The sequence below is a fragment of the Pelophylax lessonae genome, assembly GCF_965119305.1.
Source record: "Pelophylax lessonae genome assembly, chromosome: 2".
Lineage (NCBI taxonomy): Eukaryota > Metazoa > Chordata > Amphibia > Anura > Ranidae > Pelophylax > Pelophylax lessonae.
Window position 1 is genome coordinate 318,410,209 of NC_138769.1, and position 144,179 is coordinate 318,554,387.

At 45.7% G+C, this 144,179-nt stretch overlaps 3 protein-coding genes across 3 annotated transcripts in view; 2 read left to right on the forward strand and 1 right to left on the reverse strand.

The window, feature by feature from the left end:
• The window catches only part of CEP85 (centrosomal protein 85), a 50,818-nt gene extending 35,713 nt beyond the window's left edge, over positions 1 to 15,105 (forward strand). The window contains exons 13-14 of the mRNA XM_082246886.1: positions 10,976 to 11,201; positions 14,855 to 15,105. Coding sequence (XP_082103012.1) covers positions 10,976 to 11,201; positions 14,855 to 15,015 — 387 coding nt within the window. The 3' untranslated portion in view covers positions 15,016 to 15,105. The remainder of the gene's footprint in view (positions 1 to 10,975; positions 11,202 to 14,854) is intronic.
• A 19,847-nt stretch (positions 15,106 to 34,952) lies between these two features.
• On the forward strand, positions 34,953 to 55,269 carry SH3BGRL3 (SH3 domain binding glutamate rich protein like 3). Its single transcript, XM_082244693.1, has 3 exons — positions 34,953 to 35,103; positions 41,313 to 41,480; positions 54,768 to 55,269. Exons 1-3 carry the CDS (start codon positions 35,032 to 35,034, stop codon positions 54,831 to 54,833), a joined length of 306 nt encoding a protein of 101 aa, XP_082100819.1. The 5' UTR covers positions 34,953 to 35,031; the 3' UTR covers positions 54,834 to 55,269.
• Positions 55,270 to 57,454: 2,185 nt separating this feature from the next.
• UBXN11 (UBX domain protein 11) lies at positions 57,455 to 100,073 on the reverse strand. The gene is made up of 14 exons (XM_082244694.1): positions 99,866 to 100,073; positions 99,733 to 99,773; positions 92,878 to 92,946; positions 92,696 to 92,796; positions 92,171 to 92,228; positions 92,018 to 92,097; positions 86,910 to 86,994; positions 86,611 to 86,825; positions 86,449 to 86,526; positions 75,608 to 75,725; positions 72,355 to 72,458; positions 71,598 to 71,665; positions 57,697 to 57,831; positions 57,455 to 57,622 (listed from the first exon to the last, which is right to left on the reverse strand). Exons 1-14 carry the CDS (start codon positions 100,021 to 100,023, stop codon positions 57,496 to 57,498), a joined length of 1,437 nt encoding a protein of 478 aa, XP_082100820.1. The 5' UTR covers positions 100,024 to 100,073; the 3' UTR covers positions 57,455 to 57,495.
• Positions 100,074 to 144,179: the final 44,106 nt, after the last annotated feature.

Genomic DNA, 144,179 nt, shown 5'->3' on the forward strand with positions numbered 1-144,179 from the left:
AAGAGGAGATTCTTCTCATATGGAATCGGAATCCCGATTCCCTGGACAATCGGATCCGATTGAGTGAACGGACCAGGGAGGTTCTGGTCTGGTGGCTTCGGTCTCCGATGCTCAGCCAGGGGAAGTCATTTCTTCTGATAAATTCCAGGTTACCGATAAATGTGTTGGAACTGAGAGCGATCAGACTTTGTCTGATTTACTGGACCGAGCAGCTCCAGGGCAGCCCGGTTCGGATCCAGTTGGACTATGCCATGGTCATGACTTAGGTCGATCACCAAGGGGCACCAAGAGTGCCCTGGCGGCCATAGAAGTGGCCAACATTCTTATTGGGGGAACAGTTGTTCCAGTTCTCTCCGCGATATTTATCACGGGGGTGGACAGGCAGATTATTTCAGCCGTCAGATTCTGGATCAAGAGGAATAGTCTCTTCATCCAGAGGTATTTCACCAGCTGTCCCTTCATTGGGGCACCCCGGATATGGATCTGTTGGTAGGTTGGCTCAACAGGGCTCGCACCCGCGATCCTCTAGTGGACGCAGCAGACGCGCTGAACAGCCTGTAAATGCAGTATCAGCTACTATATGTCTTCCCCCCTCTCAAATTGCTGCTGAGATTTCTCCGCAGGATAGAGGTGGAGGGAACTCCAGTTATCCTGGAAATTCCGAGCTGGCCTCGTCAAGCCGGGTACGCCGACTTGGACAGGCTAGTCGCGGACGCTCCTTGGAGACTTCCTCTCAGGGAGGATCTGCGGTCTCAAGGACTGATCTTCCATCGTGCTTTACAGTCGCTGGTTTTAATGGCCATGCTATTGAGACCCAGGTACTGAAGGACAGAGGGTTGTCAGCTTCAGTTATTCCTACTCTAATTAAAGCAAGGAAAGCGACTTCCAGCAAAGTCTATTATCGCACATGGAAGACTTATATCGCGTGGTGTGAATCTTTGGAATTTCCCCCACGTACCTATTCGGTGACCCGAATCCTGGCTTTTCTGCAAAAGGGGGTTGAGCAGAAACTATCCTTGAGCACTATCAAGGGTCGGGTTTCAGCATTAGCAATCTTCTTTCAGAAGCCTTGGGCTACTCATTCCTTGGTGTCCAGGGGGGCTCCGCCAGTGCGCGCGCCCTTACCGCCCTGGGATCTTAATTTGGTGTTTGTAGGTTCTTCAGAAACCTCCCTTTGAAAATATCAGGGAGATTCCCTTGCTTACATTATCCCAGAAGGTGGCCTTCTTGGTGGCTATCACTTCTGCACGCAGGGTGTCAGAACTGGCTGCATTATCATGCCATTCCCCATATCTAGTGGTTCATAGGGATAAGGTAGTTCTTCATCCAAAGCCATCCTTTCTTCCTAAGGTGGTTTCAGACTTTCATCTGAATGAAGATATTGTGTCCTCCGTGTCCTTGTGTCCTAAGCCCAATCATCCTCAGGAATATGCGTTGCATTCCTTGGATGTGGTTCGGGCAATCAGGGTATACCTGAAGACTACGGAATCGTTCCGTAAGACGGATTCACTTTTTGTGATCACGGATGGCCCCAGAAAGGGGTTGCCTGCATCTGCCGCGACTATCTCCAAATGGATTAGACAGACGGTGGTACAAGCTTATTCGATTAGGGGTCGGAATCCTCCGTTCCCTGTTAAGGCACACTCCACTCGAGCGCTCAGTACTTCCTGGGCCTACCGCCATCAGGCGTCAGTGGTCCAGGTGTGCAAGGCGGCTACCTGGTCATCAGTTCATACCTTTACAAAATTTTATAAAGTTGATGTGATGGCATCGGCGGATGCCTCATTTGGCCGCAAGGTTCTGCAGGCCGCAATTTGAGGAGACCGGTGGTCTACCTCGAGGGTTTTTTTCCATTGGAATTTCAGTGTGATTGATGAGCCTTTAAAACTTCTAGTTGGCACCGGTTGGGCCTTCTAGATTGGATTTTGATTTCCATTTTCCCACCCCTCATTTGTGGCACTGCTTTGGGACGTCCCGAGTTGATATTAATCAAGGAGGACTACGTCTGTCAATGAGCGACAGAGAAAAATGGGTTTTTGTAAAATCTTACCGTAAAATCCTTTTCTCTTAAGCTCATTGACAGACGTAGTACCCGCCCCTCTGTTTTTGAGTTGGGTTGGGTTAAATTCTCTAAACACTGCTTTGTGACATAACTGATTTGCTGTAGCAGGAAGTGAGAGGATATACCCTCTGGGACTGCCCCTAGGGTGTGGCCAGAACGTTTTCTTTCCTGTCTAGTCCTACTCCTGTAGAGGGCAGTATAACCCTAGTTGATATTAATCAAGGAGGACTACGTCTGTCAATGAGCTTAAGAGAAGGATTTTACGTTAAGATTTTACAAAAATCCATTTTTTCTCATTTCCTAAGGGATGCAGGAATTCAGAAAAGTGTTGGGGTATATCCTCACCTAGAGGAGGATTTAGACACTAGCAAGCTGGGTATAACCTCTCATACCTCAGCATTCCTCTAGCAAAAAGATTTGACTTTTCGAAGCATAGCAGTTTTCCTACCCACAGTATATTTTCTTTTATTTAAGAAAAAAAGAGGAGTTGCAGGTCGCTGCCATTAAGCCTAGACTTGGAGACCTTATCGGTTCTTATTGACGCAGTTTGCATTACATAAAAAAATGAAGATCAGCCTGCTACGTCTATCAGTGCTGTTTTGTGGTTAGGTTACTTTAGAGTCCTCAAGGTTGCCATGACCTTTGTGGCACACACATTGTTTCCCATCATCCCTATAGAAAACTGAAGAACGCTGACAAGGTGTACACTCCTCCTCCTAAATGCTAGGTGTTCTGTACCCGTTTCAGAAGGACTTTGTTCCAAAAAAATAAATAAAAGTGGGCTGCTCCAGCAGTATCCCATCCTAACAAAGCCTTGCCTATCCCTGTGGAAGGATGCACCTGGTTTCAAAGACCCCATAGACAAGTGGTTGACATTCCCTTGCTCTCACTGGCAGGATTCTGGTTTGCAACCTGCCCTGGCTGTGACACTAGACTGCCAAACTTTAGCTGGTTGGGCTAAAGCCACTAGAAGGGATGTGGTTGCTATTCAGACTGATTCTTTGTTAGGTGCTCATGCCTGCAGCCTTAAACTGCTGCTTGGACTGGTTGTTGGGAGTCTCCTGTCATGAACGTTAGGAGAAAAGCACCTGACCTGCTTCACATGCTCAGAAAGATGTATCCATCCTGGAGGCCAAAAAGGTTCTTTTTAGATACTTCTAGGCCTCAACCTCCAAAGCTAAGATCAAGCCTAGCACCCAGTCCACTCGCAGACCGTGGACTTCAAGCCTTTGGAAAAGTCTTCCTCGGCATGAGAGAATTTCCCCCACTTTCCAAAATAGGTAGACATCTGCTAGTCTTTATGGACTTTTGGACAGCCAGCATCTTGGATGCTTGGGTGGAAGTGGTAGTTTTGAGAGGCTACAAGCTAGAAACCTGTTCTCAGCACCCTCCTTGGTTCATGTCTTCCAATCTGCTCGTGTCATTATGATTACATTATTATTATTATTATTTTTAATATTTATTATTATGATCCTCATCACAGCAGGTTCCATTATGTACACATCAGACCCTTCCCTCAAGTTTTTTTTATAATCCAAGGTCTCTCTCCATCCATCCATCCATCCATCCATTCTGTGACATGGGGTATTTAGCATTTGTGGTAGATGCGTTTTTATACAGAGAACCCACAGCAGACAGGAACTATATTTAAGGGCCTGATAGCCCACTTTTATTAAAACTGCAGAAAGCAAAACGGTCCAACATAAATTTTCCTACTCAGGGGGTCTTCTCCAGCTTAAGCAGAATACAAACACTGAAAAATGCCCAGCCACCTGGCTCATATGCTCACCTTGCTTCTACTGCAGTACCGCACTGCCCCAGTCTTTTACCAGTCTCTGACACTGTTCAGCTCTCCTGGATATTTGGCTCTCTAGCCTTTTAGTCACAGCGCCCTGCTGCATGGCCCACCTCTGGCCTATGGATTGGGGTTCTCCTGACAACCCGAAAAGAGCCAACCTGACTCCTGGAATGAAACCTGCTGACTTCTGGCTGGGCCCTCTGACCCCTCAATGAGACCCTCTGTCTCTTGGCTTCTGGCTGAGGCCCCCTGACCCCTGGGTGAGACCTTCCATCTCTTACACTGGGAATGGTCTCCAAACTGGACACTCTCAACTAGCCTCAGACCTAATTTATATAACGATCTGCACACCTGTGACAGACTGTAGACCTGATAAACTCAGGACACAGGGTTGAGAGTTCTGATCCACAACTGCAGATACCGGAGAAAGCAAAGAGCACAGCTTTTTCGGCTCAGAAACAATAGTCGCATTAGCCCATATTTCTCTTTTTTTCATTGTTGGACACAGCTGCTGATATTCATAACCATTGGGTTATACTGCCCCCTACAAGACACTAGGACACTAGGCAGAAAAGAATTCTGGTTACATCCATGGGAAGTCAAAGGGAGGATTATCCCTCTCTGCTAAAGCCACTTAGTTTTTTTTCTGCCTAGTCATGAGTAAGGACCTATTTCTCTTTGGTCCACCGATGGACGTAGCTGCTGCTTTAAATCATAGACGGATGGGTAATAAGCCCCTCCCTCTAGGACCCTGGGTTATTACCCCTGGCCTCACTGTTGCATCTTCAGTTTTAGCTGCCTGGTCTTAGGAGTGGCCAAACAGCTCCCTGCTTGGGACCTTTTTGTCCTAGCTCGGTTTTAAACGTCTTAAAGGGAACCTTTTTTATTTTATTTTTTGTTGCTGCTGACTCCAGTTCCTGTGGTATGCCGGCTGGGTTTCGGACTGGCTATATGAGAGCCTTAACGGTCTCCCAGTTTTTGCCAGCGAGCGCTTGCAGACCATAGCTCTGCGCTGGGTCTCCATAGCGACTATAGTCCCACGGACGGAGACTGGCCTGCGGGTGAAACACCCTGCCGGGACGCACACACCTGACATGCTAGCGTCGCAGGGTGCCCCTTGGCCGACAGTGCCCTCATTGCCTTGCAGAAGCAGTCTGTCAGGATGGATGCCCACCCTCAGCAGCGTGGTTCGGTAAGTACAGTCCCCCCCCCCCCCGTCTGGTTAGCGGGCCTGGGGTGGACGTAGGCTCCTCCATAGGGGAGTAGGACCCTCGGGTACCCATACCTCCTACCACCCTCCTCCACTATGAGGGGTCACCTGGGACCTTCCCCTCCTACCCTGACCTCTCCCTACCCTTGGCTCTAGACCCCCGGGACACTTTGTCACCTCAGGTGCTATACCGGGCAGTGGACGGTGGGGGGGAGGCCTCGGAGGGGGGTACATGGTTGCGCCTCATACTACTACCAATACTACTATGACCCCCCACCAGGGCCCCCAAGCCTATTACTAGGGTTGGCCTCTCTAAGCCCGAGGTCACGTGCTCATCGGCGCGAAGCAGCCATTTTGCTGTGGCCTGCAGCCTTAACAAGCCTCAGCAGCCTGCCTGGGTATCCCTATCACTGTAATGCCAGTGGTCATTTTGCTGGAGCCAGAGACAAAACAGCACAGGAGCTTCTGACTCTTGTGGGCGGGGACGTTTCCTTCTACCTTCTCTTCTCCATGCTGCTGATGGACCTTGCGGTGTTCTCCATGTGGTAACTACTCTACAGGAGTTTAATTACCCTGGCCTTCACCTTTTCATCTTCAGAGGGGTTTCAGGCCTTTACGGGCCTTAGGGTTATCCCCCGGAGTAGCGCTGCGTGCATCACGATCGCCTCTTAAAGGCGCAGGGCACGTCGGTAGCGGCGGACTTGCTGGGACCTGTGGTGCCTTTGTAACCTCACTTAGCCTCAGGGGCGTTAATATTTGGCGATATGGCGCGGATTGCTCCCTCTTAGGCCATTGCTCCTGTTTTCAGGAGAAGCTTCTGTTTAACCCCTTGCGGTGCAGGTTCCGGTGTTTCCCCATTTCCTTGTCTGCTCTTTACATTCTTACTGTGCAATACTACTGTGTGACCATATGTCTAGCATGGATTCCCCAAGTTTGTCTGCGACCCCGGATGTATCGTTGGGGCCCGCTTCTGATGCTCAGGATGTGACTTTATTGTCTGTGATGCAAAAAATGTCCAGAAAAATGGACAAAGTTATTGCAGCAGCATTTACTAAGAAACGCCCTCGCCTGTCTCATCTTAGACCACAGATTTTGAGGCCGATATGGTCGCCAGCGACGCAGACCACCTTTTGGGGGATGCGTCCCCACATTCAGACTTTTCTGATGTGGAAGAGGATGGTGTCGCAGAAAACCAAACAGACTTCGGGCGGAAAAGAATCCGGGAAACGGTGGGCTGGTAAGCCGAAATCCTCTGCCCCCAGCACCTTCAAGCAGACCCCTTCTGCCTGAAGGGGCGCCCCCACCCACTTCAGGGGTGGGGGACGTCTCCATTTTTTCCCGGACCCTTGGACCTCACTGTTGCACGACCGGTGGGTCCACAAGTTAATTTAGTCCTGGTACAAGATAGAGTTTCGTTCCCGTCCGCCAGACAGATTTTTTCCCTCCAATCTTCAGCTGTCCCCAGACCGCCTTGGGGGGCTGCAGGAAGCGATTCGGGATATGCTGTCACAAGGCATGATTGTACCAGTTCCTCATCGGGAACGCTTTTGAGGGTTCTCTTTGACCCTGTTTACCGTTCCACAGAAGAAGGGCAAATTGCATCCAATCTTGGACCTCAAATCTCTGAACCGCTTTGTGCGCATCCAGAAATTTTGCATCGAGTCCCTGCGGTCAGTGGTAGTTCTTGCACCAGGGGGACCTGCTGGCCTCAATCGATATCAAGGATGCCTATCTCCATGCCCCTATCTGCCAGGGTCATCAACGATTGCTCCGCTTCGCGGAGGGCAAGGACCATTTTCAATTTGTGGCGTTATCGTTTGGTCTCGCCTCTGCTCCCAGGGTCTTCACCAAGGTGTTAGCCCCTATCCTGGCTCTGCTACGACAGAGAGGATTAGGGGTACCTGGACGATCTTCTTCTCCGAGCGGACTCTTCTGTGACATTGGCATGGGATTTGAGATTCCAACTGAACTGCTTCAGAGTGTGAATGGTCACCTCCAACCTTCAGAAATCTGCCCTGGTTCCAACAACCAGATTGGAGTATCTAAGGATGATCCTAGATTCAGCTACGGCAAAGGAATTTCTACCTCCTGTAAAGTTAGAGAAGTTAAGGAAAGCGATTCTGTCGCCGCTGGCTTGCGACCTGGTGTCTCTCAGGTCATCTATGCAGGTGCTGGGCCTGATGGTGTCCTCCGTACCATATGCTCAGGCCCACACGAGACTTGCAACAGAAGATCCTTGTCAAATGGTACAAGGATTCTCTATCCCTGGACAGTCTGATTCGTTTGAGTCAGAGATCCAAGGACTCCCTGAATTAGTGGCTCAGCTCTCCGAATCTTCTCCATGGGAAATCCTTTCTTCCAGTATTCTGGACGGTGGTGATGACAGATGCCTGTCTGACTGGTTGTCGGGGGGGGGGGGGGGGGAGTGCTGGGCACCCTGAATGTTCAAGGGACCTGGACGTTGGAAGAATCCGAACTCCCGATCAACGTTCTGGAAAGGAGAGCAATCAAGTTGAGCCTGTTCCACTGGATGGACAATCTCAAGGGGTGTTCTGTCCGAGTCCAGTCCGACAATGTCATGGCCGTGGCATATGTCTATCATCAAGGGGGCACCAGGAGTGCCCTGGAGGTAGCCGAGATCCTGCGCTGGGCAGAGGACTACGTCCCAGCCCTATCCGCCATGTACATTCCCGGCGTAAACAATTGGCAGGCGGACTACCTGAGTCGTCAAACCCTGGATCAGGGAGAGTGGTCCCTGCAGCCACAGGTGTTCCACCAGCTGTGTCTCCGGTGGGGGACCCCGGATGTGGACCTGTTTGCCTCCAGACAAAATGGGAAAGTTTTCAAAGTTTGTGGCTCGGTCCAGAGATCCTCTGGCCGACGCAATAGACGCCCTGGTGGCTCCCTGGAGCCAGTACGGGCTAATTTATGCGTTTCTTCCGCTGAAACTTTTTATCTTGCCTGCTACACAGGGTCGAGCTGGAGAGGATTCCGGTAATTCTGATGGCTCCCGATTGGCCCCAGAGATCCTGGTACGCCGACGTGATTCGGCTAGAGGTCGCAGGTCTGTGGACACTTCCTCAGGGGGAAGATCTTCTATCTCAGGGTCTGATCTTCCATCCTGCTTTACAGTCGCTGGCTTTAACGGCTTGGCTGTTGAGAGCAAGGTGTTTAAGGACAGGGGTCTGTCCGATTCTGTCATTCCCTACCTTACTCAAGGCTAGGAAGTCCACTTCTCGGAAGATTCATCATCGTACGTGGAAATCATACATTGCTTGGTGCGAATTGCTGAAGCTGCATCCTAGATCCTTTGCTATCAGCAGGATCCTGACCTTTCTACAGAAAGGGGTTGACCAACGTTTGGCGTTGGGCACTCTTAAGTGTCAAATCTCGGCCTTCGCTGTGTACTTCTAATGCCCCTTTGGCTACGCACTCTTTGATTCGTACGTTTCTTCAGGGGGTTCGCCATTTGGCTCCCCCAGGAGGTCTCCGTTACCTCCTTGGGACCTTAATTTGGTTCTATCGGTTCTTCAGCAATCTCCTTTCGAGAACATAAGACACATTTCCTTGCTCGCATTGTCACAGAAAGTTGCCTTTTTGGTGGCTATCACCTCTGCACACAGGGTTTCTGAACTAGCGGCGCTATCTTGCCACTCTCCTTATCTGGTAATACACAGGGATAAGGTAGTGTTACGGCCTAATTTGTCATTTTCTTCCTAAGGTGGTTTCAGACTTCCATCTGAACGAAGACATAGTGCTTCCGTCATTATGTCCGAAACCTTCACATCCTAAGGAAATTGCCTTTCATTGCTTGGATGTGGTTTGGGCGATACGGGTGTATCTGGAGACTGAGTCCTTTCGTAAGTCGGACTCCGTGAATACGGGTAGACCCCGTAAGGGTCAGACTGCGTCTGCGGCGACCATCTCTCGATGGATCAGACAGACGGTGGTGAAGGGGTTAAGAGCAAGGTTCCTCCTTTCCCTGTCACGGCTCACTCTACACGGGCGTTGAGTGCCTCTTGGGCTTTCTGCCATCAGGCGTCACTGATGCAAGTTTGCAAGGAGGCCACTTGGTCATATGTACATACGTTCACCTTCACCAAGTTTTACAGAGTGACTGTGTTAGCATCCTCGGATGCGTCCTTTGGTTGCAAGGATTTGCAGGCCGCCATTTAAGGAGCAGTCTACTTTTCCTTCTCCTTTATGATTTTGCTACTATTGAGCCCCAGTTGGTGCTTGTTGGGCTCCATGTTATATAGTTGGCTATGTTAGCCGTGGGAATTGCATTTTTTTAAGTTTTTCCTTTCCCCACTACCCAGTGGTTACTGCTTTTGGACGTCCCATCCGTCTATGATTTAAAGCAGCAGCTACGTCCGTCGGACGAAAGAGAATGGGATTTTTTACTTACCTTAAAATCAATTTCTCCGAGTCCACCGACGGACGTTGCTCCCACCCCTCTTTTCTCTGAAGAGTTGGGTTTTGGTTATTATTCACTGCTTGCAACTAAATTGAAGATGCAACGGTGAGGCCAGGGGGAAATAACCCAGGGACACCGCCCCCTTGGCTCTACCTGGTCACTTCTAGTGGGAGGGGCTTATTACCCATCCATCTGTGAGCAGCTACGTCCCATTGGTGGACTCAGAGAAATGGATTTTACGGTAAGTAAAAAATCCCTTTTTTTTGTGTATAGCGCAAAAAAAAAAATCGCACAGGTGATCAAATACCACCAAAAGAAAGCTCTATTTGGGGAGAAAAAAATGACGTATTTTGTTTGGGTACAGCATTGCACGACCGCGCAATTGTCAGTTAAAATCACGCAGTGCCAAGTTGAAAAAAGTTGCCTGGTCAGGGCAAATCCTTCTGGTCTTAAAGTGGTTAAATACATGTGAATGAGGTTCAAAAGGGCAGTGTTTTCAATTTGAAGATAGCATTAAGAACACAAGGACATGGAAGAGTGTTCAAATCGAAGTTTCTAAAAAGTGAGTAATGGGACCCTGTAGGTTCTTCAAGCTCGTTTTTAAAGGCAGGTAGGCTGGGTCATAGAGTGATGTGTGCATCATAAAATGTGTATTCTTGTAACCGAACTGAAATTTTAAATGTTTTTAGCCTTCCCAATTATTTTCTGTTGTGTAATGTAGAGGGAAAAGGGTTTGTAGTCCAAATCAGGAGAGCAACCTAGGGTGACAATGCTGCTCCTCCATAGATAGGGTGAGCTTCTGATGTAAGGCTTCCCCCCTCCCACGAAGACATTGTGGGAGGCCATTGTTAACGGGGCCTTGCCAATGTATAAATTGACTTATATTAATAGGAATTGCCCCCAGAAGTATGAAAAAATTTGGCAACCATGGCTAGACTGTTGATGTGCTGTAGTGCAATCCTGCCTCTCGTATGTACTGTACAGCATTTGTTCAATGGTCCGATATGTTTGAATAATGTCTGAGTATCTCCTGTTTCAATGATATGTACATCTGTAACACCTTTGTTTTATCTGTACCGTTCTTTTCTTCACAATTAAGAGCAACCCTGTTTTGTTAAAATGTATTATCCCAGCAGTCGTTATGAGAGAAAAAGCAAAATTATACTACCCCATGAAGATCTTTTAGTTTCTGACACCTAAATCTCTATAATTCTTGCAATGAAAAAAGCAAGCATAGGAATGTAAGTGTCTCATCAAAAACTACAGTAAAATTGAAAAACAAAATGTGCATTTATTGATAATAGACTACTTTTTCTTACAAAATAAACATGAATATTTCTGGCTTAGTAAGGCAAATTTCAAGAATTCATAGCAACTAATAAGAATTCAATCTCCTGGGACCTAACATCAGGAAACTACTATCATCTTTGACCACATAGCCTTTTGCTTTAAAACCATTTATTCAATAAATAATTGTTTTTCTTCCAGTTGGCAATACAAAACCAGGACCTAATGGAGCGCAATGTAACCCTACAAGAGCAGCTGCGACTGGCATGTGTAAAGGGACAGCCTACACAGATGGAGGCTATTCAACTTTTCAAGCTTTTCCGAGAGATGACCCGCTGTCAAAAGGACCTACAATCTATCTGCATTCTGCTAAACCAAAGAATTCAGGGCTCAGACCCCAACCTGTCCATGCTACTAGGAGTACACTGTAAGCTTTGTCACCATTATACTTGTATTAAATTGTTAGGAATGCGCCAATATAGTCCATAGAGCTGAGTTGATCAAGTAAACATGTTGACCTGAAGATACAGAGGCAGCAGGCTTAGGATTGGGTATACATAGTTAGTTTTTTTTTTTTTTTTTTTTTTCTTTCTTTTTTTTTTCCCCCCCTTCCCCAGCAGGCTGAACGAACAGTAAATCAAACAGATTCCCCCATCCACACAAGCAAAGTGGATAGAGGAATCCTCCCCACTGTGCCATTGTATTCTGACAGCAGGGCTCTTCTACTGTCAGAATGCACTGATCAGTGGCTGCAGCTGCTGAGCCATTTAAGTTTTACAGTGTGGCCGATCAACAGAAGTCGATCTGACGATTGACTTCTGTCGAACAGGGAGGGCCACACACAGATCGAAATTTCAGCCAATCCCTGCTGAATTTTGATCTCTCTGTACCGATCTGTACACCACTTAAATGATGAGCTTGGTCTTTAAGAGATTAACCACTTGCTACCAAATCAAGTACCTGTACGTCATTGGCTTCAAGTGGTTGTATCAGGGTGATGCTTGCAGCTGCAGGCATCACCCCGGTACCTGTTATAACAAGAAAGCCGACCCGCCCACTGTAAAAACAACCAATGCGGCTAAGCAGCTACTCGGCTGTTATTACAAGCAGTGGGAGGGGACGCCCCTCTGCTTTCCACCGCTTGCCCTGGCTCTCAAGTCCCACCAGGAGACCCATGCGACCAGCCGACGCGTCCACCGGCTGTAGATTCGAACATAGCCAGAATCGGCTTTGATCGGGTCTCGGAATTAGGAACCTGGAAGCTACGTCATGGCATCACTTAAAGTTTACTCGGGAGCCAACGGCGCCAGTTTTCAAAAATCAAAAGTATTCAAAAACGCTCATCTTGGTGTTTTGAATACTTTCAACTGCAAAGGAGAGGTTTTGGGTTTTTTAGACCCCAGATCCCTCTATAAAGAGTACCGGTCACTGCCTATTACTGTCACAAGGAATGTTACAGTCCTTGTGAGAGCAATAAAAGTAATCCAAAAAAAAAAATTAAAGGGACAGTGTGAAAAAAAAGTAAAGTGCCCCATCCCTCCGTGCTCGGGCGCAGAAGCGAACGCATATGTAATTTGCGCCCGCAAATGTAAACTGTGTTCAAACCACACGTGAGGTATTCCTGTGATTAACAGTGAGAGCAATACTTTTAGGGCAAGACCACCTCTGTAACTCTAAACTGGTAACCGGTAAAATTTTTTAAAGCGTTTCCTATGGAAGGTTTATTTATTTTTATTTTTTTTTAAGTACCGTAGTTTGTTGCCATTCTACGAATATGGGCAGTTTTAAAGCATGACATGTTGAGTATCTATTTACTCGGCGTATCATCATGTTTCACGTTCTACAAAAAATTGGGCTAACTCTACGGGGGGGTTTTATTCATTGAAGTGTATTTTTTTTTTTTGCGTTTGAAAGACCGCTGTGCAATTAGTGTGACTTAAAATATTGTAACGTTTGCCATTTTCTTCTCTTGGGTCTCTGCTAAAAAATAAATTATATATATATATATATATATATATATATATATATATATATATATATATATATATATATATATATATATATATATGTATGTATGTATGTATGTATGTATGTATGTATGTTTGGACATAAGACACATAGTGTGGCGCGTCAGAGTACTCTCCTCTTCCAGAAGAAAAAAAAAGGCCTGCTCCTCTACCAGTAGATCTTATACTACACCTGATGTTACGAAGGGTTCCCTTCATCCCTCTTAGTTTTTCAGTGACAAGTTTAAAACTGGTAAAACCACTGATCATATAAAAAAGGAATTAATATATAAATAAATAGTCATCATACATAATCATCAAAGTGCTAGTGACTTGTGCAAAAAAACAATTCATAAATGTCCATTCAAGTGCTGGTGAATCCTCTGTGTTATTCACTGTGGGTGTGCTCCCCCTTGTGGTAATGTACTCACCACAACACGCTAGGTCATCAGCTGTTTAATAATCCATAGCAATCCATATCCATTCCATAAATAAACTTTATGGAACGTACTTCACCATGTTTGGCCTTTATTTTATATCTGAGGACATATGAAGCAAGCAGGACCATAGAAGGATCTTTACCTACAGCACTGGCAAGGAAAGCTGCCATGGATTATTAAACAGCTGATGACCTAGCGTGTTGTGGTGAGTACATTACCACAAGGGGGAGCACACCCACAGTGATTAACACAGAGGATTCACCAGCACTTGAATGGACATTTATGAAATTGTTTTTTTGCACATTATGCACAAGTCACTAGCACTTTGATTATATATGATGACTATTTATTTATATATTCCTTTTTTATATGATCCGTGGTTTTAGTAACTTGAGAAATTTGCATGTCCCTGGTTCGTGTATTTTGCTATATTTGCACATATTTTTGATACTAATTTTAAGCAGCGCTGCAACACTGGTTTCACATTTTAAAGGCTGATGCACTTTATTTGTAGCTAGCAGCTTATGACACATTTATATTTATTCACTATTTTTTCACAGATTAATTTATTTATTATTTATTTACACCCAAGCGCGGGGCCCTTTTCCTTTATACAAGTTTAAAACTGGAACATACTTTTGCAAGAAGAAATAACCCTCTAAGACAGGTACCAAAGCCTCTTCACAGGGATGGGACACCACAGCTTCTTAATATAGGGAAATGTCTGTTGACTACCTGGTAAAATATCAGATGCTTAGGTCCAGAGTATCATTTTTAAGGGCTATAAAGTGGAGTTTCACGTCTATGTAAACATGGTGTGCTGGTGATCTCTTGGATTGGACTTGGGCCTCCTTCACATGGGTGATTACATGCATTGAACAGTTCTCCGGTGGCAAGAATTTAGTGGGCTCTTGCAATTGGGGTGACCCATGTATGGGAATAGAGGTGGTCGCTCAGCCTTTACAAAATGGTGACAGGCTGGCAACAGCTGTCGCTGTTCGTGTCTATCCGCACACCAATCGATTTGTCTTTTGGTTAGGGACAGATGAGCATCCCTAGAAGCAGTCAGATGCAGTGAATTTTTAACACACTCCCGATTTCTGTAGCAGCCAGGAGTATATTTACTACTGTCAAGCCAACTGTTGGCTTTATGTTAGAATTGATTTTGACACCACCAGGTCCCTGTAAAAATAGGCTATCTACTATTCTGATGACCAAGTAATTTAAAAAAATAAAAACTTAGGTAATATATAATACACAAAATTAAAATGTTCCTCCCACCTCCCATGTAAATGTATCCATCAGGTGCGCCTGCGTACCAAAACAATTGCGCTACACACAATAGGATGGAGTGAGCAGTAATTCTTGGGCCACAGTAAATGCTAAACTGATAACTTGTCAAGGCTGTGGACTCATCGCCTGTGGACAATTGTAGGTACCGAAGTTTGTTATGGTTTATTTGGAGATCTGCTTTAATGATCGCACTATTCACATTACCACTCCAATATCTGTATAGCTGTCATTCTCAAGAACAGTCTTTTCAAAGACTTTGATAGTTGTGTATCCAACATACAGATGTCTGTAGGTATTTCTTTGCATTTTGTTCAAGCTAACAATCGTTTTCTTTTCAATAGCAACATCAATTGTAGAAGACCACGAAGAGCCATCAGATTTACTGTCTCTTGAAAGATATCAGAATGGATTAGACCAGCTTAAAAAGGACATTGAGAATTTACGTACTACCATAAGTGATCGTTATGCCCAGGACATGGGAGATAACTGTGTTACACAGTAAAAGACTTTCAGAACTGGCTTGTTTTACAATGCCTGCTTAGATGCACTAGACTAGAGAGTTATGGCTTTTCTAGGATGATGAGAGGACTCCATTTCATCCATGGCATTAAAAGCAGACCACTTCAATTCTTATCCTGGAAATTAAGAAACAAGTTTAAATGGGGAAGGCCCACATTGCACACTACTCAGACTTGGTTTTTGAAAGAAATCTGACATCACGGTTGGACTTTGAATCAGTGTCCTTGTATGTAAAACTGTTTTTTTTTTTTTTTTTTTTTGTTTCAGTTTACTTTTATATAATAAACTATTTCATTTTATTTTATATATACACAGGATTATTGTAATCTGCTTTGGGTTGTGTGCAGGACATGTCTGGTCTTTTTTGGTAATTTGGGAAAATGTTGCATTTTCTATTTCTTTCAAAGATTACGCAACTGCAGGCATTTATATATTTTATTGGCATGAATGGGTTTTGATAGGTTGAAAGCACAAGTTTAACTTATAACTGATATAATTGATATGGACTGCGAGCAATCTGGTGTTGATTAGAGATGCTGCCAGCACTGTTCACTCCCTTGCTGTGGGTGCAATATAAGTATAGAAAAATTTAAATTGTGCTGCGCAAATCTGTGTATTCTATATAGATTTCATGGGTTTATATAGTGTGTTAAAAATTACTGTTGGTGTCCATTCACACTACCGCGACTTGTTAGCCTGACAAGTCGCGGTCCATGCAGTGCTACAGGACCCGTTTTAATAGGAGTGACACAAGTTGCTCCGACTTAGAAAAAGGGTCCTGTACTACTTCGGGGCGACCTCGGAGCGACTTGCTTAGACATTCATTATATGAAGTCTGTGCAAGTCGCGCCGAAGTCGCGGTGCACGCGACTTCACAGGTCGGCCCCGAAGTCGGAGCGACCTAGTGTGAACCGAGACTTGGGTGTGTGGTGAGACTCTTAATATTCTTATTAGCTGTATGTTGATTATTAATCGTGTTGTAAGGAAGTAAGTGACAACCATGCAAAGGGAATTGTACAATTAAACACACAAATAACAAATATAAATATTCAATTCCTTACAAATCATATGCAGATGTAGATATCCCAAAAGTGATATTATGTATATATAACTGCCGTGCAACAAATAAAGTTCAATGGTGTCCCAATAAATATTTATCCAATCCCATATGCGATTTTTCCAACAAATGTGCGTTCAAAAATAAGGTGCTCCTATATATGGAAGTGTGTCCCAATCACCGGTGTCTAGGGATAACCTGGTGGTGAACAGGCTCAATATTGCCTCAATATATTGTGCTCCCCCACCCCCCCACCCCCCTCAGATGGGTGCCTCACCTTAATGCCTGCCAATTGAGCTTGGTAATTGGAAAGCTTGTGTGTGATCCAAATGCTTTGAATCCTGGCTTGCTTCTCCTATGGTGGTGCATACTGCTCGTAGCCGCACACAGACTCCGGCGTATGGCCCCTCCCCCTACACGTATCGACACAGGGCTCTGCATGTCCTCATCAGGGGGATGTGTTGAGTCAAGCACCTTATAAATGTAAGTGCAATACCTTTATTTAATAAAGCACACATTTTATAAAAACGTTATTGGCAATATGGATACCTTTTCTACCACCTACATGAGCCACCCTGGAGGGTTATGAGCACCATGGCACCACCATAGGAGAAGCAAGCCAGGATTCAAAGCATTTGAACGCACATTTATTGGAAAAAAACGCATATGGGATTGGACAATAATTTATTGTGATACCATTGTACTCAGGAAAAATTGCATATGGGATTGGATAAATATTTATTGTGACACCATTGAACTTTATTTGTTGCACGGCAGTTTTTAGTTGTCTTTATGGGACAATGAAAAATATTCTGAGATGCTCACTTGTACCGCCACCTTCAGAAGAACTGGTTAAAGACCAAACTGAAGGACAGCCTTGTATACCCCTTCCACTCCCAGCCTGCCTCAGTTTTATGTTAGAATCCTAAAAGTGGTTGTAAAGTCAGAGTAGGATTACTGCCACCCCTCTGTTATAGCAAGGTATACTACACAGTGTAAATGTTTGTTTAAAATGATGCCGATAAATACCTTATTTCACATCATCTCTGTGCGGTCACGTGACCTCCTGCTGCTCTCCTCCCCCGATCTAAGTACTACAGGGTCTGAGATCCCTCTCTGGCAGCAGCCGGGAAGTCACATGACTGCTGAGCTGTCTGCTCAACCCCACCCGTTGTAGCCTTTAGATCAGGAGAGAAGAGTGGTGAGAGGTCACATGACCGCACAGAGGCAATCTGAAAGAAGATTTTTAGTGGTATCATTTTAAATATACAAAGGTATACTACACAGCCTAAATGTTTAACAGCAGAGCTGGCAGTAATCCTACTCTGACTTTACTGCCAGCTACTAATAGTGGCAGGAGGAGCAGAGAAGAGATCGCTCACACACATGCGCTGACAAGCAGGGAGGGAGAGCGAGTAGAGACTGCGGGATGACAGAGGCACGTAAACTGACCACATTATCCTAAATCAGCAGCCATGATTATCGTGGTCAGTTTGCATAGGGGGACACCGCTTTTGGATCATTTTACTTCTCAGCTTTGCCCTAAAGGACTGTATTTGGAACCCCCCAAGAAGAAGCAGGGCCAACATATAACGTTGCCCTCGAGGCACTGGATCCTGCACTTGGTGCTCACCTAGGCAATGTGTTAGCTGCAGGATTCTTTACAGGTCCAGGGCTGAAGTAAACCTGTCTGGTGGAACCCAGTCCTTGAAGTCTTTTAGCGGTGCGCCACATGGATGGGTGAATATTGCAAGATATTGAAGACAGTTACAGGGTAAAAAAAAAAAGGGGCTCTGCTGATTTATATGGGCATCCGTGTGCTGCTCTGCAGTATGCTGGCTGTGACACACTCTGTCACACACAGGTGGTGTGAAGTATTCGTTTTTAAGCTTGAATATGTCGCCTTTTTTTTTTTTTTTCAAATGAGTTTCAGCCATAGTTCCCTAACTGAGCCTGCGCAGCCTCTTTGTTGGTCAAGCTTACTGCACATGTTATGCACAATTTTGAGACGCACACAGCCTCTCCTGACTTCTCCAGCACATATGAACCTATAGTACATCTCTACTAGGCTCTTTGCTGCCTTTACTGATCGACCCAAGTGGCATAATAATCCCTTCCTGCCCTGAAGCGTCTTGTGAGCATCCCTAGAGGGGTTCACTCGCACCTATACCGTAGCAGATCATAGGCACAAGGGGGGGGGTCCTGCTAGTTCACATTCAGCTAACAGCTCGTGGGGAGTCTGCAGCATTTCCCCCTAAGGATCCTAATGGTGTAAGTCTAGATCCCTACTTCGAGGCCTCCTTAACACTTTCTGGTCCACTCCTCTTGTTTGTCTAGCGAGGAATTTTCTGCAACCAACTCATTAATTCTGCAATTTTCTGAATTAATGGGTTAGATTTTGGTACTGTTAAAGTCCTTGGCCCACAAGGGCTGCCAGTGGTCATCCTCTTCTCCAGAGTCTGTCTGATTTTTCTCTAGTGGAAGATGAAGATGGTGCTATGTCTAGTTCTGAGGACTTTTTGCATGAGTAGAATCCGAATGCTGACATTTCTCCAAAGCTTAAAGTAGAACTAAAGGAAAATATTTCACCTTACCCTTTACTGGAGTCGCCAGAACTAGTATCCCTATTGGAAGCTTTCCTCTCTGTTTGGGGAACAACCCAAATTTTGATCACTGTAAACCTAACAGAGTAAATCTCTGAAATATTATGAGCATGGCAGGGGTTCTAATCCCTCTCCACACTTTCCAAAACTAAAAAAAAAAGTTTTGCTTTTAGCTTTACTTTAACCACTTTAGGATTTGGCTGCTCAATGACCAGGCCCTATTTTGCGATTCGGCACTGCGTGAATTTAACTGACAATTGCGCGGTCGTGAGACGCTGTACCCAAATGAAATTGACGTCCTTTTTTTCCCACAGCTTTCTTTTGGTGGTATTTGATCACCTGTGCGATTTTTTTATTTTTTTATTTTATTTTGCGCTATAAACATAAAAAGAGCAACAATTTTGAAAAAATAACAATATTCACTTTTTTTTTTTTTTATATGAAATTCTCAAAAAAAAAATTTTAAAATCAATTTTTTAACATTTTAGGCCAATTTGTTTTCTGCTACATATTTTTGGTAAAAAAAAAATTCAATAAGCATATTTTAATTGGTTTGTGCAAAAGTTATTGCGTTTACTACCAGTGACCTTACAGTAATCAGTGCTAAAAATATGCACTGTTACTTTAAAAATGACACTGGCAGGGAAGGGGTTAACTGTACTGGTGATCAAGGGGTTAAATGTGTCCCTAGGGGTGTGATTCTAACTGTCAGGGGGCGTGGCTTGTGAAGTAATCACAGAGACATGCAATCCTATATAGCAAGATCACATAGCCTCTGTGATCACTTCAGGGAGAATGACAGACGGCTGTGTTTACATCAGCCGTCTGTCCGTCTCTCTCTGCTGCGGGAGATCGCGAGTGGCCGGCGGCCATCAGAGCCGCCAGTCACACGCGCTGGCTCTCCAGCTAATGAGCGGGGGCGGGAGCCCGTCAGGAGACCCTAGAGTCTCTTGAGCGAGCGACGTAGTACTACGTCACTTTGCCAAGGAGCGACTGACTGCCGAAGTAAAAGTGCGGTGTGCGGGGCGGAAGTGGTTAAGGACACCATGTTGATGCTTATTGACGCAGCAAACACAGGCATTGATCTGACTGACCTAGATCGAGCTTACCAAAGGTCACTAGCCTGGGCTGTCTGAAAATGCCTTGCATGCTAAAACCTTCCACTGTACACTTGCTTTTACAGCATGTTCTGGCAGCCAATTTCTGATGTACTGTGCAGTCCCTACAGAGATTCAGGAGAACTTAAATCTCTAGAAATCGGCACTAGAACTGTCTCATTGCTTAGAGAATCTGGGCCTGATATTGGGCACAGCCCTGTCCAAGGTTTTCCTTCTTTTGGACAAGCTTCCGCTCCCAATTTTGGACTCTGCAGTCCAGGAGGCATAGGACCCTCTGTTTTTGCATTTGGATTTATTGGTGTCCCCCTTCAAGGAATTTCCTAATGCCCAATTGTACTTCACACTATTGCAACTTAACATTCTTGCAGCATGGAACAAGAGGGTGTGCTCTCTGTATCATCATGTATGCCTGACCAGCAAGACCAGGTTTGCACTAGTGTGGTGGGTCATGACTAAAGTTCTGGAATCAGGGAAATCTTTCCTTCTAATGTTTTGGAAGGCGCTCCTACTACAGTGATTTCCAGTTTCTACAGGGATCACATGAGTATGGCTCATGCATGCATACTTACATTGGTCCAAGCTGCAGACGGGCACAGTTCTGGATTGAACGAGGGCTCAGGTAAGTAAAAGGGGAAGTGAGGGGGGGGGGGGCGATACTGATGCCTAAAACATTTTTCTCTGACAGACGCAGCCTCTTCCAAGTTTCATCACTATTAGGTAATGGTGCCCTCTGCAGGAGCAGGCTAGGTAGTGAAACTTCATGAAAAAGCTTTAACTAGACATACCTTAGGGGCTGTCCCTCTCGACATTACCCTCAGACACTTAGAGCTTACTAATCAGTTTCTTGCTGCCTAGCTCAGGAGTAGGACCTAGGAAACCCTGCTGGGACTCCGGTCTCAGTTTTTATTTTTCTTTGAAAAAAGTTTTATTTTATTTTCTTACTCACTAATGCTAGCTAGTCAGGGGGTCCTCCTGGTGAACTACAAGCGACAGCCAGACTGGGCTTTGCACTGTATAATCTAGATCCTTATGGTAACCCAGACTGGCCTACGAGCCTGCGCAGGTTATGGTCCACCAAGGCCTCGCCACGACGGTGCCCCAACGGATGGGGATGAGCCTGTGGAGATTTTTCTTCGCCAGGACGCATCAACCCTGGAACGCCCTGTAGGTGGGAGGTGAGCTGTATCTGAGCGGAGCCCGCGGTCCATGGTATGGTGAGTGATGCTACCCCCCGTGTCCCTGGAAAAGTCCTCTGGGGGGGGGGGGGGTGGCGTGGGCCCACTCCTGGGGATGTCAGAGCTCCCGTCTGTGTGAGGTCTCCCCGGATGGATCCTGCCTCCCTACTCCTTATGGGGGTGCTCTAGCGGCACCCACTGCCTGGGGGGGGGGTGGTGTAGGGTTGCTACCTTGTCCTGGGGGGGCTTCCTTTAGTGGATTCCCGCAGTGGCCAGGGTCCCTGGGCTACTGCTTGGCCGCACTGTTTTCGGCCGCCATTTCGGGTGAAGGCAGCCTGGCTGCATCGGATTAAGGGCAGTAGCCATTTTTATTTGCCTTTGGCGCCATTTTTCGGGGCCATCTTGGATGTGGACAAGCCGCATTGTGAGGGTGGCGACCATTTTCTCTGTGCTTTCCTATACTTTCTATTTTCAACCATTTTTGTGTGGCTCAGGGCATTTCGGCCTCTGGTGGTGTTTGGTCACTTCCTTCAGCCATCTTTCAGCTGCAGAAGCGTGGAGAATCGATTTTGTCTTTCTCTTTGACACTGTGTGGGGGTTTTTTAGTCTTTTGGGGCATTCCCTCAGACACACATACTTATTCAGTTAGCTGTTTCTATTAAGGGGGACGCCGGCAGCAGCGCGGAACCGCGCTGCTGACCGCAATCGCCGATTTAAAGCGCCAGCGCTCCTTTTTTTTTATATCTCTGCCTAAAGGGATCTTGTATGTGCATCCGAGGCATCCGGATCGCCTTCCCTAGCTTCTCTATCTACAGCCATTGAAACGTTGGCGTCCAAAGTTGATCTTGTCATGTCACAAGTTCCTATTCAAAAACGGCGGATACCCTCTCAGTCTTATGATTCAGAGCCTGATATGGTTGCCACGGACATCGCCCTCCCTGAGGGATCCCAGTCCTCACACTTAGATGGTGAGGAGGATGAGTCCTCCTACTCTGCTGCGCGGCAACGTGCTTTGGTTGAAGCACTTGTTCGCTCTGTGAGGGAGACTTTGAACATTGATGAGCCCACCCAGTCAGGTAAGCGGGTTGTCTTCGGCTCCCACAAAGCCTAGAAGTCGGGTCAGGTTTTCCCCTGCCCCAAGGAGTTTCACAATATCATGAATGAACAGTGGCGTCGCGTTAAGCATGTGCTGACGGTGCCTAAGGTGGACCACACTGTTTCCAGGTTGAATAAATCCACGGTGGTACCCATGGAGGACTCCCCGGGGGTTTAAAGACCCGATGGACAGGAGTGTGGAGTCACTTTCCCGCCACATGTACTTGGTGGCGGGCTCGCTCCTCAAGCCTGTGTTCGCTTCCGCGCTGGTTTATCAGACGGTTATGGAATGGCTCAAGGTGCTTAAGCGCAACTTGCTGGCGGAGTCGGTTCCCCCGACTCTCATCAAGCTCACAGACCAAATGGCCCAGGCCATTGTGTACCTGTGTGACGCAGCCCTGGACGAGGCTCTCCTGGTCGCAAGATTGTCTGCGGTTGGGATTGCACTCCGCTGCATGGTGTGGCTGAAGAGCTGGCAGACGCAGTGGATGCGTTGGTGGTGCCTTGGCACCAGTTCCATCTTCTGCTCGTAGAGTGTCTGAATTGTTGGCTTTATCCTGCCATTTGCCTTCTCTGGTTGTTCATAGGGATAAGGTTGTTCTGCGACCCAACCAGTCTTTTCTCACTAAGGTGATGTCTGCCTTCCACCTCAATGAAGATGTTTTGCCTTCGCTTTTTGCGAAGCCCAAGCATCCCAAGGAATTTGCCTTGCATTTGTTGGATGTGGTTCGGGCGATCAGGGTTTACCTGTCAGCCAGGGATTCCTTTAGGAAGTCTGATTCCCTGTTTGTCCTTCCTGAGGGACCTCGGAAGGGTTCGGCTGTGTCCGCTGCTACCATTTCTAAATGGATCAAACAGACTATTGTTCAGGCCTATTCACTTAAGGGTCAGGTGCCTCGTTTCCCTCTGAGGGCACATTCTGCTAGAGCCATAAGTGCCTCTTGGGCTTTTAGCAATCAGGCTTCTGTGGCTCAGGTGTGCAAAGCGGCAACCTGGTCACCTGTGCACCCTTTTACAAAATTCTACAAGATTGACGTGATGGCATCCTTGGATGCTTCCTTTGGCCGCAAAGTTTTGAGTGCTGCGGTTTGTTGAAGAGACATGTTTTTTTTTCTTCTTGGGGTGAATTTTTGTTCTGGGGTAGCTCCTGGTGGTTGAGCTTTTGTTGCCCTGTTGGCCACGTTTTTGTTCTGGCCTTGTTGGCACGTTACCGTTCTGTTGGTTGCACTGCTTTGGGACATCCCAATAGTGATGAAACTTGGAAGAGGCTAGTGATGAAACCTAGGACTGGCCCCTAGGCGAAGCCAAGTCTTTTTTCTGCCTAGTGTCCTACTCCTGTAGGGGGTACTATAACCCTGTGGTTCTGAATAATGGAGAGCTGTGTCCCTCAATGAACACAGAGAAATGGATTTTACGGTAAGTACAAAAATCCCATTTTTTTTTTTTTACATCTTAAAAATGCCTCCCTATGTTATTGTATGTGTCCATGCACGCATGTCAAGCGGCAAAAAAACCCAGGGGCAGCGTGTTCTGGAGCAGCAGTGTTACAGCTGTAAAAACACTGCCTCGCCTAAACGCATGTTAACATGTCAAAATCAATGGCTCCCTATGAAAGCTGTCTTAATTGATCCAACTTGTGTCCGTTCGACTTTGAAAAAGGTTCCTGCACTACTTTGGTCCAACTTGGGTATAATTTCAGCCCTTTGATTTGAATGTAATTCGCATCCAAGTCGGATTATCATCTTAACTGACCCAACTTGTGGCATGCGACTTGTGCTCCAAGGATCTTGAAGGGGAACCCCATGCTAAAGAAAAAAATGGCATGGGGTCCTTCCCCAGATCCATACCTGGCCCTTTGAGTCATGCCAAAAAAAAAAAAACGGCATGGGCCCCTCCCCCCCCAAAAAAAAATACACATCAGACCCTTATCTGAGCTTGCAGCCTGGCAGGTCAGGAAAGAGGTGGGGTGAGAAAAAGCCTCTCCCCCTCCTGAACCATAGCAGGCCACATGCCCTCAACATGGGGGGGGGGGGGGGTGCATCTTGTCCCCATGTTGATAAGGGCCTCTTCCCAACAACCCTGGGCGGTGGTTGTGGGGGTCTGTGGACAGGAGGCTTATCGGAATCTGGAATCCCCCTTTAGAAAGGGGGCCCCCGGATCCCGCCCCCCCCCCTCCATTCTCCCAAAAAAAAAAAAAAGCAGTGTTGTGTTACAAAAAACAAGAGACAGTTTTTGGCCTTTTGTTGTGGCCAGCCTAAGGAACACCTGTGCAATAATCATGCTGTTTAATCAGCATCTTAATATGCCACACCTGTAAGGTGGATGGATTATCTCAGCAAAGGAGAAGTGCTCACTAACACAGATTTAGACAGATTTGTGAACAATATTTCAGAGAAATAGGCCTTTTGTGTACATAGAAAGTCTTAGATCTTTGAGATCAGCTCATGAAAAATGGGGGCAAAAAAAGGTGGTGCATTTATAATTTTGCTCAGTCTATTTCTGCCTTTTGGATGTAAGTAGTAGTTCCAGAGAGTAGGGGTTAAGCACAAGCTCATGCAGCAGCAGCCATAAACTTGTGCTCCATTTCGTCAGCCAGCTCCTGGCAGTAAAGTAAAGATGATCCGGGCTCATCCCAGGAGCCTGGGACCACATCAAACTGCTTCAGGATGCTAAATGGGAACATTCCTGATCTCTGGCTGATACAGCTGGGAAAGCAACTAACAAAGCATGTTAAAAATTTGCAACTAGTATCTTTTTATTCTACAGGGCCTCTGCTTTCAGAAAACATACCATGTTCTGATAGATTTAAGTAATTTGATGGGCAAAAATGCAGATTTTTACGTGTGTACAAAAAATGAAAAAATTACTCTAGAGCCAAAGTGGTCAACTTGAAACATGTACACTATATTGTCAAAAGTATTGGGACGCCTGCCTTTACATGCACATGAACTTTAATGGCGTCTTAGTCTGTAGGGATCAATATTGCGTTGACCCACCCTTAGCAGTTATACCAGCTTCAACTCTTCTGGGAATGCTTTCCACAAGGTTTAGGAGTGTCTATGAGAATGTTTGACCATTCTTCCAGAAGCGCATTTGTGAGGTCAGGCACTGATCTTGGACAAGAAGGCCTGGCTCGCAGTCTGCACTCTAATTCATCCCAAAGGTGTTCTATCGGGTTGAGGTCAGGACAGTGCAGGCCAGTCAAGTCCCTCCACCCCAAACTCGCAAAGTCCATAAAAACATGAATAAGTGAGTTTGGGGTGGAGGAGCTTAACTGGCCTGTACTGAGTCCTGACCTCAACCCGATAGAACACCTTTGGGATGAATTAGAGTGGAGACTGAGAGCAAGTCCTTCTCATCCAACATCAGTGCCTAACCTCACAAATGCCCTTCTGGAAGAATGGTCAAACATTCCCATAGAAACACTCCTATAATTTGTGGACAGCTTTCCCAGAAGAGTTGAAGCTGTTAAAGCTGCAAAGGGTGGGCCAACTCAATATTAAACCCTACGGACGGAGACTGGAATGCCCTTAACCACTTAAGCCCCGGAGGATTTTCCTGCTAAACGACCAGGGGGTATTTTGCGATTCGGCACTGCGTGACTTTAACAGACAATTGCGCGGTCTTGCGACGCTGTATCTAAACAAATTTGGCGTCCTTTTTTTCCCACAAACAGAGCTTTCTTTTGGTGGTATTTGATCACCCATGCGATTTTTACTTTTTGCGCTATAAACAAAAGAGCGTACATTTTGCAAAAATAACAATATTTTTCACATTTTTTTATATGAAATTCCCCAAAAAAAATGTAAAAATCAAAATTTTTTAAAATTTTCGGCCAATTTGTTTTATGCTACCTATGTTTGGTAAAAAAAAATCGCAAAAAGCGTATTTTGATTGGTTTGCGCAAAAGTTATCGCGTTTACTAACAAAGGGAAAGATTTTTGTCATTTTTGGTGTTTTCTTTTTTTAACGTGTAATGGCGGCGATCTGCGATTTTTTTTTTTTACGGTACTGCGACATTGGGGCGGACAGATCGGACCCTTGACTGACATTTTTGACACTTTTGGGGTTACCAGTGACATTTCTACAGTAATCAGTGCTATACATATGCACTGTTACTGTAAAAAATACACTGGTAGTGAAGGGGTTAACTTTATTTGGGAGGGAGGGGCTGTGTGTGTCCCTAGGGGCGTGATTCTAACTGTGATTGGCTGTGGCTCTAGCTGTAAGGACACTGATCAACGGATCTACATACTAGATCCGACTGATCAGTGTTTTTACAGCGAGGAGAATGACAGGTGGCTTGTTTACACAAGCTGCCTGACATTCTCCCTCTCCCCCGCCGATCGCCGAGTGACCGGCGGACATCGGGTCCGCTGGTCACACGCGCGGGGGGGGGGTCCGTGACCGCGCGGGAGCGCGCTCGCTCCCCAGAGCCTCACAGGCGAGCGACGTAGACCTACATCACTCTGCCTGTGAGGGGCCGACTGCCGCAGCAAATATACTGTGAGCAGTCGGCAAGCGGTTAAAGTTCATGTGCGTGTAAAGGCAGACGTCCCAATACTTTTGACAATATAGTGTATGTGTATAACAGATATTGGGACAACATGTGCACATTTATTCTTATTTAGTAGTTCACCTTGTAGTAGAGATGGAGAGGCACTGCCCTAAAGTTTCAAAAACTAGAGACAGGTTATCTTGAACCTTTTTCTAGTGTTAGGTCTCCTTTGGCACACTCTATTATATTTCTTTTCATATAACTTTTTTCATGCTTCTTCTCATGTGACTTTAGTTTTAGTGTCCTATAAAACCTCAAGGAATCTCTCACTCTGCAGCTTATTTTCTCTGTAACTCTGGAAAGATCTTTTTGTAATTCTCAGGAAACACCAGCAGGTGGTGACAAAGCTCCTGTTTGCTGAGCTGTTTGGCTTTATTTCAATGTAAATGTAAAACTGTAATTGAAATGACATGTTCTGCTCAGCCTTGGCTCAATATGATATTGACCTGCAGTAAAGGGCAAATAGCAAGGGAATCAGCTTTTGTATGTAGATTCAGCTTACTTAAAGTGGACCTCAAAAAGTAGAGATTTTATCTGGGGCAGGAACATTTAAAAATATATATTTTTCCTAAGCAGTAACCTAAAATATGTTCGATTTTGTCTTGAATTCCCCGGGGGGGGGGGGGGAGAAACAGTGCTCTAACTGGTATGTAAGGAGGGTGCCTTGGCCCATCTGTGCATATATATATATATATATGTATATCTGCAGTGGGAGATATAAGGCCCTGTTCCCTCTTACTACTAGGAGTCTGATTAAGGCCCCGTTCACACTTGGCTGCTCTGAAAACACGGGTAGAATTGCATGTTTTCAGAAATGTGGCACAATGCACTTGCAGTGCCATTATTTCTTAATGGCACCCCAAACGCAGTGCAATTTTCCCACATTTGTCATGCGAAAATCTCAGCAAAAGACCTTCTTAAAAAATGTGCGATGCACCACACTCAAAAAGGAGCTTCTTTAGCGTGATTGTTTCGCATAGGGCAGCCCAATCAAGTAATTTGGCTGGCATATGCACGACATGTGAAAATGCGTGTGCCCACTATGCAGAGTGTGAAAGGGGCCTCAGTGATGTCACTACTGTACTGATCGCTGTTCTCCTTGCTGAGGGCTCTGATACATGGAAGCAAAACTTTGCCTCTACCAAAATGTCAACCTCTGCACAGCAACACAGTGCAGCGCAAGGCATGGTGAGCTAGTAGTAGGGGAAAGATCAGCTCCAGGCTATACTGATGACTAGAGATGGGCCGAACACCCACTTGTTCGGTTTGCACCAGAACTCCCGAACAGGGAAAAAGTTTGGCCCGAACTTCATTGAAATCTATGGGACCCAAACATGAAAAATCAAAAGCCCCCATTTTGAAGGCTTATATGCATATTATTAGCCATAAAAAGGATATGGGGACCCAGGTACTGCCCTGGGGGACATGTATAAATGCATTTTTTTTTTTTTTTTTAATTTTTATTTTAATGATGCCTAAAGTGTAACAATGAAAATGCAAAATTAATTTAAATATAGTGCTTTAGTCTGCCTTTTAGGTGGCACATCAGTAGCATGTATAGAACATGTTGCAGCAAAAATTACATTTCTATAGGATAAAAAAACTGAGTCAAATCACATTTAACTTGACCCGCAATTGCCAGCCATGCTAAAATAAAAAATAAAAAAACGGCGTGGGGTTCCTCCTAAAATTTATACCAGTCCCTTATCTAAGGATGCAGCCTGGCAGGCCAGAAAAAGGGTGGGGGGGGGGGGAGACGAGTAAGAATCCCCCCACCTCCTGAACCATACCAGGCCACATGCCCTCAACATTGAGGGGGGGTGGATGCTGTGTCCCCCCCACCCCAAAGCACTTTGTCCCCATGTTGATGGGGACAAGGGCCTCTTCCCAACAATCCTGGGCAGTGATTGTGGGGGTCTGCGGCCAGGGGCCTTATCGAAATCTGGAAGCTCCCTTTAACAAGGGGGCCCCCAGATCCCAGCCCTCCCCTATGTGAATGAATATGGGGTACAAGTCCCCCCGATGTAGATCCATCATCAATCATGACACCAATGGACCCAAAAAAAATTCTCTTCACTCGATGACGGCTCACCGCCAAATGCTTCCTTCACCTGGTGACAGGTCTTTAATAGGTAAGGGACAGGGCCACCAGGTGACATCACCAGGTTGCCCCGCCCCTTAACAATTTAAGAACAGTCACCCAGCAGGGGAGGCATTCGGCAGTCAGCCTTAGGCTGGCCATACATTATACAATTTTCTGTACAATTTTCTTTAGATTTACCTTCAACTATGTAGTACAAATGCCTGCCTTATAGGACACAATTGAACGTGTTGTTTCATTTTGACCTCATAGTATATGGTTTTTGGTAAATTGTACAAGAAAATTGAACATCTATGGGGGGGGGGGAACACATAGTTTTTTTTATTTTAATAAAGGACTGATCAAAAACTTGTCTAGTGTTTATATTTATTTTTGACAGTTTTTCACAGTCATTCACATGGGGGGGGGGGGGGGTCCGGGACCTTGTTAAAGGGGTGCTTCCAGATTACGATAAGCCCGCAGACACCCAAAATCACTGCCCAGGGTTGTCAGGAAGAGGCCCTTGTCCCCATCATCATTGGGACAAGGTGCTTTGGGGTGGGGGGCTCCCCTCTACAACTTATTGACTGTGCGTTCGGCGGGCAAACTTTTGCTCGGCCTGAACCATTCGCCCAACCTTACTGATGACTAGTTTTTTTACCTCTATCTGCCTAGCACAGCTTCTAGGGAGGTAAGTTCCGCTTTAAAACTGAAAGGAGAATAACAATAACACACGGGCGTTCAGTTTTTATGCCCGATCAGTTCCTTTTTTTTTTTTATTAAACGGACACGGATGACACTTGTGTCATCCGGTCCGTATGTCCGTTTTTCATCCCATCCGTTTGCGGAAGAAAAACTGACATAATGTATGTCTATGTAAATACGGATGTCTGCGGATGACACCACTGACATCCGTTTTTGTGTCCGTTACGTTTTTTGAAAGGAAGAAAAAATAGGGTTCTCTTCCGTTCAAAAAAACTGAACTGAACGGAACGGACGAAAAACGTATGTCAGCGGATGATCATCCGATGACATCCTTATTTACATAGAGATACATTATGTCAGTTTTTCATCCGCAAACGGATGGGATGAAAAACGGACATACGGAACGCCCGTGTGAAAGAGCCCTAACAGTTGATAACGATCATTATTGAAGAGGAAATTGCTTTATTGTACTGATAGAGACGATACTATAAATATAACATTTTCCTTCAAAGTGGACCTGTGGAATTATATTTCTAATTCTGCATTGATGTTTCTCCTTTGCATTTAAAGAAGTACAGCCACGTTTGGATCACAGGTGTGCTGTTTTTTTCTGTACTCCTATGACCCTTTTTCAGAAGACAGCAGGCTGCAGTTGGCTGATGTCACAGAGCTGGTGTCCTGTCAGAATAGCGCTACTCATCAGAAAATTTAACGGAAGTGACGTTCTGAGCCAAAAATACTTACTGTGCATGCGCCATGCGTTCCAATATGGCCGATATGCGTTCCAATAGGTTTCCTACAGGAAGGCAGCAGCAGACATCTTCTTACACCCAGCTAAGTCTTCAATTTCACACATATTTTAGCACTAAACTCACCTTATATCCTCAAATACAAGATTCAAATTTTATTATTACTATTCTAGTATATAGTGAGACAAGCCTGAAGGCAGAAGGTGGTGACATCCATCTTGGCACACTCCGCACTGCTCAGCGCAAAACTAATTATATAGTAAAATAGACTTTTTCACTCAGTCGTGGTGAAATAGTCTACTTTACTATATAAGGTGAGTTTACTGCTAAAATAAGTGTGATATTTAATACTTGCTTGGGTGTAAGAAGATGTCCGCTGCCGCCTTCGTATTCTGTCAGATTAGGAAACCTATTGAAGCTCATAGCGGCCATTTTGTTTGCAACGTCACTTCCATTGCATTTTCTGATGGGTAGCAGTATTCTTATAGAACATCGGTCCAGGCTGTGGAAAGATTACGACAATATGGTCGTGATCTGCCTACAACCCTGGACCAGAACCTGGCTCAGCCTCTCAGCGAGCCTCTGCCAGCCGCTCTCCCGCCCCCAACAGCCCGGCACTCCAGTGACTGCGGGGGGGAACAGACAGACAGCAGTGACTGACAGTAACCAGCTCTCTGCTCATGGAGCTGTGAGAACTGAGTGATCAGCGATGTTTGATTGCTCGGTTCTCAGTCGTAAAACCAGCAGGGGACAGATTCAGCATTGGATCGATGCTGCATCCACCTAAGTAAGTACAGTGCCTTAAAAATGTGACATTTTCCACATATTATCATGTTACAACCAAAATTTTAAACTAATTTTATTGGGATTGTACAGTATTTCACAAAAGTGAGTACACCCTTCACATTTTTGTAAATATTTTATTATATCTTTTCATGTGACAACACTGAAGAAATTACACTTTGCTACAATATAAAGTAGTGAGTGTACAGCTTGTATAACAGTGTACATTTGCTGTCCCCTCAAAATAACTCAACACACAGCCATTAATGTCTAAACCGCTGGCAACAAAAGTGAGTACACCCCTAAGTGAAAATGTCCAAATTGGGCCCAAAGTGTCAATATTTTGTGTGTCCACCATTATTTTCCAGCATTGCCTTAACCCTCTTGGGTATGGAGTTCACCAGAGCTTCACAGGTTGCCACTGGAGTCCTTCCTTCACTCCTCCATGACGACATCACAGAGCTGGTGGATGTTAGAGACCTTGCGCTCCTCCACCTTCCATTTGAGGATGCTCCATAGATGCTCAATAGGGTTTAGGTCGGGAGACATGCTTGGCCAGTTCATCACCTTTACCCTCAGCTTCTTTAGCAAGGCAGTGCTTATCTTGGAGGTGTGTTTGGGGTCATTATCATGCTGAAATACTGCCCTGCGGCCCAGTCCCTGAAGGGAGGGGATCATGCTCTGCTTCAGTATGTCACAGTACATGTTGGCATTCATGGTTCCCTCAATGAACTGTAGCTCCCCAGTGTCCGTAGCACTCATGCAGCCCCAGACCAATAAAAATGTCTTCAGCAAACTGTTTGCAGGCTTTTTTGTGCATCATCTTTAGAAGAGGCTTCCTTCTGGGACGACAGCCATGCATACCAATTTGATGCAGTGTGTGGCATATGGTCTGAGCACTGACAGGCTGCCCCCTTCAAACTCTGCAGCAATGCTGGCAGCACTCATACGTCTATTTCCCAAAGACAACCTCTGGATATGACGCTGAGCACATGCACTCAACTTCTTTGGTCGACCATGGTGAGGCCCTTTCTTAGTGGAACCTGTCCTGTTAAACCGCTGTATGGTCTTGGCAAATGTGCTGCAGCTCAGTTTCTGGGTCTTGGCAATGTTCTTATAGTCTAGGCCATCTTTATGTAGAGCAACAATTCTTTTTTTTCAGGTCCTCAGAGAGTTCTGAGGTGCCATGTTGAACTTCCAGTGACCAGTATGAGAGAGTGAGAGCGATAACATCACCTTTCACACCTGAGACATTGTAACACTAATGAGTCACGTGAAACTGGGTGGGAAAATGGCTAATTGGGCCCAATTTGGATATTTTCACTTAGGGGTGTACTCACTTTTGTTGCCAGTGGTTTAGGCATTAACAGCTGTGTGATGAGTTATTTTGAGGGGACAGCAAATTTACACTGTTATACAAGCTGTACACTCACTACTTTACATTGTAGCAAAGTGTCATTTCTTCAGTGTTGTCACATGAAAAGATATAATAAAATATTTACACAAATGTGAGGGGTGTACTAACTTTTGTGAGATACAGTATGTGATAGACCAACACAAAGTGGAAGGAAAACGATAAATGGTTTTCAAAATGTTTTACAAATAAATATGTGAAAAGTGTGGTGTGCATTTGTATTCAGCCCCCCCCCGAGTCAATATTTTGTAGAACCATCTTTCCCTGCAATTACAGCTGCAAGTCTTTTTGGGGATGTCTCTACCAGCTCTAGCTCACATCTAGAGAGTGAGATTTTTGCCCTTTCTTCTTTGCAAAATAGCTCAAGCGCTGCCAGATTGGATGGAGAGCGTCTGTGAACAGCAATTTTCAAGTCTTGCCACAGATTCTCAATTGGATTTAGGTTTGGACTTTGACTGGGCCATTATAACACGTAAATATGCTTTGATCTAAACCATTCCATTGTAGCTCTGGCTTTGTGTTTAGGGTCGTTGTCCTTCTGGAAGGTGAACCCCCGCCCCAGTCTCAAGTCTTTTGCAGACTCTTACCACGTTTTCTTCTAAGATTGCCCTGTATTTGGCTCCATCCATCTCCCTGTCAACTCTGACCAGCTTCACTGTCCCTGCTGAAGAAAAGCATCACCACACAACATGATTCTGCCACCACCATGTTTCACGGTGGGGATAGTGTGTTCGGGTCGATGTGCAGTGTTAGTTTTCCGCCACACATAGCGTTTTGCTTTTAGGCCAAAAAGTTCAATTTTGGTCCCTTTGGGACCAGAGCACCTTCTGCCATGTTTGCTGTGTCCCTCACATGACTTCTCACAAACTGCAAACAGGACTTCTTATGACTTTCTTTCAGCAATGGCTTTCTTCTTGCTACTCTTCCATAAAGGCCAGATCTGTGGAGTGCATGACTAATAATTGTCCTGTGGACAGATTCTCCCACCTGAGCTGTGGATCTCTGCAGCCCCTCCAGAGTTACCATGGGCCTCTTGGCTGCTTCTCTGATGAATGCTCTCCTTGCCCGGCCCTTGTCAGTTTAGGTGGACGGCCATGTCTTGGTATGTTTGCTGTTGTGCCATACTCTTTCCATTTTCAGATTCCATTTCAAAAGTATGGCAGCTCCGTGAGATGTTCAAAGCTTCGGATATTTTTTTTATAACCTAGCCCTGCTTTAACTTCTCAACTTTATCCCTGACCTGTCTGGTGTGTTCCTTGGCCTTCATGATGCTGTTCGTTCATTAAGGTTCTCTAACAAACCTCTGAGGGCTTTAAAGAACAGCTGTATTTATACTGAGATTAAGTTACACACAGGTGGACTCTATTTACCAATTAGGTGACTTCTGAAGGCAATTGGTTCCACTAGATTTTAGTTAGGGGTATCAGAGTTAAGGGGGCTGAATACAAATGCACGCCACACTTTTCTGACATTTTTGGGCAGAACAGTGACATTTCTACCGTAATTAGTTCTAAAAATATGCACTGTTACTGTACTAATGACACGGGCAGGGAAGGGGTTAACACCAGGGGCGATCAAAGCATAGCTCCCAACTGTCCCTGATTTTGAGGGACTGTCCCTGATTTTGAGGGACTGTCCCTGATTTGGAACAATGTCCCTCTGTCCCTCCTCATTTGTCCCTCATTTTGGTCTGATCTATATAGCTGTGTATAAAATGCACTTTTTGTCTTTCAAAGTGTTTCCCAGTGCTAAAGCTTTCATCCAATTTCTAAATTCCAAAAGACAGTATAAAGGAATAGTAGTGGTAAAAAAAAAAGCACTTGTGGGTTTACTCAAACATTTTTTTGTACAATTCTCCTTTAAAAGGGGGCGTGACAAGGGGGTGTGTCCCATGCATTCATACTTGTGCTATTAGCTGTCCCTCGTTCCCATCTCAGAAAGTTGGGAGGTATGATCAAAGAGTTAAATGTGTCCCTAGGGGGTGCTTTCTAACTGTGTGGGGGATGGACTTATGGAATGAACACAGAGACCTGTGCTCCTAAATAAGTGGAACACTGGATCCCTGTGTTCTTTGCTGAAAGAACAGTGGTCTGGCGTGTTTACAACAGCAGACCGCCGTTCTGTCTCCACGGGGAGTGATCGCAGGTGCCTGGCGGCAATCAGGTGCCTGGACCCGCAAATCAGCTGTCCTGGTGGCGAATGGGCGTGCGCGCCCCCATTTGTGGCCCCGCAAAGCGGCATAGTTACGTGGAACAGAGCTGACGTGTCGCAGTATATTTGCCGCTGGCGGTCAGCAAGTGGTAAAATGAGTCTAACGCCCATACTAACACTATAGGAGCATTTGCTAAGTGTGAACAAGCCCTATTTATCGTGCTTTGTCAGTTTTGTCAGCTATGGTACTAGTAGTCCTTCTTACACCGAAAACTGTGTCTTATATAGAAAGTACAATTTCATGTCTGGTTTTATCATTTCCTGCTCTCCAGCGGCTGATAACATCTCGCTGTTTATTCCCTGGAGACAGGGGGACTTAAAAAAAAAAAAAATAACAGTTCTCCGCAGTGCATACTGGGAAGTGTAGTTCACAGCTGCTAGTCACGTGTCACACGGAGCCCCGCGATAGGCTAGAGAGCTGACACGTGGTTGGGAGAGGTCGGAAATCGAGATGGCAGAAAAAGATCAAGCTTGCGGGATGTCTCTGAAGATGTATATGACAACGGTGACCAGTTCTCGGGAGGTGAGGCGGGATGGGGCACCATGGGGGTCACCTGTCACTCATGTATACTAAGGTGTACTGCAAATAGCCGCCATTGGGGCTTGTCAGTGCGCATAGTCGTGTTGCAGCATCTTGTTGGCTTCCAATGACTTCAGCCTGTCCATCCCTCATCACATTCATTCCTATAGAGGCTCCAACTTCACTCCTCTACACCAATGTGTCACCTGTCACCATTGACTCTGCAGGGGACACGCCATTCACATTGGTCATTCATGTCATCATTAGCCCTATGCAGTGTACTTTGTTCTATTGATTCCTTGTGTATGCCAGCAATTGTGAAATCTCCTTATTACAACATAAAGGGTGGGTCATATACTAATGGAGCCAATCTGCTTTTATTTTGGAATGGAGAATCCCAGTCTGATCGCTTAGAAATATTTTCACACAACATTCACTCAGGATTCACAATAGAAACAGAACCCTTTGTTTTATTTTGCATCCCCAAACACTGTTCTAATAGAGATGGGATCGTAGTCCCAACCCACCTGAGCAATCCCGCCAGGAAGCCATCAGTACACAGCGCTAATCACAGGGCGTGTGTGCAGCTGCGGACCAGTGTTCTGTTGAATAGTGAATCCCATCGGATAATCCGAGAAAAAGAATTGGCTGCACACCAATGCCCGTCCAACAGGTTTATTTAAAGCGTAACTCCACTTTTCTTGAAAGAAGAACATTCCCCTCTGGGTGATCTCTGTACATTACAAGGATTTTAACAAACTGTGTTGCAGATTCCTACCTTTTGTTATTCTGAAAAAATCATTGTTTGTTCCTCTGTGCTGAGTGGGAGTGGTTTCATAATTATCTATCAGCTGTGGCAGCTGCAGGGCTCTAATGAGGAAATCTGCTGGGCCTGCATCCCTTTAGACGTGTTCCTATTGGGAGTATCTCACCAAAAATGACATTTGTGTTGCATGGGATGCCAAAAATCTGACTTGTATCTAAAGCCCCGTACACACGCGTCGAAAATTGGCAGGGAATTCTCGTCCGACGACCGATTTTTGGCTTGTTAGTATGATGCTTCCGACAACCGACTCCGACTTTTCGGCCGAAAAAAATCTGGTGTGCAGGCTATAAAATTTTTGTTGGCCGTCAAAACACAGCCGATTTTCGTGCAGTCAGTACAGATTTAGACAGGGAAAAATCTTATGAGCAAGACTGGGCATGCTCAGAGAAGAAAGAACACAAAGAAAGCAAACCAACACATGACATCACTTCTGAAGCAGAATTTTGTCGTGCGGGAAAATTCGTGTGCAGTCTAGGTACATTCCAACCAATAAGACACAACTCTGGACAAAAGTCGTACGATCGGTCGGCCGATAATCATTGCGTGTGTACTAGGCTTAAGGCTGGCCATACATGTTCAAGTTTATTGTACAATTTTCTGTTAGATTTACCAAAAACCACATAATATGAGGTCAAAACTAAATAACCCTTTCAATTGTATCCAATAAGGCAGGTGTTAGTACTACATAGTTGAAGGTAAATCTAAAGAAAATTGTATAATGTATGAGCAGACTAATGGGAAAATTGGTCAACCAATCACACAAGCAGGAAATGATGATGTTTCTGGGGTGTGGTCAGTACACATTCTGTGTACAGAACAGCTCCAGGTAGCCATATTGCATTGCATTTTCAGAAAATGACAACAGCTACAGATTGAAAAGGAAAGGTAGTTTTTAATAACATTCAATCACAATATGAATTGTGTTGCAATTGTATACACTATATTGTTTTTTCTTTATTTGCTATTTTTTTCTCCATGAAAGTGGAGTTACCCTTTAAGCGTATACAGGACTGCCACCAGGACAAGGACACAGACTGGCAAGGAGGTGAAGCGTTTCACACAGACATTGTGCTTTTTCAAAATCTGACAATTAGATTCTCCCTCCGCCCTTTGCAAATCGTCGGATAATGCCTCCGACGATCCACGTAATGCCTGATGTCAACACTGCGCATGCACCAATCATTGGACTCATTATCCGACGATCTGTAAAGCGCGGAGGGGGGGATCTAATTGTCAGATTCTGCCTCGCTCTCTCTGCGCATGCATGGGACTTTAGCAACCTCATAGGCAGAGTCACAGGCGGAATACTATTGTTGTTGGGCAGATTTGGGTGTGTTGCAGGGTGCTCAAGTCTCGCGCATGCGCAGAGACAGCAAGGAAGAATCTGACAATAGAGTCTTCCTCTGCATTTTGCAGATCGTTGGATAATGCCTCTGATGATCTGCACATGCACAGTGTTGATGTCACACCAGCTGATCAATAGATTAGATTGAGTGGAGTTGCATACATCGAATGCACAGTGTTGATGTCACACCAGCTAATCAATAGAGCAGCTGGAGTGACGTTACGTATGACGCATGTGCAGATCATCAGAGGTATTATCTGACAGCACTATTCGACAGAACATTGGGAAATGCCTCCCTGCCTATGATTGGCGGTGTGCAGTGACAGTTTCCTGCCGGGATTACTTAGGTGGGTTGGGAACACTCCTGATCCCATTACTAATCCCTAATCGTACCAAAACTGCAACAGCTGTGCATAGTAAACAATAGGCTCCTAGCTTTAGCTTGTTGAGTTAAGCATTGAAAATGAAAACTAGAAGCTGATTGGTTGCTATTAGAGATGGGCTAAGGCGTGTCCAGGATTGTGTCCCAAACCCACCTGCTCGATCCTGCCAGGAAGCTGACACTGCACTCCGCTAATCACAGGCAGTGAGACATCTCCTGATCCACAGCTGCACAAATCGGGAAATGTCTCACTGCCTGTGATTGGCAGTGTGCAGGGTCGGCTTCCTGGCAGGATCGGTCAGGTGGGTTTGGGACCAGGATGAGCCCATCTCTAGTTGCCATGCACAGCCTGCTCCATATACAGCACTGTCCTTTTTTTTTTTTTCTCATATTTTTCCTTCCACATAACGTGGTGACTCCTCTTCCTCCTTTTTTATGCCTGTCCTCTGCAGTCATAATGGTGACATCTTCGTTCAATATTTGCTCTGCCATATTTACCCAACCATTTCCTCTTCTGCTTTCCTTCTTTAACCGCTTGAGTGCCAGCCAGCATTTGTTACCATGGGATTTTTTTTTTTTTTTTCTTTTTTTAATTTCAGCGCTGTGATTTTTTTGGCAATTTCTCAGGTCTTGCAGCACTGTACCCAAATGCATTTTATGTCATTTTATTGTGCCCCTTGTTTCTTTTGGCGATATTTTTTAATAACGACTGTTTTTCTTAGGCTGGCCATACATTATCTACTTTTTCTATTCAATTTTCTTTAGATTTACCTTCAACTATGTAGTGCAAGGGCCTGCTTGATTGCATACACGTTGGAAGTGTTTGGGTTTGACCTCCATTCTATGGTCCTGGTAAATCTACAGGAAAATTGAATAATGTATTGCCAGCCTTACTTTCTTTTATAAGGCTCCATTCACACCTGAGCGTATCGTTTTTCTATGCGTCTTTCCATGCATTTTTTCAGGCTTTTTTTAGAGGCATGCATTATCTAAAATAAACACTTGTAATCTGTAGAAAAAGAAGCTCAGGTACTTTTTTGAGCTTCAGGAGTTTTGCTTCAGGTGACAAAACGCTCAGATGTGAACAGGGGCCATTGAAATGAATGGGATTTTGCTTGTTGGGCATTTTGAGACTTCAAAGATGAGCATTTTCCGAGCTGAAAAATGATCAGGTGTGAACAGGGCCTAAGGGCTCATTCGGATGGGTGCTGAGACCTGTCCTCTATGCTGAGCCACTTTTGGCTGCATGACCACCTTGGAGCTCCTTGCAGGCAGCCCATTGCAGGGGATGCAGATGCAGTGGCTGTATGGACACAATCACATGGCAAAGATTACCATGCAGGCAGGAGCGGGTGCAAGTATCTGAATGCAGATACTCTGGGGTAGCTTTACTAAAGGCAAATTGCTCCAGAGCTTGGTAAATGAGGGGGAGCTCTGCTGACTTCCATCATCATGTGCAAGTAAAAATGCTGTTGCTTATCCAGCAATGTGCACGAGTACCGGGTCTCTTCCTCCTGATTGGCTGAGATGCAGCAGCTCAGGAGGAAGCACGCACAAGTGCCCCCACAGCAAGCAGCTTGGTGGGGGGGCGCCCAGAGCGCTGCCAGGGGACCCAAGAAGAGGAGGATTGAGGCTGCTCTGTGCAAAACAACTGCACAGAGCAGATAAGTATAACATGTTTTTCTTTTTTTTAATTAAAACATTTCTTTTACAATAACTTGAATGCGCAGTATACTCGTCTTTTGTAAATGTGTTTGGATCTTGCACCTGCTCCTGCCTGCATGTCAAATTTTGACATGTGACTTTGTCCATGCAGCCCTCTATAGGCTGCCTGCACACAGCTCCAAGGTGAAAGCACATGCAGAAAAAGAGACTCAGGATGGGTCTCAGCACCCATCTGAATGAGCCCCAAAATATATCAAAGTGCCAGGACAGTACAGAAACTTCTGAATTGACCCCCTTCTGGGGTGATAAAGATTTTTTTGGAAACAAAGAAATGAGGGAATTAATGTTCAGGATAAGGGAGAGTAAAGGGTTAATATATGGTAACCTACAGGGACAGGATGGAGCTGATATGTGCAAGAGGGTGGTGGTGAAAGGGTTAAAAACAATCCTAGAATCTAGTAAATACCTGTACAATCTGCTGCTGCCTGTGCACTTTTTTTTTTTTTTTTACCTTTTCCTGACCACCAAATGTATGTATTTGGTAGCAGGCAAAGTGGGCCCTAATGCGTGCACGGCGGTCCGAGATTGTGTGCTGAAAAGGCACTTTCTGTCCACTCCCAGCACACTGACTGAGCGATCTCCAACAACTCTTGGTCACAGGTTCTGCTCGAGGGCCAGCAGGACAGACTCCCAATCATGGTACTGCTGCGAGAGCCAATCGCAGCACTCGCCTAATTTGGAAGCCGCTCCACTTTGCAGCATTAAACCCCAGGTAAAGGGCCGCCGAGAGGCATGAAGAGGTTAATGAATGATTCATTCCTCCTTCCGCTTTTAAAGGAAGGGGTGAACTCCCCCTTGTAAACACGAATTGGTTTACTTTTGTGATCCTCACAGTGGTCACATGGTACAGAACTGCTCTGTACAGTGTATCTGTGATTTGAGCTGTTTACTGATGGCTCACATTAGTCAGTGGGCACACTGGCAGCCCATGCATTATTTCTTGAGTGATGTTTATAAACCGCACCCAAGAAATAGACATCCAACTCCATGCCATTTTTTTTTTTTTTTAACATGGCAGTAGGGAGGTGGTTATAGTGTATCGAAGGCTTCTTTCACATGGTCCGCTGCATGCTGCAGTCCGTTCTCTGCCCAGCAGGGATCGATCAGCCGATCCCCGCTGAGCAGGCGGATGACAGCTCCGTCTCCGCTCTGTGTGCGGAGAGGGAGGTATCGGAGCCCCGCTGCTCTCTATGGGGGAATCGGATGAGAGCGGACCGCCTGTCCGCTCTCATCCGATCCCCTGGACGGATGGAAAATAGGGTTTCCATCTGTCCGGATTTCACGGACAGGATCGGATGCGGGTGTCAGCGGAGATGTCTCTGCTGACATCCGCTGCCCCATAGGGATGCAAAGACATGCTGGTAAAGAAATTTGCTCTTGTCTAAACTGGCCCTAGTGTGTGTATGTATGAATGTGAGTTAGGGACCTTAGATTGTAAGCTCCTTGAGGGCAGGGACTGATGTGAACGTACAATATATATGTGTAAAGTGCTGTGTAAATTGATGGTGCTATATAAGTACCTGTAATAAATAATTTTTACTTTTGTAGAGATTCCTCTCACTTCCTGCTTTGTCTCCAAGACAGGAAGTGAGGGAGAACTCTCCCCAGTGGGTCATGGAAGGCTACAGCTATAAACTGAAAGTGTTCTCATCCTCCCTACTTCATACAAAACAAAAAAATTCAGCTTTACATACACTTTATACCTAGTCTGCCTTCCCAGTACAAAAGTGATGATTTTTTTAAGTGAACCTCCAAGATCCAACAAGTTTGTTCACTTGAATATTCCATAGCAGATATTCAGATAATCAGGGAATGTAGAAACCTAGTCAATGATGATTGCTAATTGAATTCACTTGGTTTGCTTGCTTATCACAAATGGTAACACCACTGTAAGCTCCCAGTAGTAATTTTTTTTTTTTAAATTTGTCATCCAGACAAAGTCTCAGCAGCTCGAAATGGCTCGGGTTTTGGACACTTGTGGACAACCCTATGAAACAGTGGATATAGCCGTGGACAACAGTTTACGAACAGAAATGAGAGAAAAATGTGGCAACGCCAGCGCACTTCCTCCTCAGCTGTTCCTGGGCGACAAGTACCTTGGGGTAAGAGTTCTGATATTTCTTGACCTCAATACCTTGAATTTTTGAGTTCAGATATTTTTGTATGTAAAAGCAAGCTGGATTTTAACCACTTAAGCCCCGGAAGATTTTACCCCCATTCCGACCAGGGGGTATTTTGCGATTCGGCACTGCGTGACTTTAAGGGACAATTGCGCGGTCGTGCGACGCTGTACCTAAACGAATTTGACGTCCTTTTTTTCCCACAAACAGAGCTTTCTTTTGGTGGTATTTGATCACCTGTGCGATTTTTTTTTTTTTTTTTTGATCACGCGCTATAAACAAAAAAAGAGCGTCAATTTTGCAAAAATAGTAATATTTTTCACATTTTTTTATATGAAATTTCCCCAAAAAAATATGTAAAAATCAAAATTTTTTAACATTTTCGGCCAATTTGTTTTATGCTACCTATGTTTGGTAAAAAAAAACGCAAAAAGCGTCTTTTGATTGGTTTGCGCAAAAGTTATCGCGTTTACTAACAAAGGGAAAGATTTTTGTCATTTTTGTTGTTTTTTTTTTTTTAACGCGTAATGGCGGCGATCTGCGATTTTTTTTTTTTTTTTTTTTTTTTTTTTTTTTTTTTGCGGTACTGCGACATTGCGGCGGACAGATCGGACCCTTGACTGACATTTTTGACACTTTTGGGGTTACCAGTGACATTTCTACAGTAATCAGTGCTATATATATGCACTGTTACTGTAAAAATACACTGGTAGTGAAGGGGTTAACTTTATTTGGGAGGGAGGGGCTGTGTGTGTCCCTAGGGGCGTGCTTTCTACTGTGATTGGCTGTGGCTTGAGCTGTAAGGACACTGATCAACGGATCTACATAGTAGATCCATGTGATCAGTGTCTTTAGAGCGAGGAGAATGACAGGCAGCTTGTTTACACAAGCTGCCTGACATTCTCCCTCTCCCCCGCCGATCGCCGAGTGGCCGGCGGACATCGGGTCCGCTGGTCACACGCGCGGGGGGGTCCGTGACCACGCGGGAGTGCGCCTCCGGGGGCGCGCGCTCGCTCCCTAGACCCTCACAAGCAAGCAACGTAGCCCTACGTTAGTTTGCCTGTGAGGGGCTGACCGCCGACGTAGATAGTCGTGCGGCGGTCGGCAAGTGGTTAAAAATAGATTTAGAATTAATATATGTATACACAGTATTTCACAAAAGTGAGTACACCCCTCACATTTTTGTAAATATTTTATTCTATCTTTTCATGTGACAACACTGAAGAAATGACACTTTGCTACAATGTAAAGTAGTGAGTGTACAGCTTGTATAACAGTGTAAATGTACTGTCCCCTCAAAATAACTCAACACACAGCCATTAATGTCTAAACCGCTGGCAACAGAAGTGAGTACACCCCTAAGTAAAAATATCCAAATTGGGCCCAATTAGCATGTCATGTGACTCGTTAGTGTTACAAGGTCTCAGGTGTGAATGGGGAGTAGGTGTGTTAAATTTGGTGTTATCACTCTCACTGTCTCATACTGGTCACTGGAAGTTCAACATGGCACCTCATGGCAAAGAACTCTCTGAGGATCTTAAAAAAGAATTGTTGCTCTATATAAAGCTGGCCTAGGCTATAAGAAGATTGCCAACACCCTGAAACTGAGCTGCAGCTCAGTGGCCAAGACCATAAAACGGTTTAACAGGACAGGTTCCACCCAACACAGGCCTCGCCATGGTTGACCAATGAAGTTGAGAGCACATGCTTAGCGTCATATCCAGAGGCTGTCTTTGGAAATAGACATACGAGTGCTGCCAGCATTGCTGCAGGGGTTGAAGGGGTGGGCGGTCAGCCTGTCAGTGCTCAGACCATATGCCACACACTGCATCAAATGATTGTTGTCCCAGAAGGAAGTCTCTTCTAAAGATGATGCACAAGAAAGCCCGCAAACAGTTGCTGAAGACAAGCAGACTAAGGACATGGATTACTGGAAACATGTCCTGTCGTCTGATGAGACCAAGATAAACCTATTTGGATCAGATGGTGTCAAGCGTGTGTGGTGGCAACCAGGTGAGGATTGCAAAGACAAGTGTGTCTTGCCTACAGTCAAGCATGGTGGTGGGAGTGTCATGGTCTGAGGCTGTATAAGTGCTGCCGACACTGGGGAGCTACAGTTCATTAAGGGTACCATGAATGCCAACATGTACTGTGACATACTAAAGCAGTGCATGATCCCCTCCCTTCGGAGACTGGGCCGCAGGGCAGTATTCCAACATAACAACCCCAAACACACCTCCAAGATGGCCACTGCCCTACTAAAGAAGCTGAGGGTAAAGGTGATGGACTGGCCAAGCATGTCTCCAGACCTTAACCCTATTAAGCATCTGTGGGGCATCCTCAAATGGAAGGTGGAGGAGCGCAAGGTCTCTAACATCCACCAGCTCTGTAATGTTGCCATGGAAGAGTGGAAAAGGATTCCAGTGGCAACCTGTGAAGCTCTGGTGAACTCCATACCCAAGAGGGTTAGGGCAGTGCTGGAAAATAATGGTTGCCACACAAAATATTGACACTTTGGGCTCAATTTGGACATTTCCACTTAGGGGTGTACTCACCTTTGTTGCCAGTGGTTTAGACATTAATGGCTGTGTGTTGAGTTATTTTGAGGGGACAGCAAATTTACACTTTTATACAAGCTGTGCACTCACTACTTTGTAGCAAGGTGTACTGCTGTGAGTCATTACATTGTAGCAAAGTGTAATTTCTTCCCTGTTGTCACATGAAAAGTTATAATAAAACCATTTACAAAAATGTGAGGAGTGTACTCACTTTTGTGAGATACTGTGTGTATGTATATATGTGTGTGTGTGTGTGTGTGTATATATGTATGTATATGTATATGTGTGTATATATATATATATATATATATATATATATATTACACACATACATACAAGCTACAAGGAAATGTGTGTGTGTGTAAGCCGCTCAGGCTGTATGGGAATGAAGTCCTGTGCCCACTGCAGTGAGTGACAGCTGGGAAGGGAGCTGGTCTCCGCTTCAGGCAATGGTATAGCTTGAATCCAATGTCCTTGGAGGTGCTGCTGAGAGACAGCTATTTCCACCTCTTTGTAATTTCTCTGTCAAGCTTAACTGAGAGAAATCCTTCTAAACGCGTTGCCTAGTTCCCCTCCTTGATACAGCTTGCACTCCCTGCCCTTGGAGTGATCTCTTGTCTGGAGAACTAACAGCTGCAAATGCACCATCTCTGCCCCACTACTGGCCACAGCTTGCAGTCTCCCCCTGGCCTGATGTGTGTTGGGAAATTGCAAGTTGCTACTTTGTGTTAATACTTATTAAATGTACATCCTTTCATTGCTTGAGATTTGTGTGCTCATGTCTTTTTGCCATTGATGTAGCTTTGTGGATACCCTCCACTTCTGATGTTCTGCCTTTTAGATGACAATGCTTTACAGTACTGTGCCCTTAGTTCTGCCATTCATCTTGGCCTTTGGAGGCTGCCATTGCTGAGCTCCCCTTCTAACATGCTAATTCTCTGGCTATCATGCTGATCCAAACGATTCAGTACTTTTTAAGGACATGTTCACACTAGTGGGATGCAGTTACAATTGTCTTACTGCCACACATAAAGCCCCCATTCACACCGATGCAAATTGTCATGTGATTTGACAGTTCCAAATCGCATTACAAGTCACACACTCTTGTCGGTAATGGAATTGTTCAAATCGGTGCAACTCTGACTTTGTGGTGCCACACCAATTTGGGGGAAAAAAAGGTTTCTCTATTATTTTTTGCAATTTCAGGTGTGACTTGCATAGACATCTGTGCATGAAGTTGCAGAGATGTCAGGCAAGTCGCACCTGAAATCGCACTGACGTGCAGCTTTGAAATGGGGCTACTTCAAGTGAAGTAGCCCCATTTCAAAGTCACATTCAGTGTGAACCGGGGCAAAGCCTGCTGCTATCCATTGACATTTATTTTGAATGGCAGTAAAAGGCACCTAGGCAGTGTAGTACAAGGCAGATGAGTTTTAGAGCAACAGCTTTCTGTGTTTTGTGCTGAGCTGTGTTAGAAACCATGCTGCATGGCCAGTGAATTTAGTAAATTAGCTATATTATTATTATTATTATTTTTTTTTTATAAATTCTTTATTTATGGAAACAGGGAGGCATACAATAGGAACAATCATAATACATATGTAAAGCAGTACCAAACATCAAGATAGACACATAAAAAGGCATACAATAGGAACAATCGTAATACATATGTAAAGCAGTACCAAACATAATGCAAAGCATGTAAGGGAAGTACAATCTTGTCTATGGAAACATCAATTAATCGGTCATGTGAGTACTCAGAATGGAATGACAAGCATAACAAATCATGAATTGAATATGGTTACTAAGCTAGATCCACTGCGGCAATAAACAAGATAAATGGTAAACTAGTGATAAAATAGTGAGACATCTCTGGGTAACTCTCCACCCCCACCGACATCTATGATATGGCCGGCATACAGGAACATAGAGGAAATACCCAGATGACTGGTAACCACAGTAGCGTCTAAAGGAGAAGCGAAAATTAGCTATCTCAATGCAATGCCCATGAATACACATTCATTACTACAACTTATTTTACTAGTTATGTCACTATCCTTGGCTTCAATACTTTGAGTCACTGCCCTGAAACAAGCATGCAGAATAGAAAGTCAGAGTGAAGTCACAATGCCTATGCACACTTCAAGGACAGAATGTCAGAAATTACTGATGCTGTTGAAATTGCATACCAGTCAAGCAGCTAGCATTTTCAGAGTGGTCATAGTGGAATCTTTCATATTCCCTCACTGAAGGCTTGTTCAGACATGCAAAGGGGGTGGTAAAAGCAGGCTGTTGAGTCGTCGTCCGTCCCCCCCCCCCCCCCCCCCACACACCTAAACAAGGACATGCATCAACTCAGGGCTATACACATAACGCAGACGAGATGCATTCGATGGAAAGTACGCAACCTTTTTCGGAATGCGCTTTCTCAGGGGGGGATCTCTCTGCTGAGCAGGTGAATGACAGATGACCAAGCTATTCAGAGCAGACACAGCCCGCTCTCCTCTATAGGGCAATCTGATGAAAACGAACCGCTTGTTCATTTCCATCTGATCCACCAGACAGATGAGGAATACATAGTTACATAGTAGTTGAGGTTGAATGAAGACATCAGTCAATCCAGTTCAACCTGTGTGTGTGTCAGTGGCCTGCTCATTTCCCATAACCCTGAATGTTGTGATCTGTAAGATGCATGTCCAAGAGTCTTTTAAAAGTAGCCATAATCCCTGCAGTTACCACCAATTGTGGAAGAGAGTTCCACATTCTCACCTCCCTTACAGTGAAGAACCCCTTACGCAGCTTAAGGTTAAACCGCCTCTCCTCTAATCTCATTACGTGGTCACGCGTCTTCTTGCACTCCTTGGGATTAAATAGTTTTCTGCCTATGCTGGTATCGCCATTGAGGTATTTGTAAATCGCTATCATGTCCCCTTTCAGGCATCTCCTCTCCAAGGAGAATAAATTAAGCGCTTGTATTCGCTCCTCATAATTAAGGTTCTCCAATTCCCTAATTAGTTTAGTTGCCCTTCTTTGGACTCAATCCAGTTCCAGCACATCCTTTCTCAGGATTGGCGAATCAGAACTGGACAGAATACTCCAGGTGTGGCCGAACCAGGGTTTTATAAAGTGGCAGGATTATAGTTTTATCTCTGGAATACATCCCCTTCCTTATGCATGCTAATATTCTGCTGGCTTTGACAGCTGCAGCTTGACATTGCATGCTACTACCCACTAGTCTATCCTTCACTAGAACCCCCAAATCCTTTTCCATTCTGGATTCCCCCAGAGGTCCCCCCGCAGAGCATAATTTGCGTCTATGTTTTTTGCCCCCAAGTGTAATACCTTACACTTCTCTACCTTAAATCTCATTTGCCACGTAGTTGCCCACTCTGTTAGTTTGTTCAGGTCTTTCTGTAAGATTTTTATATCTTGATGAGAAGTTATTGCTCTGCATATCTTTGTGTCATCCGTGAAAACTGAGATTGAGCTACTGATTCCGTCCTCTATGTTATTGATGAATAAATTAAACAAAATTGGTCCCAGGACTGAGCCCTGGGGGACCCCACTTACCACTCTAGACCAGTCTGAATACGCGTTATTTATTACCACCCCTTGGACACGGCCATGTAACCAACTTTCTATCCAAGAACAAACCTTGAGGTCGATGCCTGCAGACCTTAGCTTGTAAATGAAGCGTTTGTGGGGAACTGTGTCGCATGCCTTAGCGAAATCCAGATACACCACATCCACAGGTCTCATAGGTCCCCCATCTGTCTGTTTTTGGCGAACAGGATCGGATCAGATGGCGGCGGGTGTCACCATAGAAGAGACTGGAGGGGCCTGACCTGATCGGATTGCCTGTGCGAAAGGGGCCTAAGTGTAACTCTCTTCCTTTCCTCAACACATGCATGTAGGAAACACCAGAACTCGGATCAGAGCTGCTTTCAGATGGCCAGCCTATGCTCTATACTGGATTCGATTACATCCTAGCCCCATTATTAAGCAGGCACCGACAGCATCTATTGGGCTGATTTCTGGCAGCGTCAGTAGATGCAAACTGGGCCCTGCAGAATGCTGTGTTTATGATGCACATGGAAGTCAATTTAAAGTGCAGGCTGGCTTCCTGAAAGCAGAGTACGGGTGGGGGAAATGTTTTTTATTGCTTTAACATGAAGGTGACATTGATCAGAATAATGTGGTGTATGACATGGGGATTGTATGTGTAGTGTTTACTAGAAAGAAGGGCAAAGTGGAACTTGTTCAGAGAAATATCTTGCAGAGCAGGAATTTGTAGTTTAAGTGAGAGTCTAGAATTCCACATTGGATTTTTTTAAATAAAAATAATACCAAAACTGAAGAGTGCAAAATCTGGTGCAGCTGTGCATGGTAGCCAATCAGCTTCTTCATCTTGTTCAATTAGGCTTTTAACAAAAAAAAAAAAAATTAGAAGCTGATTGGCTTCTATTCAGAGCTTCACCAGATTTTTCATTCCCCAGTTTTAGTAAATCAACCCCTCTTGAATCCCTTTTTGCTGAAAGCACACAGGAAGTATTCATTTTATATGAGTACTTTTTTTGGAGTTACTTTATGGATTATTTGGTTATTGCTTTAGGCACAGTAGCATTGTGAAAAACATTTTTTTATCTGTTCAACTATAGCTTGTAAAATAAAGTTAAGTAATTCATTAAGACGCTGGAAATTCTGTGACAAAAAAATACAGGTCAATATGCTTGCTAAGTGAAGGCGCCTACAGCACACAATTGCACTGAATGCCAATCCACTCCTTTATTTTTATGGAGATTATTATCTTATGCCTACACTTCACCTCTGCCAACTTTCTGTTTACATGTTCAACAGGCATGCATTCTTACCCAGTAGCCTTAGAACAAAAAGTTCACCTTCACTGAGTTACAGTGCAAAAAAACACTGCAATGCTTCATTAAATTAGAGGCAAAGGTTTCATATTGTCAGTTGCAGGGCTGGCCCTACCATGGGTACCGCTGGGTCCATTGGACCCAGGCAGAGCTTTGAGAGGGGCAGCAAATTGACGCCCAAGAATGTTTGTTTTTTTTTTAACAGCAGTTTGGTGCACATCGCCCACGCCAGATCCAGATGTACAGCTTTCCTCCACCTGGCCCAGCGGCGCGGCAGGTCTGTCCCTTCCATAAGTTCGCTGCACTCCCCTCCCCTGCCTTATTCACATAAGACGGTAGGCATGGCATGTCAGATCAAAGGGTGGAAAGTTAAGAAACGGGTGATTGATTGCTGGGATCGCCCCGCTGTCTAGTAACCAATCACCTGCATTTCAAATAAAAAGTCCCACCCTTTTTCCGGACCTGCCATGCTTCCCATCCTGTGTAAATAAGGTATGGGAGGGGGAGTGCTGCAATCCAATAGAAGGTGCATGGAGGGACGGGGTCTGTGATGGGATGGTCTCTATATGACATACCATTATGTTCTATTCCAAATTACAATCTCCCTCCATCAATTTTGCATATAGACAAGGTGCTATTGCATGTAAATCTGACTTCCTGACAAGTTTACTATCATGTTATAAAATAATGGAAGTGGGGGCCTTTTGGTGGGCGTAATTTTTTATTTTTTTTTGGGGGGGGGGGGGGGGCAGAATTTCTTTCTTGGACCCGGGCAGCACAATGTCTTGGGCCAGCCCTGATCAGTTGCATATATTTTTTTTGTAAGGTTAAAAACTGAATGCTGGCCAAACAGCTAAGTATATAGTAGAAATTTGTTTATAGCAACCGTTCTACCTGCAAGAGAATTTGTCATTCTGAGCAGCCATTTTGAAATCTAGACACCCCTGCCAGGAAGCACAGAGGCCCACATGCACTATAAACTGTAGGAGGCGTGACATCTTGGGATGTGACGTAGACATCCCAGGAGGCAGTGAGTCGTCTAGGTAAGGATTCAGGAAATGGAACGCTGCTAGACTTAAAAAAGGTATTTACTGTTTAAGAAAAAATTTGAGAAGCCAGATGAGCGGAAAAGCTTTTTTATAGGTGAAGGTCTGCTTAAAAGAAGTATGGCCAAAGCTCTTTTGGTCACAGGAGTGCACTTAGTTCAGCATTGCTGTGACCAGATTCAGTTGACAGCAGGCTAAAGTCACAGAGCAGGTCGAGGCTCTGCAGGGATCCTGACAAAAATGTTGGCATCCGCCCAATCGCCTGAACGGTAGCTGGCTCAGCCTCTCAGCAAGCCAATGAGAGCCTGACTCAGCCTGCTGCACAGTCCAAAGCTCCAGTGAGCGTTGGAGGAGTAAAGATTAACACTGAGAATGAACCTGAAAACTGAGCGATCAGTGGTCTTTGATTGCTCATTTCTCAGTGTGAAGCCGGCAAGGGACAACTTCAGCATTGGATCAATGCTGCATCTACATAGGTGAGCATAAATTATTATTATTATTATTTTTTTTTTTTTTAAACTTGCACTTCTCTTTTAAGATGGCTGGTTGTGCCTACGAGTCTGGCAAGATATCTAAAAAGAAAACCGCTACATTTTTTAATTCAATTAGGCCACGGTAAGGAAATTGATCTACAGATGGCATGCAAATGACTGCTAATTTGTCCAAAAGTGGCCAGCCCAGAAAATTTTGCCCAAGAGCTGACTGATGCTAAAAGAAGTCTCTAAAAACACCATAATTTCATAGGGGGAATCTAAAAGCAACTCTTTGCTTTAGATCTGGGAGCCAGTTTTCCCCCAAATCCCCACTCCTAGCGTAAATCCTCCTTCCGAGTCCCCACTCCTAGCGTAAATCCTCCTTCCGAGTCCCCACTCCTAGCGTAAATCCTCCTTCCGAGTCCCCACTCCTAGCGTAAATCCTCCTTCCGAGTCCCCACTCCTAGCGTAAATCCTCCTTCCGAGTCCCCACTCCTAGCGTAAATCCATCCTCTTAGCACAACCTCGGTTGAGCCGATTAATTGCCTCTGTGTAAACCTTGGGCAAACCATCAATAAACAAAACATTTGGCATAATTTGAAAGTGTGCTGGATAAAATGTAGGGGGCATCTTTTTGAAAACCAAAGCTTAATGGGAAATCTGAGTTACTTTACCAAATAGTGATCTTCAGCTGTACATGCAATCTGGTGCGCTGAGTCATTGGCTCCTTATCTCTCCAGTGATGGTTAATCGGTACTGCAACAAACACTCACCAACCACTTTATTAGGTACACATGTTCAGTTGCTTGGCAGCAACTCAATGCATTTAGACATCTACACATGGCAAAGACAACTTGCTGAAGTTCAAACCGAGCATCAGAATGGGGAAGAAAGGGGATTTAAGTGACTTGGAAAAGTTGTTGGTGCCAGACGGGCTGGTCTGAGTATATCAAAAACTTCTGATCTACTAGGATTTTCATGCACAACCATTTCTAGGGTTTACAGAGCATGGTCTGAAAAAGAGAAAATATCCAGTGAGTGGCAGTTGTGTGGACGAAAATGCCTTGCTGACGTCAAGAAGAATGGACAGACTGGTTCCAGAGGATAGAAAGGCAACAGTAGCTCAAATAACCACTTATTACTACCAAAGTATGCAGAATACCATCTCTGAATGCACAACACATCAAACCTTGAAGTAGATGGGCTACAGCAGCTGAAGACCACACTGGGTGCACCCACTTCTCTCAGCTAATAACCGGAAACTGAGGTTACAATTTGCACAGGCTCCCCAAAATTGGGCAACAGAAGATTGGAAAAACATTGCTTGGTCTGATGGGTCCCGATTTCAGCTGCGACTTTCAGATGGTAGGGTCAGAATTTGACATAAACATGAAAGCATGGATCCTTCCTTCCTTGTATCAACGGTTCAGGCTGGTGGTGTATTGGTGTGGGAAATATTTTCTTGGCACACTCTGGGCTCCTTAGTACCAATTGAGCATCATTTTACCACCAAAGCCTACCTGAATATTGTTGCTGACAATGTCCATCCCTTTATGACTACAGTGTACCCATCTTCTGATGGCTCCTTCCAGCAGGATAATGCACCATGTCACAAATCATCTCACCACTGGTTTCTTGAACATGACAATGAGTTATTTGTACTTCAATGGCCTCCACAGTCACCAGATCCTATTCCAATAGAGCACCTTTGGAATGTGGTGGAATGGGAGATTCACATCATGGATGTGCAGCCGACACATCTGCAGCAAATGCGTTATTCTATCATGTCAATATGGACCAAAATATCTGAGAAATGTTTCCAACACCTTATTGACTCTGTCATGAACAATTAAGGCAGTTCTGAAGGCACAAGGGGGTCCAACCCAGTACTAGCAAGGTATACCTAATAAAGTGGCCGGTGAGTGATTGCTGACATGTCTACACCTATGTGCTGATTTTGGCTTGTTCCATTCTTCCCATTTAATTTACAAATTCCTAGAAAAGGTGCAATGTTGACTTACACATGCAAATGTTTTGTACATAGTGTTCAGTGTCTATCAGGAGATGCTAAATGCAGCTAATAGGGAATTTCTAGGGTATTTATAGTGAACTCATATTTTAAACCATATCTATGGTCAGAGTTTTAAATCCTTATATTTACTGTATTTCCACATTATTCTAGACTACTCCTTAATTTAAACAGTCTTAAAAGTTTGCAATTTTTTGAAGATCCCCACACATTTACTACTTCGACGCGTATTTTACTGTGCCCTGTGAGTAGGCACTGCTGTGTCACACATTTCACAGAGCCTGCCTTCTGACCTACAGAAGTGCTGCGAGGAGGAGTTTCAGGAGGCTGAGTCAGCAAGGTACCATGGGATATGTAGTCCTTAGAAATAGAAAGTAAACAGCAGAGGAGAAGCTGCAGAGTATGCTGGGAATAGAGGAAGTTGTAGAAAATGATGGCAGACAATCAGAACTTACAACATTAAAGATTTAGTAGCGTATATTGGCTTGTCCAATATATGTTTGTAAAGCTATTACAATGCTGATGTTGTGCCATGTAAAAAGCACAGGTGCTTAACCTTAATACAGCCTTTTATATACTCAACACCACTTTAAATTAAACGAAATGGATACCACACTCTCCAAAAATCTGAATATATTAATAAATCAAACTATGTGTGTGCCCACACCCAACACCACATGTATCTTTTATTCTTGCTTGTGCTCCTCCACACCACCATGCAAGACAAGTGAATTCACCACGTGATAGTGGCAATGCACACTCCCCAAAAGGTTTCAACCCCCCTTTTAAAAAAGAAAAAAAGTCAGTAGGCGCTTAATTTAATTTAGATTCAGGTGCTATGGATTCCTCTTACCCAGTCTCCTTGTATGGGACCCACAGACTCCACTCTTCTATCTCTATCAATAATAAGCCCACATTACCCAGAACATACTCCTAGTGTAGTATTTAACACAATGTCAACCAAGAAGCATTAAAAAAAAAAAAACACTTACATGTGCCAACAACTGCCATCAAATTGAACAGCCGTATAATGTAGTACTCTGAAACCGCCTCCACTTGCCCTGGAGCCAGTTTGTGTTCCAAAAGTCGAAGACCTATCCAGATGTGACATCACCACTCTACCATAAATGATGACTAAAGCCCCGTACACACGTACCGATGGTCGGCATACAAATGTTCCTCTTTTCTCCCCGGGATGTCGGTGTCTGCTGAAAAGTGCAAAGACAGCACAAGGACAGCACAAGAATTTTGTCCGCCGACTGCAGAAGTGATGTCATGTAATGGTTAACTTTCCCTGTGTTTTCTATTTTCTGAGCATGCCCAGTCTTGCAAATCTGCGGTCTGTCGGCCGAATTGTGTACTGACAGGCGAACAATCGTCCGTTCTGGTGTCGGCATACAAATATTTTCATGTTTGCACGAAAGACTTTTGTCCGCGGATTGTGCGCAGACATCTGTCGGAGGCACCATACTAACACGCGTACAATCGGCAGATCCTTCGTCCACCGACGTTTGTATGCCGACGATCGGTACGTGTGTACGGGCCTTAAGTCCTGCTGTGCGGTCAAATATCCACCCTGGCAGTGCACCACCCATTCCACCCCCTTACCTTACTCCTCGCTCCAGCAGGCTCATTCTAGAACTGCATCTGGTCTCCTGACCCTTATGACTGGACAGAGCTCTGTACCACATGATCAGTTCCCAGTGCCGGCTTCAGGGTAGAAGAGGGACAGCTCACAACAGAGGCCCAATAGTAAGCCTAAGTGACATAACCTCCAAGACATTGTAGCTGTTGGCAATCTTTCCTCTTCACTCAAGCCAGCCACTGAAGAGGTCACATGACCGGACTGGAGTGCCCAGGGTGTAGGTATGTATACACATCCTTTCTGTACAGGGTAGTTAGAATAGGGGTGGGAGCAGATTTAATTTTTTTTTTTAAACTATTATTTTAGTTATGGGTGGAGTCTGGTGAGATGATTATGACATTATAGGGATCTCAGAGTGGCCCAGATCATTCAATTTCAGTGCAGATATCTCTGTGCATTACTGAAAGGATTTATTGCTAATGTGGGGTGTTTTTCTGCTACAATACTAGAACTCCGGTGTCAAACAGATGGGCCATAGGTATGATGACCTCACTGTGTAAATCCAATTACATTGTAGGTACTATGTATGAAAAGAAATCTTGAAAAAGATTCTCCAAATGCATTGTCAGAACTGCAAATTGTCTGTTGCGTTTCTGTTTTTAATTTATTTACGGAACCTATTTTTTTCCCCATTTCATTTGCAGGGCTATGACGAAATGATGGCTGCAGTGGAAGATGGTGAATTGAAGAAATTCCTAGGAGAAAACTAGGACTTTATCTCTGCAGTAAAGGTGGAAATAATATCGGCAACCATTCTATACTTCCAGAGCTTGCTCCCAACACGCCTTATATCATTCCCTAGTATTCTGTAGTCTACTTAAGAAGTGTAGATTTTTTTTTTTACACATTATAAAAACTCTTTTTTTTTTTTGTTTTTTTTATTAATATGACTTCTGGTCATTCCAGTTTTTGCAAAAAAAAGAAAAAAACATTCCTAAATTGATCACCATTCCTAAAGTAGTGCAGATAAACTGGAAAGTAAGAAAGAGACCATTGACTGCCTTCCAATGTTACAGAACCCCTTCATTTCTGCTGGCGGCTAAGCGGTCACCTGTCTCATCTCGACTGTGAATTGAACATGTATATTTCCTGCCAAAGAGGAAGCAAGTCTTCCAGACTAATAATAAATTTGTTTACTATCATCAAGGTTCTTTATTTGCATGCTGAATTTTTAATATTAGATGACTAAATTGGTATCTAATGATCATAATAAATTCGGCACACAACAATTTGTGGACTGATATTTAAAGGCTGAAATCGCACTTTTTTTTTTTTTTGTTTAAGAAATGTTATTTTGCTTGTTTAACATTTCTTTGGCTAGTTGTATGCTAATTTTCTTATATTTCAAGGTAAGGGAATGAAATAGAAGCAGGTCTTCAAATCATTTTACTAATATACATTTTCCACATTTGTTTTAATAATTTTTACAACCCTAAACTAGATGCAAGCTATTATTTTTGATTTTTTTCAGTGATTTGCCAAGGAGGAAATGGGCAAGTCATTTATTGCAGAGCTCTGGCCCAAATCGCACTGCAATGTCACGCATTGCATCTCACCGCCCAACATTGTAGTGTATGAATTGTACATTTTGTACACTTCACAAGAAGTTTGTTCACAACAAAAAAGGAGGGGACTGTGCAGTGTGCTGAATCGTGTACCACACAGCCCCCTAGCCAGCCGGCAATGCTGAATCGCTCCTGCTGCTTTGCGATTTGACTGAGGGCAAATGTGAATTGGTCATTAGTTTTGGGTTTGAGGATGGGGCTTGAAGCTCAGGTTTTTTTTTTTCCCTTGGGGGGAGATTTCCCCTCACCTCCTGTTTGGATACAAAGTGATGGGAAAGCTCTATATCAAAGACCAAGACTAAAATGCATTTATAGTAAAATGGGGAAAAAAACAATTTCTGAGAATGTTTGTGATTTTTTTTTTTTTTTTTTTTGGGTCCCTGTTTCTGTGACAGTAAATCTTCACAAAGATAGGAAGAGAGGGAAATGTCCTCAGTATGATAACAGAGAGAAATATTAAAAAAAGAATAATTTTAACTTTTCTTCACTCTAATAAAATGAAAATAAAATATCTGGAGTCAGGCTTTAAAGATCATACCAGTTACAAGTGGGTTTTGGATAGGCTGGAGAAGGTTCAGGTTGTGTGTCAGGATTTTGTTAGGGCCCTTTCACATGGGCACTCCGTATGTCCGCAAATCATCCTATTTTTTTGCGGATGATTTACGGACATAATGCAAGTCTATGGCATTGCGGATGTCAGCGGAATACCATCCGCTGACATCCGATTTTCTTCCTTTCATTTCTGTTCTGTTTTTTGGAACGGAACAGAACCCTATTTTTCCTCCGTTCAAAAAATGGAAAGGAAGCAAAATCGGATGTCAGCGGGGTCATCCGCTGACATCCGCAATGCCATAGACTTACATTAGGTCCGTATCATCCGCAAACGGATGGGATGATATGCGGACATACGGAGCGGATGACACAAGTGTCATCCGCTCCGCGGAAAAAAAAAAGTCCCGCAGCGGAGCAAAAAACCCGGAGCGGCCGTGTGAAAGAAGCCTTAGAAACCCAAAGTTGCCAGTAGATGTTTTGGTCCACAGGACAAGAAATGAGGGGGACCGTCCTCGCTCTAACCAAAACTAGAAGTGTAAAGGCCCATACACACGATAAGAAAATCTGTAGGGAAAATTCGTCCGACGACCATCTGCCGATTTTTGGATTGTTAGTATGGTGCTTTCGACAGCCGACTCCGACTTTTCGGCGGACAAAATCCTGATGTGCAGGCTATAACATTTTTGTCGTCCGTAATACTACGACCGATTTTCATCTCATTAGTACAGATTTCGACGGAAAAAAATCTTAAGAGCAAGACTAGGCATGCTCAGAGACGAAAGAACACATAGAAAGCAATCCAACACATGACATCACTTCTGAAGTAGAATTCTGTCGTACGGGAAAATTTGTATGAAAATAACCTCTTCACTTTCCACATCAGACTAGCATGCCACGAAAAACGGACGACAGATCGTTCGATAAATCTGATCGTGTGTACGGGGCTTAATACTGTGGTTGTTGCCTTTGGGGAAGAAACAGGTGTGAGTTTACTCCTTAAAAGTACCAGTGCTTTGTAATCAATAATTAAAGTAGAAATGCAATTTCCAATACGATTTAAATAGTTTAATAGTTTTCCTTTAAAAACGTTAGTTTCCTAAAATCGGTCCATTTACTATAAAATGTAATCCCCTTTTTTTAATATAAATTACATACAAGCTGCATAAAAAAACAAACATAAACCTAATTGCAAAGTCTGTAACTTTGAGTTTTGAGTTGTTTAATTGCCTTATGATATGCTTTTACCAGGGTTATTTTAAAGTTTTCTTCTTAGAAGGAGAAAAGCATTGGGTACAAGAGCAGCTTCTTGTAGAGTACATTCATTGTTGTCATACACTTGATAAGGCAATCGATTGATGATGTCAAAGTCCTCTTCAGTAGTTCTGTGAGTAAAGAAAAAAAGATTTAAGTATGATGGAACCAGATTTCATGGTGAGTATATAAAACTACTATTCACCTGTGTTTTGATAGGTAGTTTCGAAGATCCCCAAGGGTCTCAGAGGACAACATTCGTACTTTGTATGTGTCTTCTCCATTCTCAGACTTGATTCGCAGTGTACAGACAACCACATCCGTCTGGGGCCTAGAATTGCTTCAAAATAAATAATGCAAGACTACCATAATTGTGTTCTATTCCCAACTTTTATTTATTCAGTCAACTGACTAACACCTCTAAAGCTGGCCATACATGAGTTAAATCCTGCATCATTAGTGAGCCGCTGCAACAGCCGATTTTCGTGCGGCCATTGAATTTGAGTGATCGGGCATGCTGGCAATGTTTTGAAAAAGAACAAATTTCTAATCCATGATGGGAGAATCATGTGAGAAATATAATCGAAAAAGAAATGAAGATTCTTGGCCACGAAAATTCTTTTCTGTAGCAACATAAGGTGAAATTGAAGTCTTGGTTGGTCACATTTCAAATCAAATGCTCTCAAATTTTCGAAAGAAAATTTGTTTAGAATTTGACCCATGTATGCCTGAATTCAATTTTACTATAAACGGTGGGGTTAATTTACTAAAACTGGAGAGTGAAAAATCTGGTGCAGCTCTGCTTAGAAACCAATCGGCTTCCAGTTTTGTTTTATCAAAGCTTAATTGAATAAGCTGAAGTTAGAAGCTGATTGGCTACCATGCAGAGCTGAACCAGATTTTGCACTCTCCAGTTTTAGTAAATCAACCCTGGTATTCTGTTTATTAAACTTTCCTGGCCCTACATCACGTCAGCACACACATGTCCTGTGCTGACATGAGGCTAGGACAGAAAATAAAAATTACGGTAAGTATCTGAAATTTTTCTGATTTTCCTGGCCCTACCTCACTTTAGCACAGGACATTGTAATTGGTAAAATAAAGTATCCACAATCTTCAAAATGTATGTGACAAGATCAATAACAAATCAGGCTGCTGTAATATAAATTAAAATACAAGAAACCGTCAAATCTAAATGTGTGTGAAGTTCCTTCACCAAAATAAGTCCAAGAATGTACACCAATGTTCATAGGTTATCCTCCACCAAGGGTAAGACTGCGCACTCACTATATGGACATGCTGTTAAAGAGTAAATCAGCAAGTAGACCTCAATCAGTGATAGTGCAACTTGCGCTTTATACTTACATTTATATTACTATGAGTTTGTCATGCTTTGCCTAGTATGCATGTGAACAATCTGTAGAGAAAGGGTACTTTAACAGAGCACTGTACTCTGTTTTGCAGGGGATTCATGAACAGATCCCCTGCTGCACCAAAGTTGATGGATCTCTGTTTTTTATACCGGTTGGCTGGTATGGTTCAGGAGGGGGCGCTTGCTTGTCCCCCCCCCCCCCTTTCCTAACCTGCATGGCTGCTTTTTGCTGTAGCATGTGTTATGCATGCTACAGATGGGCCACTTTACAGGCACATTAGGGGACCCCCCCAGGCACTATATTTAAAGGAATTCTTTATTTTTATTGTCGCACTTTAAGCATAATTAAAGGCACTGCTCCTGAAAAAAACTATTGTTTTTATTTAATACATGTCCCCCAAGGCAGTACCCAGACCCCTTTTATGGCCAAATTGCATATGAGCCTTCAAAATAGGCACTTTTGATTTTTCCTGTTTGGCTCCCATGTACTTCAATGGGGTTTGCTGTTTGGGAGTTCTGCTGCGAATTGAACAGGGGGATGTTCCGCCCATCCCTATTAGTAAATAGAGTCCACCTGTGTGTAACTTAATCTCAGTTTAAATACAGCTGTTCTGTGAAGCCCTTAGGTTTGTTAGAGAATCTTGGTGAACAAACCGCATCATGAAGGCCAAGGAACACACCAGGGATAAGTTGTGGAGGAGTTTAGAGCAGGGTTAGGTTTTAAAAAAATATCCCAAGCTTTGAATATCTCACGGAGCACTAATCAATCCATTATTCGAAAATGGAAAAAGTATGGCACAACTGCAAACCTACCAAGACATGGCTGTCCACCTAAACTGACAGGCCGGGCAAGGAGAGCATTAATTAGAGAAGCATCCAAGAGGCCCATGGTAACTCTGGAGGAGCTGCAGAGATTCACAACACAGGTGGGAGAATCTGTCCACAGGATAACTATAAGGCCCCTTTCACACAAGCGGACCGTTCAGATCCGCCTGTCCGTTTTTTTTTTTTTTTTGGCGGATCTGAACGGTCCCCCCATGCATTCCTATGGGGCATCGGATGGCAGCGTAGACATGTCCGCTGACATCCGATCCGTCAAATCTGGACAGATGGAAAGCCTATTTTCCATCCGTCCAGCGGATTGGATCGGATGAGAACGGACCGACGGTCCGTTCTCATCCGATTTCCCCCATAGAGATGTATGGGGAACTGACAGCTGTGTCTCCACACAGCGCGGAGACACAGTTGTCATCCTTCTGCTCAGCGGGGGATCGGCGGCTCGATCCCCCGCTGAGAAAAGCGGAGTCCGTTGGCCTTAGGCCCCTTTCACACATACTGTCCGTTCAGTTCATCAGTTCAGTCACTCAAAATGTATCAGTTTTTCATCCGTTTTTCGTCAGTTATCTGTTTTTCATCCGATCCATTTTTTTGACGGATGAAAAATAGGGCATTCATGCGTTCAAAAAAATGGACATTGACGAAAGCGGATGAAAACAGATGTTAACTGATGATCATCAGTTGTCATCCGTTTTTACATAGAGATTCATTGATGTCCATTTTTCATCTGTCAACGGATGGATGAAAAACGGACAGCATGTGTGAAAGGGGGCTTAGTCGTGCACTTTACAAATCTGGCCTTTATGGAGGAGTGGCAAGAAGAAAGCCATTGTTGAAAGAAGTCCCATTTGCAGTTGTAAGAAGCCATGTGGGGGAAACAGCAAACGTGGAAGAAGGTGCTCTGGTCAGATGAGAACAAAATTTAACTTTTTAGCCTAAAAGCCAAATGCTATGTGTAGCAGAAAACTAACACTGTACATCACCCTAAACACACTATCCCCACCGTGAAACATGGTGGTGGCAGCATCATGTTATGGGGATGCTTTTCTTCGACAGGGAAGCTGATCAGAGTTGATGGGAAGATAGATGGAGCCAATTACAGGGCAATCTTAGAAGAAAACCTGTCTGCAAAAGACTTGAGACTGGGGCAGAGGTTCACCTTCCAGCAGGACAACGAACTTAACCACTTGCCGACTGCCTAACGATGATTTACGTCGGCAGTCAGCCTCTCACAGGTAAAGCGACGTAGGTCTACGTCACTAGCCTGTGAGGCTCTAGGGAGCGAGCGCGCGCTGCCAGAGACACACTCCCGCTCGCTCACGGACCCCCCTGCGCGTGTGCCCCGGCGGACCCGATGTCCGCCGGGCACTCGCGATTGTCCGTTACAGTGGGAGAAAGGCAGGCGGCTAATGTAAACACAGCCGCCTGTCATTCTCCCCTGTGTAAGAATTGAGATCATACGGTTCTGCTATGTAGGACCGTTGATCTCTGTTCTTACACCTCAAGCCACATCCAATCACAGTTAGAAGCACGCCCCGAGGGACACACTTAACCCCTCCCTCTCAAAAAAGTTAACCCCTTCACTGCCAGCGTCATTTTTACAGTAACAGTGCATATGTATAGCACTGATTACTGTAGAAATGTCACTGGTACCCCCAAAAGTGTCAAAAATGTCAGTCAAGGGTCCGATCTGTCCGCTGCAATGTCGCAGTCCCGCAAAAAAAAAAAAACGCAGATCACCGCCATTACTCGATCTGCAAACAACAAAAATGACAAAAATCTTTCCCTTAGTTAGTAAACGCAATAACTTTTGCGCAAACCAATCAAAATACGCTTTTTGCGATTTTTTTTTTACCAAACATATGTAGCATAAAACAAATTGGCCTAAAATGTTAAAAAATTTTGATTTTTACATTTTTTGGGGGGTAATTTCATATAAAAAAATGTGAAAAAACGGAATTTTTGTAAAATCTTACCTGTAAAATTCCTTTCTCTGAGTCCTCCGACAGTCGCCGCCTCTTCATATTCGTCACATATGGGGTATTAGACTTTGCTCCGAAGGAGTAGCTAGGCAACAGAATATGTTAACATTAAAGCTTTTAACATATCCCACCCTCAAGGGGTGGTCCCCTCAGTCAATACCCTCCTACTTCCTGCAACCATATCTCAGTTTTAGTGGAATAGCAGTAGAGTATACAACCAAACCCCAAAAGAGGGGCGGGGGCGGCGACTGTCGGAGGACTCAGAGAAAGGAATTTTACAGGTAAGATTTTACAAAAATTCCGTTTTCTCTTACGTCCTCCGACAGTCGCCGCCTCTTCATATTCGTCACATATGGGGACGTCCCAAAGCAGTGCAAACATGAGGGGTGGGAAACGCATCCGCGCCGAAAAGGCAACGCAGTCTCCGCATCAAAGAAAGGAACCTTACCAAAGGAAGGAAACCAGCTGGGCAACAGGAAAAACGAGTGCTCAACAGGAGCAACAACCCAGGAAAAGACAAATAACCAGGGGATAAAAAACTTATCCCAACAGCCAGAGGTCCCCAACAAGGGACCCTAGGGAATTGCCGCACTAAGAACCTTGCGGCCAAAGGAAGCATCCGCCGATGCCTGAACATCTACTTTGTAGAATTTTGTGAAAGTGTGCACGGTCAACCAAGTCGCCGCCTTACACACCTGGGCTACAGAAGCCCCATGACGACAGGCCCAAGACGTACTCAGAGATCTAGTAGAGTGCGCCTTCACAGGCACAGGGGGAACCTTCCCCTGCAAGGCATAGGCCTGTTCAATGGTCTGCCTGATCCATTTGGCGATGGTAGAGGCCGACGCCGCCATGCCCTTCCGAGGACCCTCTGGAAGAACAAACAAGGAGTCCGTCTTTCGAAAAGACTCAGTCGATTTAAGGTAAACCCTTATCGCCCGAACAACATCCCGAGAATGTAATCTCACCTCCTTTGGATGTTTAGGCTTCGCGCACAGCGAAGGCAAGACAATATCCTCATTAAGATGGAATTCCGAAACTCGTTTCGGAAGAAAAGAAGGATTAGGTCGCAAGACCACCTTATCCAAATGAACAACCAGATACGGAGACTTGCAGGACAAAGCCGCCAGCTCCGACACTCTGCGAGCCGAAGTGATCGCCACCAAAAAGGCGACCTTTTTGGACAACATAGACAACGAGATCTCCCTGATCTGTTCAAAAGGAGCACTTTGCAACACAGACAGAACGAGATTCAAGTCCCAAGGGGGCAAAGGATCCCTCCTAGGAGGAACCAGATGCCGCACACCCTGAACAAAAGTGCCAACCAAGGAGTTGGAAGCCACGGGACGTTAAAACAGAACGGCCAGCGCAGACACCTGACCCTTTATCGTAGCCAGCGCCAAACGCTGATCGACACCCGTTTGAAGGAAGGACAGCACTCGGGAAACCGAGTACGTGCGGGGTGAAAACCCCCTGGACTCACACCAGGCAAAATAGGCCTTCCAAGTACGGTAATAAACCTTCCCCGAGGAAGACTTCCTCGCGTTGATCAAAGTATGAACGACCTCTGGGGAGAGACCCTTCTCCTTCAGGACCTCGGTCTCAACAGCCAGGCCGTCAAAGCCAGCGACTGTAAAGCAGGATGGTATATCGGTCCTTGAGACAGGAGATCGTCTCGAAGAGACAGACGCCACGGGGCGTCGACCGCCAGATTCACGAGGTCTGCGTACCAGGACCGGCGAGGCCAGTCCGGTGCCACAAGAACCACCGTGCTGCGTTCCCAGTGAAACCTGCGAAGGAACCTGGACAGCAACTGAATCGGTGGAAATGCGTACATCAGCCTGTACTGATGCCACGGGGCCACTAACGCGTCCGACGCGTCTGCCCGAGGGTCGCACGTCCTTGCCACGAACCTTCTCACCTTGTTGTTGAGATGAGACGCGAACAGGTCCACATCTGGAAGACCCCACTTCGCGCACAACATCTGGAAGACAGCCGGGTGGAGAGACCATTCCCCCTGATCCAGGGTCTGGCGACTCAGATAGTCCGCCTGCCAGTTCCCCACCCCCGGAATGTGAACCGCCGTTATCGCCGGGACATGAGTCTCGGCCCAAGACAGAATGTCGGCCACTTCTCGAGCCGCTCGGGCACTCCTGGTGCCCCCTTGGTGGTTGATGTAGGCCACCGCCGTGGCATTGTCCGTCTGCACCCGAACCGGGCAGCCCTGCAGTCGGTCCGTCCAGCGATGAAGACAGAGATTTATCGCACGCAATTCCAGAACGTTGATCGGAAGGGAAGACTCCCCCTCCGACCAAGTTCCCTGGGCGGACAGAACGCCCAGAACACCACCCCAGCCCGACAGGCTGGCATCCGTGGTGATCACCGTCCACGAGATAGGATGAAACGACTTGTCCCCGGACACCATCGGGGACTGGAGCCACCACAGAAGGTCTCTTCTGGTGCGATGACTCAACGAGATTTGAAGATCCAGAGATTGAGGTCGCCCGTCCCACATGGACAGGATCTCCGCTTGGAGACCCCGCGTATGAAACTGGGCGAAGGGAATCGCCTCGAAGGCCGAGACCATCAATCCCAGACATCTCATGCACGTCCGCAGAGACGAGTGCGGAACGTCCCTGAGGGACCTGACTTCCTCCTGAAGAGTTCTGAGTTTGTCTTCCGGCAGGAAGACCTTCGCCTGCACCGAGTCCAGAATCATTCCCAGGTAGGGAAGACGAACCGACGGACTCAGTGTCGACTTTGGAAAATTTATCGTCCAACCAAACTCCTGCAGAGTTTGCATCGTGACAGACAGGTCCTTCTCCAGACCCTGGCTGGTCGCAGACCGAACCAGAATGTCGTCCAGATACCCCAGGACAGAAATGCCCTGGGCCCTCAATAATGCCAGAACCGGTGCAAGCACCTTGGTGAAGACCCGCGGAGCCGAGGCGAGACCAAAAGGCAACGCCACGAACTGGTAGTGATCCTCCGCAATGGCAAATCGAAGGAACCTCTGGTGACCCTCGAAAATGGGGATGTGAAGATACGCATCCTTCAAATCGATGGAGGCCATGAATTCCCCCGGAACCAGGGCAGCCACCACCGACCGCAGGGATTCCATGCGGAACTTGCGAACCCGCACAGAGCGGTTCAGAGCCTTCAAGTCCAGAATTGGACGAACCTTGCCCTCCTTTCTGGGCACGGTGAACAGATTGGAATAAAACCCCCGAAACCTGTTCCGATGAGGCACCGGAACTACCACTCCCTGAGCCCTCAGGTCCCGCACCGCCAGGTGCAGGTCCCGTAAACGCTCTGGAGACAGTTGAAGATTTGAGGGAAAAAATCTGCTCTCCGGCCGAGAGAGAAACTCGATCTTGTAACCAGATCGAACGATCTCCCGAACCCATCTGTCCCGCACGCGGGTCAACCAGGGCTGAAGAAAACCGAGCAAGCGTCCCCCCACCCCAAAACTGGGTGAGGGCGCCCCTTCAGGCCGCACTGTTATGGGCTGCGGATCCGGATTGACCGGACTTCTGTTTTCCAGACCAGGGCTTCTTCTGAGAGCCTTGACCTTTGAACGGCTTGCCCTTGTAGTGCGACCGAAAGGACCCCTGAGGGGGCCGAAAATTAGCATGCTTCTTCCCAGAAGCCCCCTTAGCCTTGGGGAAATGGGGCAAGAGAGTGCTCTTACCTCCGGTGATCCCCTTAATCAACACATCCAAGGACTCCCCAAAAAGGCGAGACCCATCATAAGGCAGATTGGCTAAGGTCTTACGTGAAGACTGGTCCACCGACCAACATTTCAACCAAACCAGGCGGCGAGACAACACTGCCACGCTGTGCACACGTGCAGCCAACGGGACTAGGTCCAAGTCCGCATCACACAGATACATGACACCCTGGTGGATTTGATCCACCATATCCAGGGTCGCCGGCGAGGCCGAATCGGCCACTAGGACGCGCCTAAGCATCTGCGTCCAACTTGCGACCGCCTGGGCCGCCATGAGAGAGGCAAACAGAGCCTTAAGCATAGAGCCCGTAACAGAATAAGTATGACGGGCAAGAGACTCCAATCTCCTATCCGTGGCATCACGGAACACAGGAGAATCCTCTGCAGGAATCGCAGTGGATTTGTTTAAAACCGCAATTGCGTGATCCACTGGGGGTGGCACACACCACCTTCCATCAGTGGAAGGCGAGAAAGGATAACGCAGCTTGAACCTACTTGGTACAGCAAAAGGTTGGCGTAGATTGCGCCATTGTTCATTGCTGAAAATCATCATTGCAGGGAAAAACCTGCGGCGTCCTGCGTTTTCTCTGCGTCCCATAAGCCGCCAAGGCAGGGGGGGGACACACTTCATCCTGCAAACGCAGCGTTTGTTTTATGGAAGCAATCAATTCATCCATGATTGCAAGCTCTTCAGGCGAGCCAGGGGGAGAATTATCAACCCCTTCAACTTCAGCCTCCACCTCGGACCCCACTAGATCCAGGGAGGAGCGGGACCCCGATAAGGAGGCCCCTCGCCACAACAACCCCATCACCTTCACCCTCAGAATCAGAGGAAAGAGCAACTCTGGGTCTTTTAGTAGATTGAGCAGCCACCAGCATCTGCACCTGAGCAGCAAGGCCAGCCACAATAGTGGCTAAATCCCCCCCTGGGGGGGAAACAGCGGTCCCCTGGCTTTCCACCAAGGCGGTAGGAAATTTGCCTTCCTGAGAATCCATTGCCCCTATAACAAATGCCGGATAATAAAGGGTTAACTGCCCCTTTAACAAGCGCGGCGAGCGCAGCCCACCGCACCACACACAAGCACAATGAGACCCCCACAGGGACAATAAAACTGACACAGGCAATGGATAGGAAGGATATAACCTGAGGAGACCCTCGCCGCTGCTGCCTCGATCGGTGTTCCTGGAGAAGAGGAAGTGATGCTGCCAGGGCGCTCTATGAAAGCCTATGGGAGGCTACAAGAAAATGGCCGCCATGCATGTAGAACATGCGGCCGGAGCGAGTGTAGGCAAAATGGCGCCGTTTGGCGCCGAAACCGCCGCTCCACAGTACAGTAATGCACACGTCTGTATATAAAAAAACATGTCAGATCGCCGCAGCGATCGCTGTATAATGCCCAAACATGCCACAAAACATGCCCCACAGCACACAGCTTCTCACACTGACAAGGCTGACACACACAGTGTCACACAGCTCCCCCCCCCCCCTTGCAGCCCACAGCATGCAGCCGAGAGATAGGGAGACAAACAGTGTGAATAGAGGCAGGTTACACAATCCCAGACTGACACCCCCCCAGACAGACAGGTCCCCACATAAATACACTTACCTCACAGTGGCGTGGGGGACCCGCACAGGCGAACAAGCCGCTGCACATGAGGCAGGGAGAGTCGCATACAAGACGCACAGAATGGGGGTTAAGAAACCGCACAGCGTCCAGTGAGGTAGCCACCTCACCAATCATCCCTGCACCGAACAGGGATGGGTCGTTCACTGTGCCAGGAGCGTTACCTGGCTGAACGCTCGATGGCAGGCTGGGAAGCCACTGACCCACGACCTGCGACCAGGGGGATCAGCCCGAGACCCAGCCCGCATGATCCTCTTCATCCGAAGAACTAACTAATGCTGACAAAAAGAACAGCTAAGTAAAGGTAGAGAGAAAACTCAAACAAAAAATCAAAAAAGAAGAAAGAGTCTGGGGCACAAAGCCCCAGCACAGAGAGAGCCAGCCACTCCTGACAAGCTAGACATTAAAACTGAGATATGGTTGCAGGAAGTAGGAGGGTATTGACTGAGGGGACCACCCCTTGAGGGTGGGATATGTTAAAAGCTTTAATGTTAACATATTCTGTTGCCTAGCTACTCCTTCGGAGCAAAGTCTAATACCCCATATGTGACGAATATGAAGAGGCGGCGACTGTCGGAGGACGTAAGAGAAATATTGTTATTTCAGCAAAATTGACGGTCTTTTATAGTGCATGATCAAAAAATCGCACAGGTGATCAAATACCACCAAAAGAAAGCTCTGTTTGTGGGAAAAAAAGGACGTCAAATTCATTTTGGTACAGCATCGCACGACCGCGCAATTGTCCGTTAAAGTCACGCAGTGCCGAATCGCAATATAGGCCCTGGTCAGGAAGGGGGTAAAATCTTCCGGGGCTTAAGTGGTTAAACATACAGCCTACAATGGAATGGTTTAGATCAAAGCATAATCGTGTTAGAATGGCCCAGTCAAAGTCCAATTGAGAATCTGTGGCAAGACTGTAAAATTGCTGTTCACAGATGCTTTCCATCCAATCTGACAGAGCTTGAGCTATTTTGCAAAGAAGAATGGGTAAAAAAAAAAAAATCACTCTCTAGATGTGCAAAGCTGGTAGAGACATACCCAAAAAGACTTGCAGCTGTAATTGCAGCGAAAGGCGGTTCTACAAAGTATTGGGGGTTGAATACAAACGCACGCCACACTTTTCACATATTTATTTGTAAAAATTTAGAAAATCATTTTCCTTCCACTTCACAGTTGTGTGCCACTTTGTGTTGGGTCTGTCATATAAAACCCCAATAAAATACAATTATGTTTTTGGTTGTAACATGACAAAATGTAGAAAATTTCAAGGGATACCTGTGTGGCTTTGAAATAGCGCTATCTCGGCGTGATTTCAAAGCCGCACATCCGTACAATTTGCACTGCCGATTTTATTGTGACTTCATTTTATTTCGATGAAAGTAGTGTTCAGCATGTGGGTATATTATCAGCCCCTCTGTAATGGCATAATACAAGTCGTTCCCATGTGCATTTTTCTTATTGTAGTAGCTTAAAGCATCTTCAATAGGAAATCTCTGGCTTCCAAAAACCAAAATAGGTTCCTCAGAAGCAGACACCAGCTGTCTACATTTGCCATTTTAATATGCTTGCTAAATATTTGTCTGTTTAAAGTAACACAATCAAAAACAACAGTCAACTACAGTAACTGTATCAATGAAAAGTCACTAGTGCCTGTGTTGGAAATAATCATCCAACAGACTCCCTATCAATACCTAGGCCATAGGTCGGCAACCCGCGGCTTTTTTAAACCTCACGACACTCCCCCACTGTGGCACTGTCCTGGCTGTGATTGGTCCAGGCTGGACCAATCATAGAGGACATCCCGGGTGATGTCGCCTGGCGGGGTGGATGCGTGCGTTAGTCACGCACCGTCCCAACGTCACCTTCCCGCCCGCCGTCAGAGAGGAGGACAGCGGCGCGAATGCAGGTCAAGGAAGAAGACGTCCGACCGAGACCCGACTCCCGTCAGCAGCACTCCAGGCACGGTGATGGCAGGTAAGTGAAGTGATGCTTTGAAGGGGGCACGCATGCACGCACGCTGGTCTCTGCATTGAAAGGGGCATGTACGCTGGTCACTTCATTAAAAGGGGCATGTACGCTGGTCACTGCTTTGAAAGGGGCATGTATGCTGGTCACTTCATTAAAAGGAGGCATGTACGCTGGTCACTTCATTAAAAGGGGCATGTACGCTGGTCACTTCATTAAAAGGGGCATGTACGCTGGTCACTTCATTAAAAGGGGCATGTACGCTGGTCACTGCATTAAAAGGGGCATGTATGCTGGTCACTGCATTGAAAGGGGGCATGTACGCTGGTCACTTCATTAAAAGGGGCATGTACGCTGGTCACTTCATTAAAAGGGGCATGTACGCTGGTCACTGCATTAAAAGGGGCATGTATGCTGGTAACTTCATTAAAAGGGGCATGTACGCTGGTCACTGCTTTGAAAGGGGCATGTATGCTGGTCACTTCATTAAAAGGGGGCATGTACGCTGGTCACTTCATTAAAAGGGGCATGTACGCTGGTCACTTCATTAAAAGGGGCATGTACGCTGGTCACTGCATTAAAAGGGGCATGTATGCTGGTCACTGCATTGAAAGGGGGCATATACGCTGGTCACTACATTGAAAGGGGGCATGTACGCTGGTCACTACATTGAAAGGGGGCATGTACGCTGGTAACTACATTAAAAGGGGCATGTACGCTGGTCACTTTATTAAAAGGGGCATGTACGCTGGTCACTGCTTTGAAAGGGGCATGTATGCTGGTCACTTCATTAAAAGGGGGCATGTACGCTGGTCACTTCATTAAAAGGAGCATGTACGCTGGTCACTTCATTAAAAGGGGCATGTACGCTGGTCACTTCATTAAAAGGGGCATGTACGCTGGTCACTGCTTTGAAAGGGGCATGTATGCTGGTCACTTCATTAAAAGGGGGCATGTACGCTGGTCACTTCATTAAAAGGGGCATGTACGCTGGTCACTTCATTAAAAGGGGCATGTACGCTGGTCACTGCATTAAAAGGGGCATGTATGCTGGTCACTGCATTGAAAGGGGGCATGTACGCTGGTCACTTCATTAAAAGGGGCATGTACGCTGGTCACTTCATTAAAAGGGGCATGTACGCTGGTCACTGCATTAAAAGGGGCATGTATGCTGGTCACTTCATTAAAAGGGGCATGTACGCTGGTCACTGCTTTGAAAGGGGCATGTATGCTGGTCACTTCATTAAAAGGGGGCATGTACGCTGGTCACTTCATTAAAAGGGGCATGTACGCTGGTCACTTCATTAAAAGGGGCATGTACGCTGGTCACTGCATTAAAAGGGGCATGTATGCTGGTCACTGCATTGAAAGGGGGCATATACGCTGGTCACTACATTGAAAGGGGGCATGCACGCTGGTCACTACATTGAAAGGGGGCATGTACGCTGGTCACTACATTGAAAGGGGCATGTATGCTGGTCACTTCATTAAAAGGGGCATGTACGCTGGTCACTTCATTAAAAGGGGCATGTACGCTGGTCACTGCTTTGAAAGGGGCATGTATGCTGGTCACTTCATTAACAGGGGGCATGTACGCTGGTCACTTCATTAAAAGGGGCATGTACGCTGGTCACTTCATTAAAAAGGGGAATGTACGCTGGTCACTTCATTAAAAGGGGCATGTACGCTGGTCACTACATTGAAAGGGGCATGTATGCTGGTCACTGCATTGAAAGGGGGCATGTATGCTGGTCACTGCATTGAAAGGGGGCATGTACGCTGGTCACTACATTGAAAGGGGGCATGTACGCTGGTCACTACATTGAAAGGGGGCATGTACGCTGGTCACTACATTTAAAGGGGCATGTATGCTGGTCACTACATTGAAAGGGGCATGTACGCTGGTCACTGCTTTGAAAGGGGGCATGTACGCTGGTCACTGCTTTGAAAGGGGGCATGTACGCTGGTCACTACATTGAAAGGGGCATGTATGCTGCTCTCTGCTTTGAAAGGGGGCATGTACGCTGGTCACTACATTGAAAGGGGGCATGTACGCTGGTCACTGCTTTGAAAGGGGCATGTACGCTGGTCACTACATTGAAAGGGGCATGTACGCTGGTCACTACATTGAAAGGGGCATGTACGCTGGTCACTACATTGAAAGGGGCATGTACGCTGGTCTCTGCATTGAAAGGGGGCATATATGAAGTGTTATATTTGTTTTAAATGTCGCAATGGTTTTGCGGCTCCCAGTTTTTTTTTTTCTTCGGAAACGGGTCCAAGTGGCTCCTTTTGTCTTAAAGGTTGCAGACCCCTGACCTAGGCAAACCTCTCAGAGGTGGATCACAATGCAGGTACCTGAGTAACAGATGGCCTTCTATCTTTGCAGGTTTTACGCAAAAAAATAAAAAAGTTTGAATGATTTCCTTCCTATGTAATCTATTGAGTATAGGGCCAACCTAAAGGGAGAGGGGATAAGGGGCTGGATGCCTGCTGCAGGGTCTTTTTTTTGGTTGGGTAAATTTTTGTTAAGTCAGTGCAAAGCATACAGACTACCCTACTATGAAAAGAGATCTATTCACAAACTAGGCTTACCTTTTCTCCATCGTTAACAAATGTGGAGAGTCCACTAAGATTTCTCGTGTTTTTTCTCCTTTAGATCCCTATAACAGAGATAGACAAGATAGAGAACAAGTCTCAAACAGAGCTGCAGCTGTACATCTGACCTATACCGATTAAATGTCTAATATTTTATAGCTGTCTGGAGTAGCAGTAAATAAAATCAATGCTTGTAAAGTATGAAAAGAAATGTGAATCTTTAAGTTCCACAGCAGAAAGAAAACAAAAATTCCTTATGTTCTCTTCTATCATGACTTAAAGCAGTAGTAAACCACATTAAAAAAATAAAGAAATTGGGCCCCGGGCAGTTTAAATCATAATGGGCTAACCTAATGCGCTTCCATCTTCCCCAGTCTTCCAGGTTTATGGGCTTCAGGCGATATGAATGGCCGAGCCGCAATGACATCACTACCGTGCATGCGTGTGGGAGTCGCTGTTTACAGCACAGCTCTGAAGGAACAGCATGGGTATGACGTTCCTTAAGAGCGCATGCTCTGGTGATGTCACCGGCTGCATCTAAAGTAAATATCTTTTAAAACAGTGCACATTTAGAAGATATTTACTGTACCTATAGGTAAGCCTTATTTTAGGCAAAAAATCATACAAGGGAGTGTACTCCCAGTTTAAGGTCTGTACAGTAATATTTTACAACAAATAATACTTTTGATGAATACAAGTTAAGGTTATATAGTAATTCCCAGTGTGCAACAGACATGAAAGGAGTCTTACGCACTTGGAGCGCTTCTCTTATTGGACCCTGAATATCCAAGACCCGGCCATCACGCACAACAGATTTTGGAAGTCGGCTCAAAAACTGATCAACCGATAGCTGGTGACCTGTAAAAAAAAAAAAAAAAAAAAAAAAAAAAAGACGACATTAATATACTAGGCCTACATCACAATATATTTTTAGATTTTACTTTTTTTCTTAAAGAAGGAAAAACAAACATTTGGTTTCATTTAAGATTTCCTTGCAAAGATCAAATGGAAAGTCCACCTGAAAAGTGTATGTACGGGTAAAACAAAAACAAGTTCTGTAAATCTCCGGTACATGAGCATTTCTCCAAGTTTTGCTTCAAGTATAAAAAAAACACGTTAATCCTGCCAGAAAACGAGTGTATTTCTAACGTACAGTCTGTCTGTACATTTCACCGCACGAGACGACTTCCCCATTTCTGAGGAAGATGTGTATCTTCTAGTGCTATGTGTGCTCCACCACACATCCTTAATGCAGAAGAGATCTGTGAATGAATACATTACAGGTCCTATCTGCCACCGACAGATAGGAAGACTTGTAATTCTAAATAGACTGAGTAATCAGCACACTCATAGTCCACCCACACTTCCTCCAACTTTCTAACTGAAGAGGTACAGGCAGAAAGCTAGAAGACGAGTGCAGAGGAGCTTGACATTTTGCACCCACAATCCATTGATCACAGGTGCAATGCTTTGCAGGCCCGTGTGAAAAAAAATAATCAATGCACAAATATGTGCGTTGATCGTTTTTTTCTTTAAGTGGTTGAAAACCCTTACATATCCCCCCAGTGAAGTGACTGGCCTCAGGCGATACAACTTATGTAGGAGGATTTGTTTAAACGCTTGCCGACCAGCCACAGTAATATTACTGCGGCAGTGCGGCTCCCCTGCGTCCAGGCACGTAGTACTACGTGACTGGAGTGAATGTGATTCCGGCGGCGTGCACGCACCGCCGGAGCCGCGCTCCCGCTGTGTTTAGACACAGCGGGAGGAGAGGCTGCGATTGCCGCCTTCCTCCCCCGATCATCTGGTAAACGGAGAGAAGACCCGTCTGCTTATGTAAACAAAGCAGGCAGATCTACTCTCAGACAGGCAGGGACAGATCATCAGTTTCAGCTAAACTGAAACTGCGATCTGTGTGTGTCTGTCACAGAACCCCCCCACACAGTCAGTAAGCATATAGGCATACATTACCCCTTTGATCACCCCTTCCCTGCCAATGGCATTATTACCGTAACAGTGCATATTTTTAGCACTGATTACTGTAGTAATGTCGCCGGTACCCCCAAAAGTGTCAAAAATGTCAGTCAGGGGTCCGATCTGTCTGCCGCAATGTCAGTCCCGCAAAAAAAAAAAAAAAAAAAAAATCGCAGATCGCCGCCATTACTAGTAAAAAAAGAAATAATAAAAATGACATAAATCTTTCCCGTAGTTAGTAAACGTGATAACTTTTGCCCAAACCAATCAAAATACGCTTATTGTGATTTTTGTTTACCAAAAATATGTAGCAGAAAACAAATTGGCCTAAAATGTTCAAAATTTCAGATTTTTACATTTTTGTTTTGGGAATGTCCTATAGCAGAATGTGAAAAATATTGTTTTTCACAATTGTCGCTCTTTTTTTGTTTATAGCGCAAAAAAAAAAAAAAAAAAATCGCACAGGTGATCAAATACTACCAAAAGAAAGCTCTATTTGTGGGAAAAAAAGGACGTACATTTCGTTTGGGTACAGTGTCGCATGACCGCGCAATTGTCCGTTAAAGTAACGCAGTGCCAAATCGCAAAATAGGGCCTGGTCAGGAAGGGGGTAAAACCTTCCGGGGCTGAAGTGGTTAATCGCTGTGTATCTGTTTATTTGTAGCCCTTTCTTCTGTACAGCCTTCTAAAACACAGATTTTACATAACTTTTCAGCTCTAAAAAGCAGGGGCAGGAATCTAAAGTTACACACTGCAGAGCTCAGAGAGAAGAGTTCTGTGTCCTGATTGGAAGGAAGGGACACACCCCCCTCCTTACACTACACAATGAACATGCACAGCTGAGACTGTCATTTATAGGCTGTGTGCTGGAGCTCTCCTCCATGTCACTCTTTATCTCCTGGAGTCAAGAAAAGCTGTCAGAAAAGACTCAGATAACACAGGAAGGAGCCAACAGAGATTGCTTTCAATAGAGACAAGCACACAATATAGAGGGATATGCTTTGTTCATATTTCATGTCTGAGGTTTACAACCACTCTAACCACTTAAGGACCGGAGGATTTGGCTGCTCAATGACCAGGCCCTATTTTGCGATTCGGGACTGCGTGATTTTAACGGACAATTGCGCGCTCGCGCTCGTGAAATTTATGCCCTTTTTTTCCAACAGAGTTTTCTTTTGGTGGTATATGATCACCTGTGCAATTTTTATTTTTTGTGATATAAACAAAAAAAGAGCGACAATTTTGAAAAAATAATATTTTTCACATTCTTTTATATGAAATTCTCAAAAAAAAAAAAAAAATGGAAAAATCTAAATTTTTTAACATTTTAGGCCAATTTGTTTTCTGCTACATATTTTTGGTAAAAAAAAAAAAAAAAAATCACAATAAGCGTACTTTGATTGGTTTGCGCAAAAAATATTGCATTTACTAACTACGGGAAAGATTTATGTAAATTCGATTGTTTTTTTTTTTACTAGTAATGGCGGCGATCTGTGATTTTTTTTTTGCGGGACTGACGCAGACAGATTGGACCCCTGACTGACATTTTTGACACTTTTGGGGATACCAGTGACATTACTACAGTGATCAGTGCTAAAAATATGCACTGTTACTGTAAAAATGACACTGGCAGGGAAGGGGGTTAACATTACTGGTGATCAGTGGGTTAAATGTGTCACTAGGAGCGTGATTCTAACTGTTAGGGGGCGTGGCTTGTGAAGTAATCACAGAGACATGCGATCCTATATAGCAGGATCGCATAGCCTCTGTGATCACTTCAGCGAGAATGACAGACGGATGTGTTTACATCAGCCGTCTGTCCTTCTCTCTCAGCAGCGGGAGATTGCGAGTGGCTGGCGGCCATCGGTCACACGCGCTGGCTCCCCAGGTGGCGCGCGCTCGCCCTCTAGAGTCTCCTGAGCGAGCGACGTAACATAACGTCGCTTTGGCCAGGAGCGGCTGCCTGCCGCAGTAAAACGGGCGGTCGTTATGCGGTTAAAGATTAACTTATCCTTTAATATGTATGGTCTTACCTGGTAGCTCACTGGTCCCTCTTTCAGTTCCTTCTGCGCCTCCAATAGTGTGACCAGTACCAGGGAATTCATCCCATGATCTTCTTTCTCGAAACACCACATCACGCAAATCTTTAACCTGCAAATAAATATATATCTCTATATTCAGTGCTCATTTTGTATTATAGCAAACGATCCTATAACCATAGGTGTGCGCAGCCTATTGCATTAGGGTGTGCACCCCCAAAGCTCAAAGCTCAAACACACAGTATCTCACAAAAGTGAGTACACCCCTCAAATTTTTTGTAAATATTTTATTATATCTTTTCATGTGACAACATGGGAGAAATGACACTTTGCTACAAAGTAGTGAGTGCACCGCTTGTATAACAGTATAAACATGCTGTCTTCTCAAAATAACTCAACACACAGCCAATAATGTCTGTCAACAAAAGTGCTGCGTGACTCGTTAGTGTTACAAGGTCTCAGGTGTGAATGGGGAGCAGGTGTGTTAAATTTGGTGTTATCGCTCTCACTCACTGGTCACTGGCAGTTCAACATGGCACCTCATGGCAAAGAACTCTCTGAGGATCTAAAAAAAAAGAATTGTTGCTCTACATAAAGAGAGCCTAGGCTATAAGAAGATTGCCAAGACCCTGAAACTGAGCTACACCATACAGCGGTTTAACAGGACAGGTTCCACTCAGAACTGGCCTTGCCATGGGCGACCAAAGAAGTTGAATGCATGTGCTCAGCGTCATATCCAGAGGTTGTCTTTAGGAAATAGACGTATGAGTTCTGCCAGCATTGCTGCAGAGGTTGAAGGGATGGGGAGTCAGACATCTTAGTGCTCAGACCATATGCCACACACTGCATCAAATTGGTCTGCATGGCTGTCCTCCCAGAAGGAAGCCTCTTCTATAGATGATGCACAAGAAAGCCTGCAAACAGTTTGCTGAAGACAAGCAGACTAAGGACATGGATTACTGGAACCATGTCCTGTGGTCTGATGAGACCAAGATAAAATAATTTGGTTCAGATGGTGTCAAGCATGTGTGGCAGCAGCCAGATGAGGAGTACAAAGACAAGTGTGTCTTGCCTACAGTTAAGCATGGTGGTGGGAGTGTCATGGTCTGGGGCTGCATGAGTGCTGCCGGCATTTGGGAGCTACAGTTCATTGAGGGAACCATGAATGCCAACATGTACTATGACATAGTGATGCAGAGCATGATCCCCTCCCTTCAGAGACTGGGCTGCAGGGCAGTATTCCAACATGATAACGACCCCAAACACACCTTTCAAGACGACCACTGCCTTGCTAAGGAAGCTGAGGGTAAAGGTGACGAACTGGCCAAGCATGCCTCCAGACCTAAACCCTATTAAGCATCTGTGGGGCATCCTCAAACAGGAGGTGAAGGAGGGCAAGGTCTCTAACATCCATCAGCTCCATGATTTGATCATGGAGAAGTGGAGGAGGGGTCCAGTGGCAACCTGTGAAGCTCTGGTGAACTCCATACCCAAGAGGGTTAAGTCAGTGCTGGAAAATAATGGTGGCCACACAAAATATTGACACTTTGGGCTAAATTTGGACATTTTCACTTAGGGGTGTAATCACTTTTGTTGCCAGCAGCAGCACTTTTGTTGACAGACATTGAGTTATTTTGAGAGGACAGCAAGTTTACACTGTTATACAAGCTGTACACTCACTACTTTACATTGTAGCAAAGTGTTATTTCTTCAGTGTTGTCACATGAAAAGATATAATAAAATATTTACAAAAATGTGAGGAGTGTACTCACTTTTGTGAGATACTGTACATGCCTTTCTCTGCAGCCTAAGCTGCACGGGGCAGTAAATGAATGGGAAGTGGACTGTGCTGAGCGGCTTCCTGTTCATTCACAAACTGAAGCATCGTAAACAGTTTACGATGCTTCAGTTATCAATGGACACAGTTTTCATTTAGAAAAGAAAGGCCCTGATAAATAACATATTTACTAGCTTCTTCCCCCAATCTCCATCCTGAAACATCTCCCTTAGCACCTTGGGGGAGAGGAGGGAAGCCAGCAGCAGTGCAGGGTGGGGGGGTAACACGGGAGAAGCCTGGGCAGTAGGGGGTTTGACACTGCACGTAGTGATTAGGATGTGCCAGGGGCACGCCTATGCCTATAACCATATCTGCAGTACAATGGAAAAAAACAATTGAAGGTCATTTCCAACAGGAAATTTGTTCAGACCAAACCACTGATGATGTTCAATAAAATATGCTAAAAAAATATTGGTATTCAAAAACCATCTTTAATGTGACCCTTGTCAGTTGCTTAAACATATTAAAATGGCTGTTTCCTGGAAACTTTAATAACCAGTGCTGCAACCTCCCACTTCCAGGAGTGTCAGATCCATGTGTCCCCTGCTGCGCACCATTCCATTCTTGGACTCCTATATTACTACAAGGCTCATATGTTATGTATGGTGATGGATGAAACCATAATGCACTTCCTCAGGCTACAGCAGAACTGACCACATGCCTGTGCAGCTAAAATTATTACATGGCAACCTAATGGGGGCTATCATTTAAGATCAGACAAAATTCAGTCCCCGACCAGTTTGTGCTTTTCTTTTAATCCTCTTAAATAATAAATGTGGTGGCATGGCAGATGCATCCTAAACAGCTGATTGCATTAGCCTCTAAGCGCACGTTCACACTTGTGGTTGCGGGAAGAGGGAAGGGGGAGGAGGCAGTAAAAACAGGCAGTTGAGCTGCATATTTTACCAATTCCCAACCACTCCCTCCTTAAGCCGCAAGATTATACCCCTAGCTCGCCCAGGGGGCAGGACTGATGCCCAACGCGACCCAGTCCATTTACAGGGTTGACACAGGCAGGGTGGAGGTGACAAATCGCCTCCTCACCGCCTGTCAAACACCTCTGAAATGTGATCCATAACAAATTTATTTTTAGAGGGGCAGCAAGGTCTGCCACATGTCTAAATTTACATGTAGAGTAAAGGTATACAGTATTTTAAAGTAAAATTCTAAAACGCAAGTTGTGGAATATACCAAAGAAAATGATTTACAACTATCAAAGATTACTTTAGTGAAGATTTAAAGTAGAACTACAGGAATAACATTTTGTAAGGGAGGGTTAAAACCCCCATCAGTTTTATTTCCTTACAGCTCTGACAGTGAAGAACCCCTTACGCATTTTATGGTTAAACCACATTTCCTCTAGTTTTAGTGAGTGGCCACGTGTCTTATTGTATTCCCTTTCTCTGAATATGTTTTTCCATATGCTAGGGTCGCCAGTACAGTATTTGTACATTGATATCATATTCCCCCCCCCTCAATCGTCTTTTCTCCAGAGAGAAAAGGTTCAGTGCTTGTAGTCTTTCCTCATAGCTGATGTCCTCCATTCCCCTAATTATTTTTGTTGGCCTTCTCTGGACTCTCTCCAGTTCCAGCACATCCTTCCTGAGGACCGGTGCCCAGAACTGGACAGCATACTCCAGATGTGGCCGGACCAGAGTCTTGTAGAGTGGGAGAATAATCTCTTTATTTCTGGAGTGAATCCCCTTTTTTATACATGCCAGTATTCTGTTGGCTTTGCTTGCAGCGGCTTGGCATTGCATGCCACTGCCAAGCCTGTTGTCTACCAGTACCCCCAGGTCCTTTTCCATCCTAGACTCACCCAGAAGTTTCCCCCCCAGTGAGTAGCATGCTTTTGTGTTTCTGATGCCCAAGTGCATTACTTTACATTTTTCAACATTAAACCTCATCTGCCATGTAGTTGCCCACCCCATTATTTTGTTCAGGTCCGCTTGTAAGGTTTCCACATCCTGCACAGAAGATATTGGCATGCTTAGTTTAGTATCATCCGCAAATACTGAGATTGTGCTGGATATCCCCTCCTCTAGGTCGTTTATGAATAAGTTAAACAGGATTGGTCCCAGGACAGAACCCTGGGGGACCCCACTTTCCACACCCGCCCAATCCGAGTACTCCCCATTAATCACCACCCTCTGGACTCTCCCCTGGAGCCAGTTCTCTATCCAGGTACTCACCCTATGGTCCATACCTACCTTCCTTAGTTTGTACAGTAAGTGTTTGTGGGGAAAGGTGTCAAAGGCCTTTGCAAAGTCCAGATACACCACATCCACAAGCTTACCTTTATCTAGGTGGCAGCTCACTTCATCATAGAACGTTAATAGATTGGTTTGGCAAGAACGATTTTTCATGAATCCATGCTGATTACTACTAAGAATACCATTTTCATTACTTTAAATTGTTTATACTCTGAAAATGTACCTACAGTGGGGAAAATAGTTATTTGTTCCCACGCAGATTTTGAAAGTTTGCCCACTTACAAAGAAATGAAGGGTCTATAATTTTTATCATAGATGTATTTTAAATGATAGAGACAGAATCTCAACCCAAAATCCAGACAAAAACACATGATAAAAAACCTTATAAATTAAGTTGCAGTTCAGTGAGTAAAATAAGTATTTGATCCCCTACCAACCAACAATAATTCTGGCTCCTACAGACTGGCTACAGTATGTGCTCATGTGATACACATATAAGTCGTGTCCATTTAAGAAGATGCTTCCAACCACAACTCGTTATGTGTATAAAAAAAAAGACACCTGTCCACAGAATCTCTTTCTTGCAGCGCCTACAAGGTCCCCCTCCTCAAGAAGGCACATGTACAGGTCGATCTGAAGTTTGCCAATGAACATCTAAAATAATTCAGTGAAGGATTGGGAGAAAATGCTGTGGTCAGAGAGGAGACCAAAGATGAGCTCTTTGGCATTAACTCGACTCGCCATGTTTGGAGGAAGAAAAATGCTGACTGAAGAACACCATCCCTACAGTCAGTTATGGAGGAGGAACTATTATGCTTTGGGGCGGTTTCTCTGCTAAAGTTACAGGCCGACTTTGCAGCTTTGAGGGGCCAATGGAGGGGGTCATGTATTGTAAAATCTTGGATGAGAACCTTCTTCCCTCAGCCAGAACACTGAAGATGGGTCATTGGTGGGTCTTGCAGCATGACAATGACCCAAAGCATACTGCCAAGGCAACAAAGGAGTGGCTCAAAAAGAAGCACGTTAAGGTCATGGAGTGGCCAGTCTCCGGACCTTAACCCTAAGGAAAATTTATGGAGGGAGCTGAAACTTCGAGTTGCCAAGTGACAGCCAAGAAACCTTAAGGATTTAGAGAAGATTTGTAAAGAAGAGTGGACCAAAATCCCTCCTCAGATGTGTTCAAACCTGGTGACCAACTACAAGAAACGTCTTACCTCTGTGCTTGCCAACAAGGGTTTCTCCACCAAGTACTAAGTCATGTTTTGATTGGGGATCAAATTCTTATTTTACTCACTGAAATGCAACTCAATTTATAACATTTGTATTGTGTGTTTTTTTCTCTAGATTTTTGGTTGATACTCGGTCTATAACTTTATCATACATGTATTTTAAATAATAGAGACACTTTGTTTCTTTGTAAGTGGGCAAACTTAGAAAATCCGTAGGGGATCAAATAATTATTTTCTCTTTCGTTCATTGACGGACACAACTCCTGAGCTTCATGACTATTAGGTTATACTGTCCCCTACAGGAGTAGGACACTAGGCAGAAAAAGAATCTGGCTACGCCTATGGGCAGTCCCAAGGGGTATACTCCCTCTCTCTGCTATAGTTACTCAGTTTTTTTCTGTCTAGTCAGGACCTAGTTCATTGGTGGGATCTCTGGTCCTGGCAATTTTTTCTTTTTAGATAGAAATTTATCTACTGTTTTTTTCCTGTGAGATCTGCTATCAACTGCTGGACTGGGCGACAGGCTGGATAATCTAGATCCAGTGGTCCCCCCAGTCTGGTCAGCGAGCGCGCGCAGACCTCAGCTCCGTGCTAGGTCGGCCTCGACATAGCCCCATCGGACAGGGGCTGGCCTGCGAGTTAAACGCCTCACGAGGTCGCATACGTCAGCCCCCCCCCCCCCATTTCGATGGAGAGAAGGTACTGTCTGGAGTGGTGCCCACATGGTTCCTGGTATGGTGAGTAGCTGTTCCCCCTGTAGCGTTTTGGGGTGGATGTGGTTCCCTCCTTGGGGCGATCAGACTCCCGGGTTCTCCTCCTGCCCATCAGGCACCCCCCTTCACCTGGCCTCCCATCCTTCCCCCCCCTACTTATGCTGGGGCTGTGTGGGTGGTCTGGTCCATCTCCTGGGGTGGGGGCAGGGCGCTATGCTGGCGATGGGGGCCGGGAGGTGCGTCGTCGGTGACCGGACGATCGGCTGTGCGGGGGGGGGGGAAATTGTACCTGGTGGGGGCTCTTGCCAGGGCCCTCAGTCCTGCCTGGGCCTGTCCTTGAGGCCTAGGGATCCCTCCTGGGTCCCTGGGAGCCTCATGGTGCCGTGCGGGGCCGCCCGTTTGCTGTAGCCTATGTGTTTCTATGCATGACGACCTAGTTTGTGTAGTCTGATGGACATTTTGCGGTGGTTTACCATTGAAGATAGCAGCGTCCATGACAGTGGAGCCCTGTGGGCGGCAATTTCAGCGGTGGGAGCCCCTCCTCATCCCCTGGTGCTGACTCCTGGATCTTTTCACTTTCTAATCGCTGCACATGGAGTGCAGATTATCCTGGTGGCTGCAGGTGCCTGTTTCTGCTGGGTGGTGAGTCTGGTGGGGTTCTCTCCTTCCCTGCTGAGGATCACTTGGTGCTTTGTGTCAGGGGACCGGGTGGTGCTGCCAGCGCGGTAGGGGTTGTCCCTTTGCAGTGTTGCAGTGGACCTTCTGGTTTCCAGATTGAACAAGGTAACCATGATTCCGGTTGAAGAGTCCCCAGCCTTTAAGAATCAGGCTGAAAGGAAGGCAGAGGCTGTGGCCCGCAATATGTACACTCTGGCTGGTTCGGTACTGAGGCTGGTATTCACCATTGCCCTGGTGTCTCAAACTCTGACTGAGTGGGCTAAGCTTTTACGCTGTGACTTGGAGGGAGAACAGCTCCCCCCTGCCTTTGCTGAGCTGGCGGACCAGCTGGTCGTGGGGCTACAGTTTATCTGTGATGCCGCTTTGGATGCGGCTCCCCTAGTGGCTCGGCTCTCTGTTTCGGCAGTGGTCCTTCGGCGTGTCTTTTGGCTTAAATGCTGATTTGCAAACCAGATTTCTAAAAAGGCCTTTCAAGGGGATTGCCTGTTTGGGGCTACCCTGGATGACATCATTAAAGGTCTCACGGGGGAAAGAGTACTTTTCTTCCGCAGGCTACTAAGGGCAAGGAACCTCGTCGAAGACATGGGCCCTCCTTCTCGGCTCAAAAGAAAGCTTTTCGTCCCTCAGGGTCGACTTAAAAGGGCTCTGGAGGATCCAAATGAACCTGGTCTGGCAAGCCGAGAACGGGCTTCTCCAGACCCACGGACAAGGCTGCTTCAGCATGAAGGTGCACCCTCACCTGTATCTTCCCTGGTTTCCAGACCCCTGGACTTCCCTGATACAAGACAAGTGGGTCCACAAAGTCATTCGGTCCGGCTACAAGATCGAGTTTGGCTCTTGTCCCCTGGCAAGGCTCTTTCCGTCCAACTTGCACCTGTCCCCAGAACGCTTACAAGGTCTGTTTGGGGTAGTACAAGGCCTGCTACTTCAAGGGGTGATTGTCCCGTTCTGACTTCTGAATGTTTTCGGGGTTTTACACCTGTTTACAGTTCCCAGGAAGGAAGGTAAGGTGTGTCCAATCCTGGACCTCAAGGCGCTGAACTGCTTTGTGCGGGTGCAGAAGTTCAGGATGGAGTCCATTCGCACGGTAGTGGCATCCCTGCATCAGGAGGATTTTCTTGCCTTTATCGACATCAAGGATGCTTACCTTCACATTGTAATATGTGCCGATCACCAGCGCTTCCTCCGCTTTCCCGTGGGAGAGGGGCATTATCAGTTTGTGGCGTTACCCTTTGGTCTCGCCTCTGCACTTCGGGTCTTCACAAAAGTGTTAGCCCCAGTGTTAGCATTGTTACGCCAACAGGGGCTCGCGGTACTGGGCTACTTGGACGACCTCCTTCTTTGAGCGGAGTCTCCTACTGCTCTGGTGGAAAATCTGGAAATCACCATGCGAACTCTAAGGGTGGATTCAGTTGGATTCTGAATTTTCAGAAGTCTGCTCTGGTTCGGTCCACAAAGCTGGACTATCTGGGTCTGACTCTGGACTCGGCCTTAGCCAGAGTGCTTCTTCCTCTGGACAAACTCCAGAAATTGCAGGCTGCAATTTTGCAATTTGTCTCCTGCTGTCCAGCAGATGGTCATTCCTCTGGCCTTGCATGCGGGTGCTGGGCCTGATGGTGTCTACCTTTGAGGTGGTTGTGTTTGCACAGTTCCATACGAAGTCCCTGCAAAAGGAGATTCTGGCCAAATGGGAAAAGACTCCGCAGTCTCTGGACAATTAGATCCACCTTCGCTCTCCGGCTGGGCAAATCCTTCCTCCCCTTGTATTGGACAGTGGTCACGGCGGATGCCAGCCTGTCCGGCTAAGGGAGGCGTCCTCACCAAAAATTCTGCTCAGGGGATCTGAAAACTCGAAGAGTCCAGAATACCGATCAATGTCTTGGACTTCCGAGTGATCAGACTGTGCTTGGACCATTGGACGGATCGTCTTCAAGGATGTCCAGTGCGCATTTAATTGGGCAGTGCCACGGCCGTGGCTTATGTCAATCCCCAAGGGGGCACAAAAAGTGTCCTAGCAGCTCTGAAGGTGGTAGAACGGTAAATTCCAGCCCTCTCCACCGTACACATTCCCGGGGGGAGGGGAAACTGGTAGGCAAATTACCACAGTCGGCAGGGGTTGGTCCAAGGGGAGTGGTCTCTTCATCCGGAGGGGTTTCATCAGTTGTGTCTCTGGTGGGGCATCCCCCAGGTGGATCTGTTGGCTTTTCAGCTCAAGAGAAAAGGGGCAGAGGTTTGTGGCTCAGTTTCAGGATTCTCTGGCCGATGCCGCATACCTGCTGGTGGCCCCGAGGGGGGTCAGTATCATCTGATTTATGCCTTCCCTCCTGTCAAGCTTCTGCCAAGACTTCGCTGCAGGATCGAGGCAGAAGGGATTCCGGTCATCTTATTGGCTCTGGATTGGCCTCGCTGGGCTTGGTACGCTGATCTGGTGCAGCTGGTTGCCGACATTCCTTGGAAGCTTCCTCTCAGGGAGGATCTGCTGTCCCAAGGACCAATCTTCTATCTTGCTTTACAGGTGCTGGCTTTGACAGCTTGGCTGTTGAACACCAGGTGCTAATCTATAGAGGTTTATCTGAGTCTGTGATTTCAACGCTGTTAAAAGCTAGAAAATCTACTTCTAGGAAGATCTACCATCGTACGTGGAAGACTTACATTGCGTGGTGTGAGTCTCTTGAGGTTCATCCTCACTCCTTCTCGGTGGCTCGGATCTTGATCTTCCTTCAACAGGGGATTGAAGAGAAATTGGCCACGAGTACTATCAAGGGCCAGGTGTCGGCTTTGGCGGTCTTCTTCCAATGACCCTTGGCCACACACTCCCTGGTACGTACCTTTCTTCAGGGGATCCGACATTTGGTTCCTCCAATGCGGTCTCTATTGCCGCCTCAATTTGGTGCTTTCGGTCCTCCAGAAGCCTCCCTTTGAGAATCATCGAGAGATTCCTTTGCTTACGCTATCTCAGAAGGTGGCTTTTTTGGTAGCTATCACCTCTGCGTGCAGGGTTTTAGAACTGGAGGCGTTATCCTGTCGTTCACCTTGCTTGGTGATTCACAGAGATAAGGTGGTTCTTCACCCCTGTCCATCGTATCTCCCAAAGGTTGTCTCTGATTTTTAATTGAATTAAGACATTGTGTTGCCTTCCCTGTGTCTCAGGCAAAAACATCTGAAAGAAATTGCCTTGCATGCCTTGGATGTTGTTCTGGCAATTAGGGTGTACCTGGCAGCTACGGAGTCTTTTAGGCAGTCAGACTCACTATTTGTGCTCACGGATGGGCCTCAGAAAGGGTTGTCCGCTTCCTCTGCGACCATTTCCAGATGGATCAGACAGACGTTTTTTCAGGCCTTTTCCATCAGGGGTCAGGTTCCTCCTTTCCCTGTCAAGGCACACTCTACTCGGGTACTTACTGCCTCCTTGGCCTTCCGTCAGTGACGCAAGTTTGCAAGGTGGCCACCTGGTCGTCTGTGCACACTTTCACAAAGCTCTATAAAGTGGATGTGTTGGCATCTGTGGATGCTTCTTTTGGCCACAAGGTTTTGCAGGCAGCTATTTAGACCTAATCCTCTTTGAGGGTGTATTGTTTTTTCAGGTGGGCTCCTGTTGTTTTTGGTTGAGCTCCTGTTGCCTGGTTGGCTACTGTTTAGCCTTGAGAATTTTTTTTTCTGTTCCCACCCCTGATGTTTAAACACTGCTTTGGGATGTCCTAATAGTCATGAAGATCAGAAGCTGTGTCCGTCAATGAACGAAAGATAAAATGGGATTTTTGACTTACCGTAAAATCCATTTCTCTGATGTTCATTGACGGACACAGCACCCTCCCCTCTGTGGAGTTGTAATTCTTCTGACACTGCTTGTAACAAAACTGAGTAACTATAGCAGAGAGAGGAAGTATACCCCATGGGACTGCCCATAGGCGTAGCCAGATTTTTTTTCTGCCTAGTGTCCTACTCCTGTAGGGGGCAGCATAACCCAATGGTCATAAAGATCAGGAGCTGTTTCCATCAATGAACATCAGAGAAATGGATTTTACAGTAAATCAAAAATCCCATTTTCGCTACTGTACATTTGAAAGGATTTATTTGCACCACTGACCCTCACATACATGGTCCAACAAATGAGAAGTTTGCCAACCTTTGAGTCACTTTAATCCATGGATCTGAGCCCTCTCACCTGAAATATTACACCATCAGGAAATCGTCCCTGCAATTCAGAGGGGAAATATCCATCCATGATATCTTTGAGACATTGCTGCAAAACAAACCCATCAGTGTTGATATCAGATTTTACTTATGTTTTCTTTAATCTTCATTTAATTCCAGTTGGTTAACTAACCTGAGTTGATGGCTCCTGATAAGATCGAAATGGCCCCTGAAACATAATGATCCCATTCTTATATAATGTCAGTGGGACAGGGTCAGGATGTTTCAGACGAGCTGCCCCGGCACTGTAATGTATTTGTGAAACACCTTCTCCACCAAGAAGATTTAGGTCTCTTAAATTCTCTATAATCAGGTCATAATCTGGTTGGAAAGTGTTTGAAGAGAGCCCTGGTAATTTGTAAAGATATTAAATTAGGATTCTTAGAAACTGTCATTGGCTCAGAAATGTAGTGTCATTCATTGTCTGCTCACCTGAACTGCTGGTGGTCTTCTCCTCTGCAGTGATAGCAGAGTCATCATCTCCAACCCATACAAGACCATAATCATTCAGGAAATTCTGGCAAAGGACACATAATGATCTGATTTAAAATGTTTGCATACAGAATGCATTTTGCTAAATACTAGCAATAAAAAAGTTAACACTGTGTCATATACAACAATTCATTCTACAATGAAACCTTAGCAATGCATGAAATGTAATTCATGAACAACTACCTTTATGGGAAGATCCTGTTCAGCTCTTGTGCATTTCCTTAGCATCACCCCTTGAAAGCATTGTAGAATCCCAGAGGAATCTACTACTGAGTCACTTCTGCTTCTAAACATACTACGCTGCATAAACCGAAAGCAATTTGTCCGGAAAATCAACAGCCCTTTGTGTGAAATATCACTTAAAGTGGTTGTAAACCCTTACATATACCCAGTGAAGTGACTAGCCTCAGGTAATACACAGAAATGAAACAAATCCCCCTACATAAGTTGTACCTGTTTATTTACAGCCCTCTCTTCTCTACATCTGTTCAAAGTGCAGAATTTAAAAAGCTTGTGTAAAAGTTCAAAAATAAGGGGCGGAGAGCTAAAGTTACAATCTGCAGAGCTCAGTGAGGAGAGCTCTTAGAGCTGATTAGAGGGAAGTGACACTCCTCCTTCATGCAGCACATAGGAACAAAGCTGAGGCTGTCAATCAGCTGGAGGTCCTTCCCTGTCACCATTTTTCTCTTAGGGCCAGTTTACACCATTGAAACGCAGTCCGGATGCATTCCAGATGCTTTTCTACATGTGGGTTAATGAAGCGTTTTTGATGCAGTCCAGTGCATTTTTTTCCACTCTTTTCAAAAAAACTTATAGAGGGACATGTGCGTTAAAGTACGTTTTTGATACATTTTACAGCGTTCCAGTACAGTCCAGTGCAGGAAAAATTCAGCATGTTCTACTTTTTTTACTGGAACGCACTGGCACTGCAAGCACTGGTGTGAACTATGCCATTGGAAAACATATAACCTACTTTCCATGTGTTTTTGATGCAGAAAAAAATGGACTGGACTGCATGGGGTGTAAACTGGCCCTAAGTGTCAGGAAAACACATCAGAAGTGATTCATGCAGATAGCAGAGGAATGGAGCAGCAAACAGAAATGACACTTAGGGTTTGATTTACTAAAGGCAAATTCCCTGTGCACTACAAGTCCATTGCAAGTGCTCTTGGAAGTACAGTCACTGTAGATCTGAGGGGAAGATCTGAGATGAAGGGAAGCTCTGCTGATTTCTATCATCCAATTATGTGCAAGCAAAAATTCTGTTTTTATTTTCTTTGCATGTCCTCCTCAGATCTACAGCAACTGCACTTCCAGGTTCACTTCAGAGTGCACTTGTAGAGCGCAGTGGATTTGCCTTTAGTAAATAAACCTTATAGTGTTCTTAATTGAGACAAGTACACACCATAGAGGTATAGGCTTTGTTCATATTTCATGTCTGAGGTTTACCATCACTGTGGTTAACCACTTAAGCCCCGGAAGATTTTACCCCCTTCCTGACCAGGGCCTATTTTGCGATTCGGCACTGCGTGACTTTAACGGACAATTGAGGGCTCGTGCAACGCTGTACCTAAACGAATTTGACGTCCTTTTTTCCCCCACAAATAAAGCTTTCTTTTGGTGGTATTTGATCACCTGTGCGATTTTTTGATCATGCGCTATAATCAAAAAAAAGAGCGACAATTTTGCAAAAATAACAATATTTTTCACATTTTTTTATATGAAATTCCCCAAAAAAAATGTAAAAATCAATTTTTTTTTAATTTTTGGCCAATTTGTTTTCTGCTACCTATGTTTGGTAAAAAAAAATCACAATAAGCGTAAATAGTTATTGCGTTTACTAACTAAGGGAAAGATTTTTGTAATTTTTGTTGTTTTTTTTTTTTTAACGAGTAATGGCGGCGATCTGCGATTTCTTTTGCGGGACTGCGACATTGCGGCGGACAGATCGGACCCTTGACTGACATTTTTGACACTTTTGGGGGTACCAGTGACATTACTACAGTAATCAGTGCTATACATATGCACTGTTACTGTAAAAATGACACTGGCAGGGAAGGGGTTAACTTTATTAGAGATGCAGTGACTATGTGTGTCCCTAGGGGCGTGCTTCTAACTGTGCAGGGATGTGGCTGTGTGTGTAACAGCACAGATCAACGGTCCTATATAGCAGGACCGTTAGATCAGTGCTTTTACACAGCGAAGAATGACAGGCGGCTTTGTTTACATTAGCCGCCTGCCTTTCTCCCTTCACAGCGGACGATCGCAAGTGACCGGCGGACATCGGGTCCGCCGGTCACACGCACAGAGGTGAATGAGTCAAGGCGGAAGCGCGCCTCCGGCGGCGCGCGCTCGCCCGCTATTGGCTCCCAGGCTAGTGACGTACTGGTACGTCACTTCGCCTGGCCAGGGCTGACCGCCGCAGTATATGTACTTGTGGCGGTTGGCAACCGGTTAATGCTTGTAGAGACAATCTTTCTCCAAACAGTCACACGCTGGAAGGATTTCAAAAAATATAGAACGTGTATGGTTAATCCTCAGAATGTCTTGTAGAGGCAAGCCCAGATTCAACATGCATCTCAATGACCCCCAAAATCTTAAAGGGGGACATATACCAGTTTCATGCACACTTGGGCTTTTATAAATGTTTATTCTCCTGGTAGGAGAAAAGCCGCTTTAAAAACATGCCTAAGCCACATTTTTTCCAAATGCGTTTAGGCGCATCAAGTGCTTGGGTCTCTATTTATGTTGACCAGAATATTTATTTTTGCCATTGAAATAAAACAATCAAGCGCTTAAGAGTGTTTACACGTGTTTTGGGCCTCTCAGGCGTTTATGCGCAACAGCTCCTCTCCTGAACGCAATGTTGGTGGCTTTTTTTCTACCTCTAAACTCCTGTAAATGCCTATAGTGTGCATGGACACATAGACTAACATGGAGGAGCATTTAGAATCAAGAAAATGTGCTTCAGGGGTTAACAGAACCAAGGGACCTGTCATACCAAGAGTGTCAATTATGCCTGCCCTTTCTGCCCACCTCCTCTATACATGGAAGCTGTACTCAAATGATCTATGAATAGAGAAGGGGTGGATGAATAAATGGTCCACCTCTTCCATTCAGAGAAGCTATAGTACAGCAATGCTAACCCCTGCAGCACTGGAAGATTATGGCTGCCGGGTAGGGGAGGGGGACAGTGGGCTTCAGATTTCCAGTATTACATCTTAACACCTTCCGACCCAAAAGAAGTATGCATATCAGGATTTCTGAATTCACTGGCCACATGCTTGTTCCAGATCAGAGACTTAGAAAAGTACTTTTAGGTTTCCTTTAAAATTCCCATACATTAACAGAAATCAACAATCAAGTAATTACTAAATATCTTTAAAAATGTCAAAAATTTAATGAAAATAGTATCAAAAACCACACACATATATAAATGCCCTTCTTCTTCTTTGTCTTCTTCTTTGTCATTGGGGAGTTTCCCCTTCACTTCCTGTCCCATAAGCAAAACAGAAAGTGAGAGAAAATCCCTACAAATTAAAAGAATCCCTTAGGGACCACCAGGATCGGAGTCCCAATCGGAAGATTTCCCCTCTATTACTTTTCTGGGGAACATTTAGGATTTTCTTTTACTTTCCCTTTTAATAATAATGGTAAACAGGACAAATAGAGAGAGGGTGAATCTCCCTAACAGGGGGCACAGACAGCAATAAAACCCTGTCAGGGGCTCTAATCCCTCTCCTCTCTGTCCAAAACTAAAAAAAAATAATGTTTTGCCTTTAGTTATACTTTAGGTAAATCAACCCCAACGATTCTGCGTTTTCCATATTTAGCTTTCTATGCACTACTGTTCAGAAACTGATCCAACAAGGGTAGAGACTCCTCCAAAGTGGCTATTATATTTTTACATTCCTTAAAGTGATTGTAAAGCCCCTTTTTTATTTTATTTTTTTTTTATTTTAAATAACAAACATGTTATAATTACCTCCTCTACGCAGTGGGTTTTGCACAGAGCAGCCCGGATCCTCCTTTTCTCAGGTCCCTGGCTGGAGCTCCTGGCTCCTCCCTCCTATCGAGTGCCTCCACAGCAAGCAGCTTGCTATGGGGGCACCCAAGCCGTGTGTCCATTCAGACACGGAGCTGCCATTCGGCCCATCCCCTTCTCTCTCCTGATTGGCTAACTGACTTTGATTGACAGCCGTAGGAGTTCTTTTCTGTAGTTCCTGGTACCTTTTCTCCACTTCCACAATGTGTGTTGCTCTTCCACAATTCAGACACGGAGCTGTCATTCGGCCTCGCCCCCCCCCTCTCTCCTGATTGGCTAACTGACTTTGATTGACAGCCGTAGGAGTTATTTTCTGTAGTTCCTGGCACCTTTTCTCCACTTCCACAATGTGTGTTGCTCTTCCACAATTCAGACACGGAGCTGCCATTTGGCCTCGTCCCCCTCTCTCTCCTGATTGGCTAACTTTGACAGCCGCAGGAGCCAATGGCGCCGCAGGTGTGTCTCAGCCAATCAGGTGAGAGAGTCCTGGATGGCTGAGGGACTTGTGGACATTGCTGGATAGAGATGGGTCTCAGGTAAGTGTTAGAGGGTCCTGAGGAGGCTCCTACACCCAGAAGGCTTTTTATCTTTGATTCTTTGCATTGAATGCATTAAGATAAAAAGCCTTCTGACTTTACAACTCTTTTAAATACCTTATGCCTGGACCACTACTCATTTACCTCATGCATATATTTATTTTAGTGAACTGACTTTAACGCCGTTTTAGGAGGTAATTACTGAGTGTTTTTGTTTTTTTTGGTATATACCGCATTAGGTGATAGTGAATTGATATTTTTAGCATCACATGAGATAACTGGAAAAAATGTGTCACGATTCAATTATCTCATGGGATATTCTTTAGTGAATTGAGCCCACGGTGTACTTAGGCTTTAGATAATCACAGAACATATTTATACAGTATTAATGCAAACTTTATTAGCTCTGGAGATTCTTATTTCATATACACAGACTTTCTTACTTCACAGTTTTTATTCTCACTGACCTCCATATCAGTAATTCTTTTCTGTAGTTCCTGGCATCTTTTCTCCACTTCCACAATGTGCTGCTCTGAAGAAGAATGACCTAAACGGAAAATGTGGTTATTGTGATGTGAGAGATTGCTGGGAGTTCCCAAATAATCAGGCTTACTGTTCACCTGTCTTCTGCTTTTGGAGCTTCTTGAGCTTCTGCTCTAGCGTGGCGATTTCTTGATCCTGAAAAATACAGAAGTGATATTTTCACAACTTTAAAGGATAAGTAACTTTAAAAAAATAATAAATGCACATGTTTTTGCAGAATGCAAAAAATGTGCATTTATTTTTTCCCGGGAGCCTGCCCAGCATTGCACCCACAATCCAATGTCAGGCTCCTGCACACTATCCTTCCAACTCTGTGCCCATACCTCCATACAGACTTTCAGTTACAGTGAAGAGTGAATGCACTATGAAGGCATTCATCAGGGCCCTCACAGTCCATTGAGAACTACAGTCTATCTGCCATAGTGGAATATGGGACTTGTAGTTTATTAATTTACAGACTGATGTAAATGAAAGACATGGTTGTGTAGGTGGAGATCTGTGCCATTCAGCGAGTGTGGAGAGAGGATGGGGGGGGGGGGGGTGCTGCATAGTGACATGTTACATAATTTACCCTAAATACACATATAACAGGTTATGCTGACCTTCAATTGGATCTCCCGTGCTTGAAGACGCACTCTGGCCTCTAACTCGCTTACTCGTTTCACCGTGGTGCTTAACAGATCAAAATCAGTGGGAACAGAACCTATAGAAAAAGAATGTCAAGTGTTTTTTAAAATACTGCTCATATCCACTGTGCAAGGCTGTAACCTGCTTAAGTACTGACCCTGCTCTTTCCCCAGTGCGTTGTGTTCTTTCAATTGTGGGAACATATTCAAGAATCGTGGACTTGATACTAAGAAGAAAAAAGCAAACATACCGTCATGTCATCTATAAACCTATTACAATAACAGGATGATATTAAAGGGCACTTTGATGGGAGTCACTTTGGTTGGGGGGGCCCGTGGAACCCAGCTTACCTTAGAGAGGTTGGGAAATCCCTCTCTCAGCTCCCTAGGCCCCTTTTAAGTTTAAGTCCCCCTGTGTCTAGTAGGGACACAGGGTGACCAAGGAAATGATGGTAATATTTATGAACAATATACTTGAAGGAATATATGAAGACTCTGGGACTCTAGGGCTAGGATCCATGTTAAAGGCCTAGCTGCCTACTGCCAATAGGGAACTGCTCCGCACAGTCAGAGTCATAGCAGATGCTAATATCAGCTCAACCACCTGTCTTCCACACATTGTTGCTTGTGCTGATTTACTCACCTATTGTCTACTGTGGGATGTGTTTACACGTATAATAATGTGTATTGTACTTTGTGAGCTTGATGACATCAAGTCTGCTAGTTAATTAAATTACTGTCATCTGTTAGTTGCTGAGGGGAAAGTAGAATACTGTTTGTGTTGGTTGTTCCTTAGATAGGTTAATTATATTTCTGTACACAATTTCATCTGCATATGATAATGTTATCAGACACCTGACCTGGTGGGGTAATCTGATCAGGAGGGGGATGTCCTGTGTGGTATTGTGTGTGAGTCTGTTCAATAAAATTTGTTGTTCCAGATCTATACAAGCTACGTTCCGGCTAGTTATTTATGGGGGCTTCTGTAATACAGAAAAGAAAGAAAGAGGAGGCGCAAACACCTAGTGCATTACCCGTGGTCAATTTGCAAATTGTTTAATAAAAGATGCCAAATGCATACTCACAGACGTAGAGATAAAAACATGTTATAAGAATCCACCATGTGTGAACTGGGACACGTCCTTCAGTCAGGACCGCTAACGCGTTTCGGGGGTCAGGCCCCCTTCCTCAGGGGCTGCTGTAATACCTGATACCTATGTTCAAGACTGGAGGAAGTGGTATTCTGACGGAAGCCCACAAACACAGTGTAGTTCGCGGTTCCATTACAGGCACATTCAACCAAAAGTGTTTCAGCTTTAGGTAAAGATATGTACTGAATAACTTGTAGATTTCTATGAGAGACTCCTTTCATGGGATGTCACACAGGAGCAGTAGTTTGTGTCACTTTCTCTTTACAGGAGACTATAAGTATGGTGTCCAAATCCAGTGGGGAAGCATAAGACCATTCTTTGGCTTGTAATAAATGTGGCTATATAGTATAACTGATAAATGTGGTGAAGAGGTCTCACCAATGGAGTCCCTCAAATATATAAGAAGCCAGAATGAATCAACTGGCCAGTACTATGATAATCTAAAAATACAAAAAAATATTTATAGGATATTACGAGTCCAGAGACTGCAACAAAAATAGTGAAAGTTCTGAGGGATAAAACATATCAGGTGAGACTTCAGGAACTTAAAAAGGATCTTTCATGTCCCTCCTTACCCGACTGGTAGGCTCTCTTGTGCACCTGTACTACTGGGGGGTGTCCTTGCTACAGTGCTCTCCAACCTGCTAGTTTCAGTTGGCACAGGTTGTCATAGGTCTGCACATCATTGGCACACACCTGATAATCATCCTTTCACTGGCCTGTCCCCTTGGTGCCCCTTTTGCTAGTTGGTGGTTTGCACTGTAGAGTCTCCACACAGGGCGGGTCTCCTTCTGAGCCACAGGGCTCTCCTTCCCCTGCTGCACAGATCAGGCAGCAATTGCAGCGATCCAAGGACAGCATTCACCTGGCTCCAGCTCCAGGATCATGTGAGTGTGTGAATTCTGCAGTCCTGAGGCTGGGTTCAGGCTCTCAGTTATCTTGTCAGTGGCTGGCTGTGTGTTGGGTCATCGACTCCCAGGCTGGCCTGGTGTAGCCTGTAGTTCATAAAAGGAGGCCCAGCAAAGTCACCAACCATGTGCCCGGCTGCCCACCCCTGTCTGAGTCCAGGCTGGCCTGTATGGTTGAAATCCCACCAAAATGGTGCAGGACCCTTTTTTTTTGGTTCACAAAAGTTATGCTTTAATATGGATAAATTTGAAAGTAACACTGTTGCTCAGGTAAATATTTTAAACAAAGATACCCTGAAAAAGAATATGTTTATAGCAGTTGTAAAGACCCGAAATGAAAAAAATAAATAAATTGGACCCCCACACTGAATACTCACACATTATGACAGACTTACCTTTAAAAGAAGGATCCCTCCAGCAGCGCACTGTAACCCATCGGCTCTTCTATCTTCACCTGCTCTTCCTTCTGGGTTCATGAACTATGGCCGTTTGAATGGCTGGACCGCAATTATGTCACTCTCGCACATGCACACGAGAGTCATGGTCGCGGCGCAGCGCTCTCACTTAACGACATACAAATGTGAATATCCCCTAAACCAGAGGTCTTCAAACTATGGCCCTCCAGTTGTTTAGGAACTACCATTCCCATCATGCCTAGTCATGTCTGTAAATGTCAGAGTTTTACAATAACTCATGGGATGTGTAGTTCCGCAACAGCTGGAGGGCCGTAGTTTAAGGATCCCTGCCCTAAACCATACTTGTTTAGGAGATATTCACTGTACTTACAGGTAAGCCCTATTATAGGCTTACCTGTAGATACAAGATAAAAAGCAGACTTTACTACCGCTTTAGTGCCGGTTCACACTAATACGACTTGTCAGGCGACTTGGTCAGCCTGGCAAGTCGTGCACGGTCGCAGTCATTGAATAGTACAGGACCCGTTCTAATAGGAGCGACACAAGTCGCTCCGACTTAGAAAAAGGGTCCTGTACTACTTCGGGGCGACCTGGAGGCGACTTGCATTGACATTCATTTTATGAAGTTTGTGCAAGTCACGCCGAAGTCGCGCTGCACGCGACTTCACAGGTCGCCCCCTAAGTCGGAGCGACCTAGTGTGAACCGGCACTTAGAGTTTAATTAAAGCAGAACTAAACCCAATGCAATTAAATCCATCAATTTCACAGTTTCAAAAAACAGTTACATTCCTGACACATGCATGGGAATGTAACTGTCACAACGGTGTACTGTCAACCAAACTGCCAAGCTATCAAGTGACTGGGGTCATAACTGATCACATGTGCAGCACAGTGGCAGTTGCAAATCAAACAGAAGCTAAGATGGCAGCTTCCTTGGCTGTAAAGGATAGGAGGGTATAGTTTCGCTTTAATATGACGTACTGGTATGTTGCTGCCTGTTTCCGGATTTAGGACACACACACACGCGTGTCCCCCCGTCGACACCTGCTGTGATTGTACACAGCAGGAGTCTGTCAGCAGGTCCTGGCCAATGATTAGTAATATCACTGATCACTGTATTATTGTCACTGGTAATGTCACTGGCAGTTAGTCAGTTCCCCACCCCCAGTATCACCTTGCCTGACAATATCGCAGTCCCATTATAAGTCGCTGATCACCACCATTAGTAGTATTAAAAAAAATAATAATAAATTCCTATACACTATATATATATATATATATATATATACACACACACACGCACACACAGTTTGTACACTCTATAACTTGAATGCAAACCTGTAAATATATACTTTTTTTTCTCATAGGCATGTAGCAGTATACATTTTGGCTAAAATTTAGGAAGAAATTTGTTTTGTTTTTTTGGGCTTTTTTTTTTTTTTTTTTATTGGATATGTTTTTTAACAGAAAAAAATGTTTTTTTTTTTTTGTTTTTTTTTTTTAAATTATCAGCCTTTTTTTGTTTATATAGCAAAGATTTAAAAAAAACCAGTGGTGATCAGTAACCACCAAAAAAAACCTCTGTTTGTGTGAAAAAAAAAAATCATTTAAATTTGTTTGGGTACAGTGTTGCATGACCGCGCAGTTACAAGTTAAAGTGGTGCAGTGCTGAATACCAAAAAATGGCCTGGTAATGAAGGGGTAAAAATTAAATTAATAAGTGTAGCGCTACCCTGGAAAGGCGTCTAAAATATTCGGCCTTAAGAAAATATGCAATGTGAATAGTTTGCAGTATTACCATAAATTAGAAACATATAAATAATATTAAAGTGCAATAGTGCAAATGTGGAATCGGGATGGGATGTGCAACACAAGGAAAATGACAACAATGAAGATGACATCCCATAATTTTAAGAGGAAAAAAAGGAGAACTTCCATTTGGAGCGCCGCTCGGAGTGGAAGTGGAAAGCAGGTACCTGCTCCCCCTCCCTCCCCCGCTCCTCAAAAGTGCCAATTGTGTAAGAGGAGCGGGGGACAAGTCCTTAAAGTGGAACTCTTTTGGGTGGAGCTCTGCTTTAAGGTTGTCAGCAGATCGGCCTCTACAAACTCAGCAGTGCCTAAAAATGGAAAGCAACTGAGCATGTGCAGAGCAGGGCGAGATGGTGCATTACTGGATTTAAACAGAATCGACCACCCCTTCTCAACCAGGGTTCCGTGGAATCCTAGGGTTCCTCCAGAGGTTGGTAAGGGTTCCTTGAGTTGTGGCTAACTGACCTCCCATGTGATGGTGCCTGCATAGTTCTAGGTCCAACACTTGGCAGAAGTAGCAGCCTGACTCTAAGGGTGGCATTCTGACATTCACTGTAGGGGGGCATTCTTCCCACTGACTACCAGCAATGTAAGGAACATTTTTTCAAGTACCGCCAATAGACTCATTTTAGCAGGTGTTCCTTGAGACATGAATATTATTTGAAGGGTTCCTTTTGGGTAAAAAGGTTGGGAAAGGCTGGTATAGACACTTTTTTTTAATGTTTTACATAGCTATACCTGTAAAATGGACCAGCCTGAAGTGATCTAGCAGGACTTTATTTTCTGACTAAAGCCCCCCAAAAAAAAAAATGAAAAAAAAAAAAAAACCCTGTAAGACAAAGACATAATGAGCTAGTATGCATCGCATACTAGCTCATTATGAAATACTTACCTTAGAACTAAGCCCCCGCAGTGCCGCCCGCTCATCGGTGACACGGCCGACATGTTCGACCGTCCTGCTTCCTGGTTTGCGTCCTCCAGCCATCTGATTGGCCAAAGGCGCAAAGACATCACTCCCGCACATGCGCGCGGGACCCGCCGTTCACGGCACAGGGCTCTGAAGGTACAGCGGGTGGCTGTTCCTTCAGAGCGCTTGCGCCGATGATGTCATCGGCTGCATTAAAAGTAAATATCTCCTAAACGGTGCAAGTTTAGGAGACATTTACAGTACCTATAGGTAAGCCTTTTTATAGGCTTACTTATAGGTACAAGTTATAAGAGAGGGTTTACAACCTCTTTAACCGCTTGCTGACTGCCCGCTGCAGTTTTACTGCAGCAGGCTGGCTCGTCTGTGCGAACCAATGTAGGGGTACGTCGGCTCGCAGGAGTGGTCCTGGGGGCGAGCACGCACCACCAGCGGCGCGCTCCCGCCCCCACTAGGTAGCGGGGATGCCGATGCATGGGGCTGGCAGCACCCATTGCCGCCGGCCACCTGTGATCGCTCCCCGCTGAGAAAGAAGAACGGTCAGCTGTTGTAAACACCCCGACCATTCTTCTCTCTGAAATGATCACAGAGCACCTGTGATCCTTCTATATAGGATCACAGGTCTCTATGGTCATTTCACAAGCCCATCCCCTCACAGTTAGTAAACACTCCCCTAGGCTCACACTTACATAGTTACATAGTTAGCGAGGGTGAAAAAAGACACAAGTCCATCCAGTTCAACCTATGATGTGTGTGTGTGTTTGCTATTAACCGTACATTGTATACCCCTGTATGTTGTGGTCTTTAAGGTGTCCAACTAATAGTTTTTTGAAACTATCAATGCTCCCTGCTGATACGACTGCTTGTGGAAGAGAATTCCACATCCTTACCGCTCTGACAGTAAAGAACCCCTTACGTATTTTAAGGTTAAACCGCCTTTTCTCTAGTTTTAGTGAGTGGCCACGTGTCTTATTGTATTCCCTTTTTCTGAATAGTTTGTTCCTTATGCTAGGGTCACCAGTACAGTATTTGTACATTGATATCATATCCCCCCTCACTTAATTCTTTGATCGCCAACTAGTTTAACCCCTTCCCTGCCAGTGTAATTTTACAGTAACAGTGCATATTTTTAGCACTGATTACTGTAGTAATGTCACTGGTACCTCCAAAAGTGTCAAAAATGTCAGTTAGGGGTCCGATCTGTCCACTGCAATGTGGCAGTCCCGCTAAAAATCTCAGATCGCCGCCATTACTAGTAAAAAATAAATAAAAATGACATAAATCTTTCCCCTAGTTTGTAGACGCGATTACGTTTGCGCAAACCAATCAAAATACGCTTATTGCGATTTTTTTTTACCAAAAATATGTAGCAGAATACAAGTTGGCCTAAAATGATGAAAACATTTGATTTTTACATTTTTCTTTTTGGGAATGTTATATAGCAGAATGTAAAATATTATATATATATATATATATATATATATATATATATATATATATATATATATATATATATATATCTTTCAGAATTGTTGCTTTTTATGTTTATAGCGCAAAAATAAAAAAATCACAGAGGTGATCAAATACCACCAAAAGAAATCTCTATTTGTGGGGAAAAAAGGACATCAATTTTATGTAGGGACCGCGCAATTGTCCATGGCCTTGGTCATTAAGTGGGCAAATCCTTCCGGTCTAGAAGTGGTTAACTTGTATGTGAGAAGTGTCAGAATTACCGCCCACAACATGTAGTAATATGTAGGTGTTGTTATTCTGTATGACTTTTTTTATAAAGCAGTCCACTCACCTAGGTTACCAGCAGGGTCTTTAAATGGTGCTGCTCTTTTCCTGCAAACACAACCACCATTGATGTAAATACAGAGAAGAAGAGATACATCAGCCCCATCCCTGGCATGCCTTATATACAGGGCACTAGTTACCCGGTTCTGGTGTGTCCAGCATCGGCTGAAAGCTCATCCACCCTCCCGGACATGTTACTTCCGTCCCCGTGCCTCATCTGCTCCCTACTCTGACCACCCTGTCCCGGCAGGGTCCTTAGTCTTCGGGGTTTCCCTAAAGTAAACAAAGGACCGCTCATGCTGCACTCACTGCGCCGCCATGTTGTTTGGAGTCAGTTTCCAGGCAACCGAATCTCCCGACACGTGACACTGCAGCCTGTGCGTGTCCTAGGCTGGCAGTGAGGTCCGGCTTGTGTGACGTCACCCTTTCCCGGTAATTGCCATACTGGGCTTACACAGCACGCAGCTATCAATGTGAGGATGCTGTCATTACCCTCATTATCTATAAACAGGAGTGTGTGCGTCAGTGCATTAACCACTTCACCACAGGAAGGTTTACCACCAAGCCATTTTCTAAGATATGGCACTGCATTACTTTAACTACCTCAATACTGGGCACTTGAAGAGGAAGTAAACCCTCCTCTGTAACTTTTACCTATAGGTAAGTCTATGATAAGGCTTACCTATAGGTACTGTAAATATCTCCTTGCACCGTTTAGGAGATATTTACCTTACATGCAGCCAGTGACATCACTGGCACATGCGCTCTGAAGGAACGGCCGCTGGTGCCGTTTCTTCAGAGCCCCATGCCGTGACCATTGGCTCCCGCGCGCGTGAGTGATGTCACCGCGGCTCCAGCCAATCAGATGGCCGGATGCAGCGATCCCAGATTAAGACGGGCGACTGGACATGTCGCCCGTCATAGAGGTGAGCGGACTGCACGGCGGGGGCTCGTACTAAGGTAAGTATTGCATAATGAGCTAGTATGCAATGCATACTAGCTCATTATGTGTTTCTCTTTCAGGTCAAAAAAAAGTGTGTATGGGTTTACAACCTCTTTAAACCCCCTTCCTTCCCAGACATTGTTTTGAATGACAATTGCGCGGTCATGCAACACTGTACCTAAACCAAATCTGTGTCATTTTTTCCCCACAAATAGAGGTTTCTTTTGGTGGTATTTGATCACCGCAAGGTTTTTTCTTTTTTGGTGCACAAATAAAAAAAGACCAAAAAGTTTGAAAAAAAAAGTTGTTTTGTTTTATGTTATAAAATTTTGTAAATAGATACGTTTTTTCCTGCACTGATGAGCACTGATGAGGCCGCACTGACAGGCACTGATGAGGAGGCACTGATGGGGTGACACTGATATGCAGTACTGATAGGTAGCACTAATATGCAGCACTGATATGTGGCACTGATAGGTAGCACTGATATGCAGCATTGGTGGGCACTGATAGGTGGCACTGATGGGCACTGATCAGCACTGATAGACGGCACTGATCGGCACTGATAGGCAGCACTGGTGGGCAATAATGGGCACTGGTGGGCGGCACTGATAGATGGCAATAATGGGCACTGGTGGGCAGCACTGATAGATGGCATTGGTGGGCAGCAATGATAGGAAGGGCACCACTGGCAGGCTCTCTGAGCCCTGATTGCCATCCATGGTGGGCATCCCTGGTGGTCATGGGTGGGCATCCCTGGTGGCTCTAGTGGCACCCCCCCCCCCCCCCAGTGCTGCACTAGTAATCAATGTTCTGATTACCAGCACAGACCCCCCTGTGATCAGTGAGTAATTAGTAAAACTCACTGATCCCCTGGCTGCAGCACAGATCATCTTCTTCTCCTCACTGACAGAATCTGTGTGAGGAGAAGAAGAGATCAAAGCCGTTACAACGGCTGTATTTACCTTACATGATGGCTGTGATTGGACACCGCCGTCATGTGATCAGGAGGGCCATTCACAGGGCCCTCCTTCCGCAACTTGTTGCTCTGTGTCCGAGGGACACAGGCACATCAAGATTGCGCCGCTGCGTGTGTGATCTCGCTCCTTCTACAGGACGTTCCGGAACGTCCGATCAGAAGGACAAGACTCCCACCCGGCCGTATATGTACAGTGGCCGGGTGGGAGGTGGTTAACTGACAATTTTGCGGTTGTGCACCGCTGTACCCAAATAAAATTTATGTCCTTTTTTTCTACAAATAGAGCTTTCCTTTGGTGGTATTGGACCACCTCCGTGGTTTCTATTTTTTGTAAATTTTTAAAGAAAAAAATTACAATTTTGAGAAAAAAATAATATATTTTTTACTTTCTGCTATATAACATTAGCAAAATAAAAAAAAAAAGTAAAAAATCGAATTTCTTCATCAATTTAGGCCAATATGTATTCTGCTACAATATTTTCGTTAAAAAAATGCATATTGATTGGTTTGCGCAAAAGTTATAGCGTCTACAAACAATGGGATATATACTGGATTTTTTATTTATTTATTACTAGTAATGGTGGCGATCAGCGACTTATAGCGGGATTGCAATATTGTGGCGGACAAATCAGACACTGACACTTTTACGGGGACCAGTGATACCAATACAGTGATCAAAATTTTCACTGTTACTGTACTAATGACACTGGCAAGGAAGGGGTTAACATTAGGGGCAATCAAAGGGTTAAATGCATAGCTCCCAACTGTGCCCTATTTAGAGGGACTGCCCCTGATTTGGAACAATGTCCCTCATTTTGGTCTGATCTATATAGTTGTATATAAAATGCACAATTTATCTTTCAGAAAGTGTTTCCCAGTGCTAAACCTTTCATCCAATTTTTTATTTGCTACATTTGTACATTTCAAAAGCCAATATAAAGGAAAAATAAGGTTTGCTAATCTTTTTTTCATTTAGGAGGTGTGGCAAGGGGGTGTGTCCTATGCATACATACTTTTGCTAGTCGGTGTCCCTCGTTTCCCTCTTGAAAAGTTGGGAGGTATGGTTAAATGTGTGCCTAGGGAGTGTTTACTAACGGTGGGGGGAGGTGATTGTACTGTGGGAAGGCAGAGATCCATGTCCCTGCTTAGCAGAAACACAAGATCACCACCTTCCCTACTGAAAGAATGGTGATATGCCTTGTTTACATAGGCAGACCGCCGTTCTGCTTCTCTTCCAAATGATTGCTGGGTGCCGGCGGACATCGAGTCCGCCAGACCCGCTGATTGGCTCCCGCTGTGTCCAATTACAGTGGGAGCAGGTTGCCAGTGGCATGCGTGAGCACCCCAGACCTGGACGTGCGGAATCCCATACAGGTACATGATTCCTCACAGAGGAACTGTAGCTACGCAGTAAATGTATGTGGGGGCGGTAAGCAAGAGGTTAAAGTGACCTTGTCACAATCATCAGGCTGGAAAATTACAATCTGTATACAATCTGTATACTTAGGGGGGGACTCACACAGGGCACAGCTCAACACCCATTGGTCAACAAGTTAACGGCCAAACTGCAAACTTTTCCCAAGACAGGAGTGAGTATTGCCCTATGGTTCTGAGAAGTGGGATTATCTTCTCTATGGATAGTGTAGGACCCACTGAAAATGGGGTACTTTGAGGTAGTGGTGGGCTTAAGGACAGTATGGCCATATGGTGTGACCAAATCCCCATATTTACTGTATAAGAGCAGGTGTTTTTAAATAGCCTTGCAAGATTTGAAAACTAATTTTTTTCTGTGTACGTGTGCGCTATTAGATTGTTCAATTAGTTTTCAGCGCTGTCACACTTTGAATGACAATCACTCATTCATGAAACACTGTACACAAATTTGATTTTTACCATTTTTTTTAGACAGATAGAGCTTTTTCTGGTGATATTTAATCACCACTGTTTTTATTTTCTTGGTATATATCAGAGGTCACCAACCCCCCGGGTTGCGGGCCACTGCCGGTCCTTGGCTTGTTGGGGGCCTGGCCATGTTGGCAAGGGGTGTGCAGCGAAGGAGAGAGCAAAACTGGATCTGCATTGTTGGCCACTTGCGTAGCCGCCTGGGCTTCACGTCTTGTCTATACAGCGGGGGGATGGGGCCCTGCTGTGGACTGTTTATGCGGGGTATCTGGATCTTTGTGTGCGTCTAGATCACTGCCTCCCTCCTACCACCAGAGGGCACCTGCTCATTTTCTCCCAACAATAACACTCCCTTCCCTCTTTGTGGTCATGTCTCTCAGTATTAGAGATGGGCTTGGAAGTGTCCGGGATCCTAGTCCCAACCCACCGGCCCGATCCCGCCAGGAATCCGACACTGCACACCGCCAATCACAGGCAGTGAGACATTTCCCGGTCCGCAGCTGCCCAGATCGGGAGATGTCTCACTGCCTGTGATTGGCGGTGTGCAGTGTCAGCTTGATGGTGGGATCGGGCAGGTGGGTTGGGACTAGGATCCTGAGCATGCCCAAACCCACCTCTGCTTAGTATATGTATATATATTTTAGAATCTTTATTTGTATCTGTTTAGGTAATCATATAAGCTCTATTTAATACTATTAATAAAATTTAATTGAGCTCATGTAATCAGCCAAACAGATACAAATAAAGATTTAAAAAATTGTTTTTCAAATACAACATTTTTTCATAATAATAATTTTTTTTTTTATATATTAATACTGTTTTGCCACTTTGTTTTGCCACTTTGTTTTAACGTGATATAATATACTCTTGTTTTTTTATAATCTTGTTTTTTTTTTTTTTTAATTTCCTCATTTGATTGGCACATTTAAAGTCCTCTTTTCCTGCGGTCTTTGGAGTTTCCCTTCTTTGATTTTTTATGTGGTTCTCCTCTCCACTGGAATAATTTTATGATTAAATATGCTTAATATTGGGTTGGTGCCAACATGTGGATATTTATATATCTGTGTCTTGCTCACACTTCTTTTGTACCTAGCAGAAACTATATACAGTGCATCCAGTAAGTATTCACAGCGTATCGCTTTTTCCACATTTTATTATGTTACAGCCTTATTCCAAAAAGGAATTGTCTTTCTTTTCCTCAAAATTCTACAAACAATACCCCATAATTAAAACATGAAAGAAGTTTGATTGAAATCTTTGCAAATTTATTAAAAATAAAAAAACGAAAAAAATCACGTGTACATAAGTATTCAACGTCTTTGCCATGACACCCAAAATTGGGCTCAGGTGCATCTTGTTTTCACTGATCATCCTTGAGATGTTTCTACAACTTGATTGGAGTCCTTTTTCTGTACCCTTCCCCATATCTGTGCCTCAATATAATCCTGTCTCAGACTGGTGCCGATCCCTAGTCTGTTAATGCCTGGGCCACACAGCAAGAGGTGAGCCACAGCCACGGTCGCCACTAAACTCCTGCTGTGTGGCCATGCCACTCAACCTGTGTACCTTCTTCCGGGTCTCCCATCCTGACGACGATGTCATCCTATCAGCAGGGCAGGGGTGGGAGGACCTGGAGATCTGCAGAGAGATCAGGAGTCTTCATATTAACACCTGCTTGTTAACATGATAAGTTGGACAGCTCCCGCCCTCTATCTGGATCTGCAGCTCCTCCCGCCCCCTGCGCTTCGGATAGGATGACATAGTTGGCGGGGCAGGGGACCTGAGAAAGGACACATGAGCCGAAAACTGCCTCAGTCCTGCCAAAGGCAGGACTGTGCAGGAGAGGCAGAGATTGGAAGGGGGCAGTCCCCTTTAGATCATAGTGCCACTTATACAGTGCATTCCCCTTTAACCGCTTGCCGACCGCCGCACGACTATATACTGCGGCGGTCAGCCCCTCACAGGCAGAGTGACGTATCGGTACGTCACTAGCCTGGGAGGGTCTGGGGAGCGAGCGCGCGCCGCCGGCGGCGCGCTTCCGCTCCCGCGCGGTCACGGACCCCCCCGCGCGTGTGACCGGCGGACCCGATGTCCGCCGGACACTCTGCGATCGGCGGGGGAGATGGGAGAAAGTCAGGCAGCTTGTGTAAACAAGCTGCCTGTCATTCTCCTCGGTGTAAAGACACTGATCACACGGATCTACTATGTAGATCCATTGATCAGTGTCCTTACAGCTCAAGCCACAGCCAATCACAGTAGAAAGCACGCCCCTAGGGACACACACAGCCCCTCCCTTCCAAATAAAGTTAACCCCTTCACTACCAGTGTATTTTTACAGTAACAGTGCATATGTATAGCACTGATTACTGTAGAAATGTCACTGGTAACCCCAAAAGTGTCAAAAATGTCAGTCAAGGGTCCGATCTGTCCACCCCAATGTCGCAGTACCGCAAAAAAATCGCAGATCGCCGCCATTACGCGTTAAAAAAAAAAACAACAAAAATGACAAAAATCTTTCCCTTTGTTAGTAAACGCGATAACTTTTGCGCAAACCAATCAAAATACGCTTTTTGCGATTTTTTTTACCAAACATAGGTAGCATAAAACAAATTGGCCTAAAATGTTAAAAAATTTTGATTTTTACATTTTTTTGGGGGGGAATTTCATATAAAAAAATGTGAAAAATATTGCTATTTTTGCAAAATTGACGCTCTTTTTTTGTTTATAGCACATGATCAAAAAATCGCACAGGTGATCAAATACCACCAAAAGAAAGCTCTGTTTGTGGGAAAAAAAGGACGCCAAATTCGTTTAGGTACAGCGTCGCACGAGCGCGCAATTGTCCGTTAAAGTCACGCAGTGTCGAATTGCAAAATACCCCCTGGTCGTTTAGCAGCCAAATCCTCCGGGGCTTAAGTGGTTAAATCACAGTGCCCCCTTTGCAGCGTAGTCCCCTTTATATCACAGTACCACCTGTACAGTGCAGTTCCCATTATATTAATGTAAAGGGGCACTGAAGGGGACTGCACTGTAAAGGGGAACTGTAATGTAAAGTGGGGCTGTGTAAACTGATATAAAGGGGGAGGCTGTGCTCTAAAAGGGGGTTGTGATGTGAAGGGGGGCTGAGGAGAGACTTTGTGAATAATCATTTCCCCCTAACCCTACCCCCCCCCCCCCCTTCCCGGCCACAAAACCGATCCCTGGTGCAAAAAAGGTTGTAGACCGCTGCATTACGTATGTGATGTTTTTCACTGCCCATCTCCCACAGTCATCATTTCAGAAAGAGAGGTAGCAGCAACACTCTGATCTCTCCTCCACTGTCAGCTTAAGCAGCAAATTGTGTTTGGCTTCTAGTGCTGCGCACCACCTAGCTGCTGTGCAGGGGATCACTGAAGGCTAATAAGACAAATTCAGGTATTATGATATTTGCATGTAAAATTACACAACTGCATCAAATTATGTTTTTTAAAATATTGTATATGCCTAGAGTTCAGCTTTCAAGTTATAGCGAGTATACAGCTTTTTCATCTTTTAGTTTTTACCTATGTCCCAGTTTGAGCTGGTGTCATGATCACTGTCCCAAGTTTCCTATTTAAGGGTGGCTCCTTTCTCTCACAGCATTCTATGGGGTCACCTTTGTATTCAGGGACTAGAGTTGTGTCTCCCTACCCTAAAGCTTAGGATGGCAAGGCACTCCCCTGTTCCTCCCACCCCCCTCCACAAAGCTAAGACTGGCTCCAGACTGCACTCTCCACTGTTAACTGAAAGTTGTGCAGCAACCTCCTAGATAGGTTGCTAGGATGTATATAGTTAGAATCGTGTGGTCTCCTGCTTAACAGGAAACTAAGGTAAAATATAGTCGTTTTCCTGCCTAAAAGGGAGACTAAATTGGTGCAGCCAGGGAGTCCTGTGTGTTTAACAAGTATTTGCATTGACTCATCTGTATCCAGGCACTTTTGGGAATTGCTGGGTGGACAGGGAGTTACTCATGCAGATCAGTGTCATGAATATGGATGCCATCCGAGCCAAATACAGGCATAGGGGCATGCTGGGATGGGGTATTTACATACTTGCCAACTGTCCTGTTTTTGCAGGGACAGTCCCAGGAAATAGGAGCCTGTCCCGGGTAATTTACATCGTCCTGGCAAGCACCGTTAATCGGGCTGCCCGTAAATGCCCGTTACGGGCAGCCAGTGACCATAAAAAAATGGTTGCAGGCCAACATCGTAACTGCGCATGCACCATTCCGACGCCTGCCAGGCTTACACAAAGGTCCCTGTTTGCTAATGACAAGTGTCCCATTGCCTGTGCTTTATTAATAAAATGCCGCCATATACCTGATTTCTAAGCACTGCTCAATGCGCTCACGTGACCGGCCAGCTCTCCCCTCTCCTGAACTGACAGCTAGAGCAGGAGGGGCTGAGAGTCTCCGCTGACGTCAGCAAGGAGGAGAGAGCCAGCCGGTCACGTGAGCGCCGAGAGGCTCTCAAAAATCAGGTATATAGCGGCATTTTTAAAATCAAAGCACAGGCACTGGGACACTTCCCATTAGCAAACAGGGACATTCATGTAAATGTAACAAAGTGGCTTAAGTAGTAAATTAAGTAGCTGCGGGAGGGGGGGAGGAGGGGCTGTGTGATATATAGGGGGTGTGTGTAATATGCAGGGGGGGCTGAGTAGGGGGGCTGTGTAATGTAAAGGGGTCCAGAGGTTCGGTGCCTGTGTAATGTAAAGGGGTCCAGAGGTGCGGGGGCTGTGTAATGTAAAGGGGTCCAGGGGTGCGGGGGCTGTGTAATGTAAAGGGGTCCAGAGGTGCAGGGGCTGTGTAATGTAAAGGGGTCCAGAGATGTGGGGGTTGTGTAATGTAAAGGGGTCCAGAGGTGTGGGGGTTGTGTAATGTAAAGGGGTCCAGAGGTGTGGGGGCTGTGTAATGTAAGGGGTCCAGAGGTGCGGGGGCTGTGTTATGTAAAGGGGTCCAGAGGTGAGGGGGCTGTGTAATGTAAAGGGGTCCAGAGGTGCGAGGGCTGTGTAATGTAAAAGGGTCCAGAGGTGCGGGGGCTGTGTAATGAAAAGGGGGCCAGAGGTATGGGGGCTGTGTAATGAAAAGGGGGCCAGGGTTGCAGGGGGCTGTGTAATGTAAAGGGGCCAGAGGTGCGGGGGCTGTGTAATGTAAAGGGGGCCAGAGGTGCGGGGGCTGTGTAATGTAAAGGGGGCCAGAAGTGTGGGGGCTGTGTAATGTAAAGGGGCCAGAGGTGCGGGGGTTGTGTAATGTAAAGGGGGCCAGAAGTGTGGGGGCTGTGTAATGTTATCTTCATTTATTAGCAGGGGAATGCAGCCCTTCATGCACTGACATACATTGAATCCGAAAGGTCCCTGTTTGCTAATGACAAGTGTCCCATTGCCTGTGCTTTATTAATAAAATGCCGCCATATACCTGATTTCTAAGCACTGCTCAATGCGCTCACGTGACCGGCCAGCTCTCCCCTCTCCTGAACTGACAGCTAGAGCAGGAGGGGCTGAGAGTCTCCGCTGACGTCAGCAAGGAGGAGAGAGCCAGCCGGTCACGTGAGCGCCGAGAGGCTCTCAAAAATCAGGTATATAGCGGCATTTTTAAAATCAAAGCACAGGCACTGGGACACTTCCCATTAGCAAACAGGGACATTCATGTAAATGTAACAAAGTGGCTTAAGTAGTAAATTAAGTAGCTGCGGGAGGGGGGGAGGAGGGGCTGTGTGATATATAGGGGGTGTGTGTAATATGCAGGGGGGGCTGAGTAGGGGGGCTGTGTAATGTAAAGGGGTCCAGAGGTTCGGTGCCTGTGTAATGTAAAGGGGTCCAGAGGTGCGGGGGCTGTGTAATGTAAAGGGGTCCAGGGGTGCGGGGGCTGTGTAATGTAAAGGGGTCCAGAGGTGCAGGGGCTGTGTAATGTAAAGGGGTCCAGAGATGTGGGGGTTGTGTAATGTAAAGGGGTCCAGAGGTGTGGGGGTTGTGTAATGTAAAGGGGTCCAGAGGTGTGGGGGCTGTGTAATGTAAGGGGTCCAGAGGTGCGGGGGCTGTGTTATGTAAAGGGGTCCAGAGGTGAGGGGGCTGTGTAATGTAAAGGGGTCCAGAGGTGCGAGGGCTGTGTAATGTAAAAGGGTCCAGAGGTGCGGGGGCTGTGTAATGAAAAGGGGGCCAGAGGTATGGGGGCTGTGTAATGAAAAGGGGGCCAGGGTTGCAGGGGGCTGTGTAATGTAAAGGGGCCAGAGGTGCGGGGGCTGTGTAATGTAAAGGGGGCCAGAGGTGCGGGGGCTGTGTAATGTAAAGGGGGCCAGAAGTGTGGGGGCTGTGTAATGTAAAGGGGCCAGAGGTGCGGGGGTTGTGTAATGTAAAGGGGGCCAGAAGTGTGGGGGCTGTGTAATGTTATCTTCATTTATTAGCAGGGGAATGCAGCCCTTCATGCACTGACATACATTGAATCCGGCTCTTAAGTGGAAAAAGGTTGCTGACCCCTGATCTCGGGGCTTGTGTAAGCTACCCTTCCGTGCTAGGAAAGTCAGCTACTGGGTACAGCAGAAAGGGGATAGTGGCTAGTGTCCTGAAGAGCAGTAGTTTACCCTTCTCATAGAGGACAAGAGTGCATGTTGCTTTAAGTAGGAATTCCATAGTCTAGTTGAAGTTGTCCTTCCTGTAATTAGTTGAAACTGTAATATCTCACGACATTCCCTTCCCTATCCAAAGTAACAATAAAACATCAAAAACAACCAAACTCCTAGACTAAGTATTCAAAAAAGGAGCCTAAGCGTGTGCCTGGCTGTGGAAAATACTGTGTGCCTGGCTGAAGAGTTAAAGCAAGAGAGTGTTCTAGCGGCTCCTACGTGGGTAGCACTACAGTTGTGAACTGGAAGTTCTGGGGTAAGAATTTAACAAACAGTTTACTGGGGAAGGTTTGTTTTGTTGTGCCCAATCCGCAAAACTAAAAAAACGCTGAGAATTTTAAATATTACTTTAGGCCCAGTTCAAACTGATGTGAACTCTGATGCGATTTTGATCTGTTCCAAATGCATAGATTTGAATGTCATTTGAAAAAACATTGTTTTCAATTAAGGCTGTTCACATTAATGTGGTGTGATTCTGATGCGGCTAAAAAAAGGGTCATGTGCGAGTTTGATCCAGTTTGGTGCGAATTCAGCTCCATAGACTTCAATTCGCATCAAATTCGCAGTCCCCTAGGCTCACATTTAACCCTTTGATCACCCACTAGGTTAACCCCTTCCCTGCAATGTCATTATTACAGTAACAGTGCATATTGTTAGCACTGATTACTGTAGTAATGTCACTGGTCCCCCCAAAATTGTCAAAAATGTCAGTTAGGGGTCTGAGCTGTCTGCTGCAATGTCGCAGTCCCGCTAAAAATCGCAGATTGCCGCCATTTCTAGTAAAAATAAATATAAATTACATAAATCTTTCCACTAGTTTGTAGATGCGATAACTATTGCGCAAACCAATTAAAATACGCTTTTTGAAAAAATATGTAGCAGAATACAAATTGGCCTAAAAGGATGAAAAATTTTGATTTTTTGATTATTTTTTTGGGAAGCTTATATAGCAGAAAGTGAAAAATATTGGTTTTTTTTTTTTTCAGAATTGTCGCTCTTTTTTTGTTTATGAAGCAAAAATTAAAAATCGCAGAGGTGATCAAATACCACCAAAAGAAAGCTCTATTTGTGGGAAAAAAAGAACATCAATTTAATTTTGGTAGTGTCGCACAACAACTAAATTTTTCATTAAAGTAACGCAATGTCGAATCGCAAAAAATGGCCTAGTCATTAAGGGTGCAAATCCTTCCGGTCCAGAAGGGGTTAAAGGAGTTGTAAAGTCAGAAGGTTTTTTTATCCTAATGCAATCTATGCATTAAGAAAAAAAGCCTTTTGGGTGAAGCAGCCTCCCCAGTGTAACGCTCCGGCGTTTGTTTAGTGAACTGGATTTGCAGCTGCAGAATTTCCACTCAGTAGTCGTGCAGAGATGTGTTGAATCACCATATCCAACTCTCCAGACTCATCATTGTGGCCCAGCCTGCCTCAGCATGCAAATATACAGGCACTCAGATAAGATGTTCCTGGAGTGATAGGTTGTATACGATAGTATAGAGGTGATGTGCTGAAAGGACAGGCGTGAGTAGTGATAGCAATGATAGGCACTCAATAGTAATGTTCAGGAGTGTTAGCAGATGGTGATAGATAGTATGCAGATAGGTTAGCAATCATGTACAATTAACAGGTGGTAGGGGACAGCAGATGAAGTGTACAGGAATTGCTAACTCAGTGCAAGGATATAGATGGTAGTAGACTCAAGAGCTAGCAATCTATGTAACAGTGCAGATGATAGAAATAATAATGCATAGATAGCAACAGTCTTTAGTATACAAGAGTAGATAGTGTAAGTTGATAGGAAGGAATCCCCTGTGGGGTACTTATCACTAGTTGGTTTTAGAGAGATGAGGGGTCCGGTATTGAGGAGAAGGATCGGTAGCAAGATACAGGATCCGTAGCGAGATACAGGAAATAGCTGGAGGCTTCGGCAGCGTCAGACAAGGCTGTGTAACAAGCGGTTTGCACGAACACCTTGTGAGTGAAAACCGGCGATTGAAATAGCCGCTCAGAGCGGCGCCTAGTGATGACGTCACTAGATTTAAAGGGACAGGTAGCTATATGCGGAAGAATTGGGCTGGAAGGGTACCGAAGGTACCAGAATCTTACACCCAGCACCTGCTAATACTTACCAGAGGTCCCTTTCTGTCCAGCGATGTCCCTGAGTCCCTCAACCGTCTGGGATTCTCCCTCCTCATTGGCTGAGACACAGCCGTGGAGCAATTGGCTCCTGCCGCTGTCAATTAAACTCAGTTAGCCAATCAGGAGAGAGAGGGGGTGGGGCCGAATGGCAGCTCCGTGTCTAATTTAAGACAAGGAGCTGCAGCTCGGGTGCCAACATAACAAGCTGCTTACTTTGGGGGCACTCGACAGGAGGGATGGGACACGAGAAAAGGAGGATCCGGGCTGCCTTGGGCAAAACTAACTGTACAGAGCAGGTAAGCATAACAGGCTGTCTTTGTGATCAGACTGCAAGTCCTAAGGTAAAAAGGAAATATTTTAACAGACATTAAAAGATTCCGGATTCCTGGTCTATACGGAGGGATAGCTGGATGCATTGAAAGAAAGGGACATCAGGCTGCTATATTTATATCCCAAAGCGTGTTTGACTCTCATGAGTATAATCCTAAGGGGAGCTGCTTATCTTGCACCAACCACTGGGAGCACTTAAGAGTGAAGCATGCAGCACTTTAATTTGTGATCACAGATGAAGATTGATTTGTTCATTTTTGATTTCACTTTATGATTCACTAATAATTGGGACTCTTAAGATTATTGGAAATCACTAATAATAGAGTTGTTTTATTAAGATTGATTTGATATTTAAAATTATTCTGACACATTTATTGATTTATTCACTTGGCGCAGCAATATCATTTATAGGTAAGTATAACATGCCCCTGACGACGTCATCTGTTGACGAAACGCCGCATCAGGCGGGATCTGGGATGTCACCGCGCTAAGGACGCAGCGGCCATATTTTGGGTGTGAAACTGCTCCACATGCATGGATACAGATAAGCTGTTATACTTTTAATCTTTGTAAATGTTTTGGGGTATATTTATTAATAAATTCTTGGATACTGATTAAATACTACACTATGAGTATCTTTCTTACTTTTGGGGACGAGTATTGATTTTCTCACCCTGCGTACCCAGCTATCTGGAAGTTTACCCTGGGTATCTGTCTATCTGGATATACTACCCTACCCTGTTAGTACCAAGTGGGAAGGAGGAGACCTGGATGAGCCTTGGTGGATTCTATGAGAGCTTTATATATTATCAGCTGGACGGTAAGCGGCAGTGTGATTGGGGACACTCTTTTGGTGGTGGTGGCACTCCATAGGACCAATCAGCTGGACCTTATTATAATGGACTAAGTTCGGACTGATATCTTACTATTTTTGGTCATAGCGCTGCATTTCCCTTTATTATTAAGTATAACATATTTGTTATTTAAAAAAAAAAAAAAAAAACTCCTTTAATGAGCTCCTTCCAGTTACTGCTCGAGGTTTCTATGTCTACTACTGCATGTTCATGGTCCCCATTACCCCAAAAAGTCATATAACTGATTACACATTTTTTGTTAAATGTCTTTGCTCTCTCAAATTATAGGTTTTGTCGCCTGGCATAAAATCTTATCCAATGTTATGGTTACCAATTTAAACTAGGGCTCTCTGTTTAATAGCTGAGACTTAACAGGTTTGTAAAACAGTTCAAAATGTTCAACATAACATCAACGGATTCAGATAATTGGGCAGTTACACAAACAATACAGTTGTTCCGCAATGTAAAAGAGTGTGTTTTTTTACAAAATCAGGAAGTAACCACATCCTGGAAACTGATCTGTTCAATAGCATTGCAAGCAAGACTACCGTTTGCTGGAAGGAGGTGTTAAAGAACAAAATGTATCATGCTTCACTCATGGGGAGTAGGGAGCTGTCTGTAAAACTTTATCTACTCTTTATCTTTACTAGCAGACTTTAACTGTAAAGTCTCCATAACAGGCCATAGTGGTATGATAGACATTCCAGCAAGGTAGGTTTGAGTTCAAATAATTGCCTTCCTAATTCTTCTGTTAACCTATGGTATCTGGTTGTCCTTTGAAGTCTGAATGGCATAAAGAGGGAGCAGTCTGCCCAAAGAAAATGTTGCATAGCTACAAAAGCAGTCTGTTATACAGGGTCAGCCACTAGCCTCTTGGGAAATCCACAAGGAAAATCCATAACCATTTTGGAGCCTCACTCCCACCAGTTCTGTTACAATACAAGTTAGTTGTAGGGTGATTACACTTTAAAGTAAACTTGTAGTGGAGCTGCCATTCCTGGCATCCTTCTGAACATGCCATTCGCCGGGCTGTTATGTCAACCCGCTGGCTTCAAATATTCACAATGTGAACACGTATGCAGATCAGGAAAAGCAGAGAAAAGTCCTTATTAACATACTTGTTCTAGGTCATTAACTCTTGACAGCAGGCAACTATAGTTAAAGTATTTTAGGTTTAAAATAGAAATGAAAGGCAAAACATAGATATAAAAAAACATTAAAAACCTTTTTCCCTTTTTTTATAAGTTTTTTTTACATATCCTCATTTTCTCAGCTGCATAAGAGCTAGGGGAGGAGAAACAATAGCACACTGACCTTCCCAGTGAAAGGCTGTGCAGGGAAGGGGAGAGGTTGTCAGGACAGGTCTGATCATTTGAGGAGAGCACACTGAATTCCCAGAACAGCTGTGTGGATTCAGGATTTCTCAGTTGCTTGCTGACAGACTCAATATTGTTGAGATGAGTGGTTTGAAAATTAGTCTGTTTCCATTAGGGATGCTGGTATATTCCAGTGAGTAGGATTGTCAGATGTCTAGGAAATTGTGACAAAGGACGTTTTAATCGAATTTTGTGTAGCACTGCCCCCGTAGGGACTGCTTGATAGTCACTCTGTAGGTCCCCCCCCCCCCCTTGTTACCAGCACCCAGCCATAAGTAAAGACAGGTCCTTAATTTCCCTTGGCTCACGCTCCAATAATCAATCCAGAGGTATTTGGTTGTTTTTGTAAATGGGGATAGGAGAAGGAAATAGTGGGATACTCCAACTTTAACTATTCACAGTGATTTAGGACTCCCATCTTCTCTGTTTCTCTATAGACGTGGAACAGCCAGGCTGTTTATTCATCCTGCCACTTTGGATGAATGTACAGTAGATTAAGTCTTTTATCCTTAAGATGACTTGGTGAACAACTAGTTGACTTCAGGATACTCTCCCTAGTATCCTCTCTCGCTTCCTCCGCTGACACCCGATCACTGACTGTCCTACAAGCAGGGGTGGTCCCCCTCAGGTCAGGCCCCTTGACACGAGTCCCTGTACTCACGATACTGAAGTCCCAGGGTCTCCAGTGTCTCCCCTCTTATTCAGCTTCCCTGGACCTCTGGGTTCAGCTCCTCTCAACCGCTCCTCTGTCCCTCAGGACGACCTCCTGGGACCACATGGCACTTCTACAGAGGAGGAGGCCGCCGCTCCCTCCCTCTCGGACTCTGCTCTCCAGCCAAAGACCCCGCAGAACATGTGCTCCTGGCTTTTATACAGTATCCCAGAATGCACTGAGATGACTTGCCCCCTGCCAATCATCAGGATTGTATCAAAGACCCCGCAGAACATGTGCTCCTGGCTTTTATACAGTATCCCAGAATGCACTGAGACGACTTGCCCCCTGCCAATCATCAGGACTGTATCAAAAGCCTATGCAAAGAGAAAGAGATGTACACCACTCAGGCAGTTGGAACTTCACAGCCAGCCATGGGTGCAGGACCTCGGATTGCCACCGCATACAGGATACAAGAGAAATGACCGCACACCAAGCGATAGCTCACAATAAAAAGGCTTTTTTGAACAAGGATGCAAGGCACAGCAAAATGGATGGTAGACATGTTTCACACGACTCACAGCATGCTTGTTCATTACCGACTGTCCAACATGCCTCCCTGTTGGACCAGCGTGAAACACTCTTCAGACTGAATGAATCGCATACTGGGCACACCGAGCAGACCTCACTTATAGATCCTGCTCCCTGGTAGGCAGAGAGCACCATAGATTTACCTGCAGATCCTCTGGTAAGCAGACAGAGCTCAAAACTATACTCTCTCACTAGCACCTACCTAGCAGGGTGCTACATTTGTATGTTAAAGAAAATACATATATTTTAAACGTATCTTGAGTGTTGTTCTGCCATTAAAGTCCATTTTTTCCTTATTTTAATATATACTAATTGTTGAGATTAGGGCTTTGTGGTGGCCATACCATCTCTTCCAAGTCTCTTTGTTCTTCTTTTCCTTTTTATTAAACTGTATTTTATACATTTAATTTTTTTTGTTTCTGGCAAACACATATACTATAAAAAAATTAAAAAAAACATCAAAATGTGAAACAAACCACATCCACAAAATAATAAAATAAAAAAACTTCAAACTAAACCCAACTTTACACTTCTCAAACATTAGACATCCTAATCTATCCCATCCCTCTGATGCAGCATCATGACAGTTACAGATCAAACAGAGGCTAAAATGGCAACTTCTTTGGCTGAAAAGGATAGGAGGGTTTAAAGAGGTTGTAAACTCAGTAAAATTTTTTTTTTTTTTTTACAAGCTGAAAGAGAAACACATAATGAGCTAGTATGCATCGCATACTAGCTCATTATGAAATGCTTACCTTAGAACGAGCCCCCGCCGTGCCGTCCGCTCACCTCTATGACGGGCGACATGTCCAGTTGCCCGTCTTCCGGGATCGCGGCATCCGGCCATCCGATTGGCCGGAGCCGCGGTGACGTCACTCCCGCGCACGCGCGCAGGAGCCGACAGTCACGGCACAGGGCTCTGAAGGAACGGCACCAGTGGCCGTTCCTTCAGAGCGCATGCGCCAGTGACGTCACTGGCTGCATGTAAGGTAAATATCTCCTAAACGGTACATGTTTAGGAGATATTTACAGTACCTATAGGTAAGCCTTATCATAGGCTTACCTATAGGCAGAGTTGTATAAAGTACTCAAAACCCATACTTGAGTAAAAGTACAAGTGCTCGATCAAAAAGTGACTTGAGTAAAAGTGGAAGTGCTCAATCAAAAAGTGACTTGAGTAGAAGTACTAAAGTATTCAACATTTTTTGTACTTAAAGTGGAGTTCCACCCTGGGAATACATTTTTTAATAAAAATACCCCCGAGACAGTCAGGGCTAGTACATTCCACAATGGATAGCCTCTGAACTGTCCCGGGTTGCACTTACCTTTTAGGAGAAATACTTACCTTGAAAAAGTATTGTCCAGCGCTGCCATCTCAGGTGTGGGCAGCTTGAAGCCAGCGCGATCCTCTTCTGCGTCCTCTTCCGTCTTCTTCGGTCCCACGATGCACTGCACCGGCCCCGCCGTCACTTCCGGTACGGGCGCGTCATCCCTCCACAGCTTCTGGGCATGCCCAGAAGCTGTTTAGAAGGGAATGACGCGCGTGCCCCGGAAGTGACGGCGGGGCCGGTGCAGTGCATCGTGGGACCGAAGAAGACGGAAGAGGACGCAGAAGAGGATCGCGCTGGCTTCAAGGGGCCGGTGCAGGCGCATTGATTCCTGGGAGCGATGACGTTCAGCTCCCAGGAATCATTGCAAAGCCAGGAAGTGACGAATCGCCGTGGCCGCCGAGGGGAGGAAGAAGGAAGTAAGGTAAGTATATTTTCTTCTATACGAGGTAAGAAAAAAAAAAAAATTGCGATTATCCATTTGTTTTTCAGGTGACCCGGAGCGAGAAGATGGTGGTAAGTATAAATTTAGGGTGGAACTCCACTTTAAGTACTGCAAGTAGTTTTTTTAAAAATGTTGCTACTCAAGTACTGAAAGTAAAAGTACCAGTAGTTTTGAAAAAAAAATTGCTACTCAAGTACTGAAAGTAAAACTACAAGTAATGTGTTATGTAGTTATTAAAGAAAGAAGTCAAAAGTTTGAACATCATATTGTTTTTTTATTATTTCAAATGCAGCTTTTATTTATACATACAGTAGCATTTATTTTCCTATGCGCTGATAATACACATTTTGAGCTTCATGAAACCTGCCATCTACTGTTCTGGCAGTGGTAATTTTTATAATAGTAACAAGCAGGGCTTTTTTTCTCAGAGAAAAGGTGCAGGAACTCCCCTTTCTAAGTTACTTTGTGTCTCCGCCCCCTACCCACTTTCGAGCACTAACCCTTGGTTCCACCCCTACCCACCTCTGAGCACCGACACTTGGATCCACCCTACCCCCTACCCAGCTTCTAGTACAGCCCCATTTAGAGAATATAAAGCTGGATCTCTTGATGCTGGAGGGGATCTATTTTTGGATGGCAATCTATTGTTGCTGGTGGAGGATCTTTTGATACTGTGGGTTAATTGTTGCTGGAAGGGACCTACTGTTTGGGGAGGGGAATGTATGGAATTTGGTTATGATAATTGGTTATGATAAGCAATAAAATTGATCCCCCACAGCCAGCAGCAATATACCCCCCAGCAGCAATAGACCCCCAGCAGCAGCAAAAGATCTCCCAGCAGCCAGCATCAATAGACTCTCTAGCAGCCAGCAACAGTAGACTCCCTCCCCAAACAGTAGATCCCTTCCAGCAACAATTAACCCACAGTATCAAAAGATCCTCCACCAGCAACAATAGATTGCCATCCAAAAATAGATCCCCTCCAGCATCAATAGATCCAGCATCAGTAGGCCCTCCAGCACCCCTTGCCATGGCATACATTCAGTGCTAGAGGTGCCGGAACTGCGTTCCCCCGCGTTCCCGCTGAAAAAAAGCCCTGGTAACGAGTAACTATGCAGCACAAAAAAAAAAATATCGGAGTAGAAGTATTGAAATCATTGAAAAAATGTAGTGAAGTAAAAGTGGAAGTAGGAGAAAAAAATTCTACTCCAGGAAAGTACAGATACCGCCTTTCGGTACTTAACCACCCCCCATCCGCGCTACAGCCTATATACGGCTGCAGCGCGGACTTGAATTTTCGGGAGGCCGTTTTTAAACGGCCTCCCAGTGAAACGCCCCCCGCGCGCTCCCGCGAGCGCGCTGCAGGGAAAATCTGTGTCGGCCGTGTCCCTTGGACACGGCCGATCACAGATCGTGGTGAATGGCCAATCACAGCGGGCATTCACCACGTGATCGGGCCGTCCAATGAGCGATGATCTCATATGTAAACATATGAGATCATCTCTCATCGCCGGCGCTCCTTCCTCACACGGAGCCTGCAGTGTGAGGAAGGAGGGGGAGCCTCACAGCGCCGGGGACACAGGAGAATGTAATCAGGGCACCGATCACCAGTGCCCTGATTACTAAAGGTAAAAATACACACACAGTGCCCCCCCATCAGTGCCCACAGTGCCCACCATCAGTGCCCCCATCAATGCCCACAATCAGTGCCCATAGTGCTGCTAGTCAGTGCCCATCAGTGCCTGCTCATCTAGGCACTGATGAGCACTGACTGGCAGCACTATGGGCACTGAGTGTGGGCACTGATGGTGCTGCCCATCAGTGCCGCTCATCAGTGCCACCCGTCAGTGTCCAGTGCCATCCGCCAGTGCCCATCAGTGCCGCCTATCAGTGCCGCCCGTCAGTGCCGCCTCTCAGTGCCGCCTCTCAGTGCCCAGCAGTGCCACCTGTCAGTGCCCAGCAGTGCCACCTCTCAGTGCCCAGCAGTGCCACCTCTTAGTGCCCAGCAGTGCCGCCTATCAGTGCTCATCAGTGCCGCCTATCAGTGCTCATCAGTGCCGCCTCTCAGTGCCGCCTATCAGTGCTCATCAGTGCGGCATATTAGTACCTCCTCATCAGTGCCCATAAGTGCCACCTCGTCAGTGCCCATAAGTGCCACCTCATCAGTGCCCTTCAGTGCAGCCTATCAGTGCCCATCAGTGCCGCCTCATCAGCGCACATCAGTGAAGGAGAAAAATTTATTTTCAAAATTTACTTGCAGAAAATAAGAAAAACTTTTTTTTTTTTTTCAAAATTTTCTGTCTTTATTCTTTTTTTTTGTAAAAAATAGAAAACCCAGAGGTGATTACATACCACCAAAAGAAAGCTCTATTTGTGTGAAAAAAATGATAAAAATTTCATATGGGTACAGTGTAACATGACCGCGCAATTGTCATTCAAAGTGTGACAGCGCTGAAAACTGAAAATTGGCCTGGATGGGAAGGGGGTTTAAGTGCACAGAAGGCAAGTAGTTAAGTACAGTAGTGAAGTAGTTCTACTTAGTTACTATACATCTCTGCCTATAGGTAAAAGTGTCAGAGGAGGGTTTACTTCCTCTTTAATCCCACTATAAAGTGGAACTAAACCCTCCTTTCCTTTACAGCCAAGGATGATGCTGTCTTGGCCTGTGTTTGATGTGCAGTTGCCAGGGTGTTGTACATGTGATCAGTTTTGAAAGAAGTAATTTGATAACTTGATAGTTCGGTTGAAAGCAGAAACGATTGTGACAGTTATTCATGGCATGGCTTGAATGTAACCGTTTTGAAATCCATTAAAGTGATGGGTTTAAGCAGAGGCATAGCTTAAAGCTTGCAGGCCCTAATGCAAAAGGTGACCTGAAGGCCCCCTCACTACCACCTGCCACTTCCACAGCATGCCAAGATATTCCCACTATGTTCTTAGATACTCCAAGTGGCTAAAGAGTTATTCCAGATCTTTATTTACATATTGATAGGGTAATTCAAAAGATTTTGGAGAAAAGGTCCACATTTTGACTTACCTCTCTAATTATTTTGAATACCCTGGAGCAAGGGTTAAGCAAACTTCGAGAGATGGAGATCTACCTAAACAACATGAAAGAGATCAAAGCTCATCGGGTTTTTTTTTTAAAAGAAATTAACTATCAAGGTCTAACTAAATAGTAAGGACTAGGTAGAAAAATATATTACAACAAATGTAAATGTAAAAATATAAGCTTAGCCTACCTAAAAAGTGGACAGTGTTAGTAGGGCAGTGGACAGTGTGTAAAAAGTGTCTGCAGGGCAGTGGACAGTGTATGGACAGTGTCAGTAGGGCATTTGATGGTGACAGCAAAGCAGTGGACACGTCAAAAGGGCAGTGCACGGTGTCATTCAGTAGAGCAGTGGACAGTGTCAGTATGGCAGTGGATTTTGTCAGTAATCTTTATTTACATTTATTATATTATTTTTTTTATCTTTTACCATGTAATTTTATTTTACAATTGTATTTTTCATAATTTTTTACAATTTATTCGCAGCCCTGTTGGTGGACTTATGTTATGGATATGGTGAAGTATCAGGGGTCTTAACAGACACCTAATGTCTCACTTTTGAGACAGAGAAAGGAGATTTAGGACCCATCCCTCAATCCCCATCTCTGAAACCTCAGCTGCACACAATGAATGGACAGGAATAGCTATGCACAGAGCTTCCCATTGATTCTCAAACCAAAGCATAGCAAACACAGTTTACTAGGCTTCAGTTATGAATGAACACCGTGGATGATTGGTACCGATCACTCACTGTGTTCATTCAGAAAAGAAAGGGGTCGGTAAATTACATATTTATTGGCCCTTTTCTCGCTCTCCATCCTGAAACATCCCCTGTAGCAGCTGATTGGGGAGTAGAGGGGAGAAGGCGGCAGCGCTGCAGGGGGGATAAGAGAGCACACAGGGGGCCTGGGCAGCAGAAATAAGAGTAACCTGAACAGAAGGCGGCAGAGGCAGCATGTACAGGAACCAATCCCTTCCATTTTCCTCCTGTAGCTGCTGAACTTCAGTGGGAGGGAGAGAAGAAGAAGCAGACTTTCAGTGGCTGAAGGAGAAATGGAGGGGATTGGTTCCTGTATATGCCCCCCTTCTGTCCAGGTGTAAATCTGAATGTGACAAGGAGGCTACACAGGCCCCCTGGAGCATTGACATGATCACCATTGCGACCCCTGCGAACCCCTGTAGCTATGCCAGTGGGTTTAGATCTGCTTTAAATTGGCTGACAACTGTGATGTCATCTGCCTGCCCCTCCATCTCAGCCAATCGGTGAAAGCATTGTATTCATTCAGAAAATACAAAGTTGCCTGTGAATGGCTCAGCAGCACTCAGTCCGACTTAATTTTGTTCAGGTACAAGACAGGAAGTTCACATTCAACTGCTGAGGCCATATACAGTTTATATAATGCTCACAGCCGCTGCAACTGTTAGGGAAGAAAAAATTTCTTCGGATCAGCTTGGTCCAAACAAACTATTTAAATGTCATTAAAATCTGGAGGCCAGCTTTAAATATTCTAACACTATGTGAATATGAAGAATAACAAGACTATATACTGTTGGATTTTTCATGCAGTTATTGTCATGCGGCTATAGCTGCTAGCAATGATTACTGTGTGTTCTCCTGGCCAGAACACCTCCCCTAGGCCCACCGTTGGGAGAACACAATAGATGTGTGGGAAGAATTCCCCCATCAACACAGCCATTGATTTTCTTTCCTGAAAACCGTGGTTGCAAGAGAGAACATTGCTCCATCTATCCATCTATAGCCAGCATAAGTGGCATCCATTATCACTCGTAAATTCCATTTAGAGCCGGTTCACACTGAGGCGACTTGTCAGGCGCCGTGGGTCGCCTGCCATAGATTAGCACAGGATCCGTTCTAATAGGAGTGACACAAGTCGCTCCGACTTAGAAAAAGGGTCCTGTACTACTTTGGGGCGACCTGCATTGACTTCAATGATATGAAGTCCGTGGATGTCGCTCCGAGGTTGCGGTGCGCACTGTGCACCGCGACTTCACAGGTCGCCCCGGCAAGTCGGATCGCCTCAGTGTGAACGGGGTCTTACAGTAAAATTAACATCTTCTACAATTCAAATCACATGAAATATATGACATATGCTGTGAAATAGCATCATTCCCCATTGAAAATAACAACTGCTCAAACCCAGTATCAAAGCAACCAAATAATACAAAAATATCTCACAAAATATACTGTGGCAGGGAGAGCCGATGCCACAGTCTAAATAGCAAACACAGTTCACTATGCTTCAGTTACACACGATAAGAAAATCTGTAGGGTAAATTTGTCCGACGACCGATCTGCCGATTTTCGGATTGTTAGTATGGTGCTTTCCACAGCCAACTCTGACTTTTCGCTGACAAAATCCTGATGTGCAGGCTATAAAATTTTTGTTGTCTGTAATACAATGTCCGATTTTCGTCTCATTAGTACAGATTTCAACGGAAAAAAATCTTAAAAGCAAGACTAGGCATGCGCAGAGACGAAAGAACACATACAAAACAATCCAACACATGACATCACTTCTGAAGTAGAATTCTGTCGTACGGGAAAATTTGTATGAAAATAACCACTTCACTTTCCACATCAGACTAGCATGCCACAAAAAAAAACGGACGACAGATCGTTCGATAATCTGATCGTGTGTACGGGCCTTTAAATGGCAGTCTAGGCCAGATTTTGCAGGAAAGAGGCACACTAATGGTGCAGCTGTGTGCTGGCTTTATGTTAGAATCAGAAGTTGAGCTCCGTGCCCCACCCTCCCGAGGGGGGTCAGTGTGTGAAGAGAGCAGTAAAGGCCCGTACACACGTACCGATCGTCGGCATACAAACGTCGGCGGACGAAAGATCTGCCGATTGTACGCTTGTTAGTATGGTGCCTCCGACAGCCGTCACCGCACATTCTGCCGACAAGAGTCTGTCTTGCAAGCATTAAAATTTTTGTATGCCGACACCAGAACGGCCGATTGTTCGCCAGTCAGTACAGAATTCGGACGACAGACCGCAGATTTGCAAGACTGGGCATGCTCAGAAAAGAAAAAACACAAGGAAAGTTAACCATTACATGACATCACTTCTGCAGTCGGCTGTAGTCGGCGGACAAAATTCTTGTGCTGTCTTTGCACTTTTCAACAGACACCGACAGCCCAGGGACAAAAGAAGGCCGATCGTTCGCTGACGATCGGTACGTGTGTACGGGCCTTAAGACCCCGTTCAGACTGCGGCGACACGACTTGGTGGGGCGACCTGTGAAGTCGACCTCGGCGCGACTTGCACGGACTTCATATCATTGAAGTCAATGCAAGTCGCCTCCAGGTCGCCCCAAAGTAGTACAGGACCCTTTTTCTAAGTCGGAGCGACTTGTGTCGCTCCTATTAGAACGGGTCCTGTACTATTCAATGGCGAGCGACCCACCGCGACTTGTCAGGCGACCAAGTCGCCTGACAAGTCACGCTAGTGGGAATGGACCCTGAGAGGTGCATTTCTGCACCATGCTGTCCAGGTCTGGACCGAGCAAGGCCCGAACCTGAGAGAGAGAGACAATCTTACAGTATAAGAGACGGAGTAGCTGGGATGCTGTAGGAAAGCCAAGCTGACAGAGATACAGCAGGCGGTGCATGAGCACTGGGAAATGTGTTTGATGGTCAGGAGGCCTGAGCTACAGGGCTGATAATGAGCTGGGAGGCTGAATTTTATGTTTTGTTGCATTGATGCTGAGAACCCCCTGCATTGGATGATATTCATTTGTGAAATGTCCTTTTGTTTAAATAAAAGTGGGCAGATAAAGCCCTGAAAAGACACTTGGTTAAACTCGCTGTTAAAAATTAAAGTACGCTATCTTATAATCATACAAAATTTTGCATGTGATGAATGATAAAGGATGGTATCCAAAGCTACATAACAATAACTCTAGAAAAACAAAGTGTATCACTGTGTATAAATATATAAAGATACAATATGAAACAAAGTAACATTTGTAAAATAAAAATACATATCCAGTTACATAAGCCCCCGTTCACACTGGGGCGACGCTACTTCGGACTGCGACCTCCGAGGTCGCGGTGCGAGCAGCGCGCCGCGACCTCGGAGCGGCCGCCACGGACTTCATAACATTGAAGTCTATGGCGGTCGCCTCCTGGTCGCCCCAAAGAAGCTCCGGACCCTTTTTCTGAGTCGGAGCGACTTGTGTCGCTCCTATCAGAATGGGTCCGCAGCTTCCCTATGGGAGGCGACCTGCGGCGACCTGTGAGGCGACCAGGTCGCCTCACAGGTCGCCCCAGTGTGAACGGGGGCTAAGTGAATAAGTTACTGAAAGTCCACAACCAGTGACACAATGTTAAACGTGCTGAAATAAATATTCATCCAGGTGCTCAGTAATCCACCTTCAGTCCCGGTTCACACTGTAGCAATGACAGACATTGCAAGTGATTCGGAGTGCACTGCTCTGAGAATCACATGATAATGAGCTGGGAGGCTGAATTTTATGTTTTGTTGCATTGATGCTGAGAACCCCCTGCATTGGATGATATTCATTTGTGAAATGTCCTTTTGTTTAAATAAAAGTGGGCAGATAAAGCCCTGAAAAGACACTTGGTTAAACTCGCTGTTAAAAATTAAAGTACGCTATCTTATAATCATACAAAATTTTGCATGTGATGAATGATAAAGGATGGTATCCAAAGCTACATAACAATAACTCTAGAAAAACAAAGTGTATCACTGTGTATAAATATATAAAGATACAATATGAAACAAAGTAACATTTGTAAAATAAAAATACATATCCAGTTACATAAGCCCCCGTTCACACTGGGGCGACGCTACTTCGGACTGCGACCTCCGAGGTCGCGGTGCGAGCAGCGCGCCGCGACCTCCGAGGTCGCGGTGCGAGCAGCGCGCCGCGACCTCGGAGCGGCCGCCACGGACTTCATAACATTGAAGTCTATGGCGGTCGCCTCCTGGTCGCCCCAAAGAAGCTCCGGACCCTTTTTCTGAGTCGGAGCGACTTGTGTCGCTCCTATCAGAATGGGTCCGCAGCTTCCCTATGGGAGGCGACCTGCGGCGACCTGTGAGGCGACCAGGTCGCCTCACAGGTCGCCCCAGTGTGAACGGGGGCTAAGTGAATAAGTTACTGAAAGTCCACAACCAGTGACACAATGTTAAACGTGCTGAAATAAATATTCATCCAGGTGCTCAGTAATCCACCTTCAGTCCCGGTTCACACTGTAGCAATGACAGACATTGCAAGTGATTCGGAGTGCACTGCTCTGAGAATCACATGCGATGTATATGTGATGCAAATTCAGCCATACAGATTGTATAGCTGAATTTGCATCGGATTCAGACAGAACACGCACAGGACCCTTTTTTGGGTTTGCAGCAGAATTGGATCGCATAGTGGTTCACACCTATGCTATCCAATTCATGTCTGAACTGACAGTTCGCTCTGCGATATGCAAATTGATCTAGGGGTGTCATTAGCTTTGTATTGACATCCCCAGCGATTTGCATATGGTAGTGTGAACTGCCTGCTTCTTGAATGCAATGCGGGAACCCGCAGTGGATTTGCAGGGTTCCCGCATCGCATAGTGTGAATGATGATGCACAATGCTGATTGATAGATAATAGCCGCTTACCAAAAGGATGTGGTAAGCATGATAAAAGGTTCCTCCACACATACAACGGTTCAATACCGAACTCCGCTGTACGTCAAGGGTCCAGCAGTAGGAGCATATATTCAAGGCGACAGAATCCCTCGACAATGGATTGATTTCATGTGCAGAGAAAGAAGGAGCTAATAGTGCATTATCTTTAGAACAAGTAGGTTTAATGAAAAAATATTGCACTTACATCCATCACAAGACTTTGGGACATTCAAGAATAAAGGTGTGCACGGCTGCCAGCAGTGCGGACTGTGCAAAAGTGACAAGCGTGGCTACTCCGTCCAACGCGTTTCCCCCTCTTACAGGCGTCAACTTGGAATGGAGTGTGATTTTTTATCATGCTGCATTTTCATTTTCACACATACCTTTCTGATATTCGGGAATATTAAGTGCAGCAATCTATCGCTTTCAGTCAGTGCATCCTCATTCCCTTTTTTTCCCCCCTAAACTCACTGTTTGACACTGCCAATGAGCTAGAAGACCCCAATTTGTCACAATACATACAAGTAGATTATACTATGAAAATACCATAATTCCCATTGACCATAATGGATGCTCAGGCTCATGTTCAAATGGACCAGAAGGAGGATAAGAAAGATACATACACATAAATCACAGAACACCCCAACACTTATTTTTCTAAACATAAGGAGGAAAATAATTGTCTCTAGTTGTATTTATTATAATTATTTCTGTTTTGTATACTAATATTACATCTGTTAGAAAATCAAATTTAATAAAATTAAATATTTCTTAGCAACATCAAACATGCGATTGATCCAGTAAATAACCATCACAAATCTGTTTCATTTTTGTTAATCAAAGATTACCCAGTTTCTCAAAAAAAAAAAAAAAATGTTCCTCCCCTATCAACAGCCAGGAGACAGGGGAAGCCCCCTGTGGACCCAGAGTGACATTGAACCTGTCAGGTACTGTCAATGTCATATCTGACTCTACACCAATCATTCCACCCCACAGGGCCCCCAGTCACATCCTCAATTGCACTGACCTTCAGAAAGTCACTGATGGCTACTACTTGGCTGAGACCACCCTTTGTGTTTCCCTACACCTGTGCTCACATATGTGCCTGCATCCTGCAACTCTAAGAAACTATGTTGCTTAGGTCAGAGTGACATCCAACTAACTAATGCTTGCAATGTTGTCAGTTCAATTGACTAAAATTATTATTTTTATTATTTTTGTAAATGTTGTAGCTAGTGTTTTATGTATCTTTTTCTCCCTAGGTATGACAACCTCAACATAATTCTGTCCTCCTGTCAGCCCAGCAGCATCGACCCATACTTGAAGCGATACTTTAATTTACATTGTCCCTTCTATTTCTGTATGTGGATGATGGCACTGTAATTATTTTAATTTAAAAAAATCTAAGTATCTTTTTCCTAATCTATATACAGCTGTCACATGACCCAGATCTTTCCCAGCCCGTCTGAAAGTAAATATAAGCAGGAGAAGCTTCTAGTCCTCTGCTGCTGGCCACATGTTAAAAAAAAGCCTTTGGAATACAGAGTAAAAAAATAAATAAAATCAATAAACTGTTTTAGATTGGCATACAAATATATATTTGAAATCAAATCTTTATTATTTTGTGAATATAACAAGGTGTAGGTGGATTTCTGCCAGTCACAGGCTGTGTCACGCCCCTCCAGCCTGTCTTAGCATAAGCGGGAGGTGAAGCCACCATCAATGTACATGTAATATCCCTCCCCCATTGTCTTTAGCTGGTTAGTGGGCATGGAGGAGGAAGGGAGTGGGCTGTGATTTACCACTGTGTATAATCCCACGTGCGACTCTATAGTCACATGGGCTGATCAGATGTGATGGGGAGGAAATGCTCAGCATAGAAACTCACTAAAAACTGAGCATGTGCAGAGTTGCCACCACAGCTGCAAAATCCCTAGCTGAATTGAGGACATGAACAGAAGGGGGTGATAGAGAGCAGCAGGATCAACCAGGTTTTTTACAGAATACAGAAAATTAATCTCATTTTGACTGAGTGAGTATGAACAGAATGTAATACATAATTTATTCATAGTTTTTTATGAAGTGGGTTTAGTGACACTTTAAAGTCATTCCCAAGTCAACGGTCAACAAGCCAGTAGTAACACAGCGATGTCCTTCAACAGCATTGCCCCATTCCTGATGCCATGACAAAGTCAATGTACACCAAGGAACCTGACATAACAGAGGATACCCTATTGTCACATGAGAAGATAGATTTTGCCTGGTGATGTTCAAAATTTGAATTCCTTTGTTTCCTTACAGATTGGGGAGGGGGGGGGGTATAGTTATGAATTCAATCACCCCAGCAGCACTGTTCCCTTGTACTGTTAGATCCACAAGTATTACAATGTGGGTCCATTGGATTGGCACCCTCTGTTAGTTTATGTAAAACTTGTTAAAAGTTGTAGCTAGGGATTTTTGCACTTTCTTGGCTCTCCTTTTTATCTGTATCCAGATTCCAGACAGGCCTTCAGTTATCAACTATCACTGGAAAGATCAACTAGTCTCCTGTCAACTTTGATTGGCCCTAGACTTTTGGAGGGAAAACCTGTCATCCAACTTGGATTCTGACTCGCCTTCAAATACCTTGTCTCTGAGATGTGTGTGTCAACAGATAGACCTTCATTCAAGACAAGATGTCCCACCCTCCCTTCCCTTGACTATCCTTTTTTGGGGGTATTGTTGAATACAATTATGGGTGAAAAATGTGATTAAGACATTAATGGACTGGTTACGTTTAGTTTGAGTTTTGATGACTTTGGTGTTTGGTATTTATTTCAAAAGTTTAATTTGTTTATGGTTATTAAACTTAAAAAAAAAAAAAACATTTATTGATTTTACTATATGTTTTTAACCCCAATATAGGTCCATGGTCTAATATTTTCTAAGATGCTTTGTCTTTTGTTGTTTTTTTTTTTGTTATTTTACCTAAATTGTTACTAAACCCAGGCCCCTGCATTCACTATATCTGGTCTACCACAGTACGCAGAACATGGAAATGCAATAGGTTTAGTAAATATAAACTGCTAAATACCTTTTTTCATCAGCAGTATATAGCAGTCTTGTGACTTCTATCAGTGCCTGGTTAAAGCTTGTAGGAGGAGTTTATTTACTGCTCTCATTGTTCTATGAGGATGCAGGATCCCTGACCCTGTGTCTGGACAGTGCTGATTGGCCTTGTGCTGACCACATGCACTCTCCAAAAAAAAAACTCTATAGCAATACACACCCAACTGAGCATGTGCAGCTTGTCCCCTAGCCTCTGTTCTATCAGGAGATGGATTGGGGACAGTGGAAGAAGGGGAGGATCGGAGGATCAAGCAGCCTTTTTACACAATGCAAAGGATTAACCTCTTAGGTTCCACAATGAGTATAACAAGCATGCTTTACTGCATATACAGACTAATTTTACTGTTTTGAGTTTAGTAACACTTTAATCAACCTTTTCTGTTCCAGGTGGTTTGGTTAATATTTCTGTTAAGGGGTGCTTATGGGGTTTGCAATCCCATGAAAAGTTTGGAGATACCTAGTCTAGTAACTACTAAATTATACTTTATGAAAGAAACCCCTATCAGATGCTACTAATGCTTGTGCAATTTAAAGAAAGTGGGTTTCTTTTTGTGCAGAAACAGAATTGTTTTGACGACTTTGTATGGCTTGAAAGAGTTCTATGGTCGCAGAATATGCTTTTATTTCATAACATCAGCATTGCTATAGCAATACTGTCTGGTGGTCAATACTGTCTGCTGGTCATCTTTATCCACAACTTCCTGGATTCCCTGCATGTTTTGCAGCTTCTCCTCTGCTGTTTACTTTGAAATTCCAAACACTATATCAGGCATCCCAACCTGCATAAACTCAATTCAGGGAGGTAGGACTCCGCACCGACGCAACCCCCTCCCGCCGCACTGCCGCCCCCCCCCCCCCCCCCGCCTGCACTAATTTAACACAACTAGAGGATGATGAAATGAAATGGAATCAGTATACAGAGGGTTACTTCTTCTGAGAGATATTAAAGGAACACTCTATCCTCCATGGCCTTCAATGATTTGAAGTGGTGATGGTGGTAGGAGTCAGAAACACTGCACATGCTGGGATATTTACAGTTATGTGGTGGAAGTTGCACGCCTAGCACATATGACTTAGGGAGCCAGAAAATGTCATTTCCTTATTCATACATGTATGAACAAGGACATGACATATTATGACAAAACACAACTAGTTATTAAAAACATATTGCAACAATTTCCACACCCTAATGCACATACCTTTTCTACTTATTTTGCAGACTGCTGGCGGTTACTGCGGGTGGGTACTGCTGGTGGGTACTGCTAGCAGTTACTGCTGGTGGGTACTTGTCACGGAACCATGAACCAGACGTACAACAACAGATAAGTGAAAATAAGAAAGCTTTATTGAAAAACAAGCTATAAAGCAAAAGTCCAAACGGATGGCGAAACCGATGCAGAGTCTTTGCGAAGCCAGGGGTCAGGAACCAGCAGGGTAGTCAGACGAAGCCAGGATCAGGAACCAGCAGGGTAGTCAGACGAAGCCAGGATCAGGAACCAGCAGGGTAGTCAGACGAAGCCAGGAACAGGAACCAGAAGTAGCAGCAGTCTTAGTAGCATGTGAACACAGGAGGACCAAGCAGGGAACTGAAGCCACAGACCTCCTATATATATGAGCTAGGTATCCAGCTCCTCCCAGTGGGAAGGAGGAGCCGCAGGGTGGGAGGCTACAAGAAACCCAGAAACCAAGATGGCCGCCAGCACATGTCAAACGAAGGAGAACAGCAAGAAGGTAAGACCATGACAGTACCTCCCCCTCAAGGGCCCCTCCTCCGCGGAGTAAAGAACGGTTTCTGAGGGAAGCGTGCGTGGAAGGCTCGGAGCAAGGCAGGAGCATGGACATCTGCAGAGGGAACCCAGGAACGCTCCTCTGGACCATAACCACGCCAATGAACCAAAAACTGCACCCGACCGCGGACCAGGCGTGAGTCCAGGATATTGCTCACCTCATACTCCTCACGATTGCCCACTCGGACCGGACGAGGCCGAGGAACCGAGGAAGTGAAACGATTACACACCAGAGGCTTCAACAGGGAGACATGAAACACGTTGGAGATCCGCATGCCAGGAGGAAGCGCAAGGGCATAGGCTACCGGGTTTACCCTGCGAAGCACTCGGAAGGGACGAACAAAGCGAGGCGCCAGCTTGGGAGTGGGCACTCGAAGGTTGAGGTTGCGGGTGGACAACCATACACGGTCTCCGGCCTGGTAGGAAGGAGCAGGCGCTCGTCTGCGATCAGCCTGGAGTCTCTGGCGCTGCGCAGAGACCTCAAGGGACTTCTGGATCTGTACCCAAGAAGCACGTAGGACGGAAAGGTGATCCTCCACAGCCGGAATATCCTGGGGAGAGAATACCTCCGGTAACACGGCAGGTTGGAACCCATAGTTGGCCATGAAGGGAGACGTCCCAGAGGAAGAGTTCACCGCCGTGTTCCTGGCAAACTCAGCCCAAGGCAGGAGGTCAACCCAATTGTCTTGGTGATCGGAGACATAGCAACGAAGGAATTGCTCCAAGGCCTGATTGGAACGTTCTGCGGCCCCATTGGACTGAGGGTGGTAGGCCGAGGAGAAGGAGAGATGAATCCCCAACTGGGAGCAAAAGGCGCGCCAGAACCTGGACACAAACTGACTCCCCCGATCCGACACAATCTCCTTGGGCAAACCGTGCAACCGGAAGACCTCCCTGGCAAAAATCGTGGCCAACTCCTGTGCAGAGGGTAACTTCTTGAGAGGAACACAGTGACACATTTTGGAAAACCGATCCACAATCATGAGAATGACCGTATGGCCTCGGGATGCAGGGAGGTCCACAATGAAATCCATCCCCAGGTGTGACCATGGGCGCTCCCCGGTGGCTAAGGGTTGCAGAAGGCCCAACGGAAGGTGCCGAGGGGACTTACTCTGGGCACAAACGGAGCATGCCGCTACATATGCGGCGATGTCGGAACGTAGGGAAGGCCACCAGAACAGACGTGAAACAGCCCAGGACAGCTGATTCTTTCCAGGATGCCCCGCGGTCTTGGAGTTATGGTAGGTTCGCAACAACCGAGTGCGCAACTCCTCAGGCACAAAACATCTGCCGTTGGGTCTCCCAGAGGGAGCACCAGATTGAGCCGCCAAAATCTGCTCACCCAGGGGAGAGGTCAGGCTGGTGCGAATGGCAGCCAGGATCTGATTCGGAGGTATGACCGAAGTCGGAATCGACTCCTCCCTGGACAGGTCGGAGTACTGCCGTGATAAGGCATCAGCCCTGATGTTCTTGGAACCGGGTAGGTAGGAGACCACGTAATTAAAACGTGACAAGAACAGAGCCCATCTGGCCTGACGTGGTGTCAATCTCTTGGCCTCAGAGAGGTAGGTCAGATTCTTGTGGTCCGTCAGGATGAGGACCGGAACCACCGAACCCTCGAGCAAGTGCCTCCATTCTTTAAGAGCCTGCACGATGGCCAATAACTCCCTGTCACCAATCTGGTAGTTGCACTCCGCGGAAGACAGTTTCCGGGAGTAAAACCCACAAGGAAGCAGAGGACCCTCTGGTGTTCTACGCTGAGACAGAAGGGCGCCTACTCCCGTCTCAGACGCGTCCACCTCGAGGACAAAGGGCAACCCAGGGTTGGGATGCGACAGAATCGGAGCCGACACAAAGGCGGACTTTAGAGCCTCAAAAGCTCGGATGGCCTCGGGCGGCCAGACCTGGGAATTACTGCCCTTCCTGGTCAGATCCGTGAGAGGCTTGGCTAGCATGGAAAAGTCCCTGATGAACTTCCGATAATAATTGGCGAAGCCCAAAAAGCGCTGCAGGGAGCGAAGACCACTGGGCTGGGGCCACTGTAAGACAGCCGAAACCTTCTCAGGATCCATGGAGAACCCCTCAGCGGAAATGATGTAACCTAAGAAGGTTACCTGGGATCGGTGAAATTCGCATTTCTCAAGCTTACCGAACAGCTTGTTCTCTCGTAACCGTTGCAACACTCGTTTGACATCCAGAATGTGGGTCTCCATGGACTCAGAATATACCAAGATGTCATCCAGGTAGACCACCACACACTGCTGCAACAGGTCACGGAAAACATCGTTGATGAATTCCTGAAAGACTGCGGGCGCATTGCACAGCCCAAAGGGCATAACCAAGGATTCATAATGACCGGTCCTGGTGTTAAACGCGGTCTTCCACTCATCGCCCGCCTTGATCCTTACGAGGTTATATGCCGCCCTCAGGTCGAGTTTGGTAAAGACCGTGGCCCCTTTAAGGCGATCGAACAGCTCGGAAATCAAGGGTATCGGGTAAGCGTTCTTGATCGTGATGCGATTGAGACCCCTGTAATCGATGCAAGGCCTCAACTCACCGCCCTTCTTTTTCACAAAGAAAAATCCAGCCCCTGCCGGGGACGAGGATTTGCGAATGTGTCTACGTGAAAGCGCCTCCCTCACGTACTCCTCCATGGCCTCATTCTCCGCTACCGACAGTGGATAGACTTTGCCACGAGGAGGAACGGCACCAGATTGTAACTCGATGGCACAATCGTATGGGCGGTGCGGAGGTAGGGCAACCGCGCGCACCTTATCGAATACATCCCGGTACTCCTCGTATTCAGGGGGCAACAGAGAGTCCGAGGAAGTACACAGCAACTTGACAGGCCCATGGATGCAACTAGCCCCACACTGCGGTGACCACGAGAGGATCTCGGCCGATCTCCAATCGAAAATCGGATTATGCTTCTGGAGCCAGGGGTACCCCAAGACCACCGAGTAGTGTGGAGACGAAATAACCTGGAAGCAGACCGACTCTCTGTGGACGGCACCAATGGCTAACCCCACTGGAAGGGTCTCATGAGTCACGTGTGGCGGCAGAAGGGGTCTGCCGTCTATCGCCTCAAGAGCCAGAGGAGAACCTCGAGCCTGCAGAGGAATGGAATTGGCGGCAGTGAACACACTATCAATGAACAAACCACCAGCACCAGAGTCCACCAACGCCTGGGTCGTCACCGAGCCCCCGACCCAGGAAAGGACAACAGTGATCAGTGGTTTGTCAACACGGGAAACCGGGGACGAGGAGACTCCACCCAAGATCTGCCCCTGACAGGATCTCAGGTGCGAGCGTTTCCCTGGACGGTTCGGACATGCCAACCGAAAATGCCCACCGAGACCACAGTACATGCATCGGCCCTCGCGTCTCCGGAGTACCCTCTCCCCCTCGGACAGGCGAGCAAACCCCAGCTGCATGGGTTCACCCCCAGACAAGTCATCCCCAGGAGGCGTGGGAGGAGAGGGAGGCACGGGTGGGACAACAAAGGTAGGCGCCAATCTGTTAGGAGGCCTCCGCAGACTCTCCTTAAAGGAAGGTCTCTCCCTGAGTCTGGTGTCAATCAAAATCAGGAAAGAAATAAGAGACTCGAGCTCCACTGGTAGGTCCTTAGCTGCAACCTCATCCTTCAAGGCATCCGAGAGACCATGAGAGAAAGCAGCGACCAGAGCCTCATTATTCCAGCCCACCTCTGCTGCCAGGGTACGAAACTCAATGGCGTATTCAGCTACGGATCGTGAACCCTGTCTGATGGACATAAGGAGCTTCGCAGCAGAGGCAGCACGAGCCGGCACATCGAATACCTTCCGAAGAGAAGCAACAAAACCGGAAAACTCGGCAACCACCGGATTGTTGTTCTCCCATAAAGGGCTGGCCCAGGCCAAGGCCTTGTCCGAGAGCAGCGAGATTAAGAAGCCCACCTTCGATCTCTCAGTAGGAAAGGCATGTGGCAGCAACTCGAAATAAATGCCCACCTGGTTAAGGAAACCTCGGCACTGAGTTGGCTCTCCCCCAAAGCGCTGTGGAAGGGGGGCAGAACCGGACATACCCCGAAAAACCGCAGGCGCAACAACAGGTGTCGGGGTAGACTCTGGCGCAACAACCGGAGCGGCAGTAGGAGCGGACCCAGGAGCGACAACCGACCCATCGGCAACGGGAGTGAAATGAACCGTGCGTTCAAGCAGGGTTTGCAACGCCACGGCGAACTGACCCAACAGGTGATCCTGCTGATCAAGTCTGGCAACCAGCGTGGGTAGTGAGGATGGCCCTGCACCGTCAGAATTCGTGGCCTGTGGTACCGTGCGTTCAAGCAGGGTTTGCAACGCCACGGCGAACCGACCCAACAGGTGATCCTGCTGATCAAGTCTGGCAACCAGCGTGGGTAGCGAGGATGGCCCTGTACCGTCAGAATTCATGGCTTGGTCCTAATGTCACGGAACCATGAACCAGACGTACAACAACAGATAAGTGAAAATAAGAAAGCTTTATTGAAAAACAAGCTATAAAGCAAAAGTCCAAACGGATGGCGAAACCGATGCAGAGTCTTTGCGAAGCCAGGGGTCAGGAACCAGCAGGGTAGTCAGACGAAGCCAGGATCAGGAACCAGCAGGGTAGTCAGACGAAGCCAGGATCAGGAACCAGCAGGGTAGTCAGACGAAGCCAGGAACAGGAACCAGAAGTAGCAGCAGTCTTAGTAGCATGTGAACACAGGAGGACCAAGCAGGGAACTGAAGCCACAGACCTCCTATATATATGAGCTAGGTATCCAGCTCCTCCCAGTGGGAAGGAGGAGCCGCAGGGTGGGAGGCTACAAGAAACCCAGAAACCAAGATGGCCGCCAGCACATGTCAAACGAAGGAGAACAGCAAGAAGGTAAGACCATGACAGTACTGCTGGCAGTTACTGCTGGTGGGTAATGCTGGCGGTTACTGCTGGCGGATAATGCTGGTGGTTACTGCTGGCGGGTAATGCTGGTGGTTACTGCTGGTGGGTACTGCTGGCGGTTACTGCTGGCAGGTAGTGCTGGCGATTACTGCTGCCGGTTACTGCTGGTGGGTACTGCTGGCGGGTAGTGTTAGTGGGTAATGCTGCCGTTTACCACTGGCAGTTTCTTCTGGCGGTTACTGCTGGCTGGTAATGCTGGTGGGTAATGCTGGTGGTTACTGCATGTGGGTAATGCTGGTGGGTAATGCTGGTGGGTACTACTGGGGGGTAATGCTGGTCATGCGGGTACTGCTGGTCATGACGTTGGGTACTGCTGGAGGAAGCAGCAGCTGCAGTAGAGAGCAGAGCCGCTGCTTCCTGTATGGCTCCTGTCACAGGCGGAGTGCATTTCATATCACTCCGCCTGTGACAGAGCCGGAACTATACAGGAAGCAGCGGCTCTGTCACTGACTGCAGACATCCCAAGACTCCCGCGGCAGCCAGGAGATCACACGGCACTTGCGGGTGTCTGTGAGCCGCCAGCCAAAGGCGGGAGGACTCCCGCAAGTCGCAGGAGACTTGCGATGTCTGCTATATATCCCATGGTACCTTTCTGCCCACAAGCAGTAATTCCTGTACTTCACCTCCTGAAACTCCTGCTCTCAGCACCTCTGTAGATCAGAAAGGAATGCTCTGCGAAATGTGTGACACAGCAGTGCCTACTCACAGGACATAGCGAATATGTATCACATAATCCAAAAAAGGAAATGTGTGAGGATCTTCACAAAGTAAGTTTACAAACTTCAAGATCGTTCAGACTAGTAGAAGTAGGCTATAAATAATTGAAATGCAGTGGGGAAATGAATATATGGTTTTATATTTTGACCATAGATATACTTTAAAGTGTTACTAACCCTACAACAATAAAATCAGTCTGTATATGCAGTAAAACATGCTTGTTATACTCACTGTTTGGGGTTAACCCTCTGCATTGTGTAAAAAGGCTGTTTGATCCTGTCTTTAGAGTTGAGTGGACACCTGGATGTCCGTGTTCGGCGGGTTCGGCCGAACTTTAAAAAAAAGTCCGGGTCCGTGTCCCGGACTTTTGCCGAACTTTTCCCGGACACCGAACCCCATTGAAGTCAATGGGGACCCGAACTTTCAGGCACTAAAATGGCTCTAAAACACCAATGGAAAGGGCTAGAGTGCTGCAAATGGCAGCAAAACGTTGTTAAGAGCATGGCAAGTGCTCTGCAAACAAATGTGGATAGGGAAATAACTTAGAACAACAAAAAAAAAAAACAGAAAAATAAAACAATGTTCTTCATCTCTGAAGGACGAGGCCCATATGGAGTAGGAGGGAGGTTGAGGTGGTGGTGGATGTGGCGGTGTCATAGGCGTGCGCACAGGGTGTGCTGGGTGTACCTGGGCACACCCTAATCACCTAGGGCACATTAGCATTATCGCTCTGTTTGCCAGTGAGGATATGGGAAAGATCTCCCTCGGACCTGCTCTGCTCTATTTCACTTTGCCAGCAGGGAGAGTAATGTATCGGGGCCATGTACATGTAGGCAAACACATGCATGTGTATTTAAACTTTGGGGTGCACACCCTAATGCAATAGGCTGCGCACACCTATGGGCGGTGTAGGTGGAAGCGGTGGTGGAGGAGGACCAGGGCCGGATTAAGAGCATCATGGGCTTGGTGCTGAGGATTTTGAAGGGCCTTAAGGGCCGTGCCTTGGCATGCACCCAGAGGAGGAAGGGTGCAGCCATGCATGCCTAATTCCACATGGGATGCTGTCTCTGAAGCCCATAAACACATCCATGCATCGGCAACTGTCCCTCCTTGTCCGGCCTTCGTGCTGTGTGGGGAGGTTCTGAGGGAGCTGCCTGGGGAAGCGAGCATAGAAGCCAGACTTCTGTGTTTACAAGTGACAGAAGAGCGGTAACAGTGAATATGGCCAACCCGGGGCCTATATAAAGGTAGGGGCCTGGAGCTGCAGCTCCAATAGCCCCTACGTTAATCTGGCCCTGAGGAGGAAGAGGTAGCCAACACTGCTTCTTTTCACAAATTTTAAATGAGGGTACACCCCAAAAGAGTGAGAAAGAGCAAAAATGGAACAATGGCTGGGTAAGGTCGGTATCCATCGCTATTCTGCACAAGGTACGGAAAAGTCCCGTGGGATCCATGCCTGGTTCATTTTAATGAACGTGAGCTTGTCCACATTGTCTCTGGACAGGCGGCTGCGCTTGTCTGTGATAACGCCCCCAGCCGTGCTAAATACCCGTTCAGATAATACACTGGCTGCAGGGCACGCCAGCACCTCCAAGGCGTAAAGGGCAAGCTCAGGCCATGTGCCCAACTTGGAGACCCAGAAGTTGAAGGGGGCAGACCCCTCATTCAGTACGTCTAGGCGTGTGCACACATACTGCTCCACCATGTTGGTGAAATGCTGCCTCCTGCTAAGACGTTCCATATGAGCTGCTGGTGCTGCTGTTTGTTGTGGCGTGCTGACAAAGCTTTTCCACATTTCAGCCATGCTAACCCTGCCTTCTGAGGTGCTGGCGGTGCCCTGGTTGCGTTGGCGACCTCTTCCTCCTCCGCCTCCTCTGCCTTGTGCTTCCACTGTGGCCCCGCTGTCAGGTGAGAATGCCAGCAGCATGGCGTCTACCAGCGTGCGCTTGTACTCGCGCATCTTGCTATCGCGCTCCAGTGAGTGAATTAAGGACGGTACGTTGTCCTTGTAACGGGGATCCAACAGCGTGGCCACCCAGTAATCAGCACAAGTTAGAATGTGGGCAACTCGGCGGTCGTTGTGGAGACACTGCAGCATGTAATCACTCATGTGTGCCAGGCTGCCCAGAGGCAACGAAAGGCTGTCCTCTGTGGGAGGTGTATCGTCCGTGTCCTCTGTATCTCCCCAGCCACGCACCAGTGATGGCCATGAGCTGGCCTGGGTGCCACCCTGCTGTGAACATGCTTCCATCTCCTCCTCCAGCTCCTCCTCCTCATCCTCCAGAATGTGCCCCTGCTGGACAATTGTGTCCCTGGCGTTTGTGTGTGCAGGAACCCACCCTCGGAGCCCCTTGCAAATGACTGCCCTGAAAGCCTTGGAAATGTTACCTCTTCATCCTCCTCCTCCTCCTCCTCCTCATCCTGTGCCACATCCTCTTCCATCATCGCCCGAATTGTTTTTTCAAGGAGGCAAAGAAGTGGGATAGTTAAGCTGAGAACGGCGTCATCGGCACTGGCCATGTTGGTGGAGTACTCAAAACAGCGCAACAAGGCACACAGGTCTCGCATGGAGGCCCAGTTATTGGTGGTGAAGTGGTGCTGTTCCGCAGAGCGACTCACGCTCTGCTGCAGCTGAAACTCCACTATGGCCTGCTGCTGCTCGCACAGTCTTTCCAGCATGTGCAAGGTGGAGTTCCACCTTGTGGGCACGTCACATATGAGGCGGTGAGCGGGAAGGCCGAAGTTACGCTGCAGCGCTGACAGGCGAGCAGCAGCAGGGTAAGAACGCCGGAAAGTGCGCACAGACGGCCCGCACTTTCTGCAGCAGCTCTGACATATCGGGGTAGTTTTTAAGGAACCTCTGCACCACCAAATTCAGCACATGCGCCAGGCAAGGGATGTGCGTCAAACCGACTAGGCCCAGATCTGCTATGAGATTTCGCCCGTTATCGCACACCACCAGGCCGGGCTTGAGGCTCGCTGGCAGCAACCACTCATTTGTCTGCTGTTCCATGCTCCTCCACAACTCCTGTGCGGTGTGTGGTTTGTCCCCCAAACAGGCAAGTTTTAAAACTGCCTGATGTCGTTTACCCCTGGCCGTGCTGAAGTTGGTGGTGAAGGTGTTACGCTGTCCGGATGAGGAGGCGGTAGAGGATGAGGAAGCGGAGTAGGAGGAATTAGGAACAGGAGGCAAACTAAGCGCCCTGCAATCCTCGGTGGTGGAAGGATGCGCCAAATTCCTATCCGCCTCAGGCCCATCCGCCACTGCATTTACCCAGTGTGCCGTTAGGGAGATATAACGCCCCTGACTGTGCTTACTGGTCCACGTATCGGTAGTTAGGTGGACCTTGCCAGAGATGGCGTTGCGCAGTGCACACCTGATTTTTTCCCCCACTTGGTTGTGCAGGGAAGGGATTGCTTGCCTGGAAAAGTAGTGGCGGCTGGGCACGACGTACTATGGGACAGCCACCGACATAAGGTTTTTAAAACTGTGCGTCTCCACCAGACGGAATGACAGCATTTCAAAGGCCAAGAATTTTGAAATGCTGGCATTCAGGGCCAGGGATCGCGGGTGGGTAGGGGGGTACTTCCTCTTCCTCTCAAGTGTTTGGGAGATGGAAAGCTGAACGCTTCCACGGGACATTGTGGAGATGGGTGGTGACCCAGGTGGTGGTGTTGCTGACAGATCCTCTATTTGCGGGGTGGCAGGTGCCGGTATCATTACAGATGTGGCTGGAGCGGCCGAGACTGCAGCAGAAGAGGAAGCAGGATGGGCCAGAGACGTTTCTTGGTTTTGAAGGTGTCTACTCCACTGCAGCTCGTGCTTTGCACTTAGATGCCTGATCATGCAGGTTGTGCTCAGGTTGAGAAGGTTTATGCCTCGCTTCAGGCTCTGATTGCACAGGGTGCAAACCACTCGTGTCCCGTCATCAGCACATTTTCTAAAGAACTTCCACGCTAGAGAACTCCTTTGAGCTGACTTTGGTGCGCTCGTTCCCTTGCTGCGTTGGGCAGTAGCAGGCGTAGTGTCTAGGGCACGGGCGCTCCGCTTCTGCACCCTGCTCCCTCTTCTGCTGTGCTGGTGGCTCTGTGCGACCACCGCCTCTTCCTCCAAACTACTCAGGTCACCTGCATGACGTTCATTCCATGTGGGGTCGAGGACCTCATCATCCTCCACATCATCTTCCACCCAGTCTTCACCCCTGCCCTCCTTGTCGGTCTCCACAATGCTGAACGCCGCAGCAGTTGACACCTGCGTTTCGTCATCATCGGAGACGTGCTGCGATGGTCCTTGCATGTACTCATCTTGAGAAATGAGTGGTTGGGCATCGCTGCACTCAATCTCTTCCACTTCTGGGGCAGGGCTAGGTGGATGGCCCTGGGAAACCCTGCTGACAGAGTCCTCAAAAAGAAGAAGAGACTGCTGTATGGCTTGGGGCTCAGACTGCTTGCCTGATTTGCAAGGGGGTGAGGTGGAAGACGGTTGGACATCGGCTGCAGGTGCCAACTCTGACCTTTCTGCAGTAGACTGGGTGGGAGACAATGTGAAGGAACTGGAGGCACTGTCAGCAGCAAACCAATCTACTATCGCCTCTCTGTGTTCTGGCCTCATCACTTCTAGAGGCGTATGATGCCCTACCAAATACTGATGCAGGTTCTGTCGCCTACTAACACTTGAGGAAGGTGTTTCACTTGTGCGTGTAGCTGGCACAGATCGACCACGTCCTCTCCTTGCAACAGGAGCTCTACCAGCAGCACCACGACCCAGGCCACGGCCCCTATTTGACGGTCTCCTCATATTTCTGTAATTTATGATCTTGCCCTAGAAAGGTGTTTATTGAATAGCGGAACAAAACAACAACAGTATCGCACGGGTGTATCTGACAGTCAATTATGCAAACTATGCCGCAATTTAATGTTTTTTACCCCAAAAGGGTGTATATTGAATAGCGGAATAGGAAAAAGGATAAAAAAACGGTGTATCTCACACGTACAAACACAGACTAGGCCCCGATTACAATTTTTTGTACCCTAAAGGGAGGATGAGGAAGAGGAGTAGGAGGAGTTGGGAACAGGAGGCAAACTGAAGCGCCCTGCAATCCTTGGAGGTGGAAGGAGATGCGCCAAACAAATTTAAAAGGTGTATCTCACACGTACCGATACAGACTATGCCGTAATTTAATTTTCTTACACTCCAAAAGGGTGTATATTGAATAGCGGAATAGGAAAAATGTTATAATACGGTGTACCTCACACGTACAAACACAGACTAGGCCCCAATTACAATTTTTTGTACCCTAAAGGCAGGATGAGGAAGAGGAGTAGGAGGAGTTGGGAACAGGAGGCAAACTGAAGCGCCCTGCAATCCTCAGCGGTAGAAGGAGATGCGCCAAACAAATTTAAAAAGGTGTATCTCACATGTACCGATACAGACTATCCCGCAATTTAATTTTTTACACTCAAACAGGGTGTATATTGAATAGCGGAATAGGACAAATTTTACAAAACGGTGTATCTCACACGTACAAACACCAACTAGGCACCGATTACAATTTTTTGTACCCTAAAGGCAGGATGAGGAAGAGGAGTAGGAGGAGTTGGGAACAGGAGGCAAACTGAAGCGCCCTGCAATCCTCGGCGGTAGAAGGAGATGCGCCAAACAAATTTAAAAAGGTGTATCTCACATGTACCGATACAGACTATCCCGCAATTTAATTTTTTACACTCAAACAGGGTGTATATTGAATAGCGGAATAGGACAAATTTTACAAAACGGTGTATCTCACATGTACAAACACAATCTAGGCCCCGATTACAATTTTTTGTACCCTAAAGGCAGGATGAGGAGTAGGAGGAGTTCGGAACAGGCAGGAGGCAGACTGAAGCACCCTCAAATCCTCGGCAGTATGAGATGCGCCCCAAAAATTGGAAAGGTGTATCTCACACGTACCGACACAGACTATCCCGCAATTTAATTGATCCCCAAAGGTTTTTATTGAATAGCGAAATAGGAAATATGATCAAAAAAAGTGTATGTATCTCACACGTACAAAACCACACTAGGCCCCAATTACTATTGTTTGTACCCCTAAAAGGCTGAATGAGGAGTAGGAGGAGTATGGAACAGGCAGCACCCTCAAATCTTCAGAAGTATGAGATGAACCCCAAAAACTTGGAAAGGTGGATCTCACACGTACCAACAAAAACTATCCCGCAATTTAATTGATCCCCAAAGGTTTTTATTGAATAGCGGAATAGGAAATATGATCAAAAAAAGTGTATGTATCTCACACGTACAGAAGCACACTAGGCCCCAATTACTATTGTTTGTACCCCTAAAAGGCTGAATGAGGAGTAGGAGGACTATGGAACAGGCAGCACCCTCAAATCTTCAGAAGTATGAGATGAACCCCAAAAACTTGGAAAGGTGGATCTCACACGTACCAACACAAACTATCCCGCAATTTAATTGATCCCCAAAGGTTTTTATTGAATAGCTGAATAGGAAATATGATCAAAAAAAGTGTATGTATCTCACACGTACAGAAGCACACTAGGCCCCAATTACTATTGTTTGTACCCCTAAAAGGCTGAATAAAGAGTAGGAGGAGTATGGAACAGGCAGCACCCTCAAATCTTCAGAAGTATGAGATGAGCCCCAAAAACTTGGAAAGGTGGATCTCACACGTACCAACACAAACTATCCCGCAATTTAATTGATCCCCAAAGGTTTTTATTCAATAGCGGAATAGGAAATATGATCAAAAAAAGTGTATGTATCTCACACGTACAAAACCACACTAGGCCCCAATTACTATTGTTTGTACCCCTAAAAAGCTGAATGAGGAGTAGGAGGAGTTCGGAACAGGCAGGAGGCAGACTGAAGCACCCTCAAATCCTCGGCAGTATGAGATGCGCCCCAAAAATTGGAAAGGTGTATCTCACACGTACCGACACAGACTATCCCGCAATTTAATTGATCCCCAAAGGTTTTTATTGAATAGC

Bases quoted from the DNA above. Each gene is read 5' to 3' on its own strand.
- UBXN11 (XM_082244694.1), bottom strand. From the start codon at position 100,023: ATGAGCGGTCCTTTGTTTACTTTAGGGAAACCCCGAAGACTAAGGACC. The intron at 92,098-92,170 runs GTGAACAGTAAG...TTTTCCGTTTAG, and splicing joins GCTCCAAAAGCAGAAGACAG to GTCATTCTTCTTCAGAGCAG. The intron at 57,832-71,597 runs GTAAGCCTAGTT...TTTATTTTGAAG, and splicing joins TTGTTAACGATGGAGAAAAG to CAATTCTAGGCCCCAGACGG.
- SH3BGRL3 (XM_082244693.1), top strand. From the start codon at position 35,032: ATGGCAGAAAAAGATCAAGCTTGCGGGATGTCTCTGAAGATGTATATG. The intron at 35,104-41,312 runs GTGAGGCGGGAT...TTTGTCATCCAG, and splicing joins CGGTGACCAGTTCTCGGGAG to ACAAAGTCTCAGCAGCTCGA. The intron at 41,481-54,767 runs GTAAGAGTTCTG...TTTCATTTGCAG, and splicing joins TGGGCGACAAGTACCTTGGG to GGCTATGACGAAATGATGGC.